The sequence below is a fragment of the Lepidochelys kempii genome, chromosome 5 (assembly GCF_965140285.1).
Source record: "Lepidochelys kempii isolate rLepKem1 chromosome 5, rLepKem1.hap1, whole genome shotgun sequence".
Classification (NCBI taxonomy): Eukaryota; Metazoa; Chordata; order Testudines; family Cheloniidae; genus Lepidochelys; species Lepidochelys kempii.
Window position 1 is genome coordinate 5,039,694 of NC_136384.1, and position 137,510 is coordinate 5,177,203.

The 137,510-nt window shown below is 45.2% G+C and overlaps 4 protein-coding genes across 9 annotated transcripts; 2 read left to right on the top strand and 2 right to left on the bottom strand.

Annotated features, from left to right (window-relative positions):
• Positions 1–2,631: 2,631 nt before the first annotated feature.
• LOC140911085 (uncharacterized) lies at positions 2,632–23,462 on the top strand. 2 transcript variants are annotated; one of them, XM_073343382.2, is made up of 6 exons: positions 2,632–3,208; positions 14,067–14,534; positions 18,702–18,842; positions 19,194–19,259; positions 19,935–20,025; positions 22,059–23,462. In XM_073343382.2, the coding sequence occupies exons 1-6, from the start codon at positions 3,058–3,060 to the stop codon at positions 22,261–22,263; spliced, it is 1,122 nt and encodes a 373-aa protein (XP_073199483.1). In that variant the 5' UTR covers positions 2,632–3,057; the 3' UTR covers positions 22,264–23,462. The 2 variants fall into 2 exon arrangements, with proteins under 2 accessions (XP_073199483.1, XP_073199484.1); XM_073343383.2 differs by lacking the exon at positions 19,194–19,259.
• Positions 23,318–33,817, bottom strand: NUDT2 (nudix hydrolase 2). The gene is made up of 3 exons (XM_073343384.2): positions 33,764–33,817; positions 29,655–29,804; positions 23,318–25,088 (listed from the first exon to the last, which is right to left on the bottom strand). The coding sequence occupies exons 2-3, from the start codon at positions 29,788–29,790 to the stop codon at positions 24,775–24,777; spliced, it is 450 nt and encodes a 149-aa protein (XP_073199485.1). The 5' UTR covers positions 29,791–29,804; positions 33,764–33,817; the 3' UTR covers positions 23,318–24,774.
• A 191-nt stretch (positions 33,818–34,008) lies between these two features.
• KIF24 (kinesin family member 24) lies at positions 34,009–74,964 on the top strand. The gene is made up of 13 exons (XM_073343385.2): positions 34,009–34,161; positions 42,170–42,808; positions 48,082–48,271; positions 50,038–50,135; positions 51,630–51,845; positions 54,053–54,140; positions 56,162–56,283; positions 57,468–57,573; positions 60,333–60,404; positions 62,556–62,665; positions 63,488–65,950; positions 67,544–67,637; positions 71,237–74,964. Exons 2-13 carry the CDS (start codon positions 42,183–42,185, stop codon positions 71,375–71,377), a joined length of 4,326 nt encoding a protein of 1,441 aa, XP_073199486.1. The 5' UTR covers positions 34,009–34,161; positions 42,170–42,182; the 3' UTR covers positions 71,378–74,964.
• A 2,969-nt stretch (positions 74,965–77,933) lies between these two features.
• Positions 77,934–134,779, bottom strand: UBAP1 (ubiquitin associated protein 1). Of its 5 annotated transcripts, XM_073343396.2 has the most exons (9): positions 134,544–134,730; positions 130,244–130,334; positions 103,437–103,477; positions 95,910–96,034; positions 90,829–91,731; positions 84,967–85,002; positions 84,189–84,389; positions 81,506–81,607; positions 77,934–79,215 (listed from the first exon to the last, which is right to left on the bottom strand). In XM_073343396.2, exons 3-9 carry the CDS (start codon positions 103,468–103,470, stop codon positions 79,075–79,077), a joined length of 1,542 nt encoding a protein of 513 aa, XP_073199497.2. In that variant the 5' UTR covers positions 103,471–103,477; positions 130,244–130,334; positions 134,544–134,730; the 3' UTR covers positions 77,934–79,074. The 5 variants fall into 5 exon arrangements, with proteins under 5 accessions (XP_073199497.2, XP_073199496.2, XP_073199498.2 ...); XM_073343395.2 differs by lacking the exon at positions 130,244–130,334 and having other exon boundaries at positions 134,544–134,729; XM_073343397.2 differs by lacking the exons at positions 81,506–81,607; positions 130,244–130,334.
• Between the last annotated feature and the right edge of the window lie 2,731 nt (positions 134,780–137,510).

Below are 137,510 nucleotides of genomic sequence, written 5' to 3' on the forward strand. Positions count from 1 at the left end.
CACTGTCAGAGGACAGGACACTGGGCTGGATGGACCTTTGGTCTGATGCAGTCTGGCCATTCTTACGTTCTTATTTAATTTCACCTTGGTTACGGTGTAAAAATAATGGAATTATCATTGTACTGTTGTATTATTGCTGTATTGTGTTACTGCTGGACAACACTTACCATGTGCAGAGCCTTGCTAAACTACTTAACACACACACACACAGGTACAAATCAACAAATGAATGGCAGCGAACAGCATGAAGGCAAGGAGAAACAAATCGGTTAAAAAAAAATTGTTACACAGTAACTACAAATTAGGTATATAAATTCCCTGTTAGTACTGGTCACAATTTGGGGTCAGTAACACTGCATCCTAACTGAGGCACATGTTATTCAAAACAATTCTGTTCCGTGGCTGGGTACCAACACTAAATCCTGACACAGCAATACTGGATACATTGGTAACTGTCCATTCAGTAGGTTTTCTGAGAAACAACATCCACAAAAACAACTGGATCTACATCAACCACTGGTGTACCATGGGGCAATGCAACCCCTGGGACAGAGAAGCTAGCCGCTCCTGTTTCCTGCCCAGAGGGTGACAATCAGCAGTAAGGGAAACCCATAACGTGAACGCACAGTACTGGGTGGTAACTAATTACAAGACGTTTATATATAAAGGTCCCATTGGTAGTGTCGCTACTCCAAATTTCTGTTTTACTTCTCATATACATAATGCTGTGGAACACACTAGAACAAAGCCTACCCCAGTATTTCAAAACACTCAGCCTACTGCTAATGATGATACAGGTGATAACTGCAGTTGCCCTACTAGGAGTGTGTTTCTATCTGTGTCACCAAACTAAAAGAGCCAGAGTACAACACCAGACTGGAAAAACACGTGTAACCCTTCTGCCCGTCAGAGTTGGCAGCAACAAGGGCCAGGTTCAGTATCTAGGGGTTCAGTTTCAATAACACAATGCAAAACCAGCTGGATCCCCCACCCAGTGACCTGGGACAATTACATACCACCCCCCTGGGCGCCTCTAAGAGGCAATACTTCCCCTCTCGCAAAAACAGAGTCTGAGTGTAGCAAAAGCCTTTTAATAAAGGAGGGAAACAATGCGGCATTATGTTGGGGAAACACCACAAGCAGGATTCATAACACCAACCATGAGCAAAAGACCCACCCCCAAGTAAATTTGTCAATGTCCTTTTCCCCTCAGGGCCTTAAGTCCAGCAACCCAATTGTCACCCCCCCCACACACACACACACAGTTTCTATCCTTGGTCCATGCAGCCCACCAGAGTTTATCTGCAGAGTTTACCTACCAGCCTGGGTGGAAGTGGAGGGAGGTATGGGGGGCATCTTACATGCTCTCAGGTCGACGGCCAAGTGCTACGCCTCTCCATAGGGTTCTGCTGAAGTCTTCACCACCAGCCACGCCCCTCCATCAGATGCCCTGCTGTCCGCTCCTCTCTGCCAACCACCCCCGCTGCTCTCCATGCTAGCTGTCCTGCTGTCCGCTCACCAACTAATAGGATAAACATGGACAAGGATGGCACCAGAACAGTCCGGTACAAAGACATTCCACAGAGATCATGAGGAACAGGGATGACCCATCCTAAAAGACAGCATCAAAAGGATAATATGATGGATAGACTCGTTTGTTCAAACCAACATGTACCAGGAGAGAGGCAACACCCCAACACACAGAGGAGTGGTACCTTGCTACATAGAGGGCTTGCACCTCAATACGTCAGGAGTGATGTGTAATTTGTTTGTACCTGTGTATAGGAATGTACACCTGAGGAGTTGTCTTTGTCCGGCCTAGGGAGCAGTGGAGTGTCCCGTCACTGACTGAGCTGTGTCCATTGTCAGGGAGCACATATGTACTAGCAGAACTGTAGACATCTGATCCGGGGAGCTAGGGACTGTGTTTCGTTTGGCCATAAACCCGGCCGGGTGCCTTCATACCCTGTCGGAGTCTGGGGTCATTAGGGGTTCTCTTGGGGTCTGCTGTGCCAGTGATCTGTGCGGAGCCGGGGCAGCACGCAGAGGGAGCACACGCACGCAGCCGACTGTTATCAACATGGGATAGAGCAGAGCACCACTCTGGTGGCGTCTGACAACCAGGGCCGGCTCCAGGCACCAGCCTTCCAAGCAGCTACTTGGGGTGGCAGTTAGAAAGGGCCAGCAGTGTTTGTGCAGCAGCGGGAAGTCGGCGGCGGCCCCTCTGTCCCGCCGGCCGTGGCGGGAAGTCGGCGGCGGCCCCTCTGTCCCGCCGGCCGTGGCGGGAAGTCGGCGGCGGCCCCTCTGTCCCGCCGGCCGTGGCGGGAAGTCGGCGGCGGCTCCTCCCTTTTGCCGTCCATGGCGGGAAGTTTTTTCACTGCTTGGGGCGGCCAAAACTGTAGCACCGGCCCTGCTGACAACAGAGTCCTGCTACCTTCACCATCTTTCTGTTGATCTCTGGCCCAACTGATGGGAAATCTGCTGTGGTTCCATTTGCCAACAACCACTTTTGTAAAACGCTGTAACTTAGCACTTACAAAGGCCACCTCCAATCAATCATCCCGGGCTCTGCAGGAGCATGTCTCTTTAGAGACAGCAAACTCAAGCAGCCAGTGCCAGAACCACAGTAACTTCAGTGTGCAGCATTCAGTAACTGCCCTGAGTACTGGGAAACTGGCTGCTCCGGCAACTTTGTCTGAACTCTCCCTTTCTACTCCTAAGCCTGTCTCCGGATCCTTGGCCAGCCCAGCCTCTTTAGTATTCTCACCTCGTTGCCCACTAAGCAACTGCAGCTGCTGAGGAGCTGAACTTTATGGCCTCTGACTGCTTTGCTGGTCCGTTTCCCCTGGTCTGGATTGTCATACAATTTCCCATAAGGGATCCGCAATTCCCAGCTGGGCATGGGAGCGACAGCCCCCTGATTGGAGCAGCAGGATCCTCTGGAAGCAGGAATTGAGCAGAGTGTGGCTGGAAGCTGGTTCTTTGCCAGTCCTCCGGTGCTAAAACAGAAAGTGGGGACTTTTTTCTTTCTTTCTTTTCCTTTGTCGTTGCTTTTGAATGAAAACAAGAGTGAGAAAAACAAACCAGCTCCCACTCTCCAGTCCTGATCATTCTTTTCAGGGGCTCCTCTTCCCCCTTTGTTGCTGGGAAACAATGGAGCTTTTCAAGTGGAGCCTGCATTGGATGTGCCTCCTTCCTTTGCTACAGGGTAAGTTTTTCTTCTTGGTGATAGCCAAACAAGAACCCCTTTGCCCCGTAGACCTGAGATCAGTTTGCTGCTACTGTAGAGTCTGTATTTGTTTTATTGTAAAGCTCTAAATCCAGTAGCAGTGAAATGTGTTATTCTGCAGGTGCCTCTCCACATAGCATTGAACAACAGCTGGGTTTAAATACATCGAGTGACCATTTCTAGTCGTAAGCAGACATGCATCCCATGAGGCCAGAGAGCATTTCCAATGGTGTCCCAGCTGCACTGGGTGTTGAGAGGCATTGCTGGCTAGTGGTTTGCAGGCAGAACTCCTAGGTTCTAATTCTGCTTCTGACCTTGGGTAAGTCACTTAACTGTCCCGTGCCTCAGCTTCCCCATCTGAAAAAGTTTGTCAGAATGCAATGAATTAGTATGAGTGTTCAGGGTGTGCTGGGGAAGATGCTTAACTACTAGAGCCTGAAGGACTACAGCTCTTGTTGCTCATGAGGGATACTTTCTTTCAATTCGTTAATTTTTGAAACTGCAGACAGAAATCACAGCTGTTTGCAGAGAGGAACCAAACCCATTCACCCCGGAGCTTAGAGGAGCTCAGGCATAACAAGACTCCAACCCAAGCCAGCCCGACTTTTGGTCTGTAGGACCACCGCCTGCCTAACAAGATTTTGCAAAGCCACAAGGAAAGCTATCTGCATAGCATGCTCAGGGCTGGAATATCTCACAGTACTTTTGAGATCCTTCCCAGCTGTCACTCAGAACAGCAGCGATGAGCTCCAAAGGATGCCCTATCCCTAGGTCAGAGAGGGCCACCACTGTGATGTAGTCTGTGTGATGTTGGGGAGCAGTAAAGAGTTAAAACTGGGGGGAACCTTAAGCATCATGTCCCCACTCAAAAACAGGCACTAGTAAAATGAGCAGGGACCAATACAGCTGTAGATCAACCAAGGGGCTCTGGGTTATAATGGATGAACCTCTCCAGCCGTTTGCATAGTGAACGTAGCTGCCAAACTCTGATGCCTTTTGTCCTGCGTAACCCCAGCCTGGATTTCCCCTTCCATCCGGGACAGGCTGAAATCCAAGCTGGTTGACTTACAGATCATGTTGTAATAGCATGGGATGTGGATTGCACTCTGCTTGGTGATGACTGAGAGCTCTGAAGTGATAGTAACATTAACCATTTGGAGATAAAGGACATTTTCCCATTTATCCCAGCCCGGGCTGGGTAGCCTCAGAGCAACCCCCTCCCGCTTTCACCATTTCCTATTTTCATCATAATAATAGAATCATAGAATCATAGAATATCAGGGTTGGAAGGGACCCCAGAAGGTCATCTAGTCCAACCCCCTGCTCGAAGCAGGACCAATTCCCAGTTAAATCATCCCAGCCAGGGCTTTGTCAAGCCTGACCTTAAAAACCTCTAAGGAAGGAGATTCTACCACCTCCCTAGGTAACGCATTCCAGTGTTTCACCACCCTCTTAGTGAAAAAGTTTTTCCTAATATCCAATCTAAACCTCCCCCACTGCAACTTGATAGGAAAACTCTATCCACTTTTACCCTAACACCAGCCATAAACATGCATGCCCCAGTTCAAGACACATTCTCCCTAGGCTCCTGTTGTGGGACAAAAGTGAAGAATCACCGAAAGCATTGCTTTCTTCTAACACTGACCAAGGAACTTTATTGGAATAAAGAAAAACAACATGGTTCCTCATGCTTCTCTCTCGCTCTCTGTCTGTGGATTTCACTCTAGAACGGGGTTCTCAACCTTTTCCTTTTTGAGGCTCCCCCAACATGAGAACCACTGCTATAGAGCTTTTCCCTAACCCCCAATTCCTTCCTGCTGTAGCTTTTTAAAGAAACAGTACACACCCTTATACCTCGGTAGGAGCTACCCTGACTCCTAGCTGAGAGGAGAGCAATTTGGGAAAAAGTCATCACTGAATCTCGGGGCTTAGAAAGCAAGCCCTCATTGAAGAGCTTTGCCTTGGGCACCAGATTTGCTTAAATGGGCCCTGGTTTTAATTACCCGAAATCAACACGGGAGAGAACAAAAGTCAAATTTCTGTGGGAGAACACAGTGCATACAGCAACATTGTCCTAGGCTGTAGCCACTGGCTGCTGATTCTATGAGCTCTGCGCACAGCGAGTCCTTAAGAATGTAGGGCAGAGAAATCAAAAGGCATCATAGTCGGAGTGGCCAGGGTACAGATTCAGCTTGAATGAGCAAAAGTTCAAACCATCTAAAGATCACCAGTCTGCAGGAGTGGGTGCAAAATCTCAGGAGAACAGATTTCGGAACAGGAGATTTGGGATACAGCTCTTCCTGCAGCTCTAGGGACAGAAAAACTGCAGATGGAACCTGGAAGCTCAGAGGCAGAAGCAGAAAGAAAAAATAAAAGGGGAAATGAACTCCTTGGCTGAGTTCTGGTGGAGCAGGTCTGGATCTGTCCTGGTTCTTATCTGACCTGTTTCTCTGCAGCCACCACTGGTTTAGTTGTGAGAGTACAAATCACAAGTGGGCACCTCACGCAGTTTAGAATATCAGAGCATTACCACTAGTCTAAACCAGAGAAATTACCCAGATTAAAGCCTTTCCAATATTTGTAAAACACTCTGCAGACACACCCAAATGCCCCAAATGGTCTAACGAGCTTGAACAAATGACCTTTCATCAGGTTTAATAACCAGCAAAAGCTTAATAGGTTTATTCTGAATCAGTTCAGCACACAGACAAGCTGAAACAGATCAGTAAGTTCTAGGGTTACCACCCTTGAAATGCAAAAAAAAAAAAAAATATGCCACCTCCCCTACTTTCAAAACAAGCCCACTCAAACCCCAACCACAAGGCAACTCTGCATCCTCCCGCCCCCCTTCCACAGCCGCTGATAGTGACTCACACCCTCTCTCACTGTTGGAGGGCTAACAGCTGCTGTATTTTCAACAGTTTTGATCTACCACTTGAACTGCAGAAGTGGGAACACTACAGCATCCTTACTGGACACAAACTTTGAACATTAGATACCCCAGTGTATTGCAATAATAATGCAATCTTTAAATACACGTAAAAAAACCCCCGTAAATTATTTTTCTGGCAACTGGCAAATCCATTAAAAAAAAAACGGTCAGGCTGGTCAGATATTGGCCAGGTGGCAACCCTAGTTAATTCTCTCAGGGCTGACAATGCCAAAATATCTCCCAGAATGCACTGTGTCTGGGAGCGAGTCAAGAATTATGGGATATGTACCCAGATGGTGGTGCAACTGAAAACAATCTAGGTGAATGCTTAAACCCATTCAATACAACTTTCAGAGTAGCAGCTGTGTTAGCCTGTATCCGCAAAATGAACAGGAGTTCTTGTGGCACCTTAGAGACTAACAAATTTATTAGAGCATTAGTTATTGTGGGCTACCACCCACTTCAGCAGATGCATAGAATGGAACATATAGTAAGAAGATATATAGATATATAGATATACATACAGAGAAAGTGGAAGTTGCCATACAAACTGTAAGAGGGTAATTAATTAAGATGAGCTTGTATCAACAGGAGAAAAAAACTTTTGTAGTGATAATCAAGATGGCCCATTTAGACAGTTGACAAGGTGCCACAAGTCCTCCTTTTCTTTTTATAGATACAGACTAACACGGCTGCTACTCTGTAGCCTCTTACAGTTTGTATGGCAACTTCCACCTTCTCTGTATGTGTGTATATATATAATCTTCTTACTATATGTTCCATTCTATGCATCCGACGAAGTGGGCTGTAGCCCATGAAAGCTTATGCTCTAATAAATTTGTTAGTCGCTAAGGGGCCACAAGTCCTCCTGTTCTTTATTCAATACAACTGGTTCAGTTCTGTAGTGTAAACAGGGCCTAAGAAACCAGACATTCTCCTATCTGCAGCCTATTTCTCCCCCACCCCTAATACAGTCCTGTCCTGCTGGCATCTTAAAATCCCTCCCCACCCCCCGCTCCTGCTGCTGCGTGCAGCAAAGGAAGTGTTTTTCATTTACCAGAACTCAAGTGTATTCAAATTCTCTGCTGGGGAGTAATCAATGGAATTATGCCAGCAGAGAATTTTGGGTCAATGTTGTTCACTGGAAATCCCCTGCAGGAGAGCTGGGGATTTGAGCCTCCAGGTCTGTGTGCAGAATTTTTTTTAAAATGAGAAAACCCTTGTTTGTAATTGGGTGAATAACTCACTGCTGTTAACTGGGTTCACGTGAGACCTCCTTCCCCGTGGCATGAAGGAATCTGTGGTGGGGTTTTCAAAAGGGCTCCACATTGTCCTGACTCTGCTCCTATTGAAACCAGTAGTAAAGTTCCCATTGCACTTACTGTATTGACAAAAAGAAAAGGAGTACTTGTGGCACCTTAGAGACTAACCCATTTATTTGAGCATGAGCTTTCATGAGCTACAGCTCACTTCATCGGATGCATACCGTGGAAACTGCAGCAGATATTATATACACACAGAGATCATTACTGTATTGAGTAGCTGAAATAGCACTCTTGAAATAACCCTTGCCGAGCGAGGCTATTCCTTAGGGTATGTCGCCACTGCAATTGAAGGTATGACTGCAGCCTAGGCCAGCATGCCCGAGCTAGCTTTCATTTAACTAGCATAACTAAACATGGGCGTGAAGATATAGTGGTAAGCCTGCCTGGAACCCTGGGTATACATTAGGGTCCATGCATGGGTATGGCTAGTACTCAGCCCTTTTGAAAATCACACCACCTATTTATCTGTTTATCTATGGTCTTAGTCCCCTACCTCTGGCCTTCATCTCTCTGTGCCTCACGTACCTCTCTCTATAATGGGTAAAAACTCTTCTGACCTACCTCACTGGCATATTGTGTGGCCTTGTTGCCATATGCAAGCTCCAGCGGTATATTTGGATGTGAGGCAGCAGCTTAGATCTATGGAAATCAGGGACGGAGCAATACGCGCCTCACTTGAGCCTCCTGTTCAGCGCGTTGGAAGATGTACTCCTTAGGGTTTGTCTACACAGCGCGGCGATGAGCACTTCTCTAGACCTCACACTTCCGCTGTGCGTGTTGCTTTGCCGTGTAAACCAGGCCTAAGAGGCGACCTAATGCAGGGATGTCAGGCTCATTCTGTCCCAAGGCCTGAATTACCCTTTTGGTCCGAGGTCACAGCAGAGTGGCAGGTGGCAGCAGAAGGTGACTGACAGTCGGCTGGCGAACGAGCGGCTCAGATTGTGGAGCGAGCAAGGTGCTTTCTTCCCAGGTGGGAGGTGAACTCACACAGATGCACCTCTGAACCCTGGGTCCTCACTGACCAAGGACAACCACTGTGAGTGGGGTGTGGTGAGGGAGCAGAGGAGGGCACAGAAAAGGAACTTTTGGTTGTAGATCTCAAGAACACGAGGCAAAAGACCCTGCCCCACGCACTCGGGGGTGGGCGTCCTGCTCACAGTTTTAGGTTTATGAATCCTGCTTGTAGCATTTTCCCTAATTAACGCTGAGTTACTTACCTCCTTTCATTAAAAATGTCTTTTCTACACTCAGACTGTGTGCTGCAAGAGGGGAAATATTGCCTCTCAGAGGCACCCAGGGGTGGTGTGTAATTTTCCCAGGTTACTGGGTGGGGGCTCGAGCCAGTTCGATGTTGTATTGTTGAAAAGGAACCCCTAGGTATTGAACCCCAGCCCTGGTTGCTGCTGGTGCCACCTGGCAGAAGGGTTACAGGTGACGGGCTGTTTGAGCGTCCACAGGAGGGATGAAATTGACCTCTGTGCAGGGGACCAGTACAGGGCTTATTCACTACTTAACGTCCTCAAAAGAGGACTTAATCCCCACATAAACCTTGTGCTGGGCTTTGCACAGGGGCAAATTTCACTGTAGAGGAGCTATAAGAGAAATGGCCACAGACTCACCTGTGGCATAAGGAGCTGTCAACAGGGAATGGCAGCCCTGCCTTGGTAGTATTTTCCAGAGATTGTATTAACCACAAAAGCCTTTGATGGTTATGAGTGTTTAACCAGCTGCCTGCTGGGTTTTTCTTAGAAATACTCTGTGACTGTGTGTTTCTCTGTCTGGGCTTGAAACATGAATGGGCAAGCACATGTATTAAAACACTGTGGTGTTTACAGCCCTGCTTCAGGAAAATGAAACCACCATGCCCTCCTTTGATTCTGGCATGGTTTGTTAAGGGGGTGCCCTTATTTTAGTTCTCGACACTATGATCCTTCCTCTCCTTTCTTACATGCTTTGACATCTGCATCCAGTGAAATGGACGGGATAGTTCACGCTTCACAGCTATGTTTCAGGCTCTCTGCAAACTCAGATGAGTTCATTTGGGTCACATTTTGAAGGTTTTCTCTGCAACCATAATAGTTAGAGACTAACTTTTTCTTTTAAACAAAAGCTGAGACTCTGGAGAACAGCTGAAAGATCTGTAAGAGCCTGCCCTGGCAGCTGGTGCTTCACACCCTCAAGAGAACACACCCTATGCTTTGGATAATGCTGGTATGCTGAGGGCGAGGGTTACACCGAAGTACAGTTTTTCCTTTGGGACTGCTATTTGGAACCTAGTGCTCTTTGTTATTATGATATCTTCTCTCCCTCTCTTTGTCTGCCACCTTATAACTAAGCAGCTAAGCATGAAAAGGTAACATCCGCCCCTGTTCAGAGAGCATGCACAAGGCCCATGTAGCACTTGTCTTATGCCCTAAAGGGGTTTGAAATCTGGATCCAAATTTCTGTGCTCTCCAATTGCTAATATTTAACTATTTCCCCTATATCATTAACCTTCAGACTTTGAGCTTTAGGAATCTGCGTTTGCTTTTACAACCGGGCTTTCCACTGCTGTCTTCCAAATGGAGGCACTTTAAAAACAAACAAAACCCTCCTGGCTTGGCAAACAGTCCTTTGACTTTGCTGTGAGTCTTATCTGTGTCACAACTGCTGGATAAGGCCCAAAGGGCAGCTACCAAAACAGCCATCCTGTAGAACTGCCCTCCTCTCTTCTGGGTTTGAGTCCTTCCTGATCTCTTTGCTGAGTGCCAGGGGCTAGGCCCTCAGCTGATGTAACCTGGCATGATTCCACTTCCACGGAGCAGTGCTGCTTTAAACCAACCGAGACTCTAGCCCAATAATCAGGAGAGTGAGCTGGATTCATTCTGCCTCATGCATCGGCCATAAAATTGCCATGGCATTTCAGCTGCCATGTCTATTACCAGGTGTGATGGAAGAGGCAGAAAGACACAGGGGTAGATTCACCTCTGAGCTGTTTGTATGTCCCTATTCAGCAGCTACAGGGGGCCCAGTGCAGGCTGAGGCAACTCCAAGGGCTGCCCTAGGAGGTACCTTTGCTTCATTGGTCCCTTTGGGGCTTTGCAAGGGTGCAGGTCCATTGCAGTCATGCTCCCACCCCTTCCTTCTCCAGTCCACCTCTGTCTTGGAATGCCCCTGTGATGAATATTGCAATCCCATGCAGTATGATTGGGGACCGCATTGTGTTAAGTGTATGGATCACTGTGGGCCAGGGACTGTATGCAACTCGGGGGAGGGTTTACCCCAGCTCCTCCAGGAACCAGAAGCAGTGGTGGGTGATTCAGGTAAACCCCTCCCAGAAGGGCACTCCCCCCGCCCCCACCCAGAGGCTCATACAGACTGTTTCAAACTGGATTTTCAAAAGACCAGCAGACAAAGAGAAGATTTTGGATATAAAACTGGATATATATTAAACTGACTCAGGGCCTTCTTTCTGAGCCAGCAAACAGACAAGACCGTCTGTTCAAGGGGGCCCCCAACCTTGCAGAAGGACTGGGAAAACGTTGGCCTACTAGGGCCCCATAAGACTGAGGGGTGATTCATGATATGCTTAGTGTGTGTTTATATCTGTTTGATGCTTTTGATGTTTTCTCTGTAATACTTTTACCTTATAAATAAAGGTGCTGGCTTAGAAAGAGCTTGGTGGTAACTTGTAACTGCTGACAGTACTCTGATCATAGCCCTCGGAGAGAAAGCAATGCACCAGTGCTGGCCTTTAGGCTCACTGGGGTTATGACAGTGTAAGGCAGGGAGATGTGAAGCCCTAAAACTCCCATCAGGAGGGAGAGAGACTCGGGTCTCCACCCAAGAGAAGTGACAGCTCAGAGCTGGGAACCTTAGTGGGTGCCGTCAAAGGACCATGAAGGTGCAATACAGGTGTAGTTACCCTTGACATTATGACAATGCCCAGATTTGCTGCAAAGGTGGTGCAGGGCCAGCGCAGGGCCTGGGAGGGGTAGAAGCTTTCTGCCTGTAGGGGTATTCCCCAGGTTGAACTATGCTTGCTTTATGCCACCTTTGCACCAGCCTCACTGTCAGCCCAAGACACATCTTTATAGAAAGGGGGTTCCCCTGAATTCTGCTAGATCTCAGACACTGGAGATAAATTTCTCAAAGTGGGAGAAGTATATAACCCACGCTAGGGGAGGGTCTTGGTCCCCCACTTCTAGTGGCTGGTCTGTATAAGACGGTATGAGTCTAATACAGGAAGTTATTCCTTTAACTCAAGCATTTGAGGCTGTTGCTTTTAGAACTGCAGTTCCTGGGTTCAAGCCCTGACAGCAGCGTAAGCATAGTGATTTACATCCACCAACTGGTTGACATGAGTCTCATAGCTTGCTCTGGAGGTCCTCAGGACCTGCTGCAGTTTCACAAGAGCTGTTCAGAAGCATAGCAATGAGTCTTGGAGGAGCCCTCCTGCAGCTTTTGGAATTTGCTGGGATTGCCTGGATGACTTACAGGGCAGCTGTGGAGGCTGGCTGGAGCTCCTGCTCACTTTAGTTCCAACGGTTTGACCCTGATGACAGCTGTGCATTGGTGGGGTTAGATGATTTGCAAATGACTACCTCAATTCTCAAGGCCTGAGAACATTCTGGGAAATTGGCTTGGTCATGAGGTTACTGGGGCCATTTGTAAAAGCCTGAAACTATCACAGCCAAACTGGGATTTCTGGTCACCGTGTCTTTCCTGCTGCCAATACCTTAGCAAGGGGCTGCTGCAATCATTTCCCTCCCTGCTTTACAAAAAGGCCCATGTCCCGGGGATACATGTGCCACTGAGAGGAGGGGTAAGTGACTGGGGAAACCTATTCATTCGTTTTCCTCATAACCAGGGAGGAAGGCTGCATCACTGAGAAAACAAACAAGCTGATATCAAGTGCCATTCACTGGATACATTTACACTGTTCCTGAAAAAAAATTTGTGGATAGCAGATTGGATGTGGATACAAATTTTGTATTCGCGCAGGGCTCTAGAGATACTTACTCTGCTGTGGACCATACTGTAACCCGTCTATGGATAAACGGAGCACTTCACTGTGTAGGCCTCTCTAACCCTCCTTGTTCACCAGCATTAAGCATTTAATTTATTAATATTTAAATGAAATAACATTTTAGAAGCTGAAAAGTGAACTCCGTCCATTCTCTTCTCGGTAGGTTCAGGAACAGCCAGAAAGTCCCTTAGTACTTTTTCCTGAATTAACAAACAATATTAGACATGTAGTCTAGCAGGAGACTGGAGTTTCCTACAAGCAAACCTAACAGTTCTTTAATCTATTGTTTCCCTTCGCACCCTGCTGTGCTGGAAGTTTTGTTTTGCATTGTCACTCTGTCCCTTCACATACTGAGTTAGTCACTTGGTGCCAATGAAAAGTATTGTTCTTTGTACCAAGAGGGGAAATTCTGCAGAGGAAGGTGTTAAGATCATTATCAGGATTCCATTCTAAAGTCATCTTTCAGTCTCCTTCTTGCTCTTCACATTTCAGACTTTTTCCTTCAGGCTTTGCAGGTTTTAACTCTCGAGGTGAATGTGAGAATTTTTCACCACTGAGGGAATAAATGATCAAATTCTTAAAGTTACAAATATTATATAAATGACCTAGGGGAAATGTGGTGAGAATCTGAAATGTTTGTTTCCATACCTCTCTCTTCAAAACCAAATTATCATTCAAAATTTGGTAGGGACATAATATGTTTTATGTCGCAGAAGAGATGCATCTATTAGAGATGTATGGCAGAGTGTTTAAAGGGTATTTCAGGATGCTCGTGGGTCAGATTTATGGTTGATTTTGGAATGAATACAGATGCAATCCTTTCGGTTGACTGGCTGGTATCTACCACTTAAAGGTCCCAGAACCTTTGTTGCTCATTGCAAAAAATGATCACTACAGAAGCTCAAAAGCTAACAGTATTGTGTTTTGGGCTGTCTTCCTACAGTTATGAGAGAATTATAGGGCAGTTCTATGGACCATCACTAGGTGGGTAACCCAGTTGCCTGGGACTTCTCAGGTCTGGAACCCTGACATCTGCGCAGTGATACTGGATGCAATAATTGTACTGTTGATTGAATAGTTGTGAGTCACCTTATCTAATCATTTCCAGTGTTTTTAAGGCTTACCGTTTTATTTCCACTGTTGCCATAGGAAGTAGCCACAGAGCCCAGCGTAGTGACCCACAGTGAAGTACTAAGTGAGATTAACTAAGGCTTGTCAACATTTTTTGAATTTCAATGAAATTTTTCATAGGAAAAACTTAATTCTGATAGGAAAAAAATCATCAAATTTTCGGAGATTTCTCATTGGCTCTATAGCTGACTGATATTTTCCAATTTTTTGAAAATTTCATAGAAATTCAAAAAATGGTTGTGAAATTTGTAAAAAAAAAAATTTCTATTAGCTTTGAGTGTGGCTATTTTTTTCTTTCTTATCTAGAATATGAAAACGCAGCAACAAGTAGTAGGCTAAGAGTCTCTCTTTTCCTAGGCATTAGCTAACGACTGATGCTCTGCAGAAGTGTGTTTGTCTTGTGCATGTAAGGTACTAAACTCTGCTTTGATTGTACTGCAGTATCAGAGGGGCAAAGCTTCCTCATAAAGAACATCCGGCTGGAAAAATGCATCCAGGTCACCCACCATGATAGCGACCAGATCAGCCTGGCTGATTGCAAGCTGCACTCCCAGCAGCAGCAGTGGAGGTGGGACCCCAGAACAAAGTCCATCGTCAGCCTTAAAACCAAACAGTGCCTGACCATCCACAAGCCGCAGGAGTTCGCATCAGCCTACCTGGAGCCATGCGGGGACGCGGCGCGCCAAACGTGGGCTTGCAGCAAGAAGGGACACTTGACCTTGCACGGCCTGGGCTTGCATCTCAACGTGAAGCAAGGCCATAGGGTCTTTGTGTCCCGGGAGAAAGACAAATTCAGCAAGTGGAAGACCCTGTCAGATGAAACTGTCTGTGCTGTCAGCCCCACAGTGGCTCCCAGGCTTGGTGACCTGATGCAGGAAGCTGTAGATGCATTGGTGTGGGTTCACGAAAGTAAGAAGAGGTGGATTTAACATTAGCAACCTATTTACTCTTTGGGATCCATCACCTAGAATCCATCTAACACCTGACTTAACAGGCTTGTAGCTCATGTAAAATCATTCTCATGCATGATTGCTCTGGCCCTGGTCCACAAGATACTGAGAAGCTTTAGTGACATCCCAAACTCCCTCAGCTACCATTGATTTCAGCAGCAAATTATAGGTGCTCAGCACTTCAGAGGTTTGGGTCCCTATATATCAATATATAAAACCAGTGATGGGCAAACCTCAAAAGGTTTTTGTCAAAAGGTTTCTGACAACCCTGCTTGTCAACTTGCTTTGTTACATAGTTTAAAACCTATTTTGGGGATGAGCACCATATAGTTTGGAATATTCTCTGAATCGCCTGAAACTTTGGGGTTTGCTAAAAGTGGGGTGGCCATTTCATTAAAGTCAGGCTTTCTTTCATGGAATTTCTGATACTTCCTACTACTGGATGGGCCCTAAAATCCCAGACTAACTGCCTCCTCTTTCATAACACTCCTACTCTGGACTGATCAGAAAAAGTCTATTTTTTTTTAAGTTACCTGCATTATTGAGAGGCTATTTAAAAAAAAAAAGAAAAGGAAAAGAAAGCTTGATTGAATTTTCAGAGTAGTAGATTGCAGAGAATTCTCTTTCTCTGTTCAGTCCCAACTAGTTCACTCATCCCTGATGAAATCACAGGTCTTGCCTCACTCTTGTGATCTGCTGACCACGATCATCTAATCTGATCTTCCTAGATTGCAAACCACCGCACCCTAACCCCAGCAAGGAAGGGGAAGAAGTGGAAGTTGGTATTGCTCGTTGTGAAGCTCCTGGGGGTACTCAGGGCTGTGAGGCCACCTCACCACTACCTGCCCTTACCATGAAGCAGTTCTGCCTCATGCCTGCTGTAGCACAGGTCCCTGAAACAAACAGCCCCTGGCCATTGACAAGCCCTGCCTTCCAGGGCTCTGCAGACCTCACCCGCTCTGTGCAGGCTAGTGACAGACACACACCAGTCCCTTCTATCCCCCTCTGTAGCATCCAGCCCATCTGGGCACTTACAGGACTTACCAGGAGGGACAGAGTACACACAGTTTGACTGGAACAACTCAGGATCAGGCCCTTTATAACCACACAGCACTGTAATTTATTTCTAGTGAGAACAAATATGTTTATTAACAAAGATTCCGATTTTAAGAGATGGTAAGAACGACTGGCTACGTGTGAAACAAAAGGTATAATATGCTTCTTAGAGTCTAAACCTGATTTTAACAAGCTAAAATCCCCGTCTAAAGCTGTTTCTCACATAAAGCTTCCTTCCAGCATCATCAACCCACAAGGCAGGGATCCACCATTCATGGATACAAAAAGCACTGTCCTTTTTGTTCCTTCAGTGGTGGAAAAAAGAGGGGTCCTTCTAGTCTTCCTCCTATGCTCCAATGCTAATTGTCTTTGCACCCCAGTGATAGGACAAACGCCTGCAGTTCTGTCTCCAGTGTCTTCCCATGCTGACATCACATCCTTATGTTAACTGGGAATGCAAATGTAGCTCCTATTGTATTTGGCTTCCAATGCTTAATTTTACTTTGGAGACAGGGATAAGTGAATAAACATGCTTTGTCTGGCAGAAAAACCTGTTTGTCAACTGTGCCTTGTTACATAGTTTAAAACATATTTTTAGTAGGCCCATAGAACTCCTTATACAGTATCAGTACATACATTTCACAGCAATAGTAATGACCAGTGTGTTTCATTTGATACCCTACAGGACACTTTTTGGATAAATATTATGAAAGTAGTGTGATAGGTGTAGTGAATTTGTCAGGCCTGACGAGTTGCTGATACAGAGTAGTTGGCACTGAGAGGCTCTTAGGGTCACACATGATATCAGAATTGGGAAATAACCAATGAAAAGTAACTGATTTTAGAAAATCAGAATAGTGGGGGGAGGTTGGTTGTTTCAATATTGCCAACCCCAGATGTTCAAACCTCATGCTGGGCCCTCCAAAATAATGAGATCATCTTTGAAATCATGATATTTCATACTGATAATTTTGGGGTTCTCCTTATTTGCCTTCTGGTTTGTGGGCCTTTAGGGTGCCCTTAGGTCACGTTTTCAAGCCTTCTTCAATCATGAGAAACTTACTTTATGTTTAAAAAAAAAAAGGAAAAAAGGCTGAGGGTAGATGATTCTACATAATGGAACTTAAAGACGAACACCAGAAATCACAAGACTTGTGATGAAATCACAAGAGCTGGCAATGCTATTGGGAGAGTTTTCTTTATGATTTTAAACAAAGCGTAATCTACTGGCTATGAGTTCATAGCTCTGTCCCTGGTCCTACCTCAGGGAGCTGGGCAGTGCAGCTCATGTGGTAGTCAGAGTTAATTTCTAAGAAGGAGAAACTAATCCAGAATCCAGAGGCAGCCTGCCAAGGAGCTAGAAAAATCCTTGTGGGTCCCTTGGCATCACCATTCTTACTAGAGACTGGAGACAATATGGTCCGCTGGCCTGAGCGCAGGTCTGAGAGCCAGGATCACCTGGGTTCTAAACCTGACTCTGCTCTGGTACCTTTGGGCAAGTCACTTACCTTCCCTGTGCTTCAATTTCCTCATCTGTAAAATGGGAGCACTGCTTTTAAGTGACTGTTGCCGTCTTAGTAATAGATGTTAGAACAGGTTAGACGAACACCTCTCAGGATGGTCTAGCTAATACTTTGTCCTGCCTCAGTGCCGGGGACCAGACTAAATGACCTGTCTAGGTCCCTTCCAGTCCTACATTTCTATGTTTCTGTGCTTTCGCTAGTTCTAGTGTCTAAACTCTAGGCTAGCTCTCAGCAATAGATATCAGATGTTGGTAGCGTTTCCAGGATCTTTTGTAAGAAGCAGTGTGGATAATTAGCTAGCTCACCATCCAATCAGATTCCTCCTTCCTTTCAGCCCATTTGGGTTATAAACTGGGAGGTGGGTTCATGACAAGAACATTTTCCTTACAAAGTTGTCCACAGAATTAAATACATGGAGATCACATCCGTTCCCCACTCTTCAGCTCCAGGGTCCACAAAAGGATTGGGACATGCAGTGAATGTTCCAGTGCTTTCTGTAATGGTTCCTACCCATTCCCCTGGGGACACTATTTCACTGTCACAAGGTTTTTCCTGATATTAAGGCTTTACTCTTCTCTTGGGTTGTTTGAGTTGCTTGGTAAATTAGTCCCTTTTTCCCCACAATCCCTTTACTTTCTCCAAGACTAAGACCAGCTGGACCCCCCCAACTCTTCATTCAGACAATGAAGCTGTCACCCCTGGAGTGCAGGTCTCCTTTTATTCCTTACACTGTTTGGTGTAATAGCATCACGCCTGGTTATACACACTGCAAATTCTCCGGAGAGGCTGGCATGTCACCTCTGCTCCCACAGCAGCGTCTAATGGAACAATTGTATCCCAGAAGCAGGGAACCTCCTCTTCTTCTGCTACCCAGTCTAGACTGATGATCAAGAACAGGGAAAGGGGGCTCTGATTTGCCGCTCTGATTTGCCGCCCAGTGCCAAGGTCAGTATGCTAGTCATGTACCCCCAGACCACCCGAAATAACTCCCCTAGTCTTTGGTGCTTAGAGCTCTCTGATATTTAATCACCAGCATTTGAGAACTGAAAAGCTTGTGCCTACTTCACTTGTCAGTAATGCTCATAGACAACATATCCTATCATTTAACATCAATTTGGCCACGTCCAGTCATTTAACATGTCGGGAGGGCGTGTGTGTGTGTGTATCTCAGCTCTGATTCTGCCTGTACTCTCCGTCGTGCTTGATCTTTTAACGGTTGGTTTGTACAGTGCCCATCCTCCTTAGACTGGATGTTCCTCAGAACAGGGACCTCGTCTAAGCGCACAGGCCAAATTCTGCCCTGACCACCGGTCTGATCTTGCAAGCTGCTGAGCGCTCTCAGTTACATTTGAAATTCATGAAAATGGAGGGCCCCACTGGATTGGGCCCTTGCAAATCATGCAATCCAAATTGCCTCAGGGAGGCTGCAGGAGAAATAAGCCAGGACAGGCTTTGTCCCAGTGTGGTTTTTTGCGGGACACGCAAGCCCAGGGTGCTGTATAGAGAAAAAACACTAACTGTCTGCATCTTTGTTCTTTTTTTCTAAGCTAAAACCATCAGTTCCTCAGCAAAGAGCCACACCAGCTCCAAGGGCTCTCTGCTGGAGTTGCCTGCCTCCACGTTGGCTGAGTTTAACAGCACAGTTCCTCCACCATGGAGCCACCAGATGCTTCTAGCAATGGAGGAGGGTGGGTACTTTGCTTTCCTGAATGCACGTGTCTGAAGAGCAGCAGCGGCTGCAGTTTGATCCCAGTCACGTCACACCGCTGTGATGCTTGTCTTGGCAGTGGGAAGCAGTGCACTGAAGTGGGGCTATGGCTGCCCCAGATGTGCTACAGTCAGAACTATAGTAGCACACAGCCACTCTTAGCACGATGGCACGTCAGCAGGACTCCCAAGCTCTTCCCACCCTGATAGCAAGGGGTCCTGCAACGAACGTGTAGCCATAAAGAGAAAGGAAAATGCAGTGCAATTCTCCCTCCTATTTGGCAGTACAGCCCACTAATGTGTGCATCTCTGCTCCTTCCCCACCCTCGCAGAGGTGCCTGGCCAATTTAAAAATCAACCTGGACACCGAGGGAAAGGTGCTGGGGCCAGGTCTACAGGTATGTTGAAACAACCAATGAGAAAAGGGAAAAGACAGGGTGGAGTGCGGGTACCAATATCCCTTCATCTCCCTACAAACGGGAAACTGATCCTGTGGGATATGCCCCCCACCCCCTTGGTGCTATCTGATGCTGATGCTGCTCAGTGCTCCAGAAAGAACTAAAGCACCCCCCTTCATGCAACTGCCTGCTGTATGCCCTGGGGGAGAAATTCCTCCTGGGGGAGAAATACCTCCTAGGGATCAGCTGCACCCCCGGCATGGGAGTAAAAGTTACTATGATTGAGTGCTGAATCCCATTCCACCCTGAGCTTACTGTTGATATCCAACAGTCATTGTCCCTTGCTCCTGCCACCCCTTGCATCCCAGAACTCTGGATTGTGGGGCAAAGAATTTTGAACATTCATTACTCTCTGAGAAAGGGGGAGAAACCTGCCAGGGACAGGCTGTAAAACTGCAGCCCTGAGCATATGGCAAAGCTGGCCCATGACCCCATGAACAAGGAGACCACCCATAAGTCATCTCCCCCACCCACATTCTCTGCTACTCTTGATGGGGCTATAACAGTCCATTTTAGTCTGGAGCGATATTACAGGGGGTTTTCTTGAAAGAATAACAGAGCAAAGGGGTTAAGTGAGGAAAATGTGTGTGAACATGCAATTTGATTCCATTTCAGCCACCAACTGGAAGACAGCCATGCTAGTCCTCAGCCCCTTCGCATTTATATTGGGGCTGATTATACTGACACTGAATGTTCGTTACAACAAGTAAGTGGGACGAAGTTTCTCCCTTAGCTGCTTTACTGTTGTCACAGCTGTGCAATTAAAGGCCTGAAAGCCACAAGTGTACTAGCATATCAACCTCCAGGCCACATGCAGGCCCCCACCCCTTCCCATCCCCATCTCTGAAAGTTTTGTCCACGTTCTGGTCATCTCTCCCCTTGGACTACAGTAGAACCTCGGAGTTACAAACACCTCAGGAATGGAGGTTGTTTGTAACTCTGAACAAAATGTTATGGGTGTCCTTTGAACAATTGACTTCATACAGCGTTGAAACTTTACTATGCAGAAGAAAAATGCTGCTTTTAACCATCTTAAATTAAAGGAAACAAGCACCAGGACAGTTTCCTTACCTTCTCAAATCTTTTTTTAAAGGGAGTTTAACACAGTACTGTACTGTATTTGCTTTTTTGTTGTCTCTGCTGCTGCCTGATTGCATACAGTAACTCCTCGCTTAACGTTGTAGTTCTGTTCCTGGAAGCTGCAACTTTAAGTGAAACGATGTTCAGCAAATCCAATTTCCCCATAAGAATTAATGTAAATAGGGGGGATTAGGTTCCAGGGAAATTTTTTTCACCAACCAAAGTTGTGTGTGTGTATATATATATATACACACACACACACACAGTGTAAGTTTTAAACAAACAATTTAATACTGTACACAGCAATGATGACTGTGAAGCTTGGTTGAGGTGGTGGAGTCAGAGGGGGGGATATTTCCCAGGGAATGCCTTACGGCTGAATGATGAACTAGCACTCGGCTGAGTCCTCCAGGGTTAACACATTGTTGTTAGTGTAGCCTCACGCTCTACAAGGCAGCACGAATGGAGGGAAGGGAGACAGCATGGCAGAGAGAGACAGAGATACACACGGTGTGTGAGAGAGAGACACACATTGCCCCTTTAAAGTACGCTGACCCCACTCTAAAAAAAGAAAAGGAGTACTTGTGGCACCTTGGAGACTAACCAATTTATCTGAGCATGAGCTTTCGTGAGCTACAGCTCACTTCATCGGATGCATGTAGTGGAAAATACAGTGGGGAGATTCGGATACAGACTAACACTGCTGCTACTCTGAAACCTGACCCCACTCTAAGTACACTGCCTTTTTAAGTGGATCAGCAAGTTGAGACAGCAGCTGCCAGCAAGATCCCTCTGTTCTGAGCCCTGTCCTGCCCCCCCGTGGAGATAAGGTGCAGTACAGGAGCAGGGGGAGGGGGGAACCCTGACATTAGTCCCCCTCTTAGCCCTCTACGCCCAACTGCAGAGCGAGCAGGAGGCTCCCGGGAGCAGCTCCAAGGCAGAGGGCAGGAGCAGCACACAGCATTGGGGGAGGGACAGCTGAACTGCCCAGCAATCGATAGCCTGCTGGGAGGCTGCCATACAGGGAACTTAGGGGAGCGGGGAGCTGATGTGGGGCTGCCGGCCCACCCTGGTTCCAAGCCCCCACCAGCTTGCTCCAATGGGCTGCTCTTCCTGCAAGCAGTTGACAAAGCAGGTGGCTGCCAAATAATGTTATAAGGGAGCATTGGGCAACTTTTAACGAGCATGTTCCCTAATTGATCAGCAACATAACAACGAAACGTTAACCGGGGCAACTTTAAGTGAGGAGTTACTGTACTTCTGATTCTAAATGACGTGTGTGGTTGACTGTTCAGTTTGTAACTCTGAGGTTCTACTGTATAATCTTCTCCTCTCTGGTCTCTTGCTGCTTCATCCCTCCTTCCCTCCAAAATGCAGCTGGTAAAGTCTTCTCCCTCTCCTGTTTTGATCACGTTATACCCAGAGAGGGGCCGGTCTGTGTGAGAAGCTTGCTGCTGCCACCCATTGCATACCTGTTCTGGGGATAAAGGAATTCAGGCTCCAGAGCTGCTGATCCAGCTCTAAATTCACATGGGAAAGCAAGTGGCAGGCAGATACAATTACTAAATCTGTTGAGAAGGGCATTGCCCACCTTGGATATAAATGAAATTTTAGGTGAAAAAACTGATTTTTTGGTCCCACTTTTTTCTGTCCTTCTAGGAAGAAGAAGCTCTCTGCTTTGAAGAGCTACCCAGAGAGCTGCAGCAGAGCTGGCTTACAGGAGCAGTCTCCATTAACAGTGACAGCAGGCAGCTGGCAACGCAGCATTCCAGACTCTCCTTCCCCTTCCTTGCAGCACGGGGAAATACTGATTGAGTGGAAGGATGGGACCGTCACTCCCCTTTTTGATAATGTTAACTTTTAGATGGGCTACCTCAGCACTAACTGAGCCCATTGCTTCTATGCTATAATGCCCTCTGCTAAGATACTCCCACTGGGAACAATCTGTCCTTAGTGAATTTTTTTCAGTAGCCTAATGGTTTTGGTAAAAACCAGCAAACACTGTTTAACACTTGAGAACAATCACATGATGTGCACAAAGTTGTAGCAAGCAGGGCAAATTGTGTTCTGTTTGTTGCGATGCACAGTGCTTAACCTTTCTCAAGAGTTCTGATTTATTCTGTAAGGAGACCCATATGTAACCACAGAGTGCCTGGCTGGTTTCTAATGTTCCTTGCCTTTTGCTTTCCTTTGGATTCTAGCACCACTGATCACACAAGAAATGTTATTCCTCCAAGTCAAATGGAAAGGTGAATAAACAAATCCTGGCAGGTTTGATTTGACTTTAAAATGGAAACCTGGATCCCCAAGCCAGCTAAGCGCTCAAAAAGCTGCTCAGTGACTTTGGCCATAAGAGAATGTGTCACTTATCAGCTCCGCCTTCAGCAGCCAAAACCAAAATGATTGTCCCAGACATTCTCCAGCCATTTGCTGAAGTTCCCCCCTAAAATATTAAGGAAGAACAGTTTCTTTTTTCTAAATAAAAGACATCGCACTCCACCTTTCCATCCTGAACCATTGCAAACCAGCTGGTGGCAGAGTAGCTGACTCACCAAGAGTTTTATATTCCTGGTACACAACACTAATTTACAATTCTACAGCACTTTTCATCCCTCCAAATCATAAAGCACTTAAAGAATGCTACATGAGCAGTGCCATTAACATGCAGCTACCAATCATGGCTTCAGCTAATACCGCACTTTTTGTTTTGGACAATGGCTGTTCACCACTGTTGACTGAGTAGAATGGGTTACTTGAAAATGGCTCTATATTCTTGTTTAATATATATTCTTGCACTTAAACAAAGCAATGCCATTGTTTACATGGTGTTGGTTAAGCAGAAGCTGAAAAATAATGAAAATATGACTGTGAAACAGCACACGTTGTTAGTCATTTTCTCTTGCTTGTTTATGGATTGATTTTCTTTAAAAAAAAAAAAAAAAAAAATCTTTGCTCTTTTATTGTTCTGACAGTTACTAACACAACACCCCCCACATGTTCTTCATCACTCGCTGGCATTTGGTTTGAAACAGTGTTCATAATAAAGCTGAGTTTAAAAAAATATCAGGAGAATTGAAGTCATTTCTCTTGCTAAGGCACAATGCACTGCTGTATCTGTGCAAATCATCCTGTAGAGATAAAATGGTCCCAATCCTATGAGGAGCTGAGTGCTCTCAATTCCTACTGATGTCAGTGGGAGCTAAAGGTGTTCAGGTTTCAGAGTAGCAGCCGTGTTAGTCTGTATTCGCAAAAAGAAAAGGAGTACTTGTGGCACCTTAGAGACTAACCAATTTATTTGCGCATAAGCTTTCGTGAGCTACAGCTCACTTCATCGGATGCATACTGTGGAAAGTACAGAAGATCTTTTTATACCTTTATATCTTTTTATAAAGGTGTTCAGTGGCTTAGCACCTTGTGAGATAAGGCCCAGAGACAAGAGTTAATTCTAGCTCTCACCTCTAATGTTCTAGCTTGTGTGTGCCTAGCACGGCCAGCTATTGCATGGAATGCCAGACATGCTCAACGGCAAGCAACCACATTACCCACTAGGGACTGCAACCCATAGATACTATCACAGCTACTGGAGATCAGTATTAGCTTAGATTTCTAGAGCAGAAGGTCCTCTGCTCAATGTAGGCATAGACTCATTATGCCACCAAGACCAAGTGTATAATATACTGCTGACCTGCGACGGGTGAGACACAGACCAAAATAAGAGACAACAAAAATAGCAGAGGGAGTTTGAAATTATCAGTTAAATTTTGTTCATCTCTAACACCTTCCATCCCAGGCTCTCAAAGAACTTTGCAAACTTTAAACGTACAAGGTAAGGAAATACAACTCATGTTACAATTGGCAAAGATGAAATGGTTTGCCCAAGTTACCAGAAGGAGTCAGCGAAGCTGGGAATAGAGCCCAGCAGTTCTGGCTACTGCTCTTCTGCTCAAAACTCAGGACCTAATTTTTGTAATTGTATTTTATTATTAAAATGCTCCTTATGCTCCCTTTCTCAATACCGTCCTTCTGCTGTCAGGAGAGGTCAAGGATTCAATTTTCAATAGGACCTGTGGCTGCTCAGCACTTCTGAAATTCAGGGCGTAAGTGACCTGACAAAAGCAACAAGGGGAGTGATCGTCAGTGCAGGGATTTGATCTCAGAGCTCTCTGGTTCATGATTAGATCAGACCATGCTTCTCTACATGAGCTAGGATAACCTAGGGAAGGTAAAAGCACAAGCTCCACAGAAGCTCAGAGTATCTTAACCCCATACAGCAGCTTGGTGTAAAATTTACATTTCTGCACAACCCCCGTTTTATTCTTGTTTAAAGAGCAGCCCAGGTTTCTTTAAAAGTCCCCATTTCCTTCCATGAAAGCATTTACGCTTTGGAACAAAGAAACTGATGCACAGCTCTGAATGCTGCCTGCATCTCCTTATACTCAGCACATTTGCAGGCCTCTTCCAGCTTCAGCCAACGAAAAGCCTGATGCTCATCTGAGAGCTTGATCTCTGTGTTACAGTCGTTCATTTCTGCCAGCCAGTAGATGACTGTTTTGGGTTTGCTTCTGACGATGTATTGCAGTTCCTTCTTAAACCCTTCAATGAGGGTGAACTGACTGGAATTGAGTCCAGCCTCTTCCTGTGTCTCCCGCAGGGCTGTCTGGAGGTCATCTTCACCTGGATCCACATGGCCTGCCGAGGGAGGGGAGAAAAATAAGTTTTTGAGAAGAAAATTGGCTGTTCTGATTGTGTTCGTTCAATTGGCAACAGGGAAAACACATGTGCAGTATCTCATTTGCCATGAAGAACGGCTCACGTGTCCTGTCGTTTAGACCCATTTGCATTAGAGATTGCAGAACACACATTACATTTCAAACCTTTTTATGTCCATCTCAAGGATTAGTGTTCATCCCACATATGCTGACACTGCCAATCAGCACCCAGTGCCCTATATGTGCCAGAAATCTCTTCCCATGTTATTCTCCTCCTTTCCAGTTCTGTGTTCCTATCGGAGCCCTGTACACCTGCAAAGTCCCATATGAAGAGACCATATTTCTGGCTAAGGAGAACAGGATTCATTAATGCTGTGCCTTAAGTGGCTTAGGGCCTGATTCTGCATCTTTTAATCAAGCAAGCAAGCCCATCAAAGTCAGTGGGATGTCTCCCATGAATACAAACTACTCAACAAAAGGGATGCATAAGCAGGCCCTCAGGAACCAGAATGAGGAAGTCAACAAGCCTGATGCTCATGAAGGGCAGCACCAAGCACTTGATCTTCAGTTTTCATCATTGTTTTATATCCAAACATGAAAACTGCTGAGTAGTGAATAAAACTAGGCTTCCCTTCCTGCCCAGGGCATCTAAGCAGTCAGCCACCAAGACTGCTTCACAGACTGGCAAAAAGGGAACTGATGAAGGAAGAAGGCTGCTATATCATCTTATGAGATGTCACAAGCCACGCTAATCTGGACAAGGTCAATACTTGGGTGAAGGACCTCTAAGGAACACCTGGTTTCATGGGTCAGTAGGACATGCTCTTTCCTCTGAATCAGTAGTGAACCATTGGCCTGCTGTGGGCACTGTGCGCAGGAAGTGCCATCTTTCATCCGAGACATGGAAGCGTGGTCCTGAGCACTTATGATCATTAACAACCCCCCTGGCATTTTTAATAAGATAAGGGTGCTAGCCCGTGTCCTGGATCCAACATGGGTACATTACGCCTACCTACATTTCCCCAGGCAGTTTGAATCAGATTTGGAATTCTTCTTCACTTCTTGTCCCAAAATTTTTTGTATGTTGATACAAAATAATTATTATTAGTGTAGCTGTGCAGTGTTAAAGAGGAGCTGTGATTCACCTCCCCTACATGTGGCTGCATTTCAGTGGTGAATCAAGAGATTATGAATACTAGATATACACACACAGTTAGTAATGTTTCTGAAGTGGTTTGGATGGAAGCTGCTGTGTAGCTGTAAGACCAATATCGCTGCAATGGGATGACAGTATGCGGCATGCAGCAGCTTGGAATAAGGGTATTTCTCTTTCCCTCTACAAGCCAGCCCTCTAGCCAGACATGTTACTATTCTAGTTCTTTCCATTCACTCTGGATTCCTCAGGATCACAATTGCCATTTCAAATAGGGATAAATATAACATTCCCAAGTTGTTTTTACTTTCCCTGAGAAAAGCCAGATTTAGTTTTCTCATGAAAATTCCAGACAGGAACATAAATAGAACAAACCAGGCATCAGCTCAGAAAAGCACATGCAACTGGGAGTCAAAGTAACTTTCAGAAGGAAAACAATATAAAGGGCTCAATTCATTCATGGTGTAACTCTATTGGTTTCAAATAGAGGGCTGTAATGGGATGTGCAGCCTCCCAGCCATATATAGAGGGAAAGACTCATTTCATACCACTATTTATAACTACAAGTCTAGGATCAGCAAGGGGACAAACAGGCTCCCAGTAGTGGGCACTAACTTGATAATCTGATAGCAGACATCCTCCAGAAAGGCAGAGGTTGATGTACCAGTTTCTCTAATAATTTCCCTCTCCCTATCACCACCATCTCAAGTTTATTTAGGTTGAAAACACTGCCTTATATCATTTTGTTGAAGCTCAGATACCATGCTGATGGGAGTCAGTAATCCAGATGCTTTTCATCCACCCTTCTTAAGCACAAGGGGCATATGGGCAATGACACCGACTACCCCAGCCAAGGAAATGGAGGAAGGTTATGGTGAAAGTAATGGTAAGACAGCTGTGGCATTATCAGGAGTGAACATGTTTTCTGGACTCCCTTCAGCCTGTCTTTAGGCCTGCTATAGAGACAGCTATAGGTTTTTTTTGGTCCACACCTGATGATGGGGAAAGACAAAGACCCAGATCCTCAAAGGGAAATCAGTTAAAGTTAGGAGCCTAATACCTCTGAAAATCTGGGTGAGGGAGTCTGTGTTGATTTCTGCCCCTGGATCTGCAGCCTTCAGTGTGACTGATCACAGGGTGTTGTGCACAACACCTGCAGAGTCCAGAGCTGCCCTCAAGTGGCTCTGCTCTTTTTCCCCAGCGAGAACCAGAGACATGAGTGGGATCATTCTGCCTTTGTCCCAAGATCTCTGCCATGTGTACTATAAAGCTCAGTACACCTTCCCCTCCTTTTACGTACGCATGCAAGGCGGCTATGGGGGATGTGGTATTGAAAGCATCACCTGCATGAAGTCCTGCTGTAGCATGATGGTGAGCTTCAGATGGTACAACATGCAGTAGCCTGTGCATGAAAGGCCAATGAGAGTACATCACACCGGGGCTCCCTGCTCTCCAGTGACTCCCCATCTGAGACCCAATCCATTTAAAGGGTTAGGCTGTCATGCCATTAGGCTGTGGGAGGACAGTTAGCTCTACATCTGTCTACTCATCAGGTTCAGCTGACAGTGTCAGTTTTCAAAGTATTTAGCTGAACTTGGGACTCACATCACAGAAGATGTAGTTGATGCTGGTAGGCTAAGCAAAGCATCCGGAGACGATGAAGCAGAGCTCAGCCTGCCTTTTGGTATTTGGAAGTACAAAGTGATACAATGGGGCTGGAAGCTGCACAAGTTATTTTTAAAAGATTAAAAAACAGCGGTGGCCCAAAGTGGCTTTTCCAACCAGGTGCTCTTGGCAAAATGGTTATGACTTTTTCTTTCAAACCTGGACCTTGCCACTTTTATCCATGACTTCATCACCTCCAGATTCTATCAGTGCAATGTGCTCTACCTATGTCTGAAGCCCACTCAGCAACTGCAGATATTGCAGAACGCAATGGCTCATTCACTTAGTATTCCAGGATCTGCAATGGCTACCAGTTTGTTTCCAGACAAAATTAAAAGTTGCCATAATGGTATGGACCTAAAAAGTCCTAAATGGTGTGGCTCCTGGCTATCTGAAGTGCCTCTATATCCCTTTGGGATACTGTGGCAGCTAGGATCAGCTGGAACATTTGTGGCTAATGTCAGGGCATTCTTGATGAGGAATGCTCAATCATGGAACTCCCTTTACGCAGTGGATGGTAGCAGTCCAGAGTGTTGGCTTTCAGGCACACTGCAAATTCTACTTACCAATGTTTTTGGCTCAGAGGATCCGGGGAGAGGTTTGCATACCTTTTTCTTTATATGGGGCAGAGTTGCACTGAGATTATGCTACGAGATAGTTTTGGTTAGTGCACTGTACAAAATAAAAATTTATCTAGGTGTGGTCAGTGTGTGCGGCATCGTGTCTGGGATATCCAGAACTATCAAGAGAGAATAAAATCTGAAAGTTAAAAGTTATTTCTGCATTGAATACTCCCCACCGCCAGTGTCTGAGGGAGGTTTAACCAAATGCCTTCTCTGCCATTCACCTTGAGTGATGAGTAAGGCTACGATTTAGTCATGGAGGTCAGGGCAGTCATGGATTCCGTGACTTTACCGGACCTCTGTGACTTCTTCAGCTTCAACTGTCAGCAGCTGAAGCCAGCTGGAGGCAGAACTATGCGCCCCTGGCCTGCAGCTGGGGCCAGATCTGGGGCCATGCACTCCAGACCCACAGCTTACAGTGGTTGCTGGAGCAAGGGCTGTGTGCCCCTGCCCTGTGGCTTGCAGCAGGGGCTGCACCCCCTGCACCATAGCCGGGGCTGCAGTGAGGGCTATGGGCCCCCTCCTCGGCTGTACACCTGTGGCGGGAGTTGGAGCTGGGACTGTGTGCCTCTGCCCTGCAACTGCTGCCAGCTCCAGAATGGGGGCTGTGTCCCTGCCATGGCGGGGGGCTCGGCCTATCAGTTTTCCCCACAGCCCCCAACAGGACTCCAGCTGTTATTCCTCCCCCGACCCGGTTATTTTTAGTGACATCACAGACAGGTTACGGGCTCCCGTGAATTTCTGATTATTGCCCATGACAAAATCTTAACCTTAGTGATGAGCCTCTGTACTACGCCCCAGGGCATTGCCAGTGCCTGCCTCCCTCCCATTTAGTTATGCCCATTCTACTCATCATAGAGCTTGGGCTAATGCAAACCCAAGTCTAGCCATTGCCCAAGCTTCAGTGCAGGATAAGGTGCACGCAGTTCGATAAAAGGTGGGTGACACAGCTCTGGTGCTAATATAGTTAATTGTCTCAGTTGCCCCAAAAGACTGGTAGCCATTAGACTATTTGCCCTTAGAGGTCTTTACATTCTGTAATGTCTCTGGTTCTTGGATACAAGGAACATTAGCGTTGATTTCTTAGCGTTATTGGAACAATCACCTTTTGGAGGGGTCCAGTGATTTGTGCCATAGGATGTCTGCAGAAGAAGGTATTCAATGTTGTCACCGACTTTAGAAGAAGGGGATCCCGCCTGTAGCCTCCTGTAAATTATCAAGCCACATGCTCTTAGAGCCATGGTCCTCCTACTAACTGCAATGAGAGCAAATATGAATGCAGAGGATTAATCATTACAAACAGGAATAACAAGCACTGTAATGCAGCATCTACGGAGGCAATTGCGCTAGATGTGAAGTATGTGATGGGGTAACACCCTTATTGAACCAGAAGTGAGGGGGAAGAGAGCTGATTTGCTCGACAAACTGTCAATCACCCAGAGAGACGGCAGAGACTTCCTTTCTCTGCAGGATTCTGAGTAGGGAAGCCCTCTGTAAAACTTCTGTCTCCATCTCAGCTATAGTTATAATTTTAGGACTGGTTATCTAGAGGAAGCCAGGCCTGTTATAAGAAATAGGGAGTAGTCTGGATGGGTAAATGAACTGATAATATATTATAGAAAAGTGTGTTTTGCTTGTTGGGTTTTTTTCTGTTTTAAAATATATTTTTGTTATTACTTTTTGTTAAACTCCTCTGAACTGGCCCCTGGTGATTTGTTTGGCCAACCTAGCTATGGCACTCTGCTAGAGTTCAGATGGACACCTCAAAGTTATCCATGATGTTTATCTCCAGCATGCATGAAGACATGCACATAACAATGTCAGTAGTTATAGTTAAACCTCTGCCTAGCAGAGTGAAAGCATATCCTCTTCCCTCAGACTTGAAACCACGAAGTCACGAACTACATAAAACCTGACACAAAAATCAAGCAAGCTCAACTGGTTCCACCTGTCTGAGCATGAAATCTTAGCAGTTAACTACAAACCATAAAAAATGTTGGAAGAGAAGAGAATAAAACAAAGGGAAATTAATGACAAGTACTCAGTTTCTAAGTCTTCTATCCTCAGAGACTCCTTACACCTTAAAACTTACGGGAAATAGCACTGTATTAGACAAGCTATTTTCCAGACGTGACACAGTTTGCGCAGGGCTGGCCAGCAAGTCAGTGGCAGAAGTGAGAAAGGAAAGCCCAGTGGCCCAGGACCCGTTTCCATGGCTCTAGCCACTAGATTGTAATGTAAAAAGGCACAGAAGTAGTTTAAACCCTAATTTGATGTTCAGTGCCACATTTAAATAATACATTTGAAACATGTAATGTTTCATGTTTAGATTGTTTAGTAGTATACAGAGGTGATACTGTCACCTCCATTTTACAGATGGGAAAACTGAGGCACAGAGAGGGGAAGTGACTTGTCCAGGAAGCTATGGCAGTCCCAGGTTAGTATCCAGCTGTCCTGACTAACCAGTAGCACGGCTGCTCCCCTACTGTTCAGTTGTTGTCAATAGGCTGCAAGCTATGCCAGTATTTGCACCCATTAATAAGGCACCTGTGGTACGAGGATAATCAGCAAAGCTCTAAGATTTGTATGTATCCATTCTGGAGGATCTGAAATCATTAGGAGCGATACTACCTGCTCTTCAGGACTGTAGCAACGCAAACCAATTATGTAAGCTATTAGCACCATCTCCTATACATGCCTGGAAATTCCATGCTTCAAGAGTATGGAAGCTAGACCTGGGAATAACCTCCACTCTGAAACCTGCCAACAATTCTCAGTTGCAAAGCACATCTGTGTCAAAACAAACATGTCTAGCTGTGAGTTGTGTCTAGAAAGCAGAAACCAGCCCTCCTGCGAAACAGGTGTAAGCAGAACTAGCCCTGGTGTGTATTAACCTGCAAACATGTCCCCCACCGCCAGCTGGTTCATTCTAAACATCTACCCGGGACTTTAGCTCTTTGCACCCTATGTGCATACTCAGAGCTTTTAAGACCAGAAGGAACCATTATATCATCTCGTGAGTCTGACCTCCTGTATAACACAAGACAGAAAATCTCACCCAGCCATTTCTCCATCAAGCACACATGACTCAAGTCCGCTCACCATACTTTTCAAGGACAATTTAACACTACGCCTCTTCAACCTCCCTCTCATTCTTATACTTCTCACAGAGCCAAGAAAAAGCAGTCGGCGCGTGAAGGGAATAACACTTTGCATTTCGAGAGTTCATCACCTACAGATATTAACTGATTCATCCTCCAACCCTCCATGAGCTCTCCGGCTGCCCAGCTCTGAATGCAGTGCCGCTGCCAGCAGCAGCACAGAAGTAAGGGAAGCAGTAACAACCCCCTCTACAATAACAATGCGAACCTCCCCACAACTCCTTTTTGGGTCAGGACCCCTACAATTACAACACTGTGACATTTCAGATTTAAATATCTGAAATCACGAAATTTACAATTTTTAAAACCCTATGATCATGAAATTGACCAAACTGGACCATGAATTTGGTAGGGCTCTATCCATGAGGGAGGTAAGTGCTGTGATTCCCGTTTAACAAAGAGCAGTAGAGAGACATCACTCTCTCTGATGGAGCTGGCTGTATCATTTGTAAGTCCCCAAAAACCCACAGGAGAATTAGGCAGGGAGTAGCCTCACCCTCTGCTCCCACCAACTGCCAGCTAGCTCCTAGCATGCAGTGTTCTGACTTGAACCAAGAAGGTAAAAGTGCTTACTGGAGACACAGAGTTCAAGGCAGGGTATGAAACAGAGAGACTTTTAGGTAGAGGTGGAGCAGTACACACTGAAAAGTGATGGGAAGTGGCTTAGACCACTTGCATGGTAGGAAGTGGGGGAACCAGGCTGCTCCACTGAGAGAAGAATAGTGTACATGGGGAACAGAAGGAGGAGCTGGCTTGCTGGAAGTTGAGTAGGAGATGCAGAGAGAAGAGGAGATCCAGGTTGCGCAGAGAAATAATATCTACCTCTTCTATAGTGCTTTAACTAGCTCCAGGGCCAGCCAGGTCAGTAGCAGAGCTGGGAAGAAAACTCAGAAAACGTGATTTTATTATGATTCTTGCACTATGTGGTGTGTTTTTTAAAGCCACATGGAAATATGTATCCGATGAAGTGAGCTGTAGCTCATGAAAGCTTATGCTCAAATAAATTGGTTAGTCTCTAAGGTGCCACAAGTCCTCCTTTTCTTTATGGAAACATGAGACACTCAATTTTCATTTACAGCTAAAGAGTAAGAATCTAATCCAGACCGTGGTGCAAAGCTTGAAAACATGACTCCTGGGGCACAAGCCCTGGAAGGCAGGTACAAAAGAACTCCAGCTGCATTGTGTTTTTAGACGCCTCGTCATGGTTTTCAAATCAATCCCATGATTTTCTGGGGCCTGACCCATGATTTTTGAAAATGTGGCCTTGCAATGCTAGTAACGGGAGTGGTAGGATCGGAGGGGGTCTGGAACTCTTTGGTCAGGGCAATGCTGGGAAGAGGAAGGGTCTGGGTGCTCTGGGTCAAGAGAGCAGTGCCCACGGGCTAGGAAACAAGGGGTGTGTGCCCCACAGATTGAACCAGGGCAGCGCACTGTGAAAAGTATGTGCCAGTAAACTGAGAATGGAGGGGCTGGGTCCCCCACTCCCACAACAGTGTTAACTCTCCCACTCCCCCCGCTCTCTCCTCCAATCAACCCCAGTGCCCCCCCCTCTGCCCTACACTACTCCAATCAACCCCAGTGCCCCCAATCAACCCACAGGCCCCGCCCCCTCCTGCCCCAATCAACCCCAGGCCCCCCCCCGCCCCCTACTGCCCCCATCAACCCCAGGGCCCCCCCTCTGCCCCAATCAACCCACAGGGCCCGCCCCCTCTGCCCCCATCAACCCCAGGCCCCCCCCACCTCCTACTGCCCCAATCAACCCACAGGGCCCGCCCTCTCTGCCCCCATCAACCCCAGGGCCCCCCATCAACCCCAGGCGCCCCCTACTGCCCCCATCAACCCCAGGGCCCCCCCTCTCTGCCCCCATCAACCCCAGGGCCCCCCCCGCCCCAATCAACCCACAGGGCCCGCCCTCTCTGCCCCCTACTGCCCCAATCAACCCCCCCTCTCCCCCACACTGCCTCAATCAACCCCAGGGTCCCTTCTTTCCCCCTCCCAATCACTCCCAGGCCCCCCTCTCTCCTACCCCACCCCAACCCCTCCCCTCTCTCACTTGGCTCCCGGCTCCTGCTCTTCCAGGCCAAGAGGAACAGCGCTAAGGGGCGAGGCTGATACAGACTGACACTAGCCTCAGCCAATCACACATGGAGGGAAGAGCCAATGGGAGGGCTCGATTTGGGACGCTCTGGATGGGATTTGGCAGCTCGCGCGGTCCGTCACACACCCCTAGCTTCCGATTGGTCAGCTGGGAAAACTCCGCCCCTTCCTTTGCGTCCCATTCGCTTGTTCCGGGCCCGGGCGGCGCCAGCCCGGGCGCGAGCGTTCGAACCGGGCAGGCGGCGTTGCTATGGGGACGCGGCCTAGTCGCTGCTGCCCGAGCCTGCGTGGGGTGGGAGTCACGAGTCTGCCGGGCTCTAGCCCCGGGGCAGGCGGGAACGGTGCTGCCCGCAGGTAAGTTGCACGGGGGCTCCTGGGGTCAGAGGACAGCGGGGTCAGAGGGCGGGGGGGTTAGGGTGCAGCTGCCAGAGAGACGATGGGCCCAGTGGGCCCTGACCGGTCTTGGTCCTGGGCGTTACCGTGGAGACAGCGGGGCCCGGTTCCGAGCGTCGCGCAAACAAGCAGGTCAGGTGGGGCCCTTTCCCTGGACAGCCCTGGCCGTGGAGATGGTGGGTCCGGATGCCTGTCTCCATCCCAGCATTAGCAGGCATGTTATGCGTCCCACTGAGCTGGTGACTGTCACCAGCGGGTCCCCCACTGCCGCAGACACCAGGAGCCCCAGGTCTGCCCCTGCCCTTTCTCAGAATGGGTGACGCCCTGGAGACAATGGGTCCTAGGTGGTGCTGCCCCATCTCATAGAGACACAGAGTCCAAGGCCAGCCGCAGCGACCACCAGATCAGCAAGTCTGACCCCTGCTTAGCACAGGCCACCCAGCTCCCGGCACGCGAAATGAGACCAAAGTATTATAGCCTACAGACAACCAGAGTGTTATGTGACACAGGCAGAGAGTGGGAGGGACTCCGGCCCAATAGCAGGGAAATATTGACGTGAGATACACCCAGGTAATCCTGGCAAGTGACCCACACCTGCATGCTGCAGAGGAAGGTGAAAAACCCCCAAGGTCCCTTCCAGTCAGACCTGGAGGGAAATTGCTTCCCAGCATATGGGAACACTGGTGTTGAGAATATGGATTCTAGGGGGCACTACCCCATTGTGATCCAGGTGCCATCACAGAGCTGCCAACTGCCTTCGGGCAGTGCCCTGTCTCGACCCTCTGCTATTGCCAAGCCAATGGGTCTCATCAGGCCCTGCCTTATTTCACTGTGGATATCGCCCTGTGGAGACAGGATCTCAGCAGGTGCTGCCCCATCTTGATCTGACCGTCACCACAGAGATGATGGGTACCAGTGGACACTGCCCCATCTCAGTCTGAGCTTTGCCAGGAAGGTGACAAGTCCTAGTGGATGCTCCCCATTGTTTGTTCAGTTTGAGTGTCGCGAAGGATGTGACTGCTGGACCCAGTGTGGAATGCTCTGCCTCGATCCTCTTGGTTATCCTGATGTATTGTGGCTCCTGCAATCTCAGGTGGGCTGCCACCTTCCCATTTCTATTAAGGAAACCAGATTGGCTGCAATTTGCTCTACTTTATCCAAATGAGGTCAGGCCCATGGATTCCTTCCAAGTGGTGAACATGACACCTAGCATGGCCATTTGCCTGCTCAGATTTATATTCAGCTCATTATGACAGGATGTTTATTTAGATTGTAAGCTCTTTGGGGCAGGGACTGTCTCTTTCTTCTGTTTATGCAGTGCCTGGCACAATGGGATCCTGGTCCATGACAGGCTGTGAGGAGCCACATAATATAAAATTATTAAGAATAATAGTAGAGATAAAAGGCTTTTTGTCTCAAAGCATCTGGCACATGGATATGCTGACACACACCCAGGAATCACTGAAATGCAGCCTGCTGAGGGAAAAGGCCTAATAGATGTTTGAAATAGATGCTGTTAAGTTAGACAACATATTTATAACAATTATGCTTCTTCTCACATACTCTGAAGGAGTTCTCAGACATACCCAATCTGTCTACCTTTATGGCCCCCACCATGTCTGAGTGCCTGGTACTTTCTCTTTGTGTGCACTAGCAATAGCGACCTGGTCACGTTCATGTACCTCTCTGAACACCATATGCCCTCTTTCCCATTCACTCTGTAAGTGCACTGTGCAATGAGATGAACTGCTCATAATTGTCCGACCGAGAGCGTCTCCATGACAGAGCCTAAATTGATTCTGGATTTTTTTTCTTCTCCACTGAACTAAAAAATCTAAGCAATTGGTGAAATGTGGGGGCTCTTGAGTTGGGGAAACTATAAATACAGAGGAAGCTGGTTGCTATGAAACTGAACTCAGTAAACACGTACACAAAGTGAAAGGGTAACTGCAGACATACAGCACCTTGCCTTTAGGTGGTTACAAAACGAAGCAAACATTCTTAACCACTTGGAAGCTTTGCCCGCAAGAGGAGCCAAGGCGCAATTTTCAAATAATCAGCACCCTAATATAACCCACAGATTATTTTTCATTAGCATGTGGTTGAATATTAGACATTTCCCATCTCCATTCAGCTGCTGTTTTAAGCAGTTGTCGAGTATCAGCTGTGGAATGGAGTCTTTTCTGCTGAGGTCATCAGCCTATAATTAATAAGAGAGAATGATTATAATAATTAGCAGGCTTTTGTAAATTAAAAAAACCCTCATTTATTTCAAAAGAACAAAATTAGTGTTTGGTTGGGGCTTTTTAATCAGTTTCAGATCACACTTAAATTTAGTGGTAGTCCAGCTACCAGACTGGGGCACGACGATTAATGTATCAGTAACATCGGGATTAGGAAACTTGGTGTATGGGGAGGATAGAAATAGCTTTTCGTTGTCCAGATGTAAAATGTTTATCGGATAACGTGGAAGATATATGCTCCTCTTCCAAATGCTTTTCTCATACTAGAATCTGTAAACAGTTGTCCTTTTCCAGTATTCAGCTTTCTTCCCTGTTTCTTCAAAATGGGCTTATATAATTCTTGTTCCAGCAACAGACAGAAGTATATAATATCAAGGTGCATAAGTACACCGTGAGTTGCATGGTATAATAGTGTGGCCTTGTAAATGATAAATATTTTATATCTACAAATCACATAGCTAATTTATGGAAAATTGTGCTCATATTACTGTTACCCCATTCCCTCTCACACTTTTGTACCTGTTTTGTTCCCGCCCCCACCTGTTGCATTTTGTATTCACTATAATTGTGAGCTCTTTGTTGGAGGGACTGTCCTTTATTATATGTCTTGTACAGTGCTTAGCACAATGGAGCCTTGCCATGGCTGGCACCTCTAGCCACTGATGTAATACAGATAATAATAATTGATAAAATAATAGGGAGCTACAAATGGTCAGAGAAGTGTAAAATACCTTGCAGAGTGTAATGGGATAATGCACTTGCCCAGTGGTGCGCAAACTTTTCCAGTCGCACTCCCGCTTACCGTTAATGGAATCTGTCCATGCCCACCCTCCCCCCACATTACTGCACAACCAAGACTTCCTCAGCAACGGAGCTTGGCTGAAGGTGGAGCTGAGGGCAGAACTGGGGATGGGGGAGGAGCTGGGGCTAGAGGCCGAGCTGGTCTGAGAGTGGAGCAGGGGGGAGGAGTGGAGCTGGGGGTAGAGTGGTGCTGGGGACGTATCTGGCGTGAAGGAGGAGCTGGGCTTGGAGGTGGAGCAGGACTGGGGGCTGAATGGGATCAGAGGCGGAGCTGGTCTGGGGGCAGAGTGAGGCTGGAAGCATGGCCGCTCACTCCCCACTGTTGTGGGGGCTGGGCCAGGCCCTGCCACATACCCTCTTGAACATTCCTCTGTGCCCCCCTAGGCATATCCCACAGTTTGGGGACCACTGCACTAGCCTTTCACCTTTAGAGTCCTGAGTTCATATTCAGCCTTGGGCTACAGCTGAAAATCAGTTTGGAGTTCAAAGAAGCTGAAGCTGGAGTGAGATCTACGAGGTCATGTAGTTTATCTCCACCCTTGCACCCTAGGCCAATGCAGAACTGTCTGGCTAGACTGGTCTCATTCTAGTCCCCTATTTATATACTTCATAAAACCACCAAGAACTTTGGCATGATTGGCAGTCTGTGCTCAGGAGAGGTTCAGGGCTGGAGCAGTATTGTTGCAGATGACAAGTGAGATGTGTTGGTAGAACTGAGAGCTGTAGAGGTAGCATGCATAAGACTTGCCTGTTCTGTTTCCCAGTTCCTCTCTTTCATGAACTTGTTTTTAAAAAGTAGTTTAAAAAGCCAGGGATACTGCAGTGCTAGGCACCATGCAAATACATAGGCAAACAAGGTACTCATATGTTGTAAGACATAGATCGCCAACTATTAGTTAACCTTGTCTGACATCAACTAAAATCACCATGAGTAAAACATTAACAATTAAACTGTCATTAAGATTTAGAGAGACAAGGTGGGTGATGTAATATCTTTTATTTGACCAATTTCTGTTGGTGAGGGAGACAATTTTCAAGCTTACCTCACCCACCTTGTCTTTCTAATATCCTGGGACCAACATGGCTAGAACAACACTGCATACATTAAGCTTTAGAGTTAACATCCCACTGCCTTACACCTGTTGATTTGAAAGGCATCATTGCATTGGTTCACATTTTTAAGGTTGTCACCACTTTGTGTCTCCATTTCCCCATGTCTGAAATGGGGATAAAGATACTCTGGTTTGTAAAGTACTGTGAGAGCTGTGGGGGAAAAGGTCTATGAGAGCTAATTTACTAAAGTTATGGCTCTGATCCTAGATCACAATTTTGTGGCAAGAGGTAGATTGTCTAGCAAATTCCCTGGCTTCAGAAAACAAAGTTTCCATTGGCGTCCACTTCCGTTGCCCAGCTTTTCTCTATCTGTATGTCTTTTTTTTTTTTTTTTAGAAAAGCAAAAATCTAATACCACACACTGGAATTCTTTTCTGATGACAAACCATTCACGGTGTGATTCTATGGTTCTGATGCCACCGTGATGTAAAACTAAAGTACTGTGTTACATCACTATTTATCTATTGTTTTGCTTATATGTATATTAGCCATCTGTTCCAGGAAGTATAACAGGCACAGGATTGTCAGAAGATAAGTTCATAGTATAAGAAAACATGTAGCAGTTTACACTAAGTTTTGGATATAGGTTATGATGATATTGATTTATATTCTCATAATGCTTTTCAACTTACATATATTAGTACTGAAATGGAGTCAAATGGTTATTTGGCACACAGCACTGCACTCTGTGTGTGTAACACTTTGGCACAGGACTCTTTGCCACTTTGGCTGAGGACATTCCAGCAAGCCCCTCTTATACCAAAATGCCATGGCATTTTTAATGTCCATGCACAGCAGACAGGCCGTCATTTTTTAAGATCTTGTCTGAAAGACCGCAAAATATATAAATAAATTGTATGGAACTCAGTTTACCTTTCATGTAAGATAATGGGCTGAACTGTCTCTAAGCCAGAGATCTTGGGTGTTTCAAATCTGAGACTTAGATGAGTCAATAACTATCCCTCTGTCAGGTTGCATGTATACTAATAACTAGAGTGCTGTGGGTAACGGACTCAATGTATTTCGTTTTTTATATGACAGGCCTGCTTCAGTGTCTTTTGTCAAAGCAACTGTGTCACTTTGCATGAGAAGAGTGTGAGCATTACAAAATAAAGCTGAATCTTTGTGCCATCTAAAGATGTGAATGACAACCACTTTGAATTGTAAAGAGCTGCAAAATGTCCAGTGTTTCTATGAAGAACAGAAATCTAAAACAAATTGAGTGACAAATTGCTCCCTACACCTGATGTGGCTTGACCTTATAAATATGTTTTGATAGAAAACTCTACTTGCACAGAAACAGCTCCCCTTTTTCCAAATGTATTTCATAGTCGAGTATTTTAACAGATCCTAGGTTTGGGGCTTGATCCTGTTCCCAGTGAAACCAGTGGGAGTTGTGCCATTTACTTCAATGGGAGCAAGATCAGGCTTTGATATTAAAATATTGTAATGAAGTATGTTGTTTTAGATTTTTGCTTGAGAGAACATCATTGCCGGAGGTGTACAAAATGAAAGTACTTGCATCCTGAGGAAAACTCAGAAGACTGATGGTTATTCATGATAGAAAAATCAGGGAAGTCTCCTTCACCAGCAGATGGCACTGGAGTTAACAATGTACTGTTTCTAGAAAACATGTTAATTATTGGACTAGCCCCCCCTCAAGAAATGAAACAAGAAAGCAATTTTCTTGAAGAATTGAATTTTTTTTTTTGAAAATCAAAATTGTACTCTTCTTGAAGCCTAAAAAAATATTACATAAATTAAATTATCCTTTTGTGGGGAAGAAGCCATTCAACTCTTTGTACACTTCATCGTGGAATATATATAAAAACTTAATTTCTTACAGAATCTTGGAATTTTTTTAAAAAAACTCATAACTTCTGTACCCAGGCAAGTCTGCCTGTTTTCCCTTCTTCTTCCACTCTTCACAAAACTGAACCCAGTTCAGTTATATGGGAGTAAATATTGTAACTGGCTTTTGTGCTGTTGTTTATGTGTTTGTGTTTAATATTATATATAATTAAAGATGGTAAATATAATCTATAGCATAATCCTGCACTGGCCAATGGGAAATGGAAAACATGGAATCTAACAGATCTTTTCCATTTTGAATGTCTATGATTCTCGGCATCTGAAATTAGTTTGCCAGCCTTGTGTTCCATTTACTCTTTTCATCACACAGACAAGGTCATCTGTATTAGTGAGTGAGATCCTAACTAGAGTTACTGTTTGAACATATAGGCTGGGATAATGATGGCTTAACTTTTCTCCCATTAACTTCCAAAATAGTAGAGTTAGCGGAATGCTGAGTGCTTTTGAACATTCCACCCATACTGTATATGGTGGCTAGACTACTTGAGCTGTTGGATTCCTCACACCTTTCTCTTTTAATTCTCTATTCTATTTTTTTTCTGAGGAACTAATAATCTCAGCAGCAGCTCTATCTTTACTTGGAATATCCCACAGAAATATTGATTAGGACTCCCCATTTAACAGTGGTTTTGCCTTCAAACTTCTTAAGTTTTATTGCTCAACCACTGGTAATTTTATTCTGGTTGAGCCGTCTTTATAAATCAGACCCCTGCTCCTAAGTCTAATGCAGCTTTTAAATTTCTGTAATATCCTATTCAGTCAGCATATTATTAGACAGAAGGTATATTTTTACTAGACAGACTTAGTTTGCCATTGATTTTAATGATAGCAGGTGAAGATTTGGGTTTTTTTTCCAGCAAATTAATTTTCTTAAACAATATATTACTGTGGAAATGAATGTAACCAGCATTACTGGGGGGGAAGGCTTTTAGTAACACACAATTTCTTATTTGTAGGATGATGTTAACAGTTAAAAGTCTCCAGTCAGGACTGAGGCCCCTGTTTTTAGGTTCTGTCCAAACATCTAGAAAGATATTTTCCTATATTCAGTAAGCAAAGGATATAGATAGTGTTAGCATTTGTTTGTCTTATAAAACAAGTAAGAATTTTTGCAGATGTTAATCATGCTGGAAATAAACATTTGCAAAATACATCATGGTAGGAAGGCAAAGGTTTGAGAACTGAGAGTAATTTTCACATATTTAACTACGATGCCGGATATTTTTTGAATATTTCCAGAAAACCTGAGTATGGAGTTCCAATAATTTTGTACAGATTTGGAGACTCTACAATACATTTCAGTTTATCAATAATAAGTTCCTGTCAAATACAGCTGAGAAAATGCAAATGGTACACAGAATACACAGGAAATCTAAACTTAAAAAAGAAAGCATGTAACTATGTCTATGCTGTAGTGTGTGTATTCTATATATAATACATATAATAATGCTTAGTCTTTTAGGCTTGATCTTTGAATCTGTCTTTATCCATTTCTTATACTTTTGTTAATTAATCATGGGTATCAGTAGGACCACATGCCTGGACATTAAGTTGAGCATCTAAAATTAGGCATGTTACATTCTGTAGCTGGTGGACTGTGTTTCAGTAGCCTGTGGCATTCATTGAGTAGACATCACAAGTGCAGGGAGTCTGCAGCAGTAAGTGACTGAAGATATGTGTATATCTCTGTATGGTATTTTATTGTACGTTTCTGTATGTATAGAAATAATTTGCTTGCCCTTTATTTGGTATATTTTTTCCAGTTACTACATTTCATAATGTTAGACAGTCCAATCTATGGCAGCCTGGATTTTAACTTGTGCCTATCCTAGTTGTAGATAATAACATCTATAGATAGCTGGGGAAATGCTATGTTTTTTCTTTGTTACCTTTGTCAGCTATGTATGGATCTAACGTTTCATTTGTGTGATTTCTAATAGAGCTTAATTGAAGATGGCATCATATCTGTACGAATGCCTTTGTGAGGCAGAACTTGAAAAATATTATCCTCAGTTTGTTGCCCTGGGCCTTCAGAAGATAGATGAACTAGCCAAGATTGCCATGAAAGATTATGCCAAACTAGGGGTCCATAACATGAATGATCGCAAGCGCCTCTTTCAACTCATTAGAATTATCAAGATTATGCAGGAAGAAGAGGAAGGCGCAGAAACGACCAAGCACGATTTTCAACCATGTGACCTCTACGTCCAACCTCAGGTGACCAGGTCAGGTCCTCGTAGACAACTACATTTTGAGTCCCTCTTTGAGAAAAAGGGTGGAACAGTTAAAGACTGTGAACTTGAATTGCAGAGTTTCTCTGATTTCTATGCTAACAAAGAGAAGGAAAGTTTGGTGAAAATGTTAGGACATGTTCTACCAGGAGACTCAGCGGACAATAAAATAACCAGAAGAGACATTCTGACTGTTCCTGGAACATGCACACAAAATGAACTGGACTGTCCTACAATATATTCATCAAATAACATTGTCCCTCTGTTGGGGGATTCTGAAGCTCCGATCATACAAAGAGTAACTCATATTTCCGGGTATAATTATGGACTACCTCATTCTTGTATCAGGTAATAACCATTAATTTTTATTTCATAGACTCATAGAATATTAGGGTTGGAAGAGACCTCAGGAGGTCATCTAGTCCAGTCCCCTGCTCAAAGCAGGACCAACACCAACTAAATCATCCCAGCCAAGGCTTTGTCAAGCCGGGCCTTAAAAACCGCTAAGGATGGAGATTCCACCACCTCCCTAGGGAACCCATTCCAGTGCTTCACCACCCTCCTAGTGAAATAGTGTTTCCTAATATCCAACCTAGACTGCAACTTGAGACCATTGCTTCTTGTTCTGTCATCTGCCACCACTGAGAACAGCCTAGCTGCATCCTCTTTGGAACCCCGCTTCAGGTAGTTGAAGGCTGCTATCAAATCCTCCCTTACTCTCCTCTTCTGCAGACTAAATAAGCCCAGTTCCCTCAGCCTCTCCTCGTAAGTCATGTGCCCTAGCCCCCTAATCATTTTCATTGCCCTCCGCTTGACTCTCTCCAATTTGTCCACATCCCTTCTGTAGTGGGGGGACCAAAACTGGATGCAGTACTCCAGATGTGGTCTCGCCAGTGCCGAATAGAGGGGAATAATCACTTCCCTCGATCTGCTGGCAATGCTCCTGCTAATACAGCCCAATATGCCATTGGCCTTTCTGGCAACAAGGGCACACTGCTGATTCATATCCAGCTTCTCGTCCACTATAATCCCCAGGTCCTTTTCTGCAGAACTACTGCTTAGCCAGTCGGTCTATATCAGTCACTATGTTTGGAGTTAACTGGCACAGTTAATCACTCCTTTAGAAGCTTAAAAAGGAAGATCCTTCTTCATAGACTCTAAATGAACTTTATGTATAACTAGAATAAAACAATGCATAACTTCTGCAAGGGTGATGGAAAATCCTGTGTGGGAGGGAAACATTAACTAGCACTTGGGACTTTCCAACACTAGTAAAAAAAAAAATTCAGTTGAATTCACCAGCTGCTATTTACTAGAATTGGCTAAGAATAAGCTTTAGTATCTTGCAGTGCTTATGCTTTTGTTTTGCTTTTGTTCTGGTCAGTTTCTCATATTTTTCAGTGTAGCCATCTTGCATAATTAAAACTGTTTTTTCACAAAATATTGCACTCCAAGCTGAAAGCAAACTGTGTCACAAGTTTTCCCCAGTAAAAGTGACATATTACAATGGATATAATTTTTTATTAAGGGAACTCCCGAGGTATCACTTTAAAAAAGAATCTGGATAAATTTAATGTTTATGAAAATTAAGAACTAATAGTATTGGCTTAGACTAGGCAGAGTACAGGCAAATACTGTATAAACGTCACCAGAATGGAGACCAGCTGATGAACTTCCTTGCTGAGCTGCAGCACTTCCAAGTTAATCCAGTCATGGAACTCCCGTACTGAGGTACTGACCACCTCCATGCTGTTCCAATATAGGGCATTTCTTAAGTCTTGGGTATTTTATGATATGCATAGATAAGACTAGAGGAAACCAACAAAGTCATTTTCATTTGTGAACTAAATCAAAATTTGAACCAGAGAGTCTCTAGAGGTGAAAATTTAGTGCATATAATGCCTCTGTGTTTCCCAAAGAGCATTGCACTTTACTGGAAATACATCTGAAAACCTGTTAGCATTTTATCTTATTTTGCTTGGAATATTTCCACGCACACAAATCCAAATCAGAACCAAAATCACTACATTCTACAGAATGTTTCTGAAAATACTTTTATAGGCTTGGCAAATTCTACAATGACATGATGTTTGTAAACTGCCCAAGACTGAGTTGCTGTCAAAAGCTAGTTTTACAGCTGTACTGCTGGAAAATGATGTGAAACATACTTTGGCATGGAGAATTTTTAATCCACATCATATTTAAATCTATTTTTCCTACTTATAAATGGGTTTATGATAAAATTAAGTAATATTTATTATTATTGCCTTTCGTATTACTGTAATATTTAGAAGCCCTAGTCAAGGATCAGGACCACAATGTATTAGGTGTTCTACAAACACAGAACAAAAAGACAGTCCCCGCCCCAAAGAGCTTATAGTCTAAGACAAGAGACAACAGATGGATATAGATAGAGGAGTCCAAGGAAACAATGAGACAGTATAGGTCAGCATGGCAGGCAGTGTTCTCAGCACACCAGCAGCTTAAATTGTTAGAGAGTTTTAAGGAGGGAGTGAAGGTGGATAATGAGGTGGGACTTTGTGGATATTTATGGGGAACTCCTCCTAAAGGTGAGGGACATCACTGGAGAAAGCATAAAGGTACTTGTTTGAAAATCTAATAATGGGTAATGGAGGCTGGCATCTTGGGCCAGTCAGAAGTGGGAGTTTACATTTCAATAGTGAATGAGAGAATTGGTTGGATGGGGCTAGGTATCGAAGGGCCTTGGAAGTGAAGGCAAATATAACTACATTCTCAGCTGTCAAGAACACTGTAGAATGATGTCATAAAACTAAGCATACAGAAACATAAATAGCTCTTGTTAACATGTTTTAAAATGTTTTTCACTTGTCATAGCAAATGATTTGATGTTAATGTTAGCAGACAGAGTCACTTGTAAATTTCTTCTGCCCTTATTGCCTCTGCCAGGCTCCCAATTGCCTCTCTTCTTTTGAAAATAATATAAAATATATCTCTATGCCACCTGAGAACAGAATCATTATTTGTTTAGGTTTCCTATAAATCTGTCTTAAATGCCGAGTGCAGTACATGGAATTAAAACAGATACTTTGATCCAGTACAAAGTATATGTAATAAAATGTGTGTCTCAACAAGACAGAACTTCTAAAAATCCCTTCTCTAACATCAATAAGGTCTCCATTAAGGCTTCAAGCATTCCTTTTCATCAGTCCCTCACTAATTCTCCCTGCTTCCTCAATGCCCAGGAAAAGCCTGGAAGAAGAGGTAACTCCTTCATTGTGTCCTGAAAGTCACCAAATCCAGGCTCTGATAAATTGAGCTGGGAAGTAAATTCCAGAACTAGTGACCCTTCACTGAGAACGTCTGGCCCCTAGCATTATCCTGCTTATGCAGGGGGTTCCTGGTATACGTCTCCCCCTTATCTGTCATTTCGCATATCCATCACTCATCAATAGGGGAACGTGTTCCGATTCACTCTGGTCCCGATCCACATATCCATCACTTCACCTTTTGCATAGCTGTTCTTTCGATGTTTCCCCTGGCGTTCAGGAGGTGCTGGGAGGAAGGGGGGGGAGCAGGGACAGGGCACACTCGGAGAAAGGGGCGGAACTGGGCAGGAAGAGGGTGGGTGGGAAGAGGTGGGGCAGGCCATTATTTCTTACGGGGAAAAATTCCCCAGTATCCATCGTTTCAGCATCCATTGCCCTTTTCAGGAACGCAACCCTGACATATACCAGGGGACCCCCTGTATCAGGAGGGGACTTTTATCTCAAGCATGTCAGATGATCTCAACTGTAATGTTCTCTCAAGGGTGAAGAGGTTTCCATTCAAATATAGGGACTGTAATCCTTATTCATGTGAGAAGTTCTATTGCGGAAAATTGATGGGAATACATGTTTGACTAAGAGCTATAGGATCAGGCCCTATATTGGAATGGAAACCTCTTTTCCCCTTGAGAGAACAGCTGTTAACATTTATTTCTGAGCACTGTACTTTTAGATGAATCAAAACTGGCAATACAGCAGCATTGAAATCATAAGCCTGCAGTCCCAATAAAAGTGGAAGAGCTGGTACAAATACCCTTGTTATATTGTTTTTAATATAATAGAAGTCTAGTGCATGTTTGCTTTAAAGTTGTGCATTAAAAGATTTTGAAAGAGCTTTTGGACATCAGGACAGAAATTCTAATTTCAAGTAAGGCAACGGTTTGATTAAAATGATAGTTACTGACTAATTCAGATGCAGAGCCAGGTGGAAAATCATTTTTCATTTGGCTGAAGAGTGCTTGAAAAATGGAAAATTGGAAATGACATGTTTTATTTTAATGACAGCATCTTCCATACATTGTATTTCAAGGTGATTTATAAAGTGGGTTAATCAGCTAGAGAAGAAATGACTTAATGTCTCTGAGGGAGGCAGGAAGAGAGTTGAAGTAGACTTGGCAGGCAACAGAAGTGAACCTGTACCCCCTCTCCTTCTTAGTTCTTCTTAGGTTGAGTTTTTCAGGTTATAGACAATGTCTCATGATTGCTTTATACAGCACCTTGCACATTGTGGGTGCTACTGTCCTACTACAACTAATTATTATGTGATAGGAATTTAAGGGTCAAAGAGGTATAAATTCTAACAACACCATAGGGTTGATAATGGGCAGATTTACAGCCAAGGGAAATGTGGGAGGAAAAGATCACTGAGAATCAAGTTTGACTGAGATTTCTGGCCTTGGAACATAGGTTATATCTTAATTATGGAGTGTGACAGATATTCGAGATGTGGGAGAATGGGCTTCTTACCAACTAATCAGATTTCAGTCTCTGAAGCACTGAGTAATAGGAAGTTATGGTGTAGTCAGAAGCTGACAGAGTAGAGACACAGACAGATGGAAAAGAGAAGGATTAATGGGTATGTTGAAAGATATATAATGCTGGATGCCAACCACACAAAAGTTGTGTCCACAGTTGAAACTGGCAGTGAGACAAGAAAGAGTACTAAAGGAAGAATCTTGTGGTATTCTACAGTGAAGGGGATAGTTGGAAGGTATAAGCCTCTACCCAAAATGAAAAGGAATGATTAGAAGAACAGGATTCAGGCCAGGAGAAGAGACTGCAGAGCCACAGGTTTCTTAATGAAAGTGTTCAAGAAGGACAAAGAGACACCGATATTAATGAAAGCTGTGTGGAGAAAGCTGTTAAGAGAGCTGGGTCCATTATGAGAGGCAAATAATATGTCATCTCCTGGGGCAGGGCAATCTTCTTATGAAAAAGTCCAAAGAAATTCCTGGTCAGAAAAGTCTCCAGAAAATTGGATCTTACGTTATTTTGGATCATCAGTTTGTGGACACCCGAAGTTATGCGGGGTCAGCAATAGGCTCAGAATTACAAGGAAAATAGATATTAAAAAAATCAGTGCTGTCACTTTAACAAAAGTACCCAAAAGAATTGCATCCCCGCTTTTAAGAGACACAATAGACGCTTTCACATTTATAATATCTAATTCTTGGAGATCTTTCAAAATGAGAGAAACCAAGCTAGCTTCGCTAAACAGTAACAGTTAACAATTGAGTTTATGGCCAAGTCCATGGATATTTTGAATTGTCTAGCATCCTCTTTTTTTAAACACAAATTTGTGATCCTGTGTTCTAGATCTAGTACCTCTGAGAAGGAGATGCCGTGGACAGAGACTGACAAAATCCGAGTGTGTGTCAGAAAACGCCCGCTGGGCCTGAGAGAGGAGCGGCGGGGGGAAGTTAATATCATCACAGTGGAAGATAAAGAAACTCTTCTTCTCCATGAGAAGAAGGAGGCAGTTGATCTTACCCAGTATATTCTGCAGGTAATATGAGCTCCTTTTGCTCTTAAAACCCCTTTCCATTTATAATGAGTAGGAGTAGTGTGCTAGCTGCCTGAGTGGTGGAGCGACAGTGTAATGCATTAACAATCAAGTGAGAGATGAAAACAGGCTTGGGATTTCAATAATGGAAATAAAAAAAAGACCTTTCTTTCTTTTTCACATTAAACACAGAAGTTTGGGTTCTTCTCTCACTTACCCCATGTAAATCCATTGGAACTACTCCTGATTTACACCAGTGTGTGAGAGGAGAAGCGAGCCCAGAATTTTAATTCCCAATGAACACCTTTTTTTCTCTAAAAACTAGCATTTGCTCCCTGTCTACCTTGCTTGTCAAAAAATTAACATCCTTTTTCTGAGGCCTGGATGCCAAAAGAAGACCCTCTACCAAAAGCGGGGTTAGAATGCAGTTGCCTGCTGAGTTCCTTATAGCCACTTTCCACAGGATTTCAGTGCAGTATCTCTATTTTAATGAGTCACACACGTCCTCTGATTCTTTCCTAGTTTTCCCTCACTCCAGAGCCAAATGCTTTTCAAAGAGCAGTTCTCATTTGGTCTTTGTTTCTAAATCCTGGGTACCTTCTGCTGACATAGTTCAAATTCTCATTCTGACTGACAGCACCAGGAACAGAACTGATTTCTAGAGAGCAGCAAGCTATACTGACCCTAGTGTATGTTATTTTTATAATCCGAGGACTGGCAACTGTTCAGGGTAGTAAAATTAAATTTGCTAACTCTCTCAGGCACCATTCATATAACGCCTTTCACAGTCAGATACATGCTGTAATTCCACTCCCTCAGTCTCCAGGTAGCTAGCTATCTTAGGTGCTATATAAATGCCTATCACCTTGGTATCTAAATGCTAAAATAAATCTCCCCAACTAAATTATATTCTGGCAATACTGTCAAAACAAATCTTGCTATAAATCACTGGTCGTGCAAGCAGAAATACACCGTAGCCTTACTGAAACTGATTTAGATTTGCATGTATGTTAGTATGGATCATCTATGCATAATTCATGTAGTCCTCAGTTCTGCAACTCTTCTATTTGAGATTACCCAGCACTGTTTTGTTTGTACTGTACTGAAGTATAATGTTACAGATGCCGTCCCACTGGGGCCCTCACTGAAGTGAGAGCAACCCCAATAAGCAAAATTTAAAATCTATAAGGGGCTGATCCAAAGTCCACTGAAATCAAAAATATCTTTTCATGGACTTCAGTGGGCTTTGGATCAGGTCCTATGTGCAGGAGTTCTACTTCTCAGATAGTAAAATCCAGCTTTGCATGCAAATGGTTTGATCCTTTCCAGCACACATTTTAAGTGTGTGGAATAGCTAATGTAGATCACAATGGATCTATGACCTGTACTATATAACCATACTGTGTTGCTGTGGATTGGTTCATTTCATAAATAGATTAATTTTGTTTTTAAGTTACACTCATGCTTTTGTTTCTTGGCTGCTGTACATTATGCTTGAAGATGATGGGGGGGTGGGGCAGGGAACAGAATCTTCTCTTAATTTTCTACTTCCATATTCTATTTTTTGGTGGGTTGTGGCTTGATGCTGCTAAAAAGTGAGTTTTACTTGGTCACTTAGGACCAGCTCCAAAGCCTCCTGAAGTCAATGAAAAAACTTCTGTTGACTTTAGTTAGCGGTGGATCAGGTCCATAGCATGTGCTACACATTATGGGGTAAAGGAGAACTGAGAGAAATTTCCTTTAGTGTAAAAATCATATTTATTTTTCAGCATGTTTTTTATTTTGATGAAGTCTTTGGGGAGGCATGTACCAATCAGGATGTGTATATGAAGACTGCTCACCCCCTCATTCAGCACATTTTTAACGGGTAGGGAGTCATTGCTTACATTTATTCCTTTTATCCTTTTAGTTTTCATTTTTCATGTATGACTTTGGTGTGTAACTTAAGTTTTCTCTAAAAAAACATTAATTTCACCTTTTCCACTTACCCTGTTTAAGGTTGTGTGTGTGTGTGTGTACATAAAATATAGAAAAATGTCTGTGTATACAATTTTGACAAACAAAGGGCCTGACCTTGCAGTCCTTATTCAGGCAAAACTCCCCTTGTATTCAGTGGGAGATTTGTCTGCAGAAGGAGTGCACACTCAGACGCCCAGGATTACTAGGGAGGCAGTTTGGTCTAGTTAGAATGAGAGATTCGGTGTCAGGATTCCAGGATCCTAATTCTCTGCTCTGACAGACTTTCTTGTGATTTAGAGTAAGTCTCTCAGAACTCAGTTGCTCAGTTTACCCATCTGTGAAAGAGAAATAAAACACCTTCATGGGACTGTTGTGAGAATGTTTGTAAAGCACTTTGAAATGTACTTATATAGTTCATAGTAGTATAAAGGAATTATAAACTTTATCAATAAAGCTGTGGTTTATCTTTATTTTATTTACTTATTTCTATTTAGAGAGAGACTTATAATATACCTTCTGGTTAATGGAAAATTCAGGGTGGTTTTGCATGTATAATTGTATTTGAGTACAGAGAACAGCAAGCTTGAATAGGTCATAATTTCATTTTGACCTCTTGATGGAAAGGAATTACATGTCTATACTGGAAAATTAACAAGATGAAGCTTTCTGTTATCAAGAAGCTCCAAGTGTCATCAGCTGGGCCAGAAATTCTATCACCAGTGTTCTCATTGTTGGATTTACATGAATCAGGCCCTTGCGAAGAGGGGAGGGAGATCTAAGAGGGGAGGATAACTTGCTGTGTAGTCACTGAGAATTAGTTTGCATTTTATGGACTTTGTTCATGTAAGGTTAAAGTGATACACCCATAGACAAAGATACAGCAATTGAGAGTAAACTGAGGTAAGCAAACTTCAACATGCAAAGTGTAGTGCTAGGGTTGTTAAGCTTTTTTCATTGCGTGGACCATATGTTAATATGGAAGTGGCTTCATGGACACCCTACTCCTTGCTTTCATAATCATGCAGACCTGCTCTCCTTCAGTTCACAATCAGTCCTTTCCCCCACTCATGATCACATAACATCCCTGTGGTAGCTACAATTGTTTACATGGAAGAGTAATACCGCAAAAGTTTTTAATGTATTTTTAGCTTCTTTTAATGTCATTTTAGCACCTGGAAACAAGGACAAGAGCCAGCGCTGTGTCTCTACCCCCTCTCCACAGAACACAATTTGAGAATCTCTGATATAACAGATTATATTTTTCAGGCTCTCAGATGGGTATGCATGATAAAATCCCATCACTGAGGGTCAGCAGTGTGTGTAGATATTAATATTGCAGAATCTCTTTTAATAGACCTCAATGGATCAGATGTAGTACTAAAAATAAAAATTATCTTTACAGAGGCAACGCCACTTGCTTTGCATATGGACAGACTGGTGCTGGCAAGACTTACACTATGATAGGGAGTCACCAGAACCCAGGACTCTATGCACTGGCTGCTAAAGACATTTTTAGACAACTAGAGGCATCCCAGTCAAGGAGAGAGCTCTATGTATGGATCAGTTTTTATGAGATCTACTGTGGACAGCTTTATGACCTGCTAAATGGAAGGAGAAGGTATTTAAATAAAAGAGACACATTGCTGTGAAAAAAGGATGACAAATCAGTTTATTTCATTATGGAGTTGGATTGAACAGAATTAAGTTTTCTAATTAGTGAAATTGATTTAAATGGAGCTATTTATGGAGTAAGGTATTGCTCAATGTGAGTAAACATAGTAGAATCTGGCCCTAAATTTTGTAGCATATATAGACACTCCCCCTTTCTGTTATTTCTACAGGAATAAAATCAATCCAAGCAAAGACACAAATCTGAGAGATGAACTCTGTATTAGATACACTCTGCCAGGCTAAACCCCTTGTGATGAACAGTGATAAGACAGTATCATGTGTCAGAGTCACATTAGCTTTTCACCTTTCTTTAGCGAGGTAACCTGAGATTGAACTGGAATTTTACACACTCTAGGAACAGTTGAGTAGCACAAAGCAGCTGAAAATAAGCAGAATGAATTACGGATAGGAGTCCCATAGGAAGGAAAAAATGCAAACTGCTCCTCAGTCTTCTCTCAACCCTGGCAGTGCAGTGGGGCCCCCGACTCCCTCAAGATGGCTGTTTACTAATCTCTTTTCTGAAGAGGGTGTGACTTGGAGTGTGGACATTAATAATTCTGTAGCAAAAGTATCTAGATCAGTACAGTGGCACTAAACCCAAGGTTTCAGAGTAACAGGCGTGTTAGTCTGTATTCGCAAAAAGAAAAGGAGGACTTGTGGCACCTTAGAGACTAACCAATTTATTTGAGCATAAGCTTTCGTGAGCTACAGCTCACTTCATCAGATAAGCTAAACCCAAGGAAGATCAAAAGAACTCAAGATGTTCCTCAGATAAAAAAAACTTACCTGACCGAAAATATCTAAACACAACAAAACAAGATAACATTCAGGCTAAATCCTGCTGAATAATAAAAGCCTGGCAGGATGGTTTTAGCTTTCAGCTGGAACCACTGGGGCTCTTGAGGGGAGTGCACTTTGAGAGTGCTGCCGTGCAGTGCAAAGAGGCTTCCTTGTGCTTTGGAGAGTCAGTGTCTTATCATGAGGCAAGCATGTTTCTCTGTGTTGGCTCTCCTGCAGCCCTTTTTAGAGGCCTTCTTGATGTTGAGCTATAGCCCATAGGGCTGTTTCCTAGGACGTAAGCCAACCAGTTGGTATTACCAACTATACTGTAACATTCACTTCTCTGTAATTTGTAGCAAGGAGTCACTCATGTACTCTGATTCTGCAGCTGTCGGATCTGCTGCAGAATCCACCTACTGCCACAGAACTATGTTCCAGAACCTAAGCTGTCATTAAAACGAATTTGAGCCTTCATGATTGTGAAGATATACTCAATTCATGTTTTCAAGGTTAAGTGATGCAGTGTGATCTTCCTGAGCCTGGAGGCAGCCTGAAACAAAAGCTCTCAGAGAGGTGTGAACTCTGAAATCTAAAGATGACAATTTAAATGCCATCATTAACTATTTCAGTGCTGATCATTTTAGCAGGAACATCCAGCTAATACACACTTCCAGTGTCCCTTATCAGTGACATTTGAAAAGTACATATTATACATGACAGGTGGTATATCAATGACAACCTGATGCATTGCCTTGCTAGTCACTCCTTGCAGTACTTCTCTGTAGCAGTGGCTCTCAAACTGTGGGGCGTGCCCCCTGGAGGAACATTCGGGGAGGCACGTGGCCAGCCCCCATGTGGGGCAGGGAGGGAGTGCCACACTTCCAGGTGCGCAGCAGGGGCTGGGCCAGCCCCCTTGGGGGGCAGGGAGGGAGTGCCACACTTCCAGACCTGCTGCGCCCCCAGCCCAGCACTGTCTCCAGGCCCAGCTCTGCCCTCACTCCCTGTCCACCTCCAGCCCAGCTCCAGCAGCAGGTCCATTCCACCCCCTGCTCTAGTCCCAGCCCAGCTCTGCTCTCATTCCCTCTATGACCCCAGACCAGCTCTGACACCAGCCCCAGCTCCTCTCCCATTCCCAGTTCCGCTCCACACCTCTGCCTTCAGCCCAAGCTCCACTGCTGAGAAAGCCTTGGCTATGTGGTCATGGGGGGGTATGGGGGCACGGACAGATTCCATTACTGGTAAGGGGGTAGCGTGACTGAAAAAGTTTGAGCACCACTATTCTATAGCACTGACGTGGAGGCAGAATCATTACTACTGTATAAGACTTTCTTCAGAATAACCCTTTTCTACTGAGCCCTGTTGTTTCCTCTGCAGACTTTTTGCAAGAGAAGATAGTAAGCATGTTGTACAAATTGTTGGCCTGCGTGAGGTTCAAGTGGATACTGTAGACCTACTATTAGAGGTAATTTGATTGGTGCTGCTTATTTTATGTTCTAAAGCCTCTGTTGCACTAACTTATCAAATAGGTTACGGTGGAGTGGATAAGGTCATTTTTGGCATACCCAGGTGTTGCTGCTCCAGGTTGTATAATGTACCCATGTGCATTCCATTATGGGCTCCAAAAGAGCTTCAGTACAACTCTGAACAGCTTGGTGGCCACAGCAGAGCATGAAGGGACACTTTCAAAACTGCCTTTAATGAATGAGCTCATGTGCAGCTAAGACAAGTTACAGTGATGCACAAGAAAAGCTGACTTGGAGCTGTCACTGCTACAGATACACCTCAGGTGGGATCTTTGCCATGAGGTTGAATGAACCACCCAAGAAATGACAATATCCCAGCAAAACCAACCCTGAAATATCTTAGAATATAAAAAAAATGGCTATGAAATATTTTTGCATTAACCTTACATCACTAAAAATAGTTCCAAAAGGAAAACATAAGTAAAACTTTACAAACTGGCATGCACTGCATTTGGCAAACAAGACACAGATGGCTGATCTGAAAAGTTGATAGCATTAGGGCAGGTCTACACAACCGCGGGGATCGACGCCCTGAGATCGACCCACTGGCAGTCGATTTAGTGGGTCTAGTAAAGACCCGCCAAATCGACTGTAGATCACTCTCCAGTCAACCCCTGTACTCTACCCACAACGAGAAGAGTAAGGTAAGTCAACAGGAGATTTTCTCCCGTCGTCTCCCCGTGGTAACTCGACCTAAGGTACATCGACTCCAGCTACGTTACTCAGCTCAGTAAGGAATTGAAAACTATTACCTGATAGCGTAGTTGATTTATTGTTTAGGACTTGGAACAATATTGTCCATTTATATACCACTCGACAGACACTGTCTTCTGGAGTTTTGTTTTTCCATTAACTCTAAGCACAGGATACGCTGGAGACATTTCTGCAAATTCGAGTGCAGATCTGGTATACAGTAGATTAATACATTCCTCTGTATTATCACATCCTGCCTACAGAAGAGTTATTACATGGTTTTGTTCTCACAGGTATGTTGGCAAAACAGCTCATTTCATATTGTCCACAGGCTCTTTTGAACACAGAAAGAGCCTTTAGACTCATTTGATGCTCTTGAATAGCATGCTACCAAATGTATTAGAAGAGTCTTCAATGCATACCTCATGATTATTCATTATTTACTGATGCATTGGCTTCTGTTCACAAACTCTTCCCTGAATTTAGCTCTGGTTTAACAAATATTCAGGAGCTATAGCAGCCAGCTAGATTGCTGATTAAGAGTGGACATCCAGCAGAAGGTATGAATACTGTATATTTGTATCTAAAGAGTGTTTTGATTTTGCTAGGTTGACATTTTATTGTATTCTTATTGTTCCAGAAACTATAATATAGACTCTTTTTTGTTTCCTTACGATGCCCATTGTTGGTGGGCTCGCTGAAGCAATCTTGTGACTCTTCAGAGATTTGGGACAGAGAATTATCCAGAGTTGTAGCCCAGAAGGTCCCTTAACCCATCTTCCACCTCTCACCTTGTTCCGTTCTTGGTAGTTAAGTCTGAGTATAATTGATCACGTCAACCTTGCTGCTTGCTTTGACAATGTTTCATTTGCTTCTGGGTACAGGGATGGATGAGTGGATTGGTACTTGGTGTCACGCATTACTTGCCTCTTAGATTTCTGGCTGACTAAACCTTTCAATGAGATTAGAACATGAATTTTTTTTAAAAATCATCCTGCTCATGAGTCCAACAGTAACCTCTGAAGCCTCATTTTGTTATTTTCATTTCCACCATACATTTATTCCATGTGATTTTGTATTGTAGTAATTTAACAAATAGGAATGGAAGTTCAATACACTGACATTCTTATGAATGGTCTCACTTTATAAACCCTTTGTCAGCCGCACTGAATACCAATACATGGGGTTCTGAATCAATATACTATATGAACAGTGTGCATGTTTTGTATGTACGATTTACCTTTGTTTTGTCCTGTTTGTTTTCCAGGTAATTTTGAAGGGTGGGAAGGAGCGTAGCACTGGGGCGACTGGAGTCAACTCAGATTCCTCCCGTTCTCATGCTATCATCCAGATTCAAATTAAAGACTCCGCAAACAGAATGCGTGGAAGGTGAGGTTGGAAGCTGACTTATTGAATTTGATAGAGACATTTCAGTTTCATCCTGTTGGCTTTAAATGAGACCATGCACATCTGCAATGGCAGAGCAGCCATAGATGGTTAGTAAGTGGTAGTGAAGCAGTCAAGTGCAAGGACGGTCAGGATACAAGCTGTGATTTGTAGATGTGTTTGCTGAGCTCCTGGGCTGTGTAGAATAGTGACCCAGTACCAGAGGTCCTTACTGAATGGCCATTGGTTGCAGCAGTAAGTGGGTATCCTTCCCACCTAGTCAGAGAAAAGATGGTCAGCTGCTTATTATTATTTTTGGATGTCAAAAAATATGGTAGGCACCTTCCAAACAAGTAAAATACAATCTTTACCCCAAGGAGCTTATTCTAACTGTAAGACAAGAGAGCAGGTCTGAGCAACAAATAATTGGTAGGGTGGTAAAGGAGGAGGGAGGAAGAGTGCATAAGATTACAAAGAGAAGGATATGTGGTTATGTAGGTGTGCCATGTTTTTAGTTATTGAAGGAGTGACGAAGCTGGGAGGGATGCAGGTGATAGTAGGAGAGGGTGGGGATATTGTGGAAGAAGAGGAAGATAGAGGGAGAAATTACAGATCGGTAAAATAGCTAGCAGCCAAAGAGGAAAGTTAGGGAAGAATATGAGAACAAATGGAGATCTTGAGGGAAGAAAGATCAGCAGGAACATAGATTAGTTCTGAAACCATCTGACAATTCAGTGCATCAGTTAGTTCCCTTTAATTGGCTTTATAAACTGCACTGCATTTCTATCTGATTAGGACAGACAACACTGGAATGAAACATCTGTTTTAGCCGGAAGGAGACCCAAAAAGTTATTCTTTTTTAAGTAATCTGTGTTCTCTCTCAAATTACTGGCATTGTGATCATCTAGAGATGGGAATGTGTTATACCTGAAATAGCTGCTCCATTAAACCGTGGCGCACTCTCATCACAAGTAATTAGACTTCCTGTTATGACTGTCTGTTACAGTGCCAGAATGCTCTGACTCTGTTCCAGTAGCTGCTGGTATTTCATTACTGTGATGCCCCTGAGACACTTGCAGTGGGTATTTCCCCCTGTTTTATGGTAGTCATATTTAATCTTTCTACTGATGGCATAGTGTGTTGCTACTATCAGCTTAAAGTAAAAGCATCTTTTTGTTTTTTCCTAGGATCTCTTTCATTGACTTGGCTGGCAGCGAGAGGGCAGCTGATGCCAGAGACTCAGACAAACAAACAAAAATGGAAGGAGCAGAAATAAACCAAAGCCTTTTAGCTGTAGGTTACTCACATTTGTAGAGAAGGTTTTTGTAATTATTGTTCTTTAGGTTGGTTCTTAGACTGATAGTAAACAAGGAAGTAACATGTGGATGGATCCCAGTGGAAAATACACAGTGCTAAATGCTGACAATTAAATTGCTCTCTAGTCATGAATCCGATTAGAAGAAAAAGACTTTGTGAGGAAAAACAACTTTTTAAATATACTCCTACAGCCAGATTAAAATAGCACTGAAAAGTCAGATATTTTATAGTAAGTCCATGCCATATTTTCTATAGTAAATTCATGTTCTCTTTTTCTGTGAAGCTTAATGCAGGTTTGTAAAAACACTAAGTTCCACTACTGAAAGGCCCTCTAGAATCGGAGAGTATTTATTATTATTATAGGTTTCAGAGTAACAGCCGTGTTAGTCTGTATTCGCAAAAAGAAAAGGAGTACTTGTGGCACCTTAGAGACTAACCAATTTATTTGAGCATGAGCTTTCGTAAACTACAGCTCACTTCATCGGATGGTGATAATCTCAACTCTGTGTGCATATAAACACATTCTAATACCCAAGAACAAATGGTTGGAACCATTGTCCATTAGTATGCCACAAAAAACTGTTACAGGACACAGAAATCAGGCAATTTAGATCCAGGGTTCCTACAACAACCGTATCTCCATCCACTTGAGTCATATATGCAGGTAAATATTTTACATTTCACACTGCTGTGTGATTTTTATGTGGTGGACCTGATTGTAATATTTGTGTACAACACCTTTTATTTTGTTATCGGAATGCAAAATTATGCCTCTGAAAAGTGGGAGGAAAACCATTCCCCTGATTGTCTCTGTTCTCATACAGTAGAATATCAGAGTTATGAACTGACTAGTCAACCACATACCTCATTTGGAACCGGAAGTACACAATCAGGCAGCAGCAGAGAGAAAAAAAAGAAAAAGAGCAAATCCAGTACAGTACTGTGTTAAACATAAACTACTAAAAAAAAAAAAGGAAAAGCAGCATTTTTCTTCTCCATAATAAAGTTTCAAAGCTGTGTTAAGTCAATGTTCAGTTGTAAACTTTTGAAAGATCAACCATAATGTTTTGTACAGAGTTACGAACAACCTCCATTCCTGTGGTGTTCGTAACTCTTTGATTCTACTGTAATTCCAGAAAATCTGGATGAATTTTTATCATACTTTTCAGAAAACTTCCCTTCGGGACAGGGAAAAAGGAAGGAAATATTATGAAGACATTTATAAGCTCATTGAAACAAGTGTTTAAAGAGAGAGAGTCAACCTGATATTAGTGAGTTTATGAATTTAAAGTATTTTCCTGTTAAAAGGAGTAAAGCCCGCCCATGAGTCTCCCTACCAACTTTTGTGGTTTTAGAGTCGGATTTTTCTTTTACTTCTTGTTGTGTGAATAACCCACACAAATTAGAGAAAATTGACTGTGCAAGACAGAGTGAAACTGATTAAAGGTGCATTACAAAGCAATTTGTGAATAAATTGAAAAGATAAACTTTTCTTCTCTAATCTCCTCTGAAGGTGCTATCACAGGGGTCTACTATTGAACCCTACCCCAAGCAGAGTTTTTACCCCAAAAAGGGAGAAATACCATAGAATTTTAAGAATAATTCACTATTGGAACAACTTACCTAGGACTGTGGCAGATTCTCCATCACTTGAACTCTTCAAATCAAGGCTGGATGTCTTTTCAAAAGATCTCCTATAGCTCAAACAGAAGTTTATGAGCTCAGTGCAGAAATTATTGGATGAGGTTCTCTGGCCTATGTCAGTAGCTCAGATTAGATGATCATAATGGTCACTTTTGGCTTTAAAATCTATAACATTCACTAGAGACTTTGTTGCTATTGATTTCATGTGGAAAGTGCTCAGATACTTGTTATGGTTAGCAGTATAAAACCCTAAAATAGAGAGAGAATCTCTTTCAGTTAGAGGCCTCTTAGGTGTAATTTCTAACAATAATTAAAATACATTCAGAAAAAAAAAATGATTTGAAGTGGATGGTGTCCCATTAAGAATGCAATGTCTGTCTCAAGCTAGAGTTACTACCACAGTACTGTAATCTGTCTCAAGATATTTTCTCCTGTCACTGCTAGTACTCTCACTAGTAATGGCTTCCCTCAGTGGGCCCATGGTTCATTTTCTCAATCGTAGAAAGCATCCGAGTCTGGTATGGATTGTGACACACTTCTACTTGTGCTGGTGAAGACACATGGTAAAAAGAGATGCCTATTAAAAGACTGATATTTTCAAATGTCCAACGAACAAATCAAGAGGCAGATGTTTCTCCAAGATTACGTGCTGTTCTTGCTGATAATTATTAACAAGAAAATAGATCATGGGTATCTTTTTCAGAAAGGCACACTTGCATGTAGCTGCTCAGGTCCCATTAATTTTAATGGGAGTTCTATAGCTAAATCCCACTCTCTGTGTTGAAAGCATAGCCCTAATGTTTTGTGTGTGTCCATTATTAATCTGCCAAAGGGACTCTTTTGTTATGGGATGGTGAAATAGTCACTCAGACGTTAAGACTGCAAGTGTTATTGTGGATATGTTTATCTGTGGGTCTCCGGAAGCCAGCAGCCTTCCCCACTCCTTAGTGTAAGGAAGCGTAGTCTGCTGCTGTCTGTTCTAAGGATATAAGGGTGACGGGAAATAGTGAACTCTCATAGTTTTGGGTACCGTTTCAATCTCTCCTTTTTGTTGCGTGGCTGATACATTTTTTTCTCTCTCTCCTTTTTAGTTAAAGGAATGTATTCGGGCTCTGGATCAGGAACACGCTCATACTCCTTTCCGGCAAAGCAAGTTAACTCAGGTAAAACCAAAAACCAAGCCAGTGATTGACACTTCACTGAACAGAGTTGAAATGATAGTAATAAAATTAAATAAGCCATGATTTGGTGACTGCATATTGTTAACCCCTTGGAGACTGGACACTTGCATAGCTTCCCAAGCATTCATTCTGATTATAAAGGAAACATAAGCATTCACAAGGTTAATGCCAGCTGACAGCAAAAGCTACAGACAGTTACTCCCCGGGGAATTGTCTATCGGGGGAGGTCCCAGAAGTTGGAAAAAGACTAATGTAGTGCCCATCTTTAAAAAAGGGAAGGAGGAGGATCTGGGGAACTACAGGCCAGTCAGCCTCACCTCAGTCCCTGGAAAAATCATGGAGCAGGTCCTCAAGGAATCAATTCTGAAGCACTTAGAGGAGAGGAAAGTGATCAGGAACAGTCAGCATGGATTCACCAAGGGCAAATCATGCCTGACTAACCTGATTGCCTTCTGTGATGAGATAACTGGCTCTGTGGATGAGGGGAAAGCAGTGGATGGGTTATTCCTTGACTTTAGCAAAGATTTTGATAGGGTCTCCCACAGTATTCTTGCCAGCAAGTTGAAGAAGTAGTATGGGCTGGATGAATGGACTATAAGGTGGATAGAAAGCTGGCTAGATTGTCAGGCTCAACAGGTAGTGATCAATGGCTCCATGTCTAATTGGAAGCCGTTATGAAGCGGAATGCCCCAAGGGTCAGTCCTGGGGCTGGTTTTGTTCAATATCTTCATTTATGATCTGGAGGATGGTGTGGATTGCACCCTCAGCAAGTTTGTAGATGACACTAAACTGGGAGGAGTGGTAGATACACCGGAGGGTAGGGATAGGATACAGAGGGACCTAGACAAATTAGAGGATTGGGCCAAAAGAAATCTGATGAGGTTCAACAAGAACAAGTGCAGAGTCCTGCACTTAGGATGGAAGAATCCCATGCACCACTTAGGACGGAAGAATCCCATGCACCACTACAGACTAGGGACCCAATGGCTAGGCAACAGTTCTGCAGAAAAGGACCTAGGGCTTACAGTGGACGAGAAGCTGGATATGAGTCAACAGTGTGCCCTTGTTGCCAAGAAGGCTAACGGCAATTTGGCCTGTATAAGTAGGAGCATTGCCAGCAGATCAAGGGACGTGATCATTCCCCTCTATTCGACATTGGTGGGGCCTCATCTTGGGTACTGTGTCCAGTTTTGGGTCGCACACTACAAGAAGGATGTGGAAAAATTGGAAAACATCCAGCGGAGAGCAACAAAAATGATTAGGGGGCTGGAGCACATGACTTATGAGAAGAGGCTGAGGGAACTGGGATTATTTAGTTTGCAGAAGAGAAGAATGAGGGGGGATTTGATAGTTGCTTTCAACTACCTGAAAGGGGGTTCCAAAGAGGATGGCTCTAGACTGTTCTCAGTGGTGGCAGATGACAGAACGAGGAGTAATGGTCTCAAGTTGCAGTGGGGGGGAGGTTTAGGTTGGATATTAGGAAAAACTTTTTCAGTAGGAGGATAGTGAAGCATTGGAATCGGTTACCTAGGGAGGTGGTAGAATCTCCTGCCTGGGAGGATTTTAAGGTCCACTTGACAAAACCCTGGCTGGGATGATTTAGTTGGGGATTGGTCCTGCTTTGAGCAGGGGATTGGACTAGATGACCTCCTGAAGTCCCTTCCAACCCTGATATTCTATGATTTTATGAATGGTGTGGTGGAGAGTTCTCTAAATTCCAGGATAAAGTTATTTTATTCCTGTGTGAAGTTCTATATGGAGAATCTTGTAGATCAGTTGTTCTGAGATGTTCATATGGTGGACAACCACTTAGAGATAGTCTCGTGATTACATTCTTTGTAGTACTATCATGCAAGCTGTAATCAGGATTACGTTACTCTAATTGTAACATATGCTTTATTCTCCCAAACACACCAGCACTTTTGGGGTGCCCAGTTAGAAAATGGGCTTGTTTAAAGGACAGATTGAACACTTGAATTCAGTTTAAATCTTATATGAAAAATCACAACAGAGGCAAGTTGTTTAGGTGGGAGAAGAGAGGGACACTTGGTTCTAAACTGTTAAACTGGATTGTTTAAAAGAAATACATTAGTTGCTGAGAATCTTAAGCTATATTTTTCCTCCTCCTCCCAGGTATTAAAAGATTCTTTCATTGGAAATTCTAAGACATGTATGATAGCTAATGTGTCACCTAGCCACATAGCTACGGAACACACCCTGAACACATTACGATATGCTGACAGGTAGGTGACTTAAATTTTCCATGTTGAGAGTCAAAAAGGAGTTATGGTTTGTGATGAAAATATTTGGATTGCATCAACTGGTGAGTTCTTAGGGCAAAGAGCAAAAAATGCATCTTACAGTGCATAAAACATAATCTTCATCTGCTATACTATTATATTGGGGCACTTAATTCTCATGGGTGTTTTAAATTCTTCTTTCAGATGTTACATAATTTAGGTCCTAACAGCTAGTAGTGATTCAAATCTCATGGTACTCCTCATAACAGTAAGGTTGATAACCCCAACATCCTTGACAAACTCTAGTTTTATTTGTATGATGGTACTTCCCAGAATATGTTAGATGCTGTCCGTACCCAGAGGAAGATGCATTGTGAACTCTTCGGGTCAAGGACTCTGAACACAAGCAACACAGAAAAGGGTGGAGGAGAAAGATAAAAGAGACAATCACCAAAAGCCATGTTAGTTCATTAATTTCCTATAGACATCAAGATGGACGTGGGTCTTGAGGAGGGGTTTTGAGGAGAGGAGAAGTAGATACAATTTCCTTCAGTTTAAATTGGTCAGAGGTATTCTTCACTTCCTAATTTAAAACTGTTGTGTATTGTTATTGTTCCCCATTGAAACAGCTGCTGCAAACCTCCACAGAAGTAACTGCATTTCTGTAGCAGATGATCTGATGCCTCCATGGATTAGCCAATGATTAAAATCCAAATTGTGACATTGAAGTCAATATTTAATGTACCAAAGTATTAGTTTGACCTAATGATATTGTAAATTATTTGAAAGCATTTAATTTTTCTAATGCACAGTCCTTATTTACAGGGTAAAAGAACTAAAGAAAGGGATTAAATGTTGTACCCCTGTCACAAACAGATGTCGGATAGCTGGAAATGTATCTCCAAAACGTATCCAAAACTCTCCTTCCACGCACATGGGAGATAAGAGCTCTCCAAAGAAAGTAAAACTAGGACTCCATCATCCTTTAAGTTCTTTGAGAATAAAGGCATCCCCTTCAGTATTCCATCCAACCAATGTCCCTTTTTCCTCTACCCCAAAAGGAGCCAAGGGTCATGTCCACAAAGGAAATCTGAGCTCACCATGGCTCAGTCGCACCAGTCCCATTAAAGGAATGCTAAAGATAGGGCATCCTGTGAAGAAAAAGATTGATGATCTGACACTGCCATCTGAGAAGCATCATACTGGAAAAGATTTTGTTGTCGCAACAGCTGCAGTCCCAGAGACAAAAGAGAGTGGCCAAGGAGATAATTGTATTCAAGATAAACAACCTGTCAGATGCCTGAAAATACAGACAGTGCAACCTGTACAAAAGCAGCTCATTTCCAGAGATGGCTTTTCCTTTGGAGATGGCAATCACCCATCAGACAGCAGTCAGCGCTGTGCAAATGTTTTTACTAAACCGTGCATTGAAACTTGGGCAAATCTCCCTCCACATCAGAAAGAAAGGGAACAACATTTGCGCCTTTACCACCAGCAGTTTCAGCAGCTACCTATTCTACAGCAGAAGTTGAACTATCAACCACTTGAGAGATTTTTAGCCCAATACAAGCCCCAGGAAATTACAGTTAAACAAGACCGGAGCCTTCCTCCCACGGACTCACAATGCAAAGAGGGGATGCTGCTGGAAGACCTGGACGACAGTGATTTTAGTGAAGACTCTTTCTCACCTATATCCAACCAAAGGAAAGTTAAAAGAAACACCAGTGAGAGCAGCCAACTTTCATTTTTCCTTCATCAGAGAGAACAAGAAAGTGAGGAGGAGAAAGGCCGAGAGAGACAGGGTTTATTGTTTGAACATGCAACACATACACAAGAGCATGAACTTAATGACAGTTGGGACTATGGGAAGGACTTTACATTTCCAGAACCAGGGGAGCCTATTATAGATGGAGAAAGCAGCAAGACTCAATCTGAGTGGAGCACAGAGGACGACTTCACTATTGATTCTTCTGTGAACAATAATACTGCAGAAAAACCTTATTGCTTGCGGGAAGAACTTGTCCATAACTGGAAAAACAGCAAGGATTTACCAGCTGATCACAAACAATACAAATCTGAATGCAGACATCTAGTTTATCCTGGTGAAAGCTCCTCATTCCCAGAAAAGGGGACACAAAGTCTCCATGTTCTCCACACATTGGATTCGGGGACTACAAAATGCAACAAGGTCAGCCTTCCGCATGCCCAAAGGGAAGAATCCATCAAAGATGGACAAGCTCCAGTTGCAGGAAACGTAGAAGGGAAGAAACTAAAAAATGGAGCTAGCCCCTATGGAGCTTCTAATACTTCATCAGAATTCACGTCGGAGCTGATGGCCCCTCTGACAAGGTCATTCCTTGATAGTGAGGAGGCAGCTGATCAAGAAGAGGCTCTCCAAGTGAAACAGATGTTGGAAAGAAAAACCTGTAGCCCCAGCAAAAGATTAGAGGAAGAGGACAGGCAGTTTCTCAGAAATAAAGCCTCACCAACAGGCAGCATGCCTGAGCTGGGTGAACAAATGTACCATGATGAAAGGAAGTCCACTCTGCAGCACTCCCCACAAACTGAGAACAAGCAGCTCTCACAGTCCTGTCATGATGCAAAGCCTTCTTGTAGCCTTGGAGGTTCATCTCCATGGAACACACATCAAAGTTCTATTAATGGTTTATTTGTCCGAGATGAAGACTTGACAGAAGCATCAGCATCTGTCAGAGTCAAAAACCCTTGTGGAGAGAATGAAGATGAATTGTTTCTTCATAACTTAAAGTGCAGAAAATATCTGGATAACAGCAGGCAGTATGATGCCGATGCTGAGAATACCACTGGTAGCCTGTTGAGCGGCCCAGAAAAATCTAGCATGGGTAAAGGACCCAACATTGGGCCTACGTCTCAGACTGTACATGCTGATTTGCCTGAAAAGGGTTATTTTTCATGTGCCCCATCCATTCTGAATGCAGGAAGAGTGGAGTGTACAACTTCATCCCCCTCTAGAGAAAGCAGCCCACTGCAGCCCAGATCAGAATTCAGGAGCAAGGACTTGAACCATTCTGAAGATACATTCAAGTTGTCATTCAGTGGTGAGGAAATAGGGCTGCTTAAGAGTAAACTGATGCAGAGTATTTTTACCCAAGACTGTGGTGATGCTGCGGAACGGGATTCAAGATCCGTTACCAGAGAGATCAGATCATTAGCAAATCAAAACACTCGCCCAAATGCATCCATCATTAGCGCCCAGATCAATACGTCAGAAACATCAAACTGGAACAGAGAAGCGCTGGGAAAGGCTCAGTAAGTTTGTATCTAGTACACTATCTTCTGTTGCATGGACTAGAGACACTGACCACACACATTGTACTTTTGCTTAAATGTTTTATATGGTGCTATACATATTTTACAAACACGTACACACACCTTTTTGGAGTCAGATATATAGAGAAGTTGTTAGATAACTACTGCATCCCTACGGCAACAAATATGAAACGGCCAGTCCAGCTAACCAGATAGCAAAATCAGATACCCACATTCAAGATAGTAAAAGCTAGCCCAGGGGCGGGCAAACTTTTTTGCCTGAGGTCCACATAGGGTTTCTGAAATTTTATGGAGGGCCCCTCCCCTGTCCCCTGACTGCCTCCGGGACCCCTGCCCCTGACTGCCTCCCGCTGCCCCATCCAACCCCCCCTCCTTCCTGGCTGCCCCCCTGAAACCCCTGCCGTCATTCAACCCCCCTGTTCCCCGCCCCCTGACCACCACCCTGAACTCCCCTACCTTCTATCCAACCCCCCCTGCTCCCTGCCCCTTTACCGCACTGCCTGGAGCGCCGTGACTGGCGGCACTACAGCCGTGCCGCCCAGAGCACCAGGACGGGCAGCCGGGCTGCCCGGCTGGAGCCAGCCACGCCACCGTGCATCACAGAGCACCGGGTCAGGCCGCGGCTCTGCAGCTGCGCTGCCTGGCAAGAGCTCGCGGCCCTGCCCCCCAGAGCATTGTACCGGCGGCGCAGTGAGCTGAGATTGTGGGGGAGGGGGCTAGCCTCCCTGGCCAGGAGCTCAGGGGTCAGGCAGGAGGGTCCCGCGGGCTGGATATGAGTTTGCCCACCTCTGAGCTAGACATTGCCCTCCCGTTATCTAACAGACATGGATCTAGATGAACTGGCTGTGACTCAACCCCTTTCAGACAGAAGCAGTGCTTGCTGGCAGAGAGAAGCACCTAGAGAAGTTAATAGAGGTGTCTGCACTGTGTATGGAAGGTCATGTGCCAGACTTTCACCAGCATGGTTCACAGTCTCAAGGTCCTACTGGGCAGCATTTTTGCTCCTGGATTCCAGCTGGTAAGAGGCATTATGGGCCACTATGCCATCTATGACTAGCCAAGAAGCTTGTGGGCCACTCCCCTCTTAGTCATCCATGGCTAGACTACTGCAATCCACTGTCCTTGGGACTCAAACTAGTGCAGAAAGCAGCTGCTCAACCTTCTGTGTGGTGTGGGCCAGCATAAATACATAGCTTCTGTGCTAAAGTCTCTGCACTGGCTACTTGTTTACTTCTAGACTCAGTTCAAGGTGTTGAAGACTCTGCTGTGATGACGGGGTACAAGAAAAGAAAAGACCAGCTGAGAAGTGCTTGCAGCTGAAGCCTGTTTAAATGCCCCAGGCCAGCTTTTCAGTTGATGTAAATTGGCATAGGCCACTAAAGTCAACAGAGCGACATAGGTGTACATGACATGAAGATCTTGCCTGGAATATGTTCAGTGGCAGAGCTTTCCCAGCTGAAGCCCTCCATCTGTGGAATTTCTTCTCCTTAGAAGTTTGTCAGAGCCCACTCATAATTGTTACAGGTGGCACGGAAAGCTATGTAACCATCATTTTTTTGTTATGTTAATTAGGCAGGTTGTGATTCAAGCCCATCGAGAGCAGCTGGATGAAATGGCATCCTTATGTTTTAAGGAAGAGACCTTGATAAATCAGATGTCGGCAGCAGTAAGTGTTTCAAATGATGACTTCAGTGCTCACTGAACTTCTGTAAGAATCCTAAAGAGCATTAATCAGAATTAGTGACATCCTACCCATCAATTCCCATTCTCAGTCTCTCCCCTTTTTTGGAGCCGAACCTTATCTGATCCCCGAGTCAGATTTTTAGGAGACTGTTCAGTTCCAAGGCTTGTTGTGCCTTGGCTGATATCCACTCTGCCAGTTACTTGGCTAGAGATTGAGAATGACATGCTGACTATGAACAGTTTAAGTTAAAACATCTTTTTCTTATCTCATACTAGTCTCCAGGGATATCACAGCATTCAGAATGCTTCTACTTCCCACATGAAGCTTTTGTCACTGCCATGTGGGTCAAATTACAGTCAGTAGTTCAGAAAATCAGCACACCGGTGAAACATGATGTCTCCCTGTATATAGACATTAGTAAAAGGTCCTCACATATCAATCTCTCACCTGGGATTCCCTTACCTGTCCCACCACAGATCTGCTGATTCCTAGTCAGCAGGGCCTCGCTCACCCAGTTCTTTCCACTGTGTCTTGCTCCATCACTGCAGCTCTGGCTTGCTTCCCTCAGTCACACTACGGATTCCTTAGGGTAGTGGTTATCAACCAGGGGTACATGTACCCCTGAGGGTACCTAGAGGTCTTCCAGGGGGTACATCAACTCGTCTAGATATTTGCCTAGTTTTACAACAGGCTACATAAAAAGCATTAGTGAAGTCAGGACAAACTAAAATTTCATACAGACAATGATTTGTTTATACTGCTCTACATACTATACACTGAAATGTAAGTACAATATTTATATTCCGATTGACTTATAATTATGTGGTAAAAACTAGAAATTAAGCAATTTTCCAGTAATATTGTGCTATGACACTTTGGTATGTTTATGTCTGATTTTGTAAGCGAGTAGTTTTTAAGTGAGGTGAAACTTGTGGGTATGCAAGACAGATCAGACTCCTGAAAGGGATACAGTAGTCTGGAAAGGTTGAGAGCCACTGCCTTAGGATATCCTTGTCACTGTTCAGGGTAACTGCCCCTTTATTCCCCCTTTAGGGTCCAGGCAGGGTTCCCACTCCAGGCTCCTCTCCTATCCCCTCTCTGGGGTGGAGACCCATGTCTCTCTCCCTCCTGATCAGGGTATTTCCAGGCTGTACAGTTCCCAGACTATGTTGTGATATTGCCAGCAAAAGACAGACTGCCTAAGCAGGCCTGTTTCACTTCTCTCCTCAGAGAGAGTAAACAGTGTAATTGACCACAAGTAAGTTATCACCCAGCTCATTCTATGAAAATACATTGATCCTTAAGGTAAAAGCATTACAGAGAAAATATATTAAAATAATTAAAGAAGCTGCATGTATGCTAGTAAGCTTACCAGAGATCACCCCAGCTGCAGCCAGGGCTCAAGGTGGTGATCAGTTCTTCAAGCTCCACCCAGGGGGTTTTTTGTGGTCACAAGTTCATAACAGCTTTCACTCAGAACAAGCACACTCATTAGTAAGTCAGTTACTCCTTTATTCAGTTTGTCTGTGAACTTCCCTTAGGTAAACAGGTGAGCAGCATGCAAACCCCCTCCCCCGCACCCTGCCTCGCCCCTGCAAAGCTTCAGAGATTGAGTCCATATGAGGGAGTCTGCAATCCTCTTCTCCTAAGTAGTTCCTAGGAATTCCACTTCACATATATTGTCCCAAAAGATCAATCAGGTCTGCTCCATTGTTCAGCATAGTTTTTTGAAGCTCACAATACTTCCCAGAGATTGCATTAATCCTGTCTTCCTCCTAAAGAAGTTACATGCAGGCCCACAATAATACTTACTCCTTTGCATTTGTAATGAACTCCTAAAATACTCAGACTTAGTTCAATAAGGCTTAACTTAGTCAGTTTTCTCCAGGATATCACAGGAAATTGGATAACTATCACAATCCACACCTTGGGTTTTAGTCCCATTACCTTGTGCAGGCATCCACACAGCCCCACGTGCATCATCACCAGCCAGTCCTCTCAGGTTATCCTCTTCTCTTGCTTGTAAAAGCACACAGCTCTCATCTGGTTTTGTAACAAGCCCCTCTGCTCCTCTAAACCCAGGATTGTTTTACTTTACATTTCCCAGATCAAGGTCTTGCTGCCTTTTCAGCTCTCTGTCTGTATCACTGAAGCTAAGCTCCCCTTCTGCATTCCCTATTGTCAAAGGCATTTTAATTCCAAACAGCTTCAAACTTCAAGTGTGGCTGCAGGGACTCTTGCCTCAGAGAATTCAGAATGGGAGCCACCATGTGGCAAGTCTACCATGCTTTCCAGCTGACAGCACTGGTGCTTCTTTACTGAACAATGTTTCCAGAGATGTTCAGTAAGGGGCTTGACAAGAGGCATCCTAATACTCCATTTGTTTAGCCAGAGGCAGCTCTCCTTTTTTAAAATATTTAAGTTATTCCTCCTGAATTTCTATCATTCACTGGAAGCGACTTGGAAAATATATTCACCTGCTCCCTATGGGCAAGTAAGAGTCCATGGCAGTGGTGTGTTACCCCAAAAAACAGGTTTCGGGGTGCTCCTAGAATAGCCCACCTATTGCCCATCAATCTCTTTTCCCTCGGGCATGGGTCTTGAATGTAGCTAAGGAAGTGCATGGGAGACACAGATACAACCCTCCAATAAAATGGTTGACACAGGCAGTATTCTTTCCGTAATAAAACCAACGAATAATCCCTAACACAATAATAATCTAGAAACACAAATCCCCTTATAAGAAGTTGTAGAGCATCCAAACCGCATAACACACAGTTCAAATGATTCTAAGTCATTGTGCTCTGTAACTGATCGCTGACAGCAATTCTTAAATTTAAATATACTTTGGGATCAAGTCAGAGCTTTCTTACCAACACCACAAATTCCTATCATGTGACCTAATGGCCTCCGTTCAGTTCTTCGTATACAGGTATTGATATCACCAGCCCATCCCACCACCTTCCCTGCCCCACAAAAAGATCGCATGGACAAGCCCAGCTGAGTGGGGCCTACAATTGAATGGGCTATGGAGATGGTCACAGTGCTGATTCCCACCAGGTCAGGACTGAGGTGCATTGATAGGAATGGGCTTGCGTTGCATCTGTCCTGGAGATTGGAGAAAAGAGGGTGGGACAGCTGAACTGGAGAATGGCAAGAGCAGAGACCATTTCAAATGTGCTTTTCTTACTACTGTATTTGGCACCCAGTAAATACCATAGTCATGTAGGACTGTTACCATCCCGATCTATGATCCAGCCCCCTTTGCCAGCAATAACTTCACTGGAAGAAAAAAGTACAGGGGGAGCAGTAGGGAGGCAGACTGTAAATAAGCCAGTTAGCCCCAGTAGCTGGGGCCCCGAGGCTCTTGCAAACAGAGCTGTGCTATTTCTCAAGGTCAGGCCTTTAACAAGTTGAGTGCACTGATGACACTGGAAGTAGAATGCCAAACATACTTTTATTTACTGCTTCAGAAGAGCAGCTCTTTTCCTCACGCCTCACTCTGTGCATGCTAGTTATTCCCCCTCCGCCCCATCATCCGCCGTCCAGCATTAATTTTGTTTATTTGTTTTCCACTCTAGGATTTTGAAAATTATGTGACCAAACTGGATGAAATCCTGATGCTGAAATCAAAGTGTATCCAAAGCATGCGAGCCCAGCTTCAGCTCTATTTAGCCTGTCCCGAGACTGACGCTACCCTGCAAAGAACTACAACACCTTAGTCCGCTTCAGGTTGCATTCATCCCACACTGACTAGTTACTGCAACAAATGCTCACTATTTCTCCACCGTTGGTGGTCAGGTACCCCTGCAGCAAGGGAGGTGGCAAGTGTAACGTTTGGTGTTTATGATTAACATATATTTTAGATAATGGCTGAGAGAAATTTAAGTAAATGAGAAATCTTTATAGATCTTGTTTGAAGCCAGGGGCTCTGTATTCTTAGGTCCATCCTTATAATAGGAAACCATACGCTTTGAAGCAATAATTCTGTAGCCTCAAAATGCACACTGCAGCAGCAGGAGTCCCAGTCTGTGGTTTTCAGACGCACTCCTCTTGTTAGAGGCACTTGTGTGCTGCTGAGAAAATGACGCAGCTAGGAAAACACTTTGAAACCAGAAAAGCCTGTGAAAAGAAAGATTCCAGACTTACAAGAACTGGTTGAAGAAGGGAGTGAGGAAATGGAGGCGAACAGCTGTTTGCTGGAGTAAAATAACCCAGACAGAGGTTTAATGAAAATCTAGTTGCAGCCAGACTGGTTATAGTTTCAGAAGAACCAAGGTGGTGGCTACCGTCATTCTGTGCCCGCTACTAACACTGCAGACCTATCGTAAGGATGCTTTAAGTGATGGACAATAAATGACTTATTAGAAGGCTCATGTGCAAGAGAACTTGCACTGAAAATTCACGTAACCTGCTGCTGCCTGTACTGAGTTTACATTGGTGCCAGTTAATCAGAGGATCTTGGCCTAGTGGTAGGTGGGGTGGCTGTGGGTCTGTCCACTGCTGCCGTTTATGCAGTAGTACAGTTCTCCCGTTCAGATCAAACTGCAGAACTGATTTTTCCCCTTCTGAGCCAGCTGCAAAATATCCCCAGCTTGTTGTGGGTGGGTTAGACGTTCATTAGCCTCACTGTTTCCTGAAGTTGGCCGCTGAACCCCACCCATCAGAGCCATCAACTGGATCCCTCCACAGATGCAACAGACAGGTCTCTTATGTCCCACATTTGCTCCACAAAGGAGTATACCAGCTTAAGCTGTAAGTGACCTTGAAGAATATGCTTAGATCATGTACTCCAGAAACTGAACACATTCTAAAATCTATTCTAAAAGGAATCTGAGTTTATAAAGAACTTTGATCTAGCCAAAAGGGGCTTGATCAAAATATTGCAGTTAATCATAAATGTCAGGGGTGAAATAACAAGTGTATCCTTTGAGAATCTGAATTTCCAGTCTGCAACCATAACTGCACTGAAGCCTGGGCTTATGACCAGCATTAGTACAGTAACCTTTCAGCTAGATAGACATACAGTGTTAGCCAGCAGCTTGGGGCTTTGCAAAGGTAACATCCCTGTGCAAATGCTCCTAGAAACTTCACATATAACAAATGCTCAGGAACAGAATTCCAAGGCAAGAAATATGCAAAGCAACCCTAAGTTTAGAAGTGATCTTTCAAAGTTCTCTGACTTCCCTTGCTGTCAGGTCTCCCTCTTGTAACTGGTTGGCTTATCTCTGGGAGCAGAGAGACTATTTATTCCAAGATCTGAGGAGTTAAGGTTTTTAATGTATTCAGATTACAAGCCAGCATCAAGTCACACTTGAAACCAGCAGCTCCAGGAAGCCAGCCAGGTTGCCTTTGCCTCTTAGAAAGCAGCTTTCACTGCTCAGGGAAATGAGGCATTCAGACACGGAGAGAGAAAGTACCTGTTTTATATCCTTTAAGCATGACACCCTGGCATGTACCAAGGCAAACATGTTTGATAGTCAGTAGTCAAGAAAAAAACCACGGAAGAACATGGATTTTGTTACATTAGTCCCTAGGAGGGGTGGGTGGTTCTAATTACTGAGTGGTAAGAGGAGATGTGATACTGAGTTTCTTTGGGAATTTTCCTTTAAAATACATGATTGTTGGAAAGCCCCTTCCCCTCCCCTCCGTCCCTTGTGGGTCAGGAATGCTCAGAGAGGGGCCGAGATACAGCAGACAGTCAATCATTGTTCCAGAACTGCAAGCAGGTAGATCCTGACATTTTGCAATAGTGTCCATAGCAATTTCTTAGTATATTTGCAGAAGACAAAGCTTGGTGGAGTGCTGTGGATAGCATGCAGGTTAGGCAGGAGCTGGGGGAAGGAGGTGGGAGGGAAGTAGATGCAGTGGTCACAGGAAGAGGAGAGGGTTCCTCTGGGCAGATGGTTATATACAGAGCAGGAAGTGAGCGCCTGCCAAGGCGAAGACTCAAGCAAGTAGCAGGACTCGGTGTCTTTAAATTTGGGAAGCAGAGGGGCCCCAAAGGCATGCAGGGAGGCACAGCTGAGTAATAAAACCTCCATCTACCAGGGAGAAGAGTTTTAAAGACAGGCTCAGCAAAGCAAAAGCCTGAAAGTTCACCGGGAGAGGGGTTAGACACATTATTTAAAATGGTCATTTCTAAGCAGGGGGCCGGAGAACCACCATTTGTGACACCAATTGCATGAAAAACCCATTGAGCTTACCTCACTAGTTTTCCAGGATGTATCAGTGACAATCTGGATGAGCGAACCAGCCAGCCATCCAGGAGGTGGTAGCTAGTTTGGATACAGGATTTTTGCACCTCAGCTGAACCACCATGTAAGCCTTAAATGCTCTGTCTCAGTGCTCATTCTTCTCAGTTCTTCTGTATGAAGGGGATTAGAACTGGCACATTTCAGCCTAGCAACCCTATTTCACAATGAGAGTTCACTGAGCAGAGTGTGATTCTCCCTGTAAATGTTAAGTTAAAAGGATACCCAATAACTTGAAATCTAGGCAGTTTTTTCAAAAGGAGGTAAGTCCTCTCAGGTACTACATGTGTCCCTGGGTTGTGGTGGCACAATCGAATTTTTCTATTTAATGCATTTTTTTTTCTCCTGTTACTGTGTAAGAAACTCTCATAAACAGGAGAGGAACTAAGGCACCAAGCCTGGAAACATTTGCACGCATTAACATTCAGCACACAGTAGTGCATTACATGCCCACTTGTTTGGAGAATTGGGTTCTGAGTGTGGAGAGGAAACAGAAATATTGACTACACAAGCTGCTGTCAAATGCACTAACAATATTTCCCCCTCCAGTCTTTCAGTTCTGTTATTTAGGTGTTACTTTAATTCGTCTGCAAGTTGGTGTCTCTTTACAGGTATGATCGAGATGGTTTTCATTTCAGATTGATGAATGGGGTGTGCACAGAGTCTTTATAAAACAACCTTGTTGTATGAAGAGCCTGACCACGTAAAATCACGTAAACTAAGAACTAAAATTAATTCACTTTGGAATTTGAGTGCAGTGAGTGGATGCTAGCGTGCATGGCTGACTTCTGTGTTGTGCTTAAATTTACTGTATTTAAATTAAAATTCTATTGACTGCAAAAAGGCTCTTGTACACTTTGTCCAGGATTAAATGTATTGTTGAGATCTAATCCAAATTAGATTGTAAAAGATAATACTCCATGGGGGAGAAGTATTACCCCCACACACAAGCCCAGCACTTCTATTGACATCAGAAGCATCAGGCCAGTAACTTCACCAGCTGCACACGATTGATAATTTTTTTTAAAAATGATTTGCAGCCTGCAGCCCCTCCCGTCCGAGAGTCTTGCACCCTGTTACAATGAGCACAGGGAGAGATGACTGACCACACCAGAAACCTGTGGCAGAACAAAGAATAGAAATAGATTTTGAAGTTTAAAAATGTGCCCTGGTGTAACAAGCACCATGATAGGCTGCCACTGGCCCCTGCGTGCTCCGGAGACGAACAGATGGCGCTGAGGCAGTGTGAGAATCAGTTATAGCAGCAAGACCATTGTGGACTGGTCCCAAAAAGGTCCAGTGGCAGCTGTGCATGGGAGCCACAGCGCTGTACTTAACTCCTGGAACACAGAGTGGCAGCTGCCAGCACCTCCCCCAGAGTGTGAGTTTTCTTCAAGGCTTTCACCATTAAAACTGGTGGCAACCATAAGGTTCTCTCTCAGCCAGCAGGCAGGGGATGATTAGGGTTTTGCAGCCCTGTCATTTTAACCCTTAACCATTTGGAAGGCAGACAGATTCTAAGGCCTGGAGGGACCAATGTGATCATCTAGACCGACCCCTAGAGCAGATTTTAGAAAAACATCCAACATTGATTTGAAAATGGCCAATGATGGAGAATCCATCACAGTCCTGGGTAGATTGTTCCAATGGTTAATTACTCTATTAAGAATGTACACCTTATTTCCAGTATGAATTTGTCTAGCTTCAACTTCTAGCCATTGGTTGGTGTTATACCCTTATCTGCTAGATTGAAGTGCCCATTATTAAATATTTGTTCCCCAGGCAGGTACTTCTAGACTATAAACAAGTCACCCCTTAACCTTCTCTTAGTTTAGCTAAACAGATAGACTCAAAGAGCTCAATCACTATAAGGCAGGTTTTCTAATCCTTTAATCATTTCCATGGCTCTTCTCTGAACCTTCTCCAATTTATCAACATTCTTCTTGAATTGTGGGCACCAGAACCACGGATCTGCTAGATAATTTCCCATTTACAGCTGCATTTTGAGAGCTAGCAGTTTAATATGTGCCCTGCTAATTTTATATCATTTTTGTTGTTTAATCAAAATATCTTGGAGCAGTATGTCAAATGCCATACTAAAGGCTAAGTATATTACATTAACATTATCTTTTTGTCAATTAAATGTATAATCTCACCAAAAAAATAAATATAGATCATTTGACAGGCTCTGTTTTCCATTAACCCATGTTAATTAGTATTTATTACATTATCCTCCTTTAGTTCATTATTAAATCAAATCCTGGATCAGCCGCTCCATTATCTTGCCAGGGATCAATGACAGACCTATAATTCCTGGGTCATCCCAGTTACCCATTTTAAACATTGGCACAACATTAGTTTTCTTCCAGTCTTCTGGAACTTCCCTGGTGCTCCAAGACTTAGTGAAAAATCAACATTAACAGTTCAGCAAGATCCTCAGCCAGCTCTTGTAACACTCTTGGTTGCAAGTTATCTGTACCTGCTGATTGAAAAATATCTAACTTTAGTAGCTTCTGTTTAACATCCTCTAGAGATACTAGTGGAATGGAAAGAGTTATCGCCATATGAGACTGAGTCGTCTGTTTTTCCCCAAATACAGAACAGAAATATTTATTGAACACCTCTGCATTTTTGATATTTCTACCATTTCCATCTAGTAATGGACTAGATACCATTGTCAGTATTCTTTTTGTTCCTAATATATTTTTAAAACTCCTTATGGTCCTTAACGCTGCTGGCCATACATTTCTCCTTGTGTCCCTTGGCTTCCCTTTATCAATTTTCTACAATTCCTAACTTCTGATTTATAGTCATTACTCTTCACTTCCCCTTTCTACCATTTGTTTCATATAATATAATTTAACCACCACCACCACCACCTTTTCCCTAGATTATGGCTTTTTGCGCATCTCATAAGACATTCATAAATGATTTCCAATCATCGTTTGCATTTTTCTGATTAAATTATCCCTCCCAGCTTACATGCCTCATGTTTTCATTGTTCTCTGCCTCAGACAATATCTCTGGAGGCTGCAAACTTCCCCATTCATTTCAACGGGTTAACTCTGAAACGTAAAAATGTCAACTGAAGTGTCACACATTGATCATTTTGCTGCTAATTGTTTTAGTAAAAACCACCCAAATGTGCTTATCCCAGTCCCAAACTTCCTGAGGTAAGGAATAAGTATTGGCCTATTACCCTGACTGTATTAACTTGTATATATAAACCACTAAGCTTCCCCCCACCCTTTCCTTAAGGTAAAAATGAAGGTGCCAGAGAATTTTCATCCTGTTGCACCAGGCACAACAGAATTCAGAGACCCTGCGACATAATTTAGGACCAGCTGGCTGGGGAAGATATTGGTTGGGTTCTTCCTTGACGATTTTTGTTTAACAACCTGAAGCAGGCTGGCTCGATATATGCTCACAGGTAAGTGCCTCAATAGCTTCTCTCACAAGCTGGAGAGTGGTATTGAAACGGCTGCGTGAGTTAGCGTGAAGCAGCCAACAGCTCCAGGGCAAATCGGAGCCACGGCAGGTTAGTTTGTGCTTGGATACTCCATAAGTGCTGACATGGTGACCCTCCAATCAGACTTTAAAAAAAAAAAAACGTAACGACAACCACAAAAAGGTGAATCTGTATCAAAGGAGGTTTGGTTAAAGTAGGCTTCATTGGCAATGCATTTCATGCCCTTTCTGAGGGGGGTTTCTTCCTGGACAGAGATTTTTCTTGGGGAAAAATTCAACTTTCAGAAGTAAGGAGCAAATACAGAGACTCTCTCACTTGTCTGTGTTAACAGTGACATTTTAAAACCTGTTCTGATAGTTCCATGTGAGTTGTGTCCAGCTCTGTCAAATAGACACAATACAAGCATGGAGCATCTGGGCGTGGCAGGGATTGCCTGGGTTTGGAGGACCTACTAGGTGGGACTGATTATGATTACATCCCACCTCCCAATTGTAACAGGAGTTCACCTCCTCTACTGAAACCGGAGCGCAAGAGATAGAAACGGGACACTCGGAATTCCATTTTAGGGTTTTATTAGGAGTTTTCTGCAGAATCAAAATATTTAGCAAATTAAAGATTCATCAAGAAACTGCGTATATTTTATGTATTTAGATCTTTAACAATGTACAACATAATACACTTTGAACTATCAAAACCAAACCAAAAAAAAACCTGATGTCTATTACTAGATGTTAGTGAATATGTAACTAAAGCAGTGTGAAAAAATGAAACGAATGCAGTGAGTATATTGTTTGTATTTAAAGAAAGTGCTTGAAAGATGAACCCCCTGCTTCACACTGACTATCATTTAAAACAGACCATCAACTGATTTCCTAGGAGGGCATTTGTTTAAGTAACCTATAAACCTGGAGGGGAGAGATTGCAGAGGCCCAGCTCTGACCTCTTCGGTTCAAGGACCAGCCACTGGGTGTGAGTCCAGCTAGAGTTCAGAGCTTACCTGTTGTGAAGAAACTCTGTTTACACACCACTCAAGCACTGGACACCTATGTCTGGCAGAAGTGTGTGGCAGAAGGGCCAAAAACAAGAGGGAAAGGAACAGCTTCTCTCTTTATGCATAGTGACAGGTTAGAAACCAGTGTTCCACTAAGTTACAGACTAATTTTCAACCCAATACAAATAAAAGTCCATTGCACTAAAGGTCAACTTCAGTTAATCTGAACTGTGATACAGTCAAGTGTTTCAGTAAAGCTGACACCATGAAAGCAGCTTCAAAGAACCAGAGCATTCTTGTTTCAAACCCAACTTTGTATTCCTCTGTCCAAGTCCAGTGCAATAGTGAGGCGGGGGGGGGGGGGGGGGAAATACTTCCAGCTTTGTCTATGTACAATTCCAGTAGTGCTTGGGCAGTCTAAACTCTTCGTGGCCAAACCAGAAAAGGAAACCTAGGAAAGGGCACTTTCAAAATTTAATTTAAGAAAGGAAGTTAACTCCTCTCAATGGGAAGAGTGCGCTGGAGTGACGCACACAGATGGGCTCAGTCAGTCGCATTCTCCAATGTACACGAAACGCAGAGCTTCTTCCCAAAGAGAGAGCACATCACACGCTCTGGCTGTGAAGATGACAGCGGTCTGGTTACGCCGGCAGACTGCCTTCTCCTGGAGGTGCTCTCCATTATTCTCCAAGAACCCCAGTGTTTTCAGCTGGCTCCAGCACGGGCCATTAGATCTTCCAAAGCATTGTCCTGGTCATTGTTATGTAATAATAAGACCTCCTTAATGTCCTTCAGTTCAAAGCCCATTTCTTTAAATTTACTCATTAGCTGGAGAAGTTCTGTTGTCTAGAAGAGAGAGAGAGACATTAAGTGTTTGAGAAGGGGAAGGTTCCCGGAAAGGCTCAGCTTTGATTCAGGGGATGCTGACGGGGGCTGGGAATGCAATGCAGAGCGGGTCTCCTGCCACTGGCCAGAATGGGGGCTGCTCAGTTAATGGCCAAAACTCCCAGCTGCCCTAGATAAACCAAAAAGAAAAGGAGTACTTGTGGCACCTTAGAGACTAACCAATTTATTTGAGCATAAGCTTTCGTGAGCTACAGCTCACTTCATCGGATGCATCCGATGAAGTGAGCTGTAGCCCACGAAAGCTTATGCTCAAATAAATTGGTTAGTCTCTAAGGTGCCACAAGTACTCCTTTTCTTTTTACGAATACAGACTAACACGGCTGCTACTCTGAAACCTAGATAAACCAGTTCAACCGCACTTGTTTAAAGGATGCACACTGAACGGCATGGCAGCCGTTTGGCTGTCCTCGTTATCCACCTTCAAAACCCTCCTTTGCCTTTGTAATCTCTACAGAAAGCTGCACAACGATTAGACGGCTGGTGTCAGAGACCACTGCCCATCACAGTTGACCTACACTGCCTCACTGTTTCCTTGTACTCCCCCATCAATCTGGCTCGCCATCTATTGTCTCTCGATTCCGACTTCGACTGCTAGCTCTTTAGACAGTTCTGTGTTCAGACAGCATCTAGCACAATGGGGGGGCTGATCTAGGACCAGGGCTCCTAGGCACTATGGGAAGAAGAAGAAGGAAACCAGCAGGCAATGATGCTTGGGCTGCAGTGCGTCTATTATGCATCACTAACTTCTGCTGCGTGAATTAACCATTTGAGGCTACAGACCATTGTTGGGGCCTACACAGTCTCCATCGAGAGTTAGGGATCAGTCCCCAACATGCCCTTCACTGAGGCCACCCTGCAGCCTGCTGGTTTCACGCCTTACCCATGGATTGGCCAGAACCAGTCTGGACCCCGCACTGGCCATGTAGGCCAAAGCCCGCCCTTTCAGTTTCTGCTGCCTCCAAAGGTTGTCTCAATTTGAAGTTGTGACCATGCTTGTTAGAAGCTAAAGGCTCATGGGGCTGAGTCTGGGAACTGTAGAACTGCCCTTGCTATCACATGGCTCTTCAGAGTGTATGGGACGTTAGTGGGATCACCCCAGTTTCCAGGAGACAGGTGGCCAACAACAGCACGACCACAACTGGGAGCCCCGAGTCTCAGCAGACACCAAGGACTGACAGAAGGAGGAGACATCTGAATTGTGAATTCGCATAAAGTTGTTTCATTTGCAACCCACGTCCCTAACAAGTCCCCTGGCTTCCCCTCCTCCCACCAAACTTGTGTAAGCCTTTCCCAAAGGGGGTGTCATCTAAGGACTGGCTATTTCCTGGGTTTGGGTGAAGCTGGTTCTGTCACCAGGTTTGCAGGAGGGGCTGAGTGCAGATTCCTTCCTGCAGCCAAGTCCACGCCGCTCCACATCTGCCATGCCAGGAGCTGCCCCTCGTGCTTGCCTGACCCTTCTTCTGCCAAGTCCCATTCCCATCCTGAGTCCAGGAAAGAGCAGGGGGGGTCCGCATGTACCAGCCGCACAAGCTAAAGAGGGAGCGCGGGCACTGAAGGACCAGTGACTATGTGGAGCAGATGGGTGGGGTGAGGCTGGCTGCCTAGTCTTGCTGTCAAAGCTGTAAGTCAGGAGACAGCTCATTTTAAAGAGGGAATGGTACAGTAAAGGGGGCACAGGGCACAAGCTGAGGGCCCAGCCTCACCCTTGAAGTGCTCAGGACATGAGCCCCAGGACCTCAGTGCAGCGTTTGGAGAGTGAATGCAATGATCCTTAGCACCCGGGAGATTAAACACCAACCCTTCTTACAGTCAGCTTCCCAGCTTCACAGGAGCCAAGTCTCTGGCATTGAAACAAAATCAGAGTTTCAAATAATTTACTGCTGCTGAAATCAGTCCTTTGTGACATCGGCTGCAGCAAACAGTTGGTGCCACAAATGGCTAGAGGACTTCAAGCAAGGCAGCTGGAGCAGCTGAGCTCTCAAGGCAGGTCTCCTCTTTTCATGCAAACACTGCAGTAGCAAAAATAATGGAAGTGGCTGACATTCAGAAGTGGAGGAAACAGTTCTGTAATCGGAGCAGAACTGCTCCCAAACCAGAGGTTTCTCAATGGCCGAACAGGCATTCGCTCGACTTCCATGGCGAGAGATGCTCTCTGAAAGTCAGTGAAATAACCCGGCCGCCACAACAGAGCAAAGCACCTCCCCTTGGCATGGAACCAGGACAGCCTCACCTTCTCCTCTGAACACTGGTACATTTCCAGAGCTGCTTCGACAAGGAGAGGATTGAAGCCCTTCTCACAAAGCTGGCTGTGTGCAAACAGATAATCAAGAACCTGTGGGGGAAAAGGTAAGATGGGAGAGTGGAACTCACCACTAGGCTACTCACCCGTGCACCACAGCCCACTGACAGGGCTTCACTAACTGCTTGGAGAAAGTCCTTCTTGTTGGGACTAACAGGTTCTCAGCAAGGGAACTTGTTTAGAGAAGCTGAACTAAACTCTTTTGGCCTTTCATTCTCTCCCTCCCTGAGCTTTGGTTTTCACGCTTTCAGCCAGAAGCCCTCTATAAATTAAAGGCTGGTCATTCTTTTGCCTTTTAACGCAGATACAATTCCTGCCGTCAACCCTTTTTTCGGAAGTGGCTAGTACTTCTGCACAGCAACTATTTTAACACCCGGCTGAGGGTTCAGTGATCAAGATGAAAAGCCTTTTGAATCCTGGTTTCCCCACAGACTTCAGGGAGCTGATCCAATCTGAAAGCGGTCGCACCTTCTGAGATCAGTTCAGCTTACTGGATGCTCTGCTGAGACAAGAGCCAAATTCACGGTCCATTTTGGTCAATTTCACGGTCATAGGATGTTAAAAATAGTAATTTTCATGATTTCAGCTATTTAAATCTGAAATTTCAGGGTATTGTAACTGCAGGGGTCCTGACCCAAAAGGGAGTTGTGGGGGTAGTCATCAGGTTATTGCAGAAGGGAGGGAGATCACAAGATCGCCACCCTTACTTCTTTGCAGCTGCCTGCAGAGCTGGGCCCTCAGTCAGCAGCTGCCGCTCTCTGGCCGCCCAGCTCTGAAGTTGGACTCTTCATAACTTGGCACCTCATGCAGTCTCCAGAAGTCACGTACACCAAGAGTGCCAATTCTTGAAGTACACAGAGCAGTATAAACAAGTCACTGTCTGTAGGAAATTTTAGTTTGTCCTGACTTCGCTGGTGCCTTTTATGTAGCCTGTTGTAAAACTAGGCAAATATCTGTATGAGTTGCTGTGCCCCCTGGAAAACTCATGCGTACCCCTGAGGGTCTGCAAGCCCCTGGTTGAGAACCCTGCTCTAGAGCACAAGGATGCTTTAAGTTCGCCATCGGCTGGAAAGAAGATGAGTCACTCAAGCAGCCAATACAAAGTATCCTTTCTACCAACTGCAAGCACTGATGGGCCACTAAACGCATCCCCCTCCGTGCTCTGGGTGGCTAGGGAGACGCTCTGAAGAGGGCACAGAGCAACTGTGAGAATAAGGAAAATTTGGCAGCATTCTTCCCCTATTCGTCTGGGTAGAAACATTTTCTGGGTCTGAAACGCATCCAGACTCGGAACTGCCACTTCCCTATGCAGTGAAGCGAGCTCTGTGCCCTCATTTTAGCAAGCGCCGTTCTGAGGCCATTTGCACCATATGCTGTGGGGACTGAAGAACGCCACACACTCAAAAGAGCCAGCTGCTGCATCACTGCGAAAGCCAGCATGCGTCATCTGTACCCATCAAATCCTTCGGGGCCAAGACTAAGTTCCCGCTAAGCTGTGCGGCCAACACATCAGCCTATTAAGGGCTGCGGCAGGGAGAGATGCCTCTCCCCGCCGGCTCCAGCCCAGCCCCGGACCTGCTGCGGCCAGGGGAGTGGCGCCCCTCCCCCAACCCAGCCCTGGCCCGGACCTGCCGTGGCAAGAGGTGCCTATGATGTGGCCCCAGCCCAGCCCTGGCCCTGCCGCAGGAGGGGCGCATACTCCCCGCCCCGCCAGCCCAGGTGCTGCTGCGGGGAGAGAAAGCTTGGGGGAGAGGCGGGAAGAGTCCCAGGGCAGCCTGCACCCCAAACCCTTCATCCCCAGCCCGCACCCACAGCCGGAGCCCTCACACCCCTGCAGCCCAACCCTCTGCTCCAGCCCTGAGCCCCTCATCCCCAGCCCCACCCCAGAGCCAGAGCCCTCACTCTCCCACACTCCAAACCCCTCGGCCCCAGCCCTGCAACGTGAATTTTGTTATGTGCACCAATATGGAGGTGATGAGTGACACACCACCTCCATATTGGTGCACATAACAAAATTCATTCCACACGTGGGTGGGAAAACTTAAAAGGGAACACTGGGCCAAGATCTCCCAAACAGTGAGACTGCATAAAAGCCTTCAGTGCAATAGCTGCAGGCACCCGTAACTGCAGTTGGCCCAGAAGCTGTACACAGAATCAGCCTCTTTACCTAGGTACTTGTGTGGCTTTCACCCCCGTTGTATCTGAGCAAGGCGAAGGTCCATGCTAAAGCTCCTCACTTGAAGTCTAGATCTCCAAGCCCAGCCTCTCTCCCCACAAAAGAGGAAAGGCCACGTGTGGTTCAGGGCCTGCCCCGATTTCAGAACAGTGGACAGGAAGCATTTCTAGGCTGGTGCCAACCTAAGGAATGTCTCATGTCTGAAGCCGCCACTGGCTGCGGCCAATGGACACACTTTCCCTGTAGCCAGTTCACCTGGTACTAGTGACACCCACACTTCAGCTCCAAAATCCATTCCCAGTTAATCTGCAAATTACGGCAAATTCCAGGCCTCCATTAGGTCCTAAGCGTTTTGGTTTTTGTAAGGCCATGGGGTCCACACTACTGACAGAGATGGCTGCATCTCTGGAGCTCCCACTCCTTTGCAAGAGCTCGTACCTGTTCTATATTCTGTCCTTTCTTCTTCATGGCTGTCATGACATCGTCGTAAGAGTATCCCATGTTGACGACTGTTTCCACACACTGCCTCTCACTGGCGGACAGGGTCTGCAGCATGTCTGAGTACGTGGGGCCGCTTGACCATTTAGTGCAGCTGGTATTACTGGGCACTTTACACACTGTGAAGTTTTGGTGCGTTATCTAGGAATGGAAAGCCAAGCAGAAATGAGTGGTGATACATCTCTATCCCAGCACCATGCCTCTTCCCTCCCTGGCCAGTGTAGGACTACTCTTTACAGAACTCGGAGGGAGTTATCTCATCTCGTTTGAAATGAACAGAGCTGGGCTTCCCACACTTCCTTTGGGAGACCAATCACTGTTGGGATGAAACTGAGCAGTGGGGTACAAAAACATTCCCTCTGCTCCCAATGATCTCTTCTAGGATCACCCTAGGCAGTTCCTCACCCGATATCCCCTTCTACTTTGAAAGATACTAGATCTACGTCTACTAATTTAGCCAAGCTCTGTCATCATGAGATGACAGCCAGCTAGAGAGAGTAGGTAACAAAAAGAGCATTTATGAAATAAGCAGAATCAACTCTTGGCCCTACAAAGGTACAGATGACCACACCCATGTGCTGACCACTTTATTGACCGTCAGTACACTCTTAGGAGCCATTCATTGCTTCCTTCACACAAAAGAACATTACCAATGTATGGGTAATTTAGGAATGTACTATGCAACATACCAACTTATGTAGGTAATTTGGGAACTTACCATAGGGAACTCTGATTCCTTGTAGTCTCTCTGTACCTGTAAAAACAACAGATGAATGAGAAGATTGAAGAGCTGTCTACTATACTGACAAGCAAAGTTCCTAGTGAGAAGGGGGCCTGGAAGGACAGAGCCAGGAAAGATGGGTAGAGGAGCAACAATTGCCATACTGGGTCAGACCGTTGGTCCATCTAGTACACACCTGTCATTGACAACGAAACATAAAACACCTTGTAGTGGAGAATTACGGAATAGCCTACCCGTAAGAAGAAAAGGAGTACTAGTGGCACCTTGGAGACTAACCAATTTATTTGAGCATAAGCTTTGGTGAGCTACAGCTCACTTCATCGGATCCATACTGTGGAAAACACAGTGAGATTTATATACACACAGAACATGACAAAATGGGTGTTACCATACACACTGTAACCAGAGTGATCACTTAAGATGAGTTATTACCACCGGGGAGGGGGAGAGAAAACCTTTTGTAGTGATAATCAAGGTGGGCCATTGCCAGCAGTTAACAGGAACATCTGAGGAGCAGTGTGTGTGTGTGGGGGGGGGGGGGGTGGGAATAAACATGGGGAAATAGTTTTACTTTGTGTAATGACCCATCCACTCCCTGTCTCTATTCGAGCCTAAGTTAATTGTATCCAGTTTGCAAATTAATTCCAATTCAGCAGTCTCTCGTTGGAATCTGTTTTTGAAGTCTTTTTGTTGTAAGATAGCGACCTTTAGGTCTGTAATCGAGTGATCAGAGAGATTGAAGTGTTCTCCGACTGGTTTATGAATGTTATAATTCTTGACATCTGATTTGTGTCCATTTATTCTTTTACGTAGAGACTGTCCAGTTTGGCCAATGTACATGGCAGAGGGGCATTGCTGGCACATGATGGCATATATCACATTGGTAGATGCGCAGGTGAACGAGCCTCTGATAGTGTGGCTGATGTTATTAGGCCCTGTGATGGTGTCCCCTGAATAGATATGTGGGCACAGTTGGCAACGGGCTTTGTTGCAAGGATAAGTTCCTGGGTTAGTGGTTCTGTTGTGTGGTGTGTGGTTGCTGGTGAGCTACTGCTACTCTTAATCCTACCCGTAAGAGATGTTTCTTCCCAACCTGTCAGTCAGCAGATGGCCCAAAGAGGGAGGATTTATAGCCCTTCTCAGAATAATTCTAAAATATTTTAACCTAATGTAATTGTGGCTGCTAATTATCCATACAAATGTCCAATAGATTGCTAAAGCCTACTAAACTCTTGACCTGCCTGATGGCTTGCAGCAGAGATCCACGAGCTGAGTTTGTGCTGTGTACAAGTATTTCCCTTTATCAGTTTGAGGCTATTGCCGACAGATTTCACTGAATGTCCCTCTGCGTTTGGATTATGAAGGAAAGTAAAAGGGACACCCAGCAATTTCTCTTCTCTCACATTCAGCATTTTGTTCTCTTTCATCACCCCTTACTGGTCTTCTCAAACTAACCTAGCCCATCATTTCTACTCACTAGGCCTCGGACTACTTCGGTGGCCCATTTCTGTATCCCTTCGGCTATATTCTCTTCTGAGTTGTCTACAACTGACTGCAGTAATCTAGCTGAGAGCATGAGAGAATTTCAGTATTTTCTATCCATCCCATTTTCGATGCATCCAAACAAGGCCTGCTTTTTGACTACTGTGATGGGGCAAGGCCAGATGGCTATAGAAAAGTAGTGGGAGATAGATATATTAGCTCCAGGCTAAACAAATCCCTGGTACCAGGATAAGTGAAATGGCAGCTGCTCCAGGTCAATTAAGACATCTGGGGCCAATTAAGAACTTTCCAGAAGGCAGGGAGGACGCTAGGTTGATTGGGACACCTGAAGCCAATCAGAGGCTGGCTGAAACCAGTTAAAAGTTAACTCGTTAATGTTTTTCTTGTGGGTGTGGGAGCAGGACACGGATTATAACTGGAGCTAAGAGGAAGTCACCATATGAATTCCCTCTTCAGAAAGCTTTTTCCCTGCAGCTTCCTCTGACCAGAGGGCTTACAGCCATTTGGAGACATGTAAGTTCAGAGATTTCAAGCAGAGATTTGCTTGGCTAGGGAAAGCATTGTATATTAGCACATTGCATTCTCCATAGCCCTTACTACTGTGCTGAAGCCACTGATAATCCTGGACTGCATCCGGCCCACACTCCAGCCAGATCTGGCTTACATAAAAGCATTTAAATAAGAAAGCCAATGAGCAGCACCCAACTCATGGAGGTAGTTCGGTTTCATTGCACTTGTTCCAAACCAGCCATTCCAGCCTCAGACGCCCCAAGAGAATGTGACTTTACAGTTAGTCATAGTTGAGATCACTTCAGTGCTGGTGGGACTGTAAGTGGATTCTCTTCTGGGAGCAGATACTTGTTAGAGAAGGCTCGTGTGTTCGGATACTGATTTGTCCCAGAATGTCTGATTTCTGTGGGGCAACAGTAGGTCAACTTAATTAATGGTACATCCCAGAGCTGCTTAATCTTGGGGGGAGGCAGGAGACATGAGAAGAGGGGAGTTGCTCCTCATCCTCCCCCTCCGCAAAAATATTCCTAACCAAAGGAGGAAACTAAAACTCCAGAGTAAACTAGTGAGAAAGAAACAAGTGAACACCATTCACCACACTCACCAACCTCCACTTCTATAAACCACAACCCTATGTTTAATGTACATACAGGATTGTGGCTTAGCACTTGCCCTGTGCATGCTTTGACAATACTGTTGCCTTATTCCATGCAGGCTGGAAACCACAACAAAGATCAGATAGGAAGTCCACTGAAAGAATAGAGATATAATTATATACTGAATTTTTGATGTTATCGATAGCCCAACTGTCAATACCCACATGCTAAGCAGCATCACGTAGAAAGAGCACACATCACAAAATGAAGCCTGCATGTCATTTGTCAGCGCTACACCCAGATCCATTTAATTTCAATCCATTAGTCCTCACAAGCAGTTTTTCTATTTGTCTTCTTGCCTACTTTGTATAAACTGAATTGTGAAGATCACCAATTGTCAGACACTAGATGACATCCAGCAGGGCAGAGGCCAAGAAGTTCAGCATCTAAAGATCTAAACTCAGAAGAGGAAGCCCCTTTTACAACAAAAGGCAACTTGTGTAGTTTCAGGTAAGTCCCAGTTTTAAATGACCAATATTCTTGTGCAACCACCATAAAAATCTAGTCTCTACTGGCAGTTATTAAAATGTTAACAAGTCACGCCAAATCCAAACCACCAAAGTCAATCTCGACTACAGGAAAAGAAGTTGTGACAGGACACCATGACACACGTGGATGATCCTGACGCTTCCCAAATGGGGCAGACAGTCCGACTAAAGACGGACAGGAAGAGGCTCTGTATGGACATTTTAACCCAGATGTCAAGAGCTGCTCTTAATAGAAGAAACCTTCAAAATTACCTCAGACGACCCCTGGCTTTCATCCGCACAACCATGATCTTCTGATGCTCGGGACTGAATTCTGTATTTAGTTATGGTTTCAGAGTAGCAGCCATGTTAGTCTGTATACGCAAAAAGAAAAGGAGGACTTATGGCACCTTAGAGACTAACAAATTTATTTGAGCATAAGCTTTCGTGAGCTACAGCTCACTTCATCGGATGCATTCGGCATCCGATGAAGTGCGCTGTAGCTCACGAAAGCTTATGCTCAAATAAATTTGTTAGTCTCTAAGGTGCCACAAGTCCTCCTTTTCTTTTTGTATTTAGTTATAAAATTAAACAAGAGTATATTTCCCAAGTCCTTAAGACCGTAACATGGGAATCCAAAAAATCCTCCAGCTTATTGTTAAGACTAGAAATTCGAGACAGGAGAGCCCAGTTACATCAGCTTACCTCTTTCTCAGCTCTAAAATACTGTTCTCAACAGCATTTGTCCCCTACGACTTTGTCCAGTCTAGTGTTAAGTGTCTCAACTAAGGAGACGTCCATGCCCTTTCCTGGGAAACAAGTCTCAAGTTGGGAAGCTTTTCTTGCTATTCAATCTAATTGTTGAACAATTTCCTTCATTTCAGTTCACAAGTCCTTATCCTCCTTGAAGCATCCTACAGAACGCCTGCCTCCTTGGGGCTTGCGAGGATTTCTCTAGTGTAGATGGGCCCAGTGACGGTCACATCTCACCAACTCTAGCTGCTCAGCAGAGCCATTATTTAGATTTTCATCTTTCTCTTCTCAAGCTCTCTAGAGCCACAGGATATTCTGCCTGAGCCATGTGTGAAGAAGATAAAGCTATCACAGCCACATGATTTGATGAATGATGCTCTCTAATAAGAAACAATATTCAGAGCAATGACTGCTCACGGATGGGTTGGACATATTTTCTTTTCCGGCTGCTTTCTGGATTAACAGCATTTGCCTTCAGCCTCTGCACAATGCTAATTTTATTGCTAAAGGTAAAACTCATCACTTTTGCTGTGCCCCAAAGACTACTTATTTTCCAAAATGCTGGGTTTCTGTAGTAGCATTATGCGTGCCTATGCCTGCCAGCTGATTTATGGGCTTTGGTTTCAAGGCTGTATGTATTGACTGCGGTAGAATGATCAGCAAAAGGCAAGTATTCCTCAAGGGCTCTCCACCCCTTTGTTTGGGTGTGTGCTAGGTCACTTGCTCTCTGACATCCTACAACGCCTTTGAGTGGAGAATGTATACCAGTGTTACCATGACACCAAGATGTAATGTTTTATATTGAACATGAGGGGTCTCCCCGCCCCCTACCTTCAAACCCTTCCCTGCAATAGGTAGGGTTGAGATTTTCAGAGCCAACTATGGGATCTGAATGTCCAATTTCCATTCGTTTTAATGGGAACCGGATGTTCAAATCCCTTTGGTTCTTTGAGAAAGTTACGCCTATGTTTTGAAGGGAAAAGGAACAGATGGGATAAACCAAGTTTGCTTCTTCCCTTCAAGCTGTGCTGGACTGAAATGGTCTCCGACCTCTAGGCCAGAACCAATGTTTAGAAGCATGACAAAGTAGTTCTAGAACTCCGAGCACAGGAAATATCTAACTTATTCCAAGCACTTTCGGCACGGGTTCAGGCCTGAGAAAAGCAGGTACCAGATTTCAGACAAGTGTTATTTTAACTCAAATAAAAACCCACCGTTGTGTTTGGCGGGGATGCTGGAGCGAAGAACATTAAAAAGAGTGGCTGCCAGTTTATTGTACCGGTCAGCACTGAAGCACACAGCTCTACAAGGGAAGTGGAGATACTTGCACTGCCAGGGTCTGTAGCAGGGCTACATCAGTCTCTTGAGCGATAAGCCAGATCACTTGTAGCAGCTTGATAAAGTCATCTGAAAATGTCCTGCATGGGGATGCCACGTCTCAATACTGACTGTCCTCGGATGTGCCTAACACAAGCATTTCAACTGAATGTTTGCTTAAAGAATTTGATTAAATCCAGCATGGTAGCTTAGAAATGAATGTCTCAGTTTGGGGTGAACAGCCAGAACGTATGAGAATATAGCAGCGAAAAATCTTACTAGAGCCTTAAACCCAAGGTGCCCAAGATCTCTTACCATGAATACCTCTAGCAACTTGCCAGGAGCCAGAAAACACCTCATGGGCCTAAAGTGAATTAGATTACAGCTGTCTACATCCAAAACAGTGACATGTGATCTTCTGAGACTAACTCCCAGCATCCAATGTTTCCTCTTTAGCTGATCAGTTTTCCATTTAGATCAAGACAGAGCAATGCATGAGAAGACATGTATTGTCAGCAGACCACATCCGAGTATTAAATCAAAGGAAGCTACAGGATGCATTTTAGAAATATGAGTCACGTTCACCTTCCCCTTGAACACCCCAAACCTATCTTAACGTGTTGAATCCTTACCTTAGTTGCTGTGTTTTGAGATGATTGTTCTTCTGTACAAGGTGTTGACACAGATAAGGAAGGCAGCCTGGATGAAGAGGATAATGTTGATGTCTCCATTCCACTGTCCACATTTAAAGCAGAAAGTCCAACAACTTGATGTCCGTTGAGTTCACTAGCCTTACTGGGAGAGCAGGCCTGTAAAGAGCCATTTTGGAGACAGGTAGCGCTGTGAAAAGTGCTTGTGAGCTTTGACATTTTCTGATCGCTCTCATCTGAGTCGAGCTTGGGAAAGGAGAGAGATTTGATATTGCTCACTGACGTGATGGGGGAGAGGGACACTTTGGAAGACAGGGACATCTTTTCACAGTTTTCCAACTGTGGTAAAGTGATAAAGCCATTGGGTTTGTGAAGGGGCTTGAAGTCCAAGGTAGCCCTTTCTATGGATGCCAGAACTTCCTGATCTTGTAACGCAGATTCCGGCCCTACTTTGGGCAAGTTATTCTCCAACAGTTGGGTGACAATTGGCCCAGTCGTACCAACGTGAATTTCAAGAATATTTTTCAGTTCTTCTTTTTCATCAATAGTTTTTAGCTCCAGATTGTCAAATGGGTCTTCTTCACATTCAAAATCTGCTGGGTTGAAGTCTGCCTTTGGGTAAGGCGGACTAAGGACCTTTTGCTTTATGGCACTGCTGTTGGCAGGGGTGGGAGTAAGAATGTTATTGTGCTGTAGACTAGCGAGAATAGGGTTAATGGGAAGTGGCAGAGCTTCAGAGAAGCCCATTTTGCTGTTGTTGTCTGAAGCAGCCTTGGAATTAGCTATTGCTTGCGCAGCCTTTTGCTCTGCTTCTCTCTGAGCTGCTTGGATTTTTTTGATGTCTTCCGCCCACTCAACAGTTCTCTTTTCCAGGGAGAAGTCATACTGTAAGGAAAAACGAGATTCAAGGGTAAGGAACACAGTCACTACTTTATGACGGCATCATCATCCCATATGTAGCAAGGAACATGGAGTAACAACTTAGGGGTATTACCCAAGGGGTGGGGAGGATTTCTCTTAACTAATATCTCTGCTCACCTACAGACAAGCAGAAGACATTCTTTGTGCCTCTAGAACAGGGGTTCTCAAGCTTCATTGCATCAAGACCCCTTTCTGACAACAAAAATTACTACATGACCCCAGGAGGGGGGACCGAAGCCTGAGGCCACCCTGGGAAGAGTGGCCAGAGCCAAAGCCTAGTCCCCAGCACCCCAGGTGCGGGGGCCAAAGCCATAGCTCAAGGGCTTCAGCCTCAGGCGGGGGGCCTGTAACCCTGAGCCCTGTCACAAGGGCTGAAGTCTTCAGGCTTGGACTTTGGCCCTAGGTGATGGGGCTCGGGCTTGGCCTTTGGCCCCAGCAAGTCTAATGCCAGCCCTGGCGACCCCATTAAAAAGGGGTCGTGACCCACTTTGGGGTCCCGATCCACAGTTTGAGAACTGCTGCTCTAGAAGCTAACCTTGGCTATATGCCAATGGATATATTCTATTCCTCCTTTCCACATGATTTTGCTTAAAAACTGTTACGAAGATGAACACAATACCACAGCACCTATCTCCCACAGAAGAGAGCATGCGTAGAGTAGAAATCAAGCACACTACTCAACGGTAGATCTCTACTATGCTCTAGCTTCAGGATTTGCTGGTAGGCTGCAGATTCCCCTGTTGATGAATTGGCCACGAGCCACACAAGAATAGAGTAGATTCTGGATTACTGCATCGCTGGAAACATCATGGAATTTTTTACCTCTCTTCAGAAGAGGTTAAAGTCCATAGCAGAGTTTAGTACCCAACAGAAAGAAGAGGTACTAACCTACGTACTGCCAGTTCTGCCAAGTCAAGAACCCAGCAAAGGAGTCATAAAACTGAAAAGGAGGACTTGTGGCACCTTAGAGACTAACCAATTTATTAGAGCATGAGCTTTCGTGAGCTACAGCTCACTTCATCAGATGCATATCGTGGAAACTGCAGCAGGCTTTATATATACACACAGAGAATATGAAACAATACCTACTCCCACCCCACTGTCCTGCTGGAGTAGGTATTGTTTCATATTCTCTGTGTATATATAAAGCCTGCTGCAGTTTCCACAATATGCATCTGAGGAAGTGAGCTGTAGCTCACGAAAGCTTATGCTCTAATAAATTGGTTAGTCTCTAAGGTGCCACAAGTACTCCTTTTCTTTTTGCGAATACAGACTAACACGGCTGTTACTCTGAAACCTGTCATAAAACTGAGACATTAGCCCCTAGCTTAGGGTGCGTTTTTCTACAGAGGCAGATCTGTGTCGCTATTACCAGCATGACAGGGTCCCCTGAGCTTTCTCACATTTTAATATGAGCACTTCCTTGGAAGTGCAAGCACAAGGATCAAATCTTACATAAACCTCTAGGCCAAATGCCGCCCATCCCCATATTCACACAGCACATATCACTGTAATAATCTTTCTACAAGGCATACCTCATGAGGTACCATTCGAAAACTAATAAATTTGCTGGTCAGTAGTATCATGCTGAAATGTACACAGCAATGTGATCTGTAAAGTTATGAACACAAGCTGAAATGACTGAAATGTGTTTACCAGGCAAGTCTGGGGAGGGAGCAAACCTGTTTCTCAAAGACAAGCTGGCGCCTCTAGCCAGGTGTCATCAAAGTTGACTGACGATCAATCACCAGTCAAGTGGCCATTCTTTGGCAGTGAAGGGGGGCAGGAAAAGATTGAGACTCCACGCCTCCACCCTCACAGCTGGAAGGAACTTTAACTGGGATAACCCTCAGGAAAATGCATTTCAAAGGGTGACTGGACTATAAACTGAGGGTCAAAAACACCCCAGGTACTCCTCCTGCATCCCCTCACCTCCTTTGACCAGGGAGATAAAGGAACCAGCCTTTGGACTTTGTGTAAGATCTTGACTTGAAAATTTGATCAGCAATGTTGCTGGGAACCTGTGGTAAAGATTTTACCTTGAACCAAGTTTAGTTATTAAAAAGCATTTTTTCTTTGCTTTTCTTGTAGCCATTTTTTCTTTTAATGCCTTATAGTCACTTAAACTTGTTTTACTCAATCAAAACCAATTCATTGTTGTGTTTAAACTGAATTGTTTGGTAACTCCAGCAAACCGTTGTACACTGACCCCTTTCAGTGTCAATGGACCTACAATATCCCAACTGTCCAGGAGAGGGCTGGGCAGTGCAGCACATGCGTTTCTGGGGAAAATCTGGGACTGGGAATGTGTTGGGGTCACCCTGCGGATCGTAACTAAGGCTGCTAGACGCCAGACTGGGGCTGGTGTGTACCTGACAGGCTGCTGGGGTCAGAGTTGCTGGAGCAGGGCTGTGGCTATATGCAGACACTCAGCATGTAACCTGCATGCTGTTTGTGAGACGCAAAGGTTGGGAACTACAGCAGCAAAGCATTGTGAAGCACCCAAGGCAGCAGGATAGGTGGTGACAAAACCCCTCTCTGGTCTGGACTGCACCCCAGAACGTCAGACCTGCCCACACAGCCAGTTTGCAGGACAAGAGAATTTACAGTTGCACAAGTGACAGAACAGTCCACAGCCAAAATTACTTAAGGCACTAATGGTTTACAAGAGCAAACAGTGGTACCTTCTGAGCACGCAGGCTTAGCCTGTGGATATTCAGTGCAAAGGACAGACACTTCGCACAGTGGCCTTGGCCCTTATGCCGTGCTACAACACTTGACATGCTGAAAGCAGACACGCCTAGCACCAGCAAGCTGGACTGTCTTCTGCTGCAGATGTCAAAGGAAGCCGTGCACCATGACACATGACTTCACTGCAGCAGTCACATCAGGCACACCAAATGTGTGTGTCACTGGCTTGGAGGGAAAGGGAAAGGAGAGTTAGCGCCACGTCCCAGGCTAGCCATTTAGGGTTAAAATGGGCCTCGAACATACCAGATCAACTCCTTGTAGAAAGTATACTATGAAATCAAAAGACTTAAACTATTGATTTGATCGGCTCTGTGGTCAGGACTCAAAATCCATATTCCAGGGAACTCTGTGGAAACATCACATGGCATAAAGAACACCAAGCCACTCTACTGCGACCTGCCATTCTCTCTGCATCAGGATTGGCACTAAACAGGACCTTGGCTCCTAATTTAAAATTTCAGTTAAATTAGTGCGGTTGGATTTCTAGTACTAATCTGAAAATGATAAGCACACAAGGATTTTTTAAAAGTTAGTCTGTTTAATCAGTTGATTTCAAACTAACCAAAAAAATTAAGGCAACTTAAGACCACGTGCCTGGAAAAGAGAGGAGAGATTTATTTGCCAAATTACGTAACTTGGCCACATGGCTGGGTAAATAAATTGTCAATGAGAACTACAAAGCAAAACAAGAGCTAGAAGTGTAGTTCTCCACCCAATAAAAGCAGGACAGGGGAAGTCAGAAGCCACAGAACATCATGCATACGCACCAAAGCACCAAATCTACTTATCTACTTTTTACACAAATTATAACAAAAATTAAATTCATTTGACAGCAAAAAAAATATATATATCCACTAACTCCAAACAACCAGGATTTTGTAAGAGTGCTAGAACGCCTATATTTGAATTTTCCATTCTTGTTAAAACTGCCAAACTGTAGGATAGTCAGGGACAGAAGGAACAGAGTTAAGGTTGTTGTTGGAATCTGAACTGTGAATTTCCCGACTTTCCCATTAAAAAGTTCTACTTAAGTATACGTTTAACTTGAACTGTATCAAAGCTCTGTTTCAGAATTTCCTGGGCTTTTATTCCTTTTTGATAAATTATGACGACATGTAAAGCATTTGAGATAAGCACCGTAAAACTTGCAATTACAGCAGGAACATAAAAATTGCCATATCTGTCTCTATAGTCTAGTATCCTGTGTAGGACAGTAACTGGAACAAGATCTTTCAGAACAGGGTGCAGGAAACCCCATAAATGGGCAATTCTAGAACAACCAGGATAGCTCTAGCAAACATTTATATAAGACCTAAATCTGGATATTTCGAAATTTATGACATACCAAACATGAACAACAAAGGGAACAAACAAACAAAACACCCACTTACCTGGGCTTCTCTGACAAGCTGGGTAGAATCAGGAAAGCAGAAACCAATGGGTAAGCCAACCTTGGCTGGTGTTTTGAATTTGTCTCCGATCTTAAATGGGACATCATCAAGATAACTGAAAGGCCCTAAGATCAAAAGTAAAAGTTACATCAGAGACTCAAATGTATTATGCATTCCTGTTAGCTTTCAAATATGGAAATGTGAATCTATTTTATCTTTGCTAACCTACCTGCACAAAAATGAAAGTAGTCAGAAAAAGAACATACACGCAGAGCATGCTTGAGTTTGCTGCCCCACTTTTATCCAAAATATTTTGTTATACACACTTTTCAAATGGCTAAAAGGTTGAAATATGGTCTCAGATTTCTGGACAGATTATCAAGTAAGTTTCCCTGCACTAGTTTCTTTTGCCTTTCGCTCTGTATACACTTAAAAGTTATGTTGACATAGCTGTGTTGGCCAGTGGTGTGAAACAATCACGCTCCTGACCAATATAGCCCCACTGCAGAACTGCTACGTCGACATAGCTAATGTTTGCACAAGGGGCGTTCCTACACGAACAGAAAAACTTCTGTTGGTGTTAGTTGTGTCTACACTGGGGACTACGCTGGCATAGTCTCCGCAAGGTAGACATACATTTAAAGATGCATCCACACTGGGGGTGGGCAAACTACGGCCCGTGGGCTGCATCCGGCCCGTCAGGGCTTTGGATCCGGCCTGTGGGATTGCCAACCCTGTGGCACCGTGGGCGCCGCACCACTCCCAGAAGCACCTGGCACTATGTCACTGCAGCCCGCGTGCTGCCCCGCCTGCGGGCGCTGCCCCGCCTGCGGGCACCGCCCTCCGCAGCTCCCATTGGCCGGCGATGGGAAACCGTAGAAGGGGAGCTTCAGGGGAGCTACCTGCAGGCAAGGGCAGCACGTGGAGCCCTCTGCCCCCCCTCCCCAAGGGGCTGCAGGGACGTGGTGCTGGCCGCTTCTGGAGCAGCGCGGTGCGGCCTGGGGCCAGGAAGCCTGCCTTAGACCTGCTGCACACCGCTGTCACCCCGGAGCAGCTCAAGGTAAGCAGCACCGGGCCGGAGCCCTCGCCCCGAACCTCTCCCGCCCCCCAACCCCCTGCCCTGAGCCCCCTCTTACAACCTGCACCCCTCCTCCACACCAACCCCTTGCCCTGAACCCCTTCCTGTACCCCAACCCCCTCCCATACCCTGCACCCCAACCCCCTGCCCCAGCCCTACATTCATGGCCCTGCATGCAATTTCCCCACCCAGATGTGGTCCTCATGCCAAAAAGTTTGCCCACCCCAATCTACAGTGACTCAACTTCAGTTTTGGGACCCCAGTTTCTGTACCAATCTAATTTCACTTCCTTGGTCAGTCAGCTGGTATACTGTGCCCTCTGCTTATCACACTGATCACACATTTCTCACTGTTACCATGTCCCCCTCGTCCCCCCACAATCTGTCTGTTTTATCCATCTGTTATCTAGTCCTCTACTTGAATTCTAGACTGTTTGGGGCAGGGACCATCTCTGTGTTCTACGTTTGTACAGTACCCGGCGCGGTCGGGCTACCAGAAAACAAGTAATAAACACCAACGACCATCTGAAGTTTTATGACAGCACCCCCAGCTGGGAGAATAGATGGAGTTCCAAACGCCAATCTGAATGGCAATTTGTTTGAAAGTGATATTAACCCCACTCCTACACCAGTGTTCAATGACCAGTTCATCTGTACATTCACTTTTGGGGTTGGAATATTATAGAAGATGCAGCTACAGAGTACTGTCGCCACCTTAGAGGAGAGACCGAGCTCAGGAACTAACCTCTTTTCACAGCCTGAGCAATCCCAAAGATCACTGATGTGTCATCTCCCTTTGACCAAATTTCAAACTTAAATGGCCATTCATAAATACCTCCTGCGCTCCTCTATTACTGAATCATCTACAAGAACGCAGCCAAGCGCTAATGAAGGACAGGTTTTCAAAACCAGGAAACGCCCTATTACCTGGGGCTGAAGACTGTCAGCGAGCCCAAGCGATGACAGCATTGCAGGATGTGGCACATCAGCCTGCTCTCAGATTCGTGCTGGAGAGATAGTGTCCTTTCAGCTTTGAATCCCTAGGACTGACTATTCTAGAGTCGATCTTGTTCCTCACCATGACCGTGAACTGAAGAAGTCTCTCAGAGAATTTAACAGTAACTTTACTCGTTGCACCCCCAGCAGAGATAGCAACATATTCAGTGACTGCTCAACAGCACTGCAATTTCGATGTTGGGAGGGGACCACGGCCATTACTGCAACAAGGCGTCTAGTTTAAGGATGTGTGTAGTTGAACTGGTACACTAACAACTCCCAAGTGTTAGTTTATGCAGAGATCGTGACCAGAGTGCCCATCAATGGGAACGGGAATCACAACCCATCTAAACCAGACCAGACGCCCTTTGATTGCATGGGAGAGATGAGATGGGTGAGGTCATATCTTTTATTGGACCAACTTCTGATGGTGAGAGAGACCAGCTTTCAAGCTTAGACAGGGCACTTCTTGAGGTCTGGGAAACATAAGCCTGGTGTACATTACAGAGTTAGGCTGACGTAAGGCAGCGTACAGCGACCTAACTCTGTAAGTGTCTACACTAACTCAGCTCCAACTGATGCAAGTCATCCAATACACCGACTTAATAACGCCACCTCCATGCGAGGCGTAGCGCTTCGGCTGATGTAGTTAGGTCAACACAGCGTCAGTGCAGTCACTGCGTTGTTGACATGGATTGTTGCTGCCTCTCAGAAGCTGTCTCACAACTGCCCCAATTGGTGCAAGCGTTCCTGGTCAGGACGCACACCGCCGACACAGGGAGCATAGTGTGGACAATTTAATTACTGTGCTGGCTGTATGTCGACGTAACTTAGGTCAACTTAATTTTGCAGTGTAGACTTGCTTGTACTCAGTGTCACAAATAAATACACAGTGGAACAGATTGTTTAGCGTAAGTAGCTAACACATAGTTTATGGGACCATTCAAGGTGAAGTGGCCCATTAACACTCCTCCCTCCCATCGCCTCCTGCCCGCTGCGGATCAGCTGTTCCGCAGCGTGCAGAAGGTGCTGGGGGGAGAGGGAAGGAGCAGGGACGGGGTGCACTCAGGGGAGGGGACGGAGCGGGAACGGAAACAGATGGGATGAGGTGGGAGCTTGACGGAAGAGGTAGAGTGGGGGTGGGGCCTGGGGCTGAGCAGGGGTTGAGCTCCCCCAGGCAAAGGGAAAATGCCCGTGCTACACTACGCGTTGTGACAGGCATGAGTAGGAGTGCGACTACTGCTCTCTGTCTTGTCTTATCTGAGCACCAGGTAGGGAGAGATTAAAAGTTATGATTATTTTTAATGCCACTTGAGCTAAAGCCAGGACATACAGCACTAAGGTGAGGGACGGTACAGGCAAAGACTGGCTGCTCTACTCAGGAATTTGCTTCTTGCTAGTTTCACCTTAGCAGTCAGCGTGTGATACCTGACAAATATTACTGGGAAATTATTTTTAGTGTCTTCCCAGTATACCGATTTTCTGACTGTGACCACCACTGTAACCTGGCATTTACCGACGGGCTGCCATAGACATGGGAACCATCCTCTCTCTCAGGGTAGCCTTTCCAGAACACTTTGTGATGGGTTTATAGAATTTCCTTTTGTGGGGAGAAAGGAGAGAAAAACCCCAAAGGTATATTTCACTTGTTTTACCCAGGTCAGGGATTTTCCTTTGTATCAGAATATGGTTAGAGTCCTGCCCAGAATGTGATTTAAGCCATTGGCCTTTTTTTGCAGAGGGCTGAACATGCCAATTCCCCGGAAATGATTTTAAAAGGCAGATTGTTCAAAGCAGGGAGCAAAAAGAAACTGGATTTTAGTACAGACGTAGGCGTGGCTGTTACTCAGTGTTCATCCACAGCAGCATGCACACATGAGTTTGTTACAACTCACATTAAGTAACAGGATGATATTTAATATGTGGCTCCTTGGAATTTGGACTCTGTTTAAACAATTATTATAGCAGACCCAGGAAGTTCAGAAAAACATGCACCCACTTTATTCAAACCATCCTTTCTGCCTCAGCCAAGACCAACAAAAGAGTCAGTATCACTGTGTATCACCGATTATGTAAACACAGGCCTGGTCTGACCCCCAGATGCCTCAGGTGCATCCCCAGGAAACAATGGCCTCCACAGTCTAGCAGCTTGATGAGTGAACGTGTAAAGAGGTCACCACTGACGTGGGGAATCGGTTCAAAACAATAAGGAAGGTACCTTTAGTGGTCACATTGAGTGGAGGGTGTAAAATGGGGTCCAGCCAGGATCGCTCCTCTCCCAGCACTCCCTGGAACCAGAACTGTGCAGTGAAGACCCCCCCGCCACACACACACACACACACTCTGAGCACTAGGATCCAGGTGGTGTCTCCTCTCCCCGTCACGTAGCCTTGGGGGAAACCATGCAGAGAACAACCAGCCAGAGACTCTAGTTGGTAGGAACAGACAGCCACTGCAGGGACCTATGGATAGTCCAGTCAAAACTGCAGAATGTTCTGACTGTCTCTGGCCAATTGACTGTTTTCTCCAACCCTCCCTCTCTATCACAGTGTCTTCACCTCAGCTTCACTCCTGCCTGTCCCTCCTTGCCCTCTTCCCTCGCCCCTTCCCTTTTCTTTCCATTTAGCGGATCCCCTCCTTGCTGCCATCACATGCTTGCACCTGCTTGCACCCTTTCCCCCCATCCTGTGTTAGTCTTGTCTATTTAGATTGTTAGCTCTCCTGAGAAAGGACTTCCTGCTACTCTACACAGCGTCTGGCACGACGGGGCCCCATTCTTGGTTGGCCCTTCGCACTACCCTTATAAACACGAGGAATAACTGGAGCAGTTTTGGACATCAGCTGAGGAAGCGGCAGCAGCAGCTTTCAACTTGCGTGGCAACAATTAGCACTGTGTTAGCAGAACATCAAACACTACCCTTGGGAAACTTCAGTTCACCTTTTCAACACACCTGCAGAAAGCTACATTTCCAGGCACTGCCATTCACTCGGCTTGCAAGTCTCTAGCTTCTAGTTCTTCAAACACCACCACAGTGCACTGAGCTCCGTGCTCAGAGAAACCTGCTGGAGCATTCTCTTTCTGAAGTATGAATTCAGAAGGTGGCTTCCTCAAAGCTCCAGGTATAACCTAGGTTCCCTCCATCCCACCAACTCCCTACTTGATACCGGAGGAGTTGAACTGGACTGTGGGTTCCACCAGAGGGGAAGGTCTCTGGCCTGTTCCCCGATTCTCTAGGTGGATCAGCAGAGACTGCGGGGATTGTTCTTCCTTTCCCCATGCTGGCCAGTGATGAGGCTAACTGAGTGAACGGCAGATCTGAAGCACGAAAGCAGCCAACTGAAGGCTGCCGTAAACCTCTGAGGCGAGAAAATCCGCCAATAAGTGCAGGAGCCACCAAGGCAGAGGAGGAACTCTGTCAAACCCTTTACAGGTAAAGCAAGTAAAGGCCAGATACCAAGAGGGATTTTACAACTAACCAGCTTTGTAATAGCCTCATGTAAATTCCCATAAACAGCAAGCACGGGGAGTGTGTTCATTTGAAGTGTCAGCTCTGTACAATTCTAGAAACTCTGTACACGCTAAGCTGCAGCTACTTGCTGGGCTAGATGTTGTGTCGTAAACTGCAATTATAGGGACAGTGTCACCTATTTGTTCTTTTGGACGCTGGGAGGTGATTGAAAAGAGTTTTCCCCACTAATTCCCCAAGAGATGACAAAACAAAAGTTGTGCCCATCCCTCCCCAGAAAGTTTAAGTCAGCACAGCAATAAACTTAGTGTTAGAATTGCCAATATCAGCAGAAACACAGAGAGCCTCACAACAGGGTATTTCAGTTAACTACTGATGCTGCAGAGCCATTTCTTTTGTTCTTGTTATTTTGTTATACAAGGGGCGTTTCCCACCAGATTGTAACAATTAGAGCCCAGAATTGTAAAACCTCTGGCTCCAAATGCAATATTAATTCTGCATTGCACATATACTTATTACATTCAACAGTAATCAGCAATTAAACAGCACATGGTCCAGCTAACTTTGCTCCTGGAACTCTGACAAGACATATTAAAAATTAGATACCATTTCTTACCTATTGTCACATCTTTGATTAAAGAAAATGTTACAATCTGGTTTCAGGATTTATTATGTTTTCATTTTGCATTTCCTAGGCTAGTCAGTCTGACTTGTTTATAGTCCTTTCCCTGCTGTCGTCACTTTCTGATCCCTTTATACTAGGGCAAGGAGAAAGCATAAAGGTCAACTTAATGGGGCAGACTTTTCCAAGCCTTCCTCTCCCCCATGGTGGAGTGCTCTAGTGTCATTTTGCTCACCTGAAACACTATCTGGGAAGAGAAGGGACTCTAAACTCTATGAAAAGGAAGAAGTCTGCATGGACAATCACTTTAACGTAGGTTGGTACTGGTCATTTCACATGCAATTCTTGATTACACATACAACTGCAATATTTGCATGCAACTGCAAAAATCGGATCCTCTATCACAGAACTTTGAGGGTCAGAATAGTTTCCCACTCTCCCGTCCCCAAAACTTTAGACCCGACTCCAGCAAACGCACTTAGCTTTACACAAACGGACTCTAGTGAGATTATTCATGTGTAAAATTAAGCACATATTTAAATGTGTGCAGGATCAGGAGTTTACAGAAAATTCCACTCCTTTCCTTTCCTCCTTCACTTACCCGAAAGTAAGTTACTTAAATGGATTTAGTTCAAACTATATTTGAAATAAATTCATCACAGGGCAGACTCCAAGCATAAGCAGTTTCAGTCATAAGGAGACTTTATGGAAGTTATAAATGAGGAAAAACAGTTTAAAATTAAAGTGAAGTTGCAACCTTCGCTATATAGAGTTTGCTTCTGCAAACGCTATTCCACTGGCCTACTGTTGGTTTAATTTCACATGCATACACCAAGCTAGAGATTTTCCCGTTTTCCCGTTTGAAGTGTTCTTAATGCCATGAGTGAAAGATACCAGACTGAAGTCCTCGGTTTAGGCAGAGAACAGGCATAGGCAACAGAAACGTAAGTTTCCGCGCCACTGCCCCACCAATGCCCTTCCAGCCCTGACATGAAAGAACCAGCTCTAGCAGAGACAAAGCAGACTAATCTCCATTGAGCACTCAAGCCATGGCCTCTGTGCTGACTGCCAGTTAATGCCAACAGTGGAAGTTTCTGAAGTGCACACATGTCCACTGAAAACCTGGATTGAGACCAAGTTTATTGCACACAAGTCAATCAACAGCCAACAGAAAATGGCTACTTTTGGTCAGTAGCAGGATGGTAAAAGGCTTTTGAGTCTCCTATTAATCCCAAGAGCCACCCAATCCCGTTATATTATTAGATGGGGGGGGGGTAGAATCTATATTAGAGGTAACACAGAATGTTTTACGGGGAGTTTCCTCACATTAATCTTTCCAATACAAAAATACAGCACTTCACTTACCGTGAAAGTCGGATCCCGACTTCTTAGAAGCCATTTAGAATCTGAAAAACAGTTTAGAAGCATTAATAATCTTTCACATATGTTAAATAATATAATACTATGAGCTTCTATTTTGTCTTCCACCCAAGGATCTCAGGAAGCTTTGCAAATATTTATTCAAATTTAGCCTAATGCCCCTGAGACATGAGTAAGAAAACCCATTTTATAGTCTACGAAACAGATCTGGATTGTTAAGTATTTATTTAGCGTGCGCATAGTCGTCTAGCCAAGTGAGGACATTTTCAGTGGTGTGATGCAGTTCTTCTAGGCCCTCGCTAAACCTAGTCAGCAGGCATTCATCAACAATGTGCATCATCGTCGGTGTTGCACCGCAGCTACACAAAGGACTGTCACAAAGGCCCCAGCGATACTTGCCCGGTCCAGAACCTTTTCAACAGGGACCTTGGAGACGGGGCAGGTCAAAACCAGGCAGGCAAATTGCTAAGTAACTTGCCCAAAGTCACACCATCGGGGCACAGTCAGGAAGAAACTAGGTACCCTGACTCTGTGTTTGCAGCACAAGAGCATCCTTCCTCTCCAGCTGGTCTTAAGATACTAAACATGTTTATCCTACATGGGAGAAAAAACCAAACCAAACCAGATTTAGTTCATTTGTGTCCAAAGCCCTATTTTCACGGATACGCTTAGAAAGTGAGAGCGCCTTTCAGGAGTCAGGAGATGCAGAGAATTATGCAGAAGCCAGCAGTGAAACGGACATTGGTCCATGTGCACTTTCCACTACCTAGCGGGCAGAAAACTACATAGTGTAGATTCCATAAACATTGTGTATTATCTTAGAACATTTTAACCAAAACTCTCTTTAGTTAATGTTAAGAAAACCTCTGCAGAAGCTGGGACACAGATCAAAGGGAATACAACGTGCCTAAGATACGCACGAATCTACTAGCAGTCTGTGCACTGCACCTGCCACCTGTGGACAAGCACAAGAGAGGTCGCAGCTGACTAAACAAACACAACATGCATCTGTTGATCACTTTAGATAAGCTATTACCAGCAGGACAGTGGGGTGGGAGGAGGTATTGTTTCATGATTTCTGTGTGTATATAAAGTCTGCTGCAGTTTCCACGGTAAACATCTGATGAAGTGAGCTGTAGCTCACGAAAGCTCATGCTCAAATAAATTGGTTAGTCTCTAAGGTGCCACAAGTACTCCTTTTCTTTTTGCGAATACAGACTAACACGGCTGTTCCTCTGAAACATGCATCTGATTTCTCTAGTTCCTGAGTTTACAGTGGCAAGGTTATTAGATCTAGAGGCCCTTGGACGTGGTTTCATCGGGAAGATCTTTATTTTGATGAGCACCGAGGGAAGGGAAGGAGTCTGCTCTGGTGACTGGAGGAAGAGGATGGATTCGGCACTCCCAGATTTTATTAGCTTCGCCAATGACTCGCTCTCTGACCAGATTTAGATCTGAACGCTGGCGGCCAAGAAAGGCCCCTTTCAGCACAGCAGCAGGCAGCTCAGCAACACCCATTCTAATGAAAAGCTGCTTCTCAAATGCAGCTCGCAGATTACCGAGAACACTTCCTGCCCGGATAACTCCAAGCACTAAAAAGCCCGAACGAGTGCCCAGCTCGCCTCGGCTAGGAAAAGTAGATGGTGGTTTCAAACAATAAAATTGTGCTCATATTTTAATTAATATGATTTTAAACAGCACTTAACACCTAACGTAGACAGGATTTAGATCCTAGAGTTTCATATTATGCATGAATCAAGGTCAGCACATTGGATGGGAGGGGCCTACCATGCATTCTTGAAGGGACCTTAACATGGTCTGGCCCCACCAACTGGTATCAAAGAAATCTCACCCTGACTGGGGCAGACCTATTGTTGACACCCACTTACCACAGGCCATCTTCCTAGAGAAGAATGGTTTCAGAGTAACAGCTGTGTTAGTCTGTATTCGCAAAAAGAAAAGGAGGACTTGTGGCACCTTAGAGACTAACCAATTTATTTGAGCATAAGCTTTTGTGAGCTACAGCTCACTTCATCGGATGCGTATGCTCACGAAAGCTTATGCTCAAATAAATTGGTTAGTCTCTAAGGTGCCACAAGTACTCCTTTTCTTCTAGAGAAGAATGAGCCTAATAGATGGCATCATTAGGAAGTTTCCCCTAAAATGTTCCTTTTCTTAATTTCATCCCTCTATTCCTGGTCAGACCACATTTATGGCACCCAAGGATTCTTCTCCTTCCTTACTCTGCATAGATTTGAAGGGTGTAGGCATTAACACTCTCCCCCTGCCTCCCCGCATCACTCCAAAATGGCATTGATTTACTAAGCTCACTCTTACTCAGTCTTTCTTCAAATCAGTCTCCTTGGATTCCCTCCAATATGTCTACCCCCTATCAATGAGAGGACCACATTTGAACAGAGCATTTTAGGTGTAACATCACCTGAACCAAAGAAAGGAAAAGAACCACCTACCCTGATCCACAAGTAACGCACATGAAAACAACTCCAGGTTTCTGTTGGGGTTTTTGGGGTTGCAGGTTACTGAAAGCATTGCCTACTAACCCAAGGAGTAAGTTTCCTAGCTTGCCCCCCCCCCCAGCTATAACTGCGCTGCAGTGTCCCTTGCCATTGAAAGAAACAAGACAGCTGTGCATTGTTTATTGCGAATTCAATTTAGTGAATGTTCTAAGTGTAACTTTAGCGCCTCTCTTCCTGCTATTACACTTTCCCTCCAAACTTCACTCCGCTTTCTCTTGCTTTTCATTCCTCTACTAAGTCCTGGTGCAGCTCTTCCTGCGTTTCCTTCTCCGTCCCCTCCCTCCATACCATCCCCTCACACCCAGGCCTTGGAAGTTGTCAATAAATACCCAGGACACAGGACTAAACCTGTGTTTAGAAGTTTAGTAGCCAAAGGGATGTAATATAGGTGCCACTCCTGTCCCATTCCTGGCACTGTCCAGGGGATGTACCCAGGTAAGAAACCAATCTACCCCAACCTACTGCCCCGGGACCAGGTTCAGGGTTAGCAACTTTCACAGCCACATCCAGCTTGGGTTTGATTGTCCACAAATTCCTCTTTGCTGAATGGAAGAAAGAGCATGCCAGTCCCTCTGCACCCGAGCCAACAGACACCTCAACTGCCCACAAGCAAGTTAGGAGTTTCTACAACTTTACCTACCACCAGCTGCCTGGCTGCTACCCGCCCCCCCACGCTCCTTTTTGGGTCTTCCTCCTTTGTGAATAGCTCCAGGAGTGTCCTCTGCTACTACTAAGAGCTTTGACAGTCAGCAGCTAAACTACAGTCTATTTCATTGCAACCCAGAGGGCTCTGAGTAGCAGTTTTGAGCATGCTCCAGCCTGCAAAGTACTGAGTTTGAGCCATCTGCAGACTCAGGAAGGGAGCAGTGCCTCAGTTCACATTCAGTTCTCATTTGGAATGTTTCCCTTGCAGTTATAAGGACTAGAAATGTAACGCACACACTGGGAAAGTTTCCTACTCACCATGGGCAGAGGAGTCTTCAAGATCTGTCTTTAATACTGCTGTACAGCCCTCTCCCCCCATTCCTTTGTGATTCCATATGCAAGAGCTTTTGTGAAGGAGCAGTGCCCTTTATGACTCTCTGGGATCTGTCCAAGGGGGAAGGACTGGGGTGATTTTAGCACCCTAACAGCCTCACCTGCCAGGTCTTGTATGCAGGTCACCAGTATACAATCACTAACAATGATAAAGGCAGAGAGATCCAGTAGTGACTGCATGAATGTGAGACTTTATTCTGTGCTCTTAAGGTCCCCCATCACCATCCCCTGATCTGTCTGTTCACCATGTCCCAACATGAAACCCAGAACTGTTGGATTACTGCCAGGGGGCAGCACCCAGTTAAAGCAGCACCGGGGTCCTGGGAGGGACATGGGAGCCAGCAGCAAGGTGAGACACCGGCCGACAGAGGGCGCTCCGGAGGCTGGAATGCTAATTCCCTGAGACGTCCAACAGGAGGTGCCACCGGTGAGTCCGCGCCCGGCTACACCACCAAACCTTCCTGGAGCACCATGGGCTCATTTTAGGCTGTGAGCAATGAGTCATGTTAGGTAACTCGGAATCTGTTTTTAACTCAACCAGGTGTCATTCTGCTGATGCTTTCTCTAATACACCTCTAGGCTTGTTTATTTCACAATTTCTCTAATTTCCGTACAATTTCCAAAAAACACTAAACCAAACACTACTGGCTTTGGAGATAGCTGGTACCCCTGAAGAGGGAACAAAGAAAGTACTTCAGCTTCTCGAGGGATGCAGAGAAAAAAGAGTACACTAAGTCTGCAGCCCAAATAATGCAAAGAAAGGCGGCCAAGGACCAAGCAACCTATGGATTACCTGGCACAGCTGCACTGTAACTGCCAGTGTAAATGGGACTTAAACTGACCCCAGCTCAACAAAGAAAGGCATTAGATAGTAGATCACACGCTATATTAAAGAGACTATGCCTTTTAGACACCAAATCATAGGGCTGGGCAATAACTGAAGATAGAATTAACATACAATGACTAAACAAACAAGGATTTGGGGAAGTCGACTTGATATTTATTACAAGAGAAAGCAACATGAGTTTATATGTAGGTAGAAACCATATTTGATTCCATTATCCTCACCCTTCATATGTCACTAGCCTTGGATTGTTAAGATCTTTGGGACAGGCACTGTGTATACCTCTAATTTCAGCAGCTAGCCCAACGAGGTCCAACTCCAAACAAGGACCTTTGGACACTACCATGGGTTATTACAAATCCTACATTCCTTACTATGATCACGTCTCTATTTACCGGCTAATGCTGGAGAACTGTCAGAAATAAAGTTGTAAAAGATACCTTAAATGGGAGGAGAGAAAAAACATTTTCAAACTTCAGTGCACAAAGGGGAGGGATTGCTCTGCGACTCCAACAGGAATTATCTAGAGTAAACTCACACCCGACACTACTGACTGCACGTCAGAGTACCAGAAGCAGCTTAATCCTTCCTGCTGCAGCAGAAAGACAGATTACAAAAGTTTGGCCCTGAAACGGATGAGATTGTAGATTACTATATCACTATAATCCTGATGCACCCTATCAGTCTGTGCAAAGAACGGGCTATGCATAAATGTTATACACAGGAATCTGCACTAGCTAAGCACTGTCAGTGAATAGGACACTGAACTTGGTCCAGGAACACAAAGGCTAGTTGAAATATCTTACAAAAATAAAGCTGTAAAAGCCCAGCACAAAAAGACTTCAATGGTAGTAACAGGTATCAACCAGGAATCGCAGTCATGCCAGAAGACTACAATTTAGGCTGTCTTCACTGCCCAAAAAGGTGCGTTTTTCCCATGGGATAATTAATGCACATTACCCATCTCATTGTAAAATCCTACCGGACACACGGCACGCTGCAGTGTTTGCTGTGAGAGCTCGGGAAGGTTAATACTATACTCTTCTCACAGTAAATTTTATTAAAGCTAGTGTTTAAAATCAAGTTTACACAAATTAAGAGGGAAGGTACTGTACATCTGGGGTCAGGCTTGCAGTGCCTCGCCTCCACTGGGATTTTACAGCAGTATAGCTACCCCACAGTAAATACACACCTGGTTTGCCTTTAGGGCTTGTCTACACTTGAAAGATCATTCAGATTAAGGTAGAGTGTGAATTTGAATTTGCAAGCCCTTACCTATGCATTTAGCAAACACTGGAAGAGCAGGAAAATGCAAGACAGGGAATTTATTGCACTGGAGGGTTTGGCTGTCTGTGGGTTAACATTCACCTTACAAAAAGAAAAGGAGTACTTGTGGCACCCTAGAGACTAACAAATTTATCTGAGCATAAGCTTTTGTGAGCTATAGCTCACTTCATCGGATGCATGCAGTGTGAATGCATCCGATGAAGTGAGCTGTAGCTCACGAAAGCTTATGCTCAAATAAATTTGTTAGTCTCTAGGGTGCCACAAGTACTCCTTTTCTTTTTGCGGACACAGACTAACACGGCTGCTACTCTGAAACCATTCACGTTACAGGTTCCTTTTCGAAAGGGGTTTCATTTTGAAAACCTCCCTCTTCCACCATTCTGCGATCTGATTGTGGCAGAGGACAATTTCCTACAATGTCCTGGACAAACCTTATTGAATTACATTAAACTTTATCGAATTCAATTATATTCAAAATACAATTCTGATGAAGTGAGCTGTAGCTCACGAAAGCTCATGCTCAAATAAATTGGTTAGTCTCTAAGGTGCCACAAGTACTCCTTTTCTTTTTGCGAATACAGACTAACACGGCTGTTCCTCTGAAACCTGTAGGATCATATGTAACTTTTCCAGGAAACTGCCTAACGTGAACCTTGGAGAAATGTTAGAAACTTCAAAGAACGGTTTGGGACAATACGTGGTTAGTGGGTTTCCTAGGAAGTACTTGGGAGGCCTTTTGAAGCTAAGTCCTGGGAAGAAAAACCTCATTGTCTACTGACTACCTGCTCCTGAAAACTCCAGCTCAAAGACCCCTGAACTATATAAAAGGAGGGACTAAACTTTTCATGAGTGTGCTAGTTCCTGAGCAGAGACTGTTGTGAACTTTTGACCACAGAAGAGACGCTTCTGTGGGGTTTGAAGGACTGATCACCAGCCAGAGCCCTTGCTGGAGTTGGGGTGATCTCTGGCAAGTTTGCGTGAAGGTTCTTTCACTGTGTTTTAATACCTTTTCTCTGTAATGCTTTTACCTTAACAATAAATAAGCTTGCATAGAAACAGCTGTTTGATAGCTTAACTGTGGGCAGTTACGTTGTTAGTCTCTGAACAGAAAGCAAGCAGGTCTGTGTAGACAGTCTGTCTTTTGCTGTGGGTAACACAGTGAGGGCAGAGAACTGCTCAGCCTTGGAGATACCCCGGTCAGAAGCGAAGAAGACGCGGGTCCCCACCCAAGTGAGGAGATGGCTAAAGGAGCCAGAAGCCTAGAGTGGGTGCCCTTGCCAGACCACAGAGGGGAAATATGGGTGCAGTTGCCTTGAACTGTGATCCCTCTCTGACGGTCTGTCCACGGACTATTTCCGTGTGTGCCGGTTCTCCTCTACCAGGGTGGGCTTTGGGTGGCTGCAGCTAGTTTGTCACGCCTCTTAAGACTTTTTTTTTTTTAAGTTAGAGAAGCTCTCTCCAGACTCTGCCATCTTTATAGCTGTTGACAATGTCATTAACACTGTCCCCAACCCTGCAATGAGCTTCACACAGGTAGACCCTGCAACCACAAGGAGCAGTCTCAATAACTAATAAATGTTAGTTCCGCATTCGTGTCCACCTGCCTGGAGCTCACTGCAGGAGCTGAGCCCTTATTTGCTTTTCCTCATTAGGTAAGTAAGATTCCTCTCTATCCGTGTCCACTTTTAGTTTAGCTATCACTAATAGCTCATTCAACAAGTTCTCTCTGCAAGCAAGTAAATATGCCATCCCGAAGGCCTTCTGATATACGAACTGTGAAGTCTGCTTTCGAGGCGCTTCCTCCAGGGTCACGCTAAGGTTGAAAAGGAGAGCGCTGCACAGCCATAGAGGCAAAGACATTAGCAGCTCCTTCTGCTAACTTTAGGCTTCATTAGCCCCCCCCCCCCCCCCCGCAACACAGGGTCAAATGGCACAGAAAGAGCCAGGCAGGTGGGTGTGAAGGTGCGGCCAAGGGACACTGTGGGACATTTTCACCAGTGGGTGAGAAGGGCGTTAGATGGACTACTGCTAAAGTTACCGGGGAAGAGGAGGAGTTAACTCTTCATTTGCACACATATTCTGTTACTGTATTTTCCCAAGTTTATGACTGTGTTCCCTGTCCCCTAATAAAGGCTCCCTTATCTGTACACAGTCTGAGTGTTTGGGAGTGGGGAAGTTCTACCCGTTAAGGGCACCGGGGAGGGAATATTTACTTTTCTCAGGTATCAGAGTGGGCTTTAGCCAGTTTAGTTACATGTCAAGAGGGGACCCTAGATATAATTTCGCTGCCATTCACCACCTAGCAGAAGGGTTACAGCTGTCTAGACTCCAGACCACAGGAGCCCTTTGAAGCGACTCTCCCGCTAAGATTCAGATGCCTAAGAAAATATTTCTTGCCTCATTTCTTTTGATGCAATCAGCAAACTTTCCGGCGTGATAGGCATCCACCACACTCAGTTCAGACCCAGCTCCTCTTTGATTTCTAAACAATAAGGAGACTTTGTTCTAAGTCCTTGATCCTGCAATTTACAGTGTGTCCTAGGCCAACTATACACACACACACACGCAGATCCCACTAAAGTCAATAGATTCAGCTGCCTTCCCACACGCTGGAAATTGCCAATCGAGGCCTCAATTATATAAAGGGCCGTTTGTTTGTCATTTATATCGCATCAATTAAGTATATGGTCCTGCCTCAGCACAGGGGGCTGGATTTGATGACCTATCAAGGTCCCTCCAGGCGTGCACTTCTATGATTCTACAAGCGATTTGATTCAAATATGCAATTTCTGACTCAAATGCCACAGAAGGTATTTTAGATTGACAAAAAGAAAAGCAGTACTTGTGGCACCTTAGAGACTAACCAATTTATTTGAGCATAAGCTTTCGTGAGCTACAGTTCACTTCATCGGACCGAAAGCTTATGCTCAAATAAATTGGTTAGCCTCTAAGGTGCCACAAGTACTGCTTTTCTTTTTGCGAATACAGACTAACACGGCTGTTACTCTGAAACCTTTAGATTGACAATATTTTGAGATGCAAATTTGATATTAAATATTTGTATTATGGTAGCAGCCAAAGACCATAATGGGCATCAGAGCTCTGCTGTGCTAGGCTATGAACAAACACAGATGCAGGTACAAACTCTGCCTTGAAGATCTTACAACCCACAAATTGTAATTGAAACCTCTTACTTCTGGTAAGTGTTAAAGCTTTGTTACAGGATTCAAATATTAATTTGGAAGTCTAAAGCATAGTAAAACCAAGGCAGGCCAGAAAAGATAACCAATGTACAAGGCACAGACTCAATTACCAGTCTGTAGTCACTTCTGCTTCCATGCAGGTGACATTTCCCAAAAGTCTGCAGCAACAAATCCAGCCTTGTACTTCTAATGTAACTCTGCACACACCACTTGCATTCACATCACTGCAGTCGGTATTCCCCTTTCATGAAAGGAGATTTCACTGAACTACCCTCCATAATGATTTTGATACCTAACGTCATTCGAAAACTGGATTTATGTGAAGTTACAACCACATCCCCCTAAGCAGAAGCAGCTGCTCTTTCACCAAGCTTGGCAGAAAGGGAGGTCTGAAGCAGACCCACTCTAATCACTTCAAGGGCCACTGCAAGCTTTGAAATCCATAAGACAAAAGCCAAGACATTCCTTGTTTCAGGGCTGAGAAATATGCACTAGCCCCCATTTCAGCTCAACTAAACCTACGGAGTTTGAAAGTCCCGCTGTGAAATTAAAACAGTTTGGCCACTAGCTAAGGATTTAACAAGAAGCCCCACACTGTGATGTGACTCCACAAAGGGAGAAGACCGTACTAACAGCAGAATCTGATGAAAGCCACACTGCCAGTGCAGAAAGCTTATACTGAAGGATCCACGTAACATAGCATGTGACTGTCTAAATCACAGGATTGGAAGAAAATCTGGATGGAGAAACCTTAAACAGTTGCATTAAGGACAACACAGTTTGCAGACCCAAAATTTATCTCCAATCATTTTGCCCTTTTTTTTGGGGGGGGGGGAGCAGGGACTGGGGGCTAGGGGGCTGGAACAAAGAGCTGTTAAGAGCTTCCCTAAAATAAAACCAGAGTAGGACGGAGGGAGGGAGGGAGAGAGAGAGGAAGGGGGAGAGGGAGAGAGAAAAGAAAGAAAAAAAGCAAATCCCAAAAACAAAAACATACTAAGGAAACAGTTCTGTGTCTCCCAGGGGTTACTGGATGGTTTGAAAATATGGTTTAATGATCCCAGTAATATTCACTAAAAGCTCCTTGTGCCAATATTACTGTATAGATTCAAATTATTCAAATTATTTGAGCATAAGCTTTCATGAGCTACAGCTCACATCATCGGATGCATCACGAAAGCTTATGCTCAAATAAATTGGTTAGTCTCTAAGGTGCCACAAGTACTCCTTTTCTTTTTGCGAATACAGACTAACACGGCTGTTACTCTGAAACCTGTATAGATTCAGCAACTGCACCATTTAGGGAGATCAATTTCTTTTCAACACTCCCCATCTTTTTATTCTAAAGAAAATGTATGAAGCATGTTATTATATTGCCTCTTTATGCCTCCTGCTAAACCAACACCATACATCAATGGGAGTTAAACCTGAAAGCAGACCAAAGAAAGTATAACTACAAAGGCTTGTTAGAATAGCTATTAAAGTCACTGGATTTAAGAGCACATCTCATAAGGAGGACTTTCAAGACCCTTCTTAGCGGTAAACAGGGCAGCTAAACAACGGTTTCCTTTATAACCCCAGTACAACCAAGACACTTTTGACCTTTACATCCCAAATCAAACTACACTATGTTTCCCATTAAATTAATCTATCTTTATATAATTGAAAGAAAATAAGGACTGATGAGACAGTAGGTGAGTGTCCTAGTTTTTCCATTGTAGAACAGCCCACCAACTATCTGAGTCAGGGCAGTAATACTCAGACCTCAGTGGTTCACCAAAAGAGCCACAGTAGTGTGAATTTACCATTTTCACACACACGTACACTGTTCTCACAGCAAGATGACTGACCAAGTATTATTTCATCAACTACAACTGGTTAACAGCATAGTAACATTTGGGTGAGAGCAAGATCATTAATAAGGATGTTGAACTAAACCGGCCCCAGGTGAGACCCCTGGGGCAGCGGGGCTCAGGTTGATGGGGGCCCACTCCTTAGTGTCAGAGCAGCCACCAACTCTTGCTCTGAGGCCACCAAAATTTTGTTGCGGGAATCCTTTATGCTACTGTCTATTAATACAGAAAGGGATTTATTCTTCAGCATCTCTTTACTGACAGGGCTGCTTCCTGCTGCAGAACGTATCACAGACCACTCTACAAAAAGAAGAAATACAACTCAGATAGCAAGTCCGATTACATCATCTTCAGGATCCAGAAAGAGGAAGATACAGGCAACAGCACCCTGGTTTTGCAGTCAAACAATTATGTTTATGTGAACTGCTGCACTTACACTATCTAAGAAAAATTCATGAGTGTGATCAACCCTAGCTCTTCAGGGCATTAGCAAACCAACTGCCTACTGTTAGGAAGCAGTGTCCCTCCAAGGCAGACAATAGCAATATTGGCCATTATGGATTGCCTTTTTTTGTTAGTTTGTTTTTTAGACCTGCCCATAACAGACAAGGCCCCACCCTTTTCCTGAAGTACCTGATATTAGCCACTGTCAGAGATCGGATACCCGACTAGATGGATCCTGGTCTTGATCCTGTATGACAACGCCTATGTTCCAACAGTGGTACTCTGAGTGTAATTATGTCCATTATTTAAAGCACTGATCAAGTTTGTTCATTCAGAATCACATGAAAGAGAAATGGAAGAGACCTCTTGATGACCAGGTGTAGGATGTACATCAGCACTTCACCAAACTGACTCAGAATGGATCTGATTTAAATTCACGTAGAGAAAAACACATGAAACTATGAGAGACTGAAGGTGACAAACACACACAGAAATAGAAGCCTACCTAGACCAACCCCACAATGTCCTAGCATTGCTTGGACAAATGGCAATTTCGTACTCATGAGTGAGGAAAGGTGTAGGGGGAAGGAAACACATATCCAGAAAATAAGCTGCTTCTAAATAAACAGGGGAAAAAAAACCCATCAGCTTCATATCCCATCCCAGAAGAAAGCAGAATTTCACTGTTGCATATGCTTCCTTAACCATCCCCAGAGCAGAGAATTATCTTGCCACAGTTCCATAATAAAGAAGAATAGCAGCACCTAGCTCGTTTACTGCCCTTTTCTTCAATAGGTGTCAAAATGCTTTACAAAGGAAGCAAGAATCATCATCCCCATATTACAGAAGAGGAAGCTGAAGCACAGAGGTACAATGACTTGCCCAAGGTCATCCAGCAGGCCAGTGGCCGAGCCGAGAACAGAATCCAGTTCTCCCAAGTTCCAGCCCAGTGTTTGCACTGAGCATTTTATGAAAGTCTCCCAGCTTTAATCTCACACCGGTGCAGCTCAGTTTTATCTTCCCCTTCCACTCCTTGCTTCCAACTGAACACACTCAATTTTCCCCTCTTTTATGTTAAGCAAGCATTCATTGACAGTTTATTCTCCTAGCCTTTTGATATGAAACTACATTTTGTTAAAGGAACAGCAATTCATAAACTGGTCCACTGTCTTCATACAGGCTAGCAATTCTGCACTGATTTTTGCCTACATCACCTTCAGTTGCCCAGCAATACACAGCGCAAACTAGCCTCTCTCTCTGCACATTAACAGTTGAGGCTGCAGTTTCAAGACAGCAGCCACCACAGAAGTGCTTAGGGCAGACAATGCTATAACAAACCAAAGCTACTAGCTTTACAAGTAAGAGGAGTCTTAAGAAAAACATTAGCCTCTTTTTCTTCTGACCCAATTGCACCAGTCCCAATCCAGTTACAAAATGAAACTAAGACTAGAGTTAAACTATTGGTTGTGACGGACACATGACTGTCCAACAGCTGTGCCTATAGATATCTCCACTGGGAAAACCAACAGACAGCCAGGTCACATGCCTGAGTGCAGAGTGCACAGCTGATTGTCATTACTACAAGGGAGAAGTGAGGCAAACTAACCCTTGGACTTTCTTCTAGGAGACAGAAAGCTGTGAGGGAGAACATGACAAGTCGCTGAACACTAGATTCCCTCTCCCATCACCTAGAAACCATTCCTTCCCCATCATGTCTGAGCCAAGCCGGTTTACTTTAGAAAATAAATCCCGTGCTCCCTGGTGACAACAAAGTGTCGCATTTGTGTGTCAATAGTCTGGGTAAAAGACAGAAGAAGAATATGTATTACCGGGCTCCATGAAGGCATAAGAATGATCAATTGTCCTTGCTCCAAACTCCAAGGGTAACTAGGAGACAGCCAGTTCCCTTTGTAATATTACCCTGAATACTGCCCTGTTCACCGTCCTCAGTATTAAAATCACACGTCTTTTCATTAATGAAATGTTTCTCGAGAATGCATTTGAAGTCCTCCTTTGGACTGATACCACAATACAGCCAGCAGCTCCCGAAAGGAAATAAAATGTTCAGAACCTGTACACCGTGATGTGGAAGCTCAGTGCAAAGAAAGGGAAGTTACACAGCGAGGGTATGTCTACACTGCAAAAAAGAACCGGTGGCACCAAGTCTGGGCCCAGGTTAACTGACTTTGGCTCATGCCACAGAGCTAAAAACAACAGTGCAGATGTTTCCGCTCAGGCTGGAAGCCGGGCTCCAGCCCCGGCACCAGGTTCAAATCATGGGCTCCAGCCTCAGTCGGAACAGCTATGCCGTTATCTTTAGCCCCATAGCGCAAGCCCAAGTCAGCTCTCCAGACTCGCTACCGAGGGGTATTTTTTTTTGGCAGCACAGATGTACCCTGAGTGAAGGCAGCTCATCTAAGTGGAGAAGCAGCATCTCCATTGGTTACAATGGGGATAAGCACTTCTCAACTCTCCATGCAGCTCTTGTCTCACTGTGTGACCATGGGCAACTCACAACTATCTAAATATTTATACCGCAATGAGTGTGGGATCTGAGCACTCCCAGCTTCACAGTCTCGCACTACCTCCGTTTACCCTGTCTTTAAAATGGAGACAATATATCCCAGGGTCACAAGGCTACAGTCAGTACTATTTGTCAAGTTTGGGATCTTCAGATGGAAGATACTACATAAATTGGAAGTCTGTGCCCACATTAGACTTCTCAAGCTACCACTTTGCAGTATCACTTAGCTATGACTAAAGCAAAAATTAAGAGCAGTATAGTTATAAATTAACAGAAACCTCTGATCTCTTCTTTTCTGAGCATAAAAATCAGTTTAACTGCTCATAATCATCAGTGCCCGGGAACACAATGAATGTTTGAAATAACGATCAAGAAGGTAATCAACATGACAAGTGTCAACCCATTTCCTACACCCAAGGAGGAAGCTTTGGGGTACAGGATAGCTAAGTGAATTGGAGCCTCACCTGTCCGAGGACACAATTCAAATGTAGTGATTCACTTGTTCCCATCTGACAGTTTGGTGACTCATGTGAACAGATTGTTTCAGTCCAGTTCTAAGTACTGGAAGACTAGGAGGTCGCAAGCCTCAAAATAAAGAGACTGAATACAGAACACTTCAATCTCTCTGGTCACACTATTTCTGATCTAAAAGTGGCTATTCTTCAACAAAAAACCTTCCAAAGCAGACTCCAACGAGACTGCTGAATTGGAATTCATTTGCAAATTGGATACAATTAACTTAGGCTTGAATAGAGACTGGGAGTGGTTGAGTCATTACACAAAGTAAAACTATTTCCCCTTGTTTATTCCCCCCCCCCCACTGTTCCTCAGAGGTTCTCGTTAACTGCTGGAAATGGCCCACCTTGATTATCACTACAAAAGGTCCCCCCCCCCCCCCCACTCTCCTGCTGGTAACAGCTCATCTTAAGTGATCACTCTCCTTACAGTGTGCATGATAAACACCCATTTTGTCATGTTCTGTGTGTATATAAATCTCCTCACTGTATTTTCCACTGAATGCATCCGATGAAGTGAGCTGTAGCTCACAAAAGCTCATGCTCAAATAAATTGCAAAAAGAAAAGGAGTACTTGTGGCACCTTAGCGACTAACCAATTTATTTGAGCATGAGCTTTCGTGAGCTACAGCTCACTTCATCAGATGCATACCGTGGAAACTGCAGCAGACTTTATATATACACAGAGAATATGAAAAAATACCTCCTCCCACCCCATTGTCCAGCTGGTAATAGCTTATCTAAAGTGATCATCAGGTGGGCCATTTCCAGCACAAATCCAGGTTTTCTCACCCTCCACCCCCCCCACACAAATTCACTCTCCTGCTGGTGATAGCCCATCCAAAAGACAACTCTTTACACAATGTGCATGGATAATAAAGTTGGGCCATTTCCTGCACAAATCCAGGTTCTCTCACCCCCTCACCCCCCTCCCAAAAACCACACACACAAACTCACTATCCTGCTGGTAATAGCTCATCCAAAGTGACCATTCTCCCTACAATGTGCATAATTAAGGTGGGCCATTTCCAGCACAAATCCAGGTTTTCTCACATCCCCCCCACCCCCATACACACACAAACTCACTCTCCTGCTGGTAATAGCTCATCCAAACTGACCACTCTCCAAGTTTAAATCCAAGTTAAACCAGAACATCTGGGGGGGGGGGGGGGGGGGTAGGAAAAAACAAGAGGAAATAGGCTACCTTGCATAATGACTTAGCCACTCCCAGTCTCTATTTAAGCCTAAATTAATAGTATCCAATTTGCAAATGAATTCCAATTCAGCAGTTTCTCGCTGGAGTCTGGATTTGAAGTTTTTTTGTTTTAAGATAGCGACCTTCATGTCTGTGATTGCGTGACCAGAGAGATTGAAGTGTTCTCCGACTGGTTTATGAATGTTATAATTCTTGACATCTGATTTGTGTCCATTTATTCTTTTACGTAGAGACTGTCCAGTTTGACTAATGTACAAGGCAGAGGGGCATTGCTGGCACATGATGGCATATATCACATTGGTGGATGTGCAGGTATACGAGCCTCTGATAGTGTGGCTGATGTTATTAGGCCCTGTGATGGTGTCCCCTGAATAGATATGTGGGCACAATTGGCAACGGGCTTTGTTGCAAGGATAAGTACCTGGGTTAGTGGTTCTGTTGTGTGGTATGTGGTTGTTGGTGAGTATTTGCTTCAGGTTGCGGGGCTGTCTGTAGGCAAGGACTGGCCTGTCTCCCAAGATTTGTGAGAGTGTTGGGTCATCCTTTAGGATAGGTTGTAGATCCTTAATAATGCGTTGGAGGGGTTTTAGTTGGGGGCTGAAGGTGACGGCTAGTGGTGTTCTGTTATTTTCTTTGTTAGGCCTGTCCTGTAGTAGGTAACTTCTGGGAACTCTTCTGGCTCTATCAATCTGTTTCTTTACTTCTGCAGGTGGGTACTGTAGTTGTAAGAAAGCTTGACAGAGATCTTGTAGGGGTTTGTCTCTGTCTGAGGGGTTGGAGCAAATGCGGTTGTATCGCAGAGCTTGGCTGTAGACGATGGATCGTGTGGTGTGGTCAGGGTGAAAGCTGGAGGCATGCAGGTAGGAATAGCGGTCAGTAGGTTTCCGGTATAGGGTGGTGTTTATGTGACCATTGTTTATTAGCACTGTAGTGTCCAGGAAGTGGATCTCTTGTGTGGACTGGACCAGGCTGAGGTTGGTGGTGGGATGGAAATTGTTGAAATCATGGTGGAATTCCTCAAGGGCTTCTTTTCCATGGGTCCAGATGATGAAGATGTCATCAATATAGCGCAAGTAGAGTAGGGGCTTTAGGGGACGAGAGCTGAGGAAGCGTTGTTCTAAATCAGCCATAAAAATGTTGGCATACTGTGGGGCCATGCGGGTACCCATCGCAGTGCCGCTGATCTGAAGGTATACATTGTCCCCAAATGTAAAATAGTTATGGGTAAGGACAAAGTCACAAAGTTCAGCCACCAGGTTAGCCGTGACATTATCGGGGATAGTGTTCCTGACTGCTTGTAGTCCATCTTTGTGTGGAATGTTGGTGTAGAGGGCTTCTACATCCATAGTGGCCAGGATGGTGTTATCAGGAAGATCACCGATGGATTGAAGTTTCCTTAGGAAGTCAGTGGTGTCTCGAAGGTAGCTGGGAGTGCTGGTAGCATAGGGCCTGAGGAGGGAGTCTACATAGCCAGACAATCCTGCTGTCAGGGTGCCAATGCCTGAGATGATGGGGCGCCCAGGATTTCCAGGTTTATGGATCTTGGGTAGTAGATAGAATATCCCAGGTCGGGGTTCCAGGGGTGTGTCTGTGCGGATTTGATCTTGTGCTTTTTCAGGAAGTTTCTTGAGCAAATGCTGTAGTTGCTTTTGGTAACTCTCAGTGGGATCATAGGGTAATGGCTTGTAGAAACTCGTGTTGGAGAGCTGCCGAGCAGCTTCTTGTTCATATTCCGACCTATTCATGATGACAACAGCACCTCCTTTGTCAGCCTTTTTGATTATGATGTCAGAGTTGTTTCTGAGGCTGTGGATGGCATTGTGTTCTGCACGGCTGAGGTTATGGGGCAAGTGATGCTGCTTTTCCACAATTTCAGCCCGTGCACGTCGGCGGAAGCACTCTATGTAGAAGTCCATAAGCTATTACCAGCTGGACAATGGGGTGGGAGGAGGTATTTTTTCATATTCTCTGTGTATATATAAAGTCTGCTGCAGTTTCCATGGCATGCATCTGATGAAGTGAGCTGTAGCTCACGAAAGCTCATGCTCAAATAAATTGGTTAGTCTCTAAGGTGCCACAAGTCCTCCTTTTCTTTTTGTGAATACAGTGAGTTGCTCTTGTCAGCTATTTCCTGGCCCATGACTGCTTTACAAAAGAACCATTGCAGACAAAGATAGTTCTGTGTCTACCTCCCTATTCTCATGATTCCGCAACTAACTCAGGACAAAAACCTTTATAAAAATCTCTTTCCAGACACACACCTGCTAAGTCAGAAGAAAAAGAGCTTCACTCAGAAGAGTACGAGAGTCAGCCATTTAAATATAGCAATGTGATTACTTGTAAAAATGACCGTAGAACTGTAAATACAAAGAGCTTCCTATCTGTCAATAATGTTAATTAGTAACTCAAGTCCAGTCTTGTGAGGAGCTTACACCACAATGATATGCAAAAACCTGAAATATCATGGAGAGAAGCAAAACTTTAAGGACACAGCAACCACTGAGAAGGAACTGCCCTTTTTTGTATTACTATCATTCCCCCCCACCCTTTTTTTATTTTTAAACACTTCTTTTAATTGATGTTTCAATGAGGGATATATGGGAGGATTTAATTTTTTCCATGTTTAATTATACAGTAGAACCTCAGAGTTACGAACACAGAGTTACTAACTAACCAGTCAACCACACACCACATTTGGAACTGGAAGTACACAATCAGGCAGCAGCAGAGTCCAAAACAAACAAACAAACAAACAAAGGAAATCCAGTGCAGTACTGTGTTAAATGTAAACTACTAAAAATAAAGGGAAAGCAGCATTTTTCTTCTGAATAGTACAGTTTCAAAGCAGTATTAAGTTAATGTTCAGTTGTAAACTTTTGAAAGATCAACCATAATGTTTTGTTCAGAGTTACGAACATTTCAGAGTTACGAACAACCTCCATTCCCGAGGCGTTCGTAATTGAGCTTCTACTGTATTTTTGTTTAGTAATGATGAATAATAGTAATGTCTATTTCTTATATAGCACTTTACATCAGTAGATCTCAATGCACTTCACAGTCTTTAATGTATTTATGCTCCCAACACCGCTGTGAGGTAGGGAAGCATTATTATGCCCATTTTACAGATCGGGAACTGAAGCACAAAGAGGCTAGATGATTTGCCCAGGGCACACAGGAAGTCCACAGCAGAGCAGGGAATAGGATGTGGGAGACCCAGGTTCAAAGTCAGTGCTCTAATGCTTAATTAGAAACTAAGATGCCAGATACTCTTTTTCCTAGGTTGCATAGAGCACAGCACAATTGGATCCATTTCCCACACACTTAACTCAATGTGTTCCATTAAAGGTAATTTTCCCATTCTTACAAATTCCCATCTCTACTAAACTGTATAACTAGAAGTACTATACTTCCATTTCAGCTTGTCTTTGTACAGAAATATAATGTAGTGCATGAAAACAAAATTGATGATATCCAGGTAGCACACAGTTGTTCTGCAAGAGTGAATGGAAACCTAAATCCCAAGTCATATATAGGATTCTTTTACATGGTGCTTAACAAGAAGTCTAAGATTTTATGAAGATATTTTTATTTTAAGGAGTTTATTGTTGATGAAACATACCAAACTGAAAGCCTAAGAATCCTGTCCTCTATCCCTAGAACAGGTGTAACATAGGCACTGTCATGCCAATATGCCTCCACATCTAGAAGTATCACTTCCTCAGACAGGACTGGAAGGAAGAAGGTTAAGGCCATCACTACACTACAAAATTAAGTCAATCTAACTTATGTCAGCATACAGTAATGACATCATTTGTGCATGTCTACACTTTGCTCCATGCGTCAGCAGTGTGCATCCTCACCAGGATCGCTCGTATCGATTGTATTGTCAGGGTGGGGCATTGTGGGATGACTCGTGAAAGCCAGTAACAGTCGACATAAGCAACACAGTGTCTACACTGACACTCCGTTGACCTAACAACATCGACCCTGACTCTACGTCACTCGAGGAGGCAGCGTTATTAAGCAGGCGTAGCTGGGCAGTTACGTCGGTAGGAGCAAAATTTAAGTATAGACACTTCCATAGTTAGGTTGACGTAAACTGCCTTGCAATGAACTAACTTTGTAGAGCAGACCAGACCCAAGACTTCATAGCCATTTTGAACTGTGGCCTCTTGAGGTTATCAATAAGTGGGGCCAACTGTAGAAATGCTTTTTGTGTGTGTACATCTGTTCATTCAGACTGGACTTAACCAAACTGACTTCACACAGGCTACCAGACAGCCATTCTATGGGAAGACAAAGTGGGTGAGGTAATAATATCTTTTATTGGACCTACTTCTGTTGGTGAGAGAGACAAGCTTTTGAGCTACACAGATCTCTTCTTCAGAGACTTGAGGAAGAGCACTGTTCAGCTTAAAAGCTTGTGTCTGTCACCAACAGAAATTGGTCCAATAAAAGATATTATTACCTCACCCACCTTGTCTCTCTAATATCCTGGGACCAATATGGTTACAGCACAGCAAACATCATATGGAATAAATTCAGGTGCCTATAAACATAGGTTGGACTTTAACTAGCAGTTAAAAGCTCCTGATCCCATTACCAGCCTCTGAACTACCCAGTACCACCAGCCAAATAGCTTTTTAAGTGCAGTGCACGTTCAGCCTGTTTTCTAGCAGCAGAAGCAGTGACGACTTCAGGGGTGCAATTCATGTCCTCCTAAGCTATTGATCTTCCCAGTTAAACTATTACTCCTATGATGTCAGAATGGCTGATAAGACAGCTAAAAATATAATGCATTAGTCATCAATTTCTGTTCTAACCCTAATCATAAGGTAGCGGATGCAACACAGCATTTCAAGACTCCTGTAGTTTATAAAAAGAAAAGGAGGACTTGTGGCACTTTAGAGACTAGCCAATTTATTTGAGCATAAGCTTTCGTGAGCTACAGCTCACTTCATCGGATGCATACTGTGGAAAATACAGAAGATGTTTTTATACACACAGACCATGAAAAAATGGGTGTTTATCACTACAAAGGGTTTTCTCTCCTCCCACCCCGCTCTCCTGTTGGTAATAGCTTATCTAAAGTGATGACTCTCCTTACAATGTGTATGATAATCAAGGTGGGCCATTTCCAGCACAAATCCAGGGTTTAACAAACACGTCTGAGGAACAGTGGGGGGGGGGGGGAGGAATAAACAAGGGGAAATAGGTTACTTTTTATAATGAATCAACCATTCCCAGTCTCTATTCAAGCCTAAGTTAATTGTATCCAATTTGCAAATGAATTCCAATTCAGCAGTCTCTCGTTGGAGTCTGTTTTCAAAGTTTTTTTGTTGAAGGATAGTCACTTTGAGATCAGAAATCGAGTGACCAGAGAGACTGAAGTGTTCTCTGACTGGTTTATGAATGTTATAATTCTTGACATCTGATTTGTGTCCATTTATTCTTTTACGTAGAGACTGTCCAGTTTGGCCAATGGACATGGCAGAGGGGCATTGCTGGCACATGATGGCATATATCACATTGGTAGATGTGCAGGTGAACGAGCCTCTGATAGTGTGGCTGATGTTATTAGGCCCTGTGATGGTGTCCCCTGAATAGATATGTGGGCACAGTTGGCAACGGGCTTTGTTGCAAGGATAGGTTCCTGGGTTAGTGGTTCTGTTGTGTGGTTGTTGGTGAGTATTCGCTTCAGGTTGGGGGCTGTCTGTAGGCAAGGACTGGCCTGTCTCCCAAGATTTGTGAGAGTGTTGGGTCGTCCTTCAGGATAGGTTGTAGATCCTTGATAATGCGTTGGAGGGGTTTTAGTTGGGGGCTGAAGGTGGCGGCTAGTGGCGTTCTTTTATTTTCTTTGTTAGGCCTGTCCTGTAGTAAGGGACTTCTGGGAACTCTTCTGGCTCTATCAGTCTGTTTCTTCACTTCCGCAGGTGGGTATTTTAGTTGTAAGAAGTTGTCTCCATCTGAGGGATTGGAGCAAATGCGGTTGTATCGCAGAGCCTGGCTGTAGACAATGTATCATGTGGTGTGGTCAGGGTGAAACCTGGAGGCATGTAGGTAGGAATAGCGGTCAGTAGGTTTCCGGTATAGGGTGGGGTTTATGTGACCATCATTTATTAGCACTGTAGTGTCCAGGAAGTGGATCTCTTGTGTGGACTGGACCAGGCTGAGGTTGATGGTGGGATGTAGTTTATACCACAAGTTTAAGGATCCTGAATAAAGCCTGCAGCTTCTTTAAGGAAAACAGCAGAATCAACTCAAATTACAGAGTGTAAAGGCAGTCCTTTTAAAACTCACATACCCTATTTTCCATGAACTTTCTCAGATAATCTAGCATTTATTGAAATACCCAACAGAAGCAAAGATCTAGAACAACTCAAATGTGATCTCTCCTACTTTAAAAAGGCAAAAACCAACCAACACTGGCTTTTCTGAACAGACCCCCTTGTCTCAAGAATGCATCAACTGCAACTGGTCATTAAGGATACTGAATTTAGGCACTTACTCAAATACTACACACTCAAACACTGCATACTCAGACCATATCAAAGGACCTTGGCACTAAGCAATGCAACAACATACCAGAGAGGATTAGCCACCTCGGTGATTAACATGGAGGTACTGAGTGCTCAATTTTGTATCAATCAACTGCAATCCCAGAGGTAGATACAGAGCACGCTCCATAAAACTAATGGTTTCTCCTTCCTAGGGCATCAGGGGTAGGTAAATATAAAGCAGAGGGACAAGAACCCAAACAATTCTGTCATGACACAGAGAAGCTCTTGTAAAGCAAAACAGCTCTTTTACTGCTCTCAAATAATCTCCCTCTTTTCCTACATATCTCTCTGTAAATACATTTCTCACAGAGCTTTAATATTATAGCCCCTCCAGAAATTCTCTAACACATCACACATACTGGGTTGAATTGTTCTGTCTTGTGTCTTAACAAGAATAAGATCTTTAGGGCAGGGACCCTGTCAAACAGTAGCCAATGGTTAAAGCCATTGAAACTCATTTGAAGAGGTCATAAGACAGGGATTGTTTACCTAACAAATGATGAAAAAAGGAGGACATGATAAAAGTATATAAATAATGAATGGACAAGAAAAGGAAATTTGCGAGGCTCTGTTCTCCTTGTCTCATAACTAGGTTTGGCAGAATTTGATTTTTATAATAGTTGCAGGAAACTATGCGGGAAAACAGAGAATGGAGCGGGTTGCACAAAAATGTAACGACAGTAGATGCTGAGATCCAAAAAGTTAAAACTTTATAACTATTAAAACCCAAAGGTCAACATCACAGGTCAAAACATACAAGCTCAATATGCTTAAATCAAACTCTATTAAGTTCTCAAGCAACATTTTTCTTAGAATTTACAGATAAAGTCTGATTGTCAATAAAAATATTTTCCATTAGTTTATGTACATACAGACAAATTGATGTTTACCAATAATTACCAGTAAAAATCTAATCCTGGCGAGGCTACTCATAGCACAAAGGAACAATCAATTAAATTTAAAAGGTGAGGAATTTAAACCTGATAAAAGGAAATACTATTTTGCAAAACATGTCTTTTTCCCCACATGTATTTAAGTAACTCTGGAACTCACTGCCACAGGAAGTTGTTGAGGCCAAGAGCTTAAGATTTGAAAGAGAACTGGATATTATAGGAATATCAAGATTAATGATAAATTTTGTGAAAGAGATATTAACCTCACGCTTCAGAATTTAAAGGTGTACTTGTGGCACCTTAGAGACTAACAAATTTATTTGAGCATAAGCTTTCGTGAGCTACAGCTCACTTCATCGGATGCATGCAGTAGAAAATACAGTGGGGAGATTTTATATACACAGAGAACATGAAACAATGGGTGTTACCATACACACCATAACAAGAGTGATATGGTAAGGTGAGCTATTACTAGCAAAGGGGGGCAGGGAGGAGGAAAAAAAAAAAACTTTTGTAGTGATAATCAAGGTGGGCCATTTCCAGCAGTTGACAAGAATGTCTGAGGAACAGTAGGGGGGGAAATAAACATGGGGAAATAGTTTTACTTTGTGTAATGACACATCCACTCCCAGTCTTTATTCAAGCCTAAGTTAATTGTGTCCAGTTTGCAAATTAATTCCAATTCAGCAGTCTCTCGTTGGAGTCTGTTTTCAAAGTTTTTTTGTTGAAGAATTGCCACTTTTAGGTCTGTAATCGAGTGACCAGAGAGACTGAAATGTTCGCCGACTGGTTTTTGAATGTTATAATTCTTGATGTCTGATTTGTGTCCATTTATTCTTTTACGTAGAGACTGTCCAGTTTGGCCAATGGACATGGCAGAGGGGCATTGCTGGCACATGATGGCATATATCACATTGGTAGATGCGCAGGTGAATGAGCCTCTGATAGTGTGGCTGAGGTGATTAGGCCCTATGATGGAGTCCCCTGAATAGATATGTGGGCACAGTTGGCAAGGATAGGTTCCTGGGTTAGTGTTTTTGTTGTGTGGTTGCTGGTGAATATTTGTTTCAGGTTGGGGGGCTGTCTCTAAGCAAGGACTGGCCTGTCTCCCAAGATCTGTGAGAGTGATGGGTCGTCCTTCAGGATAAGTTGTAGATCCTTGATGATGCGCTAGACAGCTTTTAGTTGGGGGCTGAAGGTGATGGCTAGTGGCGTTCTTTTATTTTCTTTGTTGGGCCTGTCCTGTAGTAGGTATTATTATAAGGTGGGCGCAAAACTGGTTGTAAAACCCTTCCTAGAGTGTAATCATCAGCGGTTCACAGTCATGCTGGAAGGGCATAACGAGTGGGGTCCGGTTCTGTTCAATATCTTCAGCAATGATTTAGATAATGCCATAGACAGTACACTTATCAAGTTTGCAGATGATAACAAGCTGGGAGGGGTTGTAAGTGCTTTGCAGGATAGCATTAAAATTCAAAAAGATCTGGACAAACTGGAGAAATGGTCTGAATAGGATGAAATTCAATAAGGACAAATGCAAAGTACTCCATTTAGGAAGGAACAATCAGTTGCAAACATACAAAAGGGGAAATTACTGCTTAGGAAGCAGTACTGCGGAAAGGGATCTGAGGGTCACAGTGGACCACAAGCTAAATATGTGTCAACAGTGTAATGCTGTTGCAAAAAAAGCAAACATCATTCTGGGGTAATCAGCAGGAGTGTTGTAAGCAAAACACGAGAAATCATTCTTCTGCTCTACTCTGCGCTGATTAGGTCTCGTCTGGAGTTTTGTGTCCAGTTCTGGGCACCACATTTCAGGAAGGATGTGGACAAACTGGAGACAGTCCAGAGAAGAGTGACAAAAAATGATTAAAGGTCTAGAAAACATGACCTATGAGGGAAGATTGAAAAAACTGGGTTTGTTTAGTCTGGAAAAGAGAAGACTGGGAGGGGACATAAGAGTTTTCAAGAATGTAAAAGGTTGTTACAAGGAGGAGGAAGGAAAAATTGTTCTCCTTAACCTCTGAGGATAGCACGAGAAGCAATGGGCTTAAATTGCAGCAAGGGAGGTTTAGGTTGGACATTAGGAAAAACTTACCTTACCTGACCACTCTTGTTACAGTGTGTATGGTAACACCCATTGTTTCATGTTCTCTGTGTATATACAATCTCCCCACTGTATTTTCTACTGCATGCATCCAATGAACTGAGCTGTAGCTCACGAAAGCTTATGCTCAAATAAATTTGTTAGTCTGTAAGGTGTCACAAGTACTCCTTTTCTCTTTGCGGATACAGACTAACACGGCTGCTACTCTGAAACCTTTAGAATTTAAGTCATTCTCTAACCGTTACAGATCGGAATGAGACCTATTGTGGGGGCAGATCACTTCATCTGCCTATTGTCGGGTTCTTGCACCTGCCATCACCTGGTGGACAGGATACTAGACTAGAGGGATTTGGATCTTGTCCAGTATGGTAATTCCTATGTTCCCAGCTACAAACTCCATCTCTTAGATTAAAAGCAAGCCCTTTCAGCACCGTATCTTGGATGATTATGACTAGAGCTGGGCAGAAAACAGTTTTCCCATCCCATGAAGATTTTGAGATTTCAATTTTTTCCCCTGCTCCTCCTTGGAACAAAACAGAAACATTTCTCCACAAAAAAAGAGACCAACCTCAGAACAGCTAACGGCCTGGAGGTTGGGGCACTTCTCTGGGATGTGGGAAACCGAGGGTCAAGTCCCCACTCTGCCATTCTTCTGTATATCCCAGATGAGTCTCAATCCCACTTTGTTTCAATAAATATACATCGGAGTAGGAGCTTGAACCCAGGTTTCCCACATCCCAGGTAAGTATCCTAACCACTGGTCTATTATCTATTCTTCATTTTCTCACTCTCGATTTGACCAGAAATTCCACTGTGGACTTAAGAAACTTTTTGCACCAAAACTTTTGTTGAAACTAGTACATTCCCACAAAAAGTTCTGGTTTTGATGAATTGGTGGTTTTTTATGGAAAACTATTCCCAACAAGCTCTAATTATGTCTTCTTCCACAAGGTCTTTAAAGGTACAATCACAGTTTCTAAAAATCCAGTAAGATTTGTCTACCCCTCCAGCTACAAGATCAGTCTTCTTTTAAGGTACTCAAACTTTTTTCCTTAACAATATGCAATTTAAATTAAAACCATTTTAAAAAAATGAAAGATCAAATTTAATTTAATCTTATATTAAAAGGAAAACTGACAGATTACTTCTTTATCTGTGTTAGTAACATTGCCTGAAATTTCTGGGGGGGAAAAACCCTAATTTAATTTTCTCCTTTATGTTTATTTTTTGTGTTTCACTGAGTTCAGATGCTATTAAGTCTGGAAACTTTCACTTTTGTTTCTAGTCACTTTCACTTTATGACATATGAATCAGAACAATGCTGATTACAAATATCACAAAGGAATGTTTACATCCAAACAAAAAACAATACCATTAGAATTTTAAAACCCTTCCAAATGTTTATATTAATTAGACATCTTTTAATCAAATCCTCAACTTTGGGATTCCTGACAGAGTTTTTACTTTTGGCAACATTCACCTGTTAGTTATGAAATACAGCACAAGAGAAATGACATTTAAACTTCAGGAACAATTTTTATACCCAATCCAGGACTGAGAGTCAGGAGAACTGGGTTTTGTGACTCTGTTTGTCAGACTTCCTGCGAAAGTGTGAGCAAGACACTTAACTTCTGTGTCCGTTTACCCTCTGTACCACAGAGGCATTACCTATCATGTGGGATGATTTTCGCAAGGTTTAGTTAGCAGACATAAAGGCTCTGTGATCCTCACTTGGGAGACCTATAGAACTAAACGTATTTAGTTGTGTGTTTACTTATCATTTGTATGATGTAACAATTTTTCATAAATGAGTGCACCACATGGTACTTTCAAAAGCGGTTTCCAGACATCTTAAAACTTAAGATCTGAAACGGAAGACAACATTTAAATACAGATCACCCCACTCTTACCAACACCTCCTATTCAACTCCTTCCAAATGGGAAAAATTCCCATCAAAATCCATAGAGCTAACACCTTATCCTCCTTCCAATCCCTCCATAAGATTCATCTCTGCCATGATGCCTAGAGACCGTTACCATCTGAAAACGGCTAAGCCATGGACAAGCCAGGTATACTGCCTATTTTGGAACACACTGTTTTAATGTTGCTTGTTCTCTATCACCCTATTTGTCTGTTCCATCCACCTGCTATGGTTTGTTACAACCTCGAGTGTGAGCTCACTGGGACACAGATTGCCATTTAGGTGCTTCGTCCGGGCCAGCTAACCCAATTGCTCTAATAACCATAAACATTTGAAAGGTGGCAGTCAGCACCTAGGTGTCATTCATCAATTCACAGCTGAACATCAGAGGGAGACAGTACTGTTTTCGTGCTTAGAGTGCAGCCTTCTTTAAGTGGCTCAATGACCAGGCAGAGTACCGAAATCCTGTGCCTAGGAAAGTGACTCACACTGGGTGAAGCAAGACTGTGATAAAAAAGGGTAAGAGTTAGCACTGGGAGAGGCCAGCAGATCAACAAGGTGAGTCCCTGCCTGCAGCCCGCCCTGGAAGACCAGAGCAGAGAAAATGGCAGCAAGCTTGAAAACAAAGGCGCGGAAGTGGAGACGGGTACCCCCAGCCATGCACAGCTGGAAAGTGTGGTAGACACTGAGAGCCAAAGGTGTGCTTTCGACAAGGGAGGAAGAAATAAATCCCTCAGTTCCCCAGGAGAGGAACGTCAGAGCCCTCACTGTCTGCCAAGAGAGTAGTGAGTCTCCAGGCAGTATGGGGGGAGAGAAATAGGAGGATGTGTGTATAACCCCTACTAAAGCCATGAAGGGGCTGCACCTGGTATAGATAGGTATGTGTAGTAAGGAAAAATAAAAGAGGTTCCCCACATACTATAGGGGGCAGGGGAGAACCTGGGCTGTATGGGAGGGCTAACAAGACCCTGCTCAAGATAGGGAGGAGAAGGCATCAGCGTGCAGGGGAAGCAGGAGAATGAGAGACCTTGCACTCTACATATAGGGGAGACATGGGGTGCGTGAGGAGAGTGGAGAGTAACAGAAGCTCTCCACTGAGGATCGGGGGCCGGGAGGGTGATCTGGTGGCACAGAGGCTCCCTGCTCAGGATCTCGAGCAGGGGAGTGGGGCGGGCTGGGGGCAACAGAGGCTCCCCGCTCAGGATCAGAGGGGGGCGGGGGGGAGGGAGGATGGACGGATGGAGGCTCCCCGCTCAGGATGGGGGGGGGGACGAGGGGGAGGGAGGACGGACGGAGGCTCCCCGCTCAGGATCGGGGCGGGGGGGAGGGAGGACAGACGGAGGCTCCCCGCTCAGGATCGGAGGGAGGACGGACGGAGGGAGGCTCCCCGCTCAGGATCGGGGGGGGGGGCAGGGGGGATGGAGGACGGACAGAGGCTCCCCGCTCAGGATCGGGGGGGGGGGCGGGGGGGAGGGAGGACGGACGGAGGCTCCCCGCTCAGGATAGGGGGGGGGGCGGGGGGGAGGGAGGACGGACGGAGGCTCCCCGCTCAGGATCGGGGGGGGCGGGGGGGAGGGAGGACGGACGGAGGCTCCCCGCTCAGGATCGGGGGGGGGCGGGGGGGAGGGAGGACGGACGGAGGCTCCCCGCTCAGGATCGGGGGGGGGGCGGGGGGGAGGGAGGACGGACGGAGGCTCCCCGCTCAGGATAGGGGGGGGGGGCGGGGGGGAGGGAGGACGGACGGAGGCTCCCCGCTCAGGATCGGGGGGGGGCGGGGGGGAGGGAGGACGGACGGAGGCCCCCCGCTCAGGATCGGGGGGGGGGCGGGGGGGAGGGAGGACGGACGGAGGCTCCCCGCTCAGGATCGGGGGGGGGGGGCGGGGGGGAGGGAGGACGGACGGAGGCTCCCCGCTCAGGATCGGGGGGGGGGGCGGGGGGGAGGGAGGACGGACGGAGGCTCCCCGCTCAGGATCGGGGGGGGGGCGGGGGGGAGGGAGGACGGACGGAGGCTCCCCGCTCAGGATCGGGGGGGGGGCGGAGGGGAGGGAGGACGGACGGAGGCTCCCCGCTCAGGATCGGGGGGGGGCGGGGGGAGGGAGGACGGACGGAGGCTCCCCGCTCAGGATCGGGGGGGGGCGGGGGGGAGGGAGGACGGACGGAGGCTCCCCGCTCAGGATCGGGAGGGGGCGGGGGGGAGGGAGGACGGACGGAGGCTCCCCGCTCAGGATCGGGAGGGGGCGGGGGGGAGGGAGGACGGACGGAGGCTCCCCGCTCAGGATCGGGGGGGGGGCGGGGGGGAGGGAGGACGGACGGAGGCTCCCCGCTCAGGATCGGGGGGGGGGGGGGCGGGGGGAGGGAGGACGGACGGAGGCTCCCCGCTCAGGATCGGGGGGGGGGGCGGGGGGGAGGGAGGACGGACGGAGGCTCCCCGCTCAGGATCGGGGGGGGGGCGGGGGGGAGGGAGGACGGACGGAGGCTCCCCGCTCAGGATCGGGGGGGGGGCGGGGGGGGAGGGAGGACGGACGGAGGCTCCCCGCGCAGGATCGGGGGGGGGGCGGGGGGGAGGGAGGACGGACGGAGGCTCCCCGCGCAGGATCGGGGGTGGGGGCGGGGGGGAGGGAGGACGGACGGAGGCTCCCCGCGCAGGATCGGGGGGGGGCGGGGGGGAGGGAGGACGGACGGAGGCTCCCCGCTCAGGATCGGGGGGGAGGGAGGACGGACGGAGGCTCCCCGCTCAGGATCGGGGGGGAGGGAGGACGGACGGAGGCTCCCCGCTCAGGATCGGGGGGGAGGGAGGACGGACGGAGGCTCCCCGCTCAGGATCGGGGGGGGAGGGAGGACGGACGGAGGCTCCCCGCTCAGGATCGGGGGGGGAGGGAGGACGGACGGAGGCTCCCCGCTCAGGATCGGGGGGGGAGGGAGGACGGACGGACGGAGGCTCCCCACTCAGGATCGGGGGGGGGGCAGGGGGGAGGGAGGACGGACGGAGGCTCCCCGCTCAGGATCGGGGGGGGGCCGGGGGACGGACGGAGGCTCCCCGCTCAGGATCGGGGGGAGGCGGGGGGGAGGGAGGACGGACGGAGGCTCCCCGCTCAGGATCGGGGGGGGGCAGGGGGGAAGGAGGGGGGAGGGAGTCTCCCCGCTCAGGATCGGGGGGGGGCAGGGGGGAAGGAGGGGGGAGGGAGTCTCCCCGCTCAGGATCGGGGGGGGGCCGGGGGGGAGGGAGGACGGACGGAGTCTCCCCGCTCAGGATCGGGGGGGGCCGGGGGGGAGGGAGGACGGACGGAGGCTCCCCGCTCAGGATGGGGGGGGGCGGGGGGGAGGGAGGACGGACGGAGGCTCCCCGCTCAGGATGGGGGGGGGGCGGGGGGGAGGGAGGACGGACGGAGGCTCCCCGCTCAGGATGGGGGGGGGCGGGGGGGAGGGAGGACGGACGGAGGCTCCCCGCTCAGGATCGGGGGGGGGCGGGGGGGAGGGAGGCTCCCCGCTCAGGATCGGGGGGGGGGCAGGGGGGAGGGAGGACGGACGGAGGCTCCCCGCGCAGGATCGGGGGGGGGGGGCGGGGGGGAAGGAGGACGGACGGAGGCTCCCCGCGCAGGATCGGGGGGGGGGGCGGGGGGGAAGGAGGACGGACGGAGGCTCCCCGCTCAGGATCGGGGGGGGGCGGGGGGGAGGGAGGACGGACGGAGGCTCCCCGCTCAGGATCGGGGAGGGGCGGGGGGACGGACGGAGGCTCCCCGCTCAGGATCGGGGGGGGGGGAGGACGGACGGAGGCTCCCCGCTCAGGATCGGGGGGGCGGGGGGGAGGGAGGACGGACGGAGGCTCCCCGCTCAGGATCGGGGGGGGCGGGGGGACGGACGGAGGCTCCCCGCTCAGGATCGGGGGGGGCGGGGGGACGGACGGAGGCTCCCCGCGCAGGATCGGGGGGGGGCGGGGGGGAGGGAGGACGGACGGAGGCTCCCCGCTCAGGATCGGGGGGGGGCGGGGGGGAGGGAGGACGGACGGAGGCTCCCCGCTCAGGATCGGGGGGGGGGGGAGGACGGACGGAGGCTCCCCGCGCAGGATCGGGGGGGGGCGGGGGGGAGGGAGGACGGACGGAGGCTCCCCGCGCAGGATCGGGGGGGGCGGAACTTCCCGGGGCCCGCACTCACCTGAGCGGCGGCCCCGGTCCCGCTGACGGCTCCGGTTGTCGCTCTCGGCCTCGCCCCTCCCCTAGGAAGCCCGAGCGGCGTCTCCACCTCCAGAGCCGCGACGGGGTGACGCCATCTTGTGCCGCTGACCTCACAGCTCCCCTACCGACCCCCTCGGCGACGAGCTGCGTGCCTACGCCAGACGCCTGACCGCGCCGGCCAATCGGAGGAGGGGACGCGCGCTGACATCTGCCCTCTCGACTAGTGGTGGGAAGATGGCGAGGTGGGGGCGGGGCTTGGATTTGGCTCCACCCCCAGGGCGAGGGCCAAGGGCGGGGCGGGGCGCGGGCGGCTGGGCGCCGCTGAGGTGGGAGGCACGTGTCTTCCCCGCCCCCCCACCCGGAGCGGGAGCCGCTGTTGGCCCCTCCCATTAGCTGCATCCCAACCCCCTCCTGAGGAGGGAGTCCCCCTGTGTCCCTGCCGTGTGGAGCGGGTGTGAGCCCTCCCCCCTCACCAGCATGGGATCATGGGGGGAGGGGTCAGCCCTCCCACCCCACCAGCATGGGATCATGGGGGGAGGGGTCAGCCCTCCCACCCCACCAGCATGGGATCATGGGGGGAGGGGTCAGCCCTCCCACCCCACCAGCATGGGATCATGGGGGCGGGCATTGCGGGCCAGTGCATGGTGCCCTCAGCTGGGACTCTGCACCCTGGACTCCTGGTCCCAGCTCTGCCACTGGCCTGCTTGGGTAAGCCACCTGCCCGCTGTGTGCCTCAGTTTCCCCTTCTGTAAATCAGAGCTGATGATACTGACCCCTCTGGAGCTGCCTCGAGATCCAACACTGAAAAAGGGCTATGGGCAGAGCTAGGGGTTAGTGCCCCACCCTGTGGCAGGAGGAAGGGGTGCCTCAGGTGCCTCTTTCTGGGTCGAAGGTACAGCCCCCCATTACCACAGTATCTGAGCACCTCTCAGGCTGTATGGTTTCAGAGTAACAGCCGTGTTAGTCTGTATCTGCAAAAAGAACAGGAGGACTTGTGGCACGTTAGAGACTAACCAATTTATTTGAGCGTAAGCTTTTGTGAGCCAACAGCAGCTGTAGCTCACGAAAGCTTATGCTCAAATAAATTGGTTAGTCTCTAAGGTGCCACAAGTCCTCCTTTTCTTTTTGCGAATACAGACTAACACGGCTGCTACTCTGAAACCTATTTATTTGAACATAAGTTTTTGTGGGCCCAAATAAATGTGTTAGTCTCTAAAGTGCCACAAGTCCTCCTGTTCATAGGATCTCAGGAGATCATTGAGTCCAACCCCTGCTCAAAGCAGGACCAATCTCCAATTTTTGCCCCAGCTCCCTAAATGGCCTCCTCAAAATTGAACTCATAACCCTGGGTTTAGCAGGCCAATGCTCAAACCACTGAGCTATCCCTCCCCCCTCTTCTTTTTTCTCAGTCGGTAACATGTTTATCCTCCCTACTCCCCTGGACAGTAGATCCCCATTGCACAGGTGGGGCACTGAGGCAAAGAAACTAAGCAATTTATACACCGTCCTCAGAGCAATATTTCTGAAACAAAACTGTAGAATAGAAACTGGGAGATCTTTCAGGATACCCTATATTTAGGGAAGCGCATATTCATTTTGATAACATTCATTTTGCCCCCTAAGGACAAGGGTTCTCCATAGGCCCAAAACTCTCACTACTTAGACCAAAATGGGCTCTAAATTAATGTTGACCAGATTCTTACAAAAAGTCCGTGGAAGAGCAAGGAATCAAACTCAGGTCTCTCGCTAGCGCCTCGATCACTAGACAATCCTTCCTTTGCGCGGGGCGGGATAATTCTCCACTTCCTACTCTTAGGTATTTCTGTCTGTCTGTTTACAATGGAAATTGGCTTCCTTGTCATTTTTGGCTTCCTCCTGCACCCTTCTGCCCAAGTCTTCTCTTTTTATAAGACCCAAAAAAAAAAAAAACACCCTGTCTTTTAAATCAAGAAAAGAATATATTCTCTGACTTCACGTGACTCTAGACAGCAGAAGGTTTCAAGAGCTCAGGAATTGTCCTCTTTGCAGTCTGCTTGAACAGGACCCATCTCTGCCTTCTCTATTCTGTGCAATGTCACTTTCAAAGTTGCCGTACGGAAAGGCCTGAGATTCTGGAGACCGGTCTGACAGCATAAGAAATCCCACACAAGGCTGAGGCTTGGTGATACACAGGTCTCACAAGCCTGGTTAGGTGGTACAAAGGTCTGTGTTCATCATCCATTCAAAAGAGACATTTAGAAAATTGTGTTTCTGGTGTTTAATACTCTAATTTTCATCTTCATAAGTAACATAGGGAAAAACATATAAGCTCATACATTTCAGGTATTAGTGCAATATAACCAATACAAAATATTCCACATATCCTTTCAATACCTTAGAACAAGAGGACTTACCAATAAGATGGAGTTGGTCAAAAGCATCACTAAGGCCCTGATCCTGCAGTGAGCTCTATACATAGGACCTCTGATTTTAGCAGGGCTCTGTCCTGGTACAGGTTCTATGCACATAGAATTTGGGCCAAAGTATTGCAAGCTTGAGTGGGTGCAGATGTATGCAGTATTATTGTAGCCATGTCAGTCTCATGATATTAGAGAGACAAGCGATAACACATATTGGATCTGAATTGTGAGTGAAGGAAGAAGTGGTGGGGTGTAATGTCTATAGACACATTCTCCAACAAGAAATCAGTCAGATACTTTAAGTAGATGTTATGACTAACAGTAATGCTTCCATAGGTTAGCTAGCTATACAGGGATATGTGTAGAATGAAGAATGTGTATCTGCCTCTGAAGGCAGACGATCTACCAATATACCCCTCATACCACATAGGCACAATAATGTCAACTCACTTTCTCTAGCCCAGCCCTCAGGCCTGTGATGTAACGGCCCTTCTGTCTCTCTCCCCCAGTGCAGCCATGGTGACTGCCAGAATAATGTCTGTCCCTGC

Excerpts from the sequence above, each read along its gene's own strand:
- LOC140911085 (XM_073343382.2), top strand. The coding sequence starts at position 3,058 with ATGAAAACAAGAGTGAGAAAAACAAACCAGCTCCCACTCTCCAGTCCT. Across the intron at positions 14,535-18,701 it reads ATTGGTGTGGGTTCACGAAA|CTAAAACCATCAGTTCCTCA; the intron begins GTAAGAAGAGGT and ends TTTTTTTCTAAG. Across the intron at positions 20,026-22,058 it reads CTGAATGTTCGTTACAACAA|GAAGAAGAAGCTCTCTGCTT; the intron begins GTAAGTGGGACG and ends CTGTCCTTCTAG.
- NUDT2 (XM_073343384.2), bottom strand. The coding sequence starts at position 29,790 with ATGGCTCTAAGAGCATGTGGCTTGATAATTTACAGGAGGCTACAGGCG. Across the intron at positions 25,089-29,654 it reads TCACTGGACCCCTCCAAAAG|GCCATGTGGATCCAGGTGAA; the intron begins GTGATTGTTCCA and ends CTCCCTCGGCAG.
- KIF24 (XM_073343385.2), top strand. The coding sequence starts at position 42,183 with ATGGCATCATATCTGTACGAATGCCTTTGTGAGGCAGAACTTGAAAAA. Across the intron at positions 42,809-48,081 it reads CTACCTCATTCTTGTATCAG|ATCTAGTACCTCTGAGAAGG; the intron begins GTAATAACCATT and ends CCTGTGTTCTAG. Across the intron at positions 54,141-56,161 it reads CTGTAGACCTACTATTAGAG|GTAATTTTGAAGGGTGGGAA; the intron begins GTAATTTGATTG and ends TTTGTTTTCCAG.
- UBAP1 (XM_078852701.1), bottom strand. The coding sequence starts at position 120,825 with ATGGACTTCTACATAGAGTGCTTCCGCCGACGTGCACGGGCTGAAATT.